At 35.7% G+C, this 144179-nt stretch overlaps 7 protein-coding genes, 1 long non-coding RNA gene and 2 other non-coding genes across 18 annotated transcripts; 6 read left to right on the top strand and 4 right to left on the bottom strand.

Annotated features, from left to right (window-relative positions):
* Positions 1-838: 838 nt before the first annotated feature.
* LOC123699526 (integrator complex subunit 1) lies at positions 839-33548 on the bottom strand. The gene is made up of 37 exons (XM_045646495.1): positions 33261-33548; positions 33010-33182; positions 32574-32843; positions 32197-32332; positions 31928-32021; positions 31332-31467; positions 30700-30905; positions 30364-30526; positions 29552-29698; positions 26851-27048; positions 26354-26500; positions 25428-25600; positions 23351-23503; positions 22701-22860; positions 21533-21738; positions 20713-20917; positions 20380-20450; positions 19946-20117; positions 19591-19725; positions 19054-19234; positions 18588-18679; positions 17636-17778; positions 16684-16850; positions 11286-11455; positions 10773-10958; positions 10151-10325; positions 9690-9820; positions 8658-8777; positions 8138-8259; positions 7249-7381; positions 5856-6053; positions 5337-5527; positions 4518-4694; positions 4061-4228; positions 2327-2453; positions 1415-1586; positions 839-1060 (listed from the first exon to the last, which is right to left on the bottom strand). The coding sequence occupies exons 1-37, from the start codon at positions 33409-33411 to the stop codon at positions 849-851; spliced, it is 5961 nt and encodes a 1986-aa protein (XP_045502451.1). The 5' UTR covers positions 33412-33548; the 3' UTR covers positions 839-848.
* Trnar-ucg lies at positions 24029-24101 on the top strand. The gene has a single exon. It is a non-coding gene; the product is annotated as a tRNA-Arg (tRNA).
* A 1749-nt stretch (positions 33549-35297) lies between the features above and the next one.
* Positions 35298-39793, bottom strand: LOC123699885 (putative leucine-rich repeat-containing protein DDB_G0290503). Its single transcript, XM_045646934.1, has 13 exons — positions 39646-39793; positions 39344-39507; positions 38634-38836; positions 38233-38420; positions 37996-38102; positions 37643-37817; positions 37471-37566; positions 37195-37400; positions 36787-37033; positions 36620-36679; positions 36298-36447; positions 35819-35956; positions 35298-35450 (listed from the first exon to the last, which is right to left on the bottom strand). Exons 1-13 carry the CDS (start codon positions 39754-39756, stop codon positions 35298-35300), a joined length of 1998 nt encoding a protein of 665 aa, XP_045502890.1. The 5' UTR covers positions 39757-39793.
* Positions 39794-40105: 312 nt separating this feature from the next.
* On the top strand, positions 40106-41194 carry LOC123699524 (ATP synthase-coupling factor 6, mitochondrial-like). The gene is made up of 3 exons (XM_045646492.1): positions 40106-40210; positions 40367-40512; positions 40955-41194. Exons 2-3 carry the CDS (start codon positions 40367-40369, stop codon positions 41127-41129), a joined length of 321 nt encoding a protein of 106 aa, XP_045502448.1. The 5' UTR covers positions 40106-40210; the 3' UTR covers positions 41130-41194.
* A 1724-nt stretch (positions 41195-42918) lies between these two features.
* LOC123699499 (AMP deaminase 2) lies at positions 42919-80334 on the top strand. 9 transcript variants are annotated; one of them, XM_045646454.1, is made up of 18 exons: positions 42919-43105; positions 64857-64998; positions 68578-68740; positions 69854-70040; positions 70519-70732; positions 71178-71303; positions 71770-71863; positions 72105-72209; positions 72621-72752; positions 73082-73245; positions 74074-74197; positions 74936-75102; positions 75633-75753; positions 76104-76277; positions 76667-76777; positions 77084-77221; positions 79163-79196; positions 80028-80334. In XM_045646454.1, exons 1-17 carry the CDS (start codon positions 42997-42999, stop codon positions 79193-79195), a joined length of 2304 nt encoding a protein of 767 aa, XP_045502410.1. In that variant the 5' UTR covers positions 42919-42996; the 3' UTR covers position 79196; positions 80028-80334. The 9 variants fall into 9 exon arrangements, with proteins under 9 accessions (XP_045502410.1, XP_045502404.1, XP_045502411.1 ...); XM_045646453.1 differs by lacking the exons at positions 42919-43105; positions 79163-79196 and adding exons at positions 46482-46564; positions 55376-55512; XM_045646452.1 differs by lacking the exons at positions 42919-43105; positions 79163-79196 and adding exons at positions 46508-46688; positions 55376-55512.
* On the bottom strand, positions 55569-55656 carry Trnay-gua. Its single transcript is given in 2 exon segments — positions 55569-55604; positions 55620-55656. It is a non-coding gene; the product is annotated as a tRNA-Tyr (tRNA).
* Positions 80335-80928: 594 nt separating the features above from the next.
* Positions 80929-95936, top strand: LOC123699530 (AMP deaminase 2-like). Its single transcript, XM_045646499.1, has 17 exons — positions 80929-81024; positions 81371-81488; positions 82455-82650; positions 83057-83173; positions 83435-83533; positions 83737-83923; positions 84121-84246; positions 84549-84747; positions 85035-85166; positions 85441-85604; positions 86078-86201; positions 86404-86570; positions 86861-86981; positions 90067-90240; positions 90572-90682; positions 95391-95528; positions 95882-95936. The coding sequence occupies exons 1-17, from the start codon at positions 80978-80980 to the stop codon at positions 95891-95893; spliced, it is 2232 nt and encodes a 743-aa protein (XP_045502455.1). The 5' UTR covers positions 80929-80977; the 3' UTR covers positions 95894-95936.
* Positions 92699-94062, top strand: LOC123699533. Its single transcript, XR_006752529.1, has 2 exons — positions 92699-93102; positions 93191-94062. It is a non-coding gene; the product is annotated as an uncharacterized LOC123699533 (long non-coding RNA).
* Positions 95937-95940: 4 nt separating the features above from the next.
* LOC123699502 (ribosome-releasing factor 2, mitochondrial) lies at positions 95941-112873 on the bottom strand. The gene is made up of 14 exons (XM_045646459.1): positions 112664-112873; positions 111849-111977; positions 111218-111355; positions 110527-110715; positions 109594-110102; positions 109227-109316; positions 106081-106267; positions 104291-104362; positions 104031-104114; positions 102584-102806; positions 102044-102161; positions 101571-101666; positions 98986-99132; positions 95941-96264 (listed from the first exon to the last, which is right to left on the bottom strand). Exons 1-14 carry the CDS (start codon positions 112803-112805, stop codon positions 96103-96105), a joined length of 2286 nt encoding a protein of 761 aa, XP_045502415.1. The 5' UTR covers positions 112806-112873; the 3' UTR covers positions 95941-96102.
* Positions 112874-113435: 562 nt separating this feature from the next.
* LOC123699529 (5'-3' exoribonuclease 2 homolog) lies at positions 113436-137039 on the top strand. The gene is made up of 17 exons (XM_045646498.1): positions 113436-113632; positions 114057-114296; positions 114615-114844; positions 115137-115243; positions 115809-115967; positions 116623-116750; positions 117317-117496; positions 118033-118224; positions 118631-118720; positions 119230-119393; positions 120075-120243; positions 120626-120715; positions 121694-121850; positions 122554-122749; positions 124040-124236; positions 125190-125300; positions 135394-137039. The coding sequence occupies exons 1-17, from the start codon at positions 113558-113560 to the stop codon at positions 135720-135722; spliced, it is 2814 nt and encodes a 937-aa protein (XP_045502454.1). The 5' UTR covers positions 113436-113557; the 3' UTR covers positions 135723-137039.
* The last annotated feature ends 7140 nt before the right edge of the window (positions 137040-144179 follow it).

Here is a 144179-nt window from a genome sequence, read left to right on the forward strand (position 1 = left end):
AGTGGTTTAAATAAGGACTACAAACCATCATTTTTGAAATATGAAATCATCTTTTAAGCCAGCTAAGATAATATTCCTGCGTTAACTTTTGTAGGCCGTTTTTATTCGTTATTGTAGTAGCTACTTCGTTTTGTCCTATCTTTATGTAATTCAGCAGCGCAATCAGAAATAGGAAAAATGTTGAGATGATTGTTACATTTTGTTAAAAGCCTGTTTTTTAACATAAGTACACAGTTCTTAGATTTTTAAGAATAAATTATAGCTTATTATTATCGGTCAAGTAGTTTTTTAACCTATTCGACAAAAGCGATATCGAAATGTACAATTTTATAAAGTTTTTGTAATAAGTCTATTATATATAGTATAGAGAGAGTTATAGGCAACATACTACTTTTGTATGAACAATATAGAAATTTGCAGAATAGTATGTGTAGCATTTTTTCAATGCAGTAAGTACTTAAATTATTGAAGTTGTATAAAGGAAATAAGGATAAATAAAAAACATATGACATTTTTGAGAATTTATTATTTACAACTTATAAAACACTTACAAACAATTAGATGACCAGTTGGTCATATAAAGTCTGATTGAAACACGATTCCTTCGTCACTTTCAATCTTTATTCTTTTAAATGTCTTACGAATGTTGTATTTGTTTCATCATCTGCTACATCATCATGTTCCATCCCAAGTCAACGAGCAGCTTCTCATCATCTTCTTGAATATCTTTCAAATCTTGTATCTGTTTTGTCTCTAACATCCCTCATCCTCATCATCAGCGTCTTGTTCATCATCATCACCATCTTCTTCATCCTCATCATCATCATCACTATCTTCATCATCCTCCCCTAACAAGCTCGTTGCAAGTTAATAGCCGCGACGCACTTCGCGAGACACGTATCCACCGGAGCCCTAGAGTGCACCCCGAGCTCAAATAGCCGCGAAAGGAGCACTGCCCCGTGTTCTTGGAGCCCTACCACCAGGGACGGGAGCCGGTCGAGTACGCTGAGGACCACTTCCATGTTCGGGGATTCTAGGCATTCGAGGATCGCTTGGAGACCTGGAAAGAAAGATTTATTAATTTGCAGAAAATTAATTTGTTGTGATGATAGTTTTGTTAGTGTTCTGCTGTTACTGGCATGAAAATTTTTCATTTTATGAGTTTATGTAAGGTTTAAGGTTTTATTTTTATTTTTTGATTTTGATATCCCAAATATCGATAGGCATATTTGTAATTTTTTAGTTAATTCTTATATCTGTCAATTGTCAATACCCGATTCTCGTAAACACGCTCGCTCGTGTGCGTGAGCCATTTCGAACGTGTCGTATGAAGTTTCCCTAGTTGTATCTGTATATTGTGTCCTTATTGAGTGCTAGTGTCATACAAAGTGTCGTGTATAGTGTCAGCACATACCAGGCTGCGTGTCGGGCACAGCAGGCAGCAGCTTGGTCAGCAGCGACAAGGCCGCGTTGCGCAGCGGTGCGTGCGCGTGTGCGGCGAGCGGGGCCACAGCGCGGGCCAGCGCGCCGGCCGCGCGGGCGCCGCCCCACGCGCCGCCGCGACGCACGCCCCACGCTTCTACCTCCTGGGGATGAAATGGGGAGATTTGAAAAAAAATTTTAAACAATTAGATGACAGAGATCCATTTTTTTTTATTTTATTTTATTAGTTTCCAAACAGCTTATACAACAATATGACATACAAATTATAAAAGTACAATTAAAAAAGTTCTATGTATAAACCTATTATATGGATACACAAAATATGTACAATATATGTAAATACATTATTCTTAGTACGTAACTTATAAGCTAATGTTAGTAGGCAAATATTAAAAATACTAATTATTATCAATTGACGAGGCACCTTATGTGTAAATCTGTCGCTTTGAAAAAATATGAAACCCAAAAAAAATTGTAACAGATTTTTGCAAATTTAACTATATTATGGACGCATGGAATTAGGAAAATAAAATAAATCTAAAATGTAGAAAGTTTTAGTACAACAAATTTTGCAAAATAAGATTTTAGAAATTTATGGCAACTTGAAGATACAAAAAATAGAAAGCATGAAAAAAAAAAAAGATTTTTAACAATGCAAAATTTTCTTTTACCAACAAAATATATGTAATCGTTGTATCTGGGGGCACAATAATGCCCCTGTCAAATCGAACAAAAAAGCGACACGGCTGTTTTTTTCTTTGTTTAAAAACGAATTAATGAATGAGAATATTAATAAATGTATGTAACTGATCGAGTGAATGAATGGGAGAATTAGTTGAATATGGTTTTGTGTATGTATACCTAAAGTATATAATATAAAAACCTGCACAAGCCAAGTAAGTTCATCAGGTGGTGCTCGTCGACGCTGCAACGCAGCGAGTGCGTGTGGGGGGGGAGACGCACTTGCACTCGCTTCTCCGCTCACCACGCTGCTTAGAGCGGGGTGACTCCTGGATATGAGCATTGTAATAACAAAAATTAATAAAAATTTTAGAAATGGAAAAATTCGATCACGAGGCAGGATTCGAAGCCGCGTCTTTTTTCTATTCTGGGGCAGGGGTTAAGATACATAAAACTAAAAGAGTATTCGATTGCTCTAGCGGGATCACGGGTGGCCGAGCTGGTCACGGCGTTGTCTCGGATTGGCGGAAGAAGCGGGTTCGAATCCCGTAATTTTTTTCTTTTGTTTCATTCAACTAAAGCACGCGAAGTGTAGTCAAGCGCACGAACTTTGTTGCGAAAAAACTCTTTGACGTGCGTGATAATGCTACAGGTCTTTTGCTGGCCTTTTTAATGATATGTCGGCCTTTGTAATGAAATAAACACATTTTTAATTTTTAATTGCATGATTGGAAGGTCGTAAGCACACTCACGCAACATCTCTATGCTTGTGCAGCAGTGCAGCAGCCCGCGCCGGTCTCGCAGCGAGATAGCGCCGCAGCAGCGCCGCCACGCGGTGCGGCAACGCGCCCGCAGCTCCGCGCGCTTCGCCCGCTGTCACCAGTGTTAGTGTACACTCACGCAACATCTCTATGCTTGTGCAGCAGTGCAGCAGCCCGCGCCGGTCTCGCAGCGAGATAGCGCCGCAGCAGCGCCGCCACGCGGTGCGGCAACGCGCCCGCAGCTCCGCGCGCTTCGCCCGCTGTCACCAGTGTTAGTGTACACTCACGCAACATCTCTATGCTTGTGCAGCAGTGCAGCAGCCCGCGCCGGTCTCGCAGCGAGATAGCGCCGCAGCAGCGCCGCCACGCGGTGCGGCAACGCGCCCGCAGCTCCGCGCGCTTCGCCCGCTGTCACCAGTGTTAGTGTACACTCACGCAACATCTCTATGCTTGTGCAGCAGTGCAGCAGCCCGCGCCGGTCTCGCAGCGAGATAGCGCCGCAGCAGCGCCGCCACGCGGTGCGGCAACGCGCCCGCAGCTCCGCGCGCTTCGCCCGCTGTCACCAGTGTTAGTGTACACTCACGCAACATCTCTATGCTTGTGCAGCAGTGCAGCAGCCCGCGCCGGTCTCGCAGCGAGATAGCGCCGCAGCAGCGCCGCCACGCGGTGCGGCAACGCGCCCGCAGCTCCGCGCGCTTCGCCCGCTGTCACCAGTGTTAGTGTACACTCACGCAACATCTCTATGCTTGTGCAGCAGTGCAGCAGCCCGCGCCGGTCTCGCAGCGAGATAGCGCCGCAGCAGCGCCGCCACGCGGTGCGGCAACGCGCCCGCAGCTCCGCGCGCTTCGCCCGCTGTCACCAGTGTTAGTGTACACTCACGCAACATCTCTATGCTTGTGCAGCAGTGCAGCAGCCCGCGCCGGTCTCGCAGCGAGATAGCGCCGCAGCAGCGCCGCCACGCGGTGCGGCAACGCGCCCGCAGCTCCGCGCGCTTCGCCCGCTGTCACCAGTGTTAGTGTACACTCACGCAACATCTCTATGCTTGTGCAGCAGTGCAGCAGCCCGCGCCGGTCTCGCAGCGAGATAGCGCCGCAGCAGCGCCGCCACGCGGTGCGGCAACGCGCCCGCAGCTCCGCGCGCTTCGCCCGCTGTCACCAGTGTTAGTGTACACTCACGCAACATCTCTATGCTTGTGCAGCAGTGCAGCAGCCCGCGCCGGTCTCGCAGCGAGATAGCGCCGCAGCAGCGCCGCCACGCGGTGCGGCAACGCGCCCGCAGCACCGCGCGCTTCGCCCGCTGTCACCAGTGTGAGGAAACACTCGAGGATGCCGTGGATTTCCGCGCTGAGAATACAAATAATGTTACTAGTAATAAAATCCGAGTTTTAATATTTTCAAGTAATAATAACTCGAAACAAAAAAATATAAGAGATTATAAGATCTTTAATTTTTTGAAGTGAGCGAGTTGCGTGTTAGAATTTATAAGAAAAAATCAGGTATGCATATTGTGATTAAACATTACTGTTACGGTGTGTCAGTCACTATAGTATAAGTGTCATAAAGGGTGGATCCACTTGTGTTATGTATTCAGATGTGTGTGTGCGTCTATGAATATGTATGCATGTGTGTATACCTGGCCGGCGCAGCAAACAGCTCGCGATCAGGCAGCATCTCCAACGCAGCTAGCAAATGATGGTGATGACGAGCTCTAACACCACGTAACAACGCACCAGCCAAGGGTAGTGCCCGTTCACCAGCGCCCTCTACACGTGCCCACACCGCACGTGCCGCTGCTTCGATACGCCATGCTCTAGAAAATAATCATTTATATAAATAAGAAGTAATTTTTGACCAAGCATAGTTCCTTGGGGGACACCTGACCATTTTACTAATGTGTACACAGTTATTGCGATTTATTCTTAAATACTTCCATAGATTAATCATAACACTCGAAAAACTTATAATTAATTTCTAAAGAATTCCATTTCTGTAATTTAAACAAGAATTATTGATGGTATACAAAATCGAATGCTTCTCTCATTTCTATTTATGATGAATAATTTTGGACACGTACAAAGCCATTCTATGTACATACCAAACTCATTTTTTATTCATGCCCAATTATTTACAAATAGTCATTTTTAAAATTGTACCACCAATTAGGTAGCACATTATCAGAAGCTTTATACTTTATAGTAATTAGGATGTTTGTTAGAGCAACTATGGAGTTTTTTGGCGGTTCTTCTTCATGGATACTGCTTTCCGAATCGTTGGTAAATGTCAAAAATACGTTATGATGATTCAAAAGTGTTTCTATCTTAAGTAGTCTTACTGAATAAATAAATGTTTAAGTTTGATCCTTGTGATTGTTTTGTATTTGCACAGTAAAAAAACCATTCAAACTAAAATGGCGCAGTTTTTCAATATCTATATTATCAACGCAAATACTCACTTCTGCGAGTGATCCTTGCCATGCGCGTGCGGTGCATGATGCGCAAGCGCAGTCAACAACGCGTGCGACACTTGGTCCGTGGCGCTCGTGGACGCGCGCGCAGCCAGGCGCAGATCCTCTCCGCCCACCTTGAGCTCTTGGGCGGAAGGGCGGGAAGAACTCTCGCGGAGCACTTGCAGCACTTTTGGCACCTACATTTTAAATAAATAAATTAGAAAACATCGTTTTGTTGGTTCTATAGGGACATTGGAAGATTTAATTATTGACAATGTATAGTAAACTTGTGTAATAATAATAAAATTATTTGATTTGCAATCCTACACGCATGTCGCATACTTCATTCCTGTAATTAAATAAAGATATAGACTCCATACCCTCCGCTTGCTGCAGCACTCACTGTGGAGGAAGGAAGGTGGAATTCCTCCATCGGAAAAGGGAGGATCCTCGACCAGTCTACTCGACTGGCCGGCCTGTTAAGGCCCCGATGAATGATGTCGGAAAGTTGCATTTATGCTTCACCTTCATGTAGAGCAGCAGCAGCAGCAGCGGGTGCGTGTGGCTGGCCGCCAGCGCCGCGGCGAGCAGCGCGTGCGGCGCGCCGCAGCAGCGCAGCACGAGCGGCAGCCGCGCCTCGATGCGGCGCCGCGCACCCTCCATGCCCTCTGTTTGTTGTACCTCCCATGCTTCCTCGCCTACATAACGGATTAAAACGTCGAGCTGTAAGGTAAAGTTGAAGTTCAGAAGTGTAATTCGGTTCTAAGGACTAGTTTTGTAACTAAATCCAGCTTGAATGACCTATTTGTAATTGAATCCGGCTTGAAGGACCTATTTGTAATTTAAGCCGGCTTGAAGGACCTATTTGTAATTTAATCTGGTTTGAATGACCTATTTGTAATTTAATCTGGTTTGAATGACCTATTTGTAATTTAATCCGGCTTGAAGGACCTATTTGTAATTTAAGCCGGCTTGAAGGATCTATTTGTAATTTAAGCCGGCTTGAAGGACCTTTTTGTAATTTAAGCCAGTTTGAAGGACCTATTTGTAATTTAAGCCGGCTTGAAGGACCTATTTGTAATTTAAGCCGGCTTGAAGGACCTATTTGTAATTTAAGCCGACTTGAAGGACCTATTTGTAATTTAAGCCGGCTTGAAGGACCTATTTGTAATTTAAGCCGACTTGAAGGACCTATTTGTAATTTAATCTGGTTTGAATGACCTATTTGTAATTTAATCCGGCTTGAAGGACCTATTTGTAATTTAAGCCGGCTTGAAGGATCTATTTGTAATTTAAGCCGGCTTGAAGGACCTTTTTGTAATTTAAGCCAGTTTGAAGGACCTATTTGTAATTTAAGCCGGCTTGAAGGACCTATTTGTAATTTAAGCCGGCTTGAAGGACCTATTTGTAATTTAAGCCGACTTGAAGGACCTATTTGTAATTTAAGCCGGCTTGAAGGACCTATTTGTAATTTAAGCCGGCTTGAAGGACCTATTTGTAATTTCAGCCGGCTTGAAGGATCTATTTGTAATTGGATCAGGTTTGTAGCATTTATTTTTATAAAATATTGAGTAAAGATGGTTCTTTTCTATCACAAAGTTTATCATCGAGCTGTCTGGTTAACTTAACGATTGCATGATTGTAATAGGTATTACTGACAAGACGTATAATGTATAAAATTATATTGCCTGTGGAATTATTTTAAATTACACAATAAAATAACACAGAAGGATATTGTTCTTTAATTTAAATTAGAGTTGATAATACACTAATTTTGACACTTTGTAATCACAATAGTGTTGACACTTTATAATGACACTAGTCTTGACGCTTAATGACAATAAAATCGCTACCAGGTGACGTTACTTGCATCAACACCAACCCCAACACTAGTATCAACACCCGTCTTCACACGTACCTGTTTATGCGTGAGTCGCAGCGTATCATCAGGCGTATAATGTTTCGGCGTGGCGCGGTCTCTGCCCTGCCATATACGGGGACTGTTAACTAGTGTTTCAGCGAACTCTAGTACCGCACGGGCTGCCCATTTACTGGAAATGTTCGTGTATTTTTATAGAGATGTCTTAGTGTATTGGTTTGGTATATTGATTTTGAATGTGGGTAGATGTAGTAAGTAATTAGGTCAATACACAAGTGGAAAATCTACATGAGTATAATTAAAATAACATATAAGTGAAATTAAAGGGGTTGATAAAATATTATTTATCAAAATAAGATACTTGACAGAGATTGAAAACAGCACATAAGTTATCTATAAAAATCCTATCCAAAGCTTATTAATTGATTGCTAAGATTGTAATGCAATGCAACAAATTGCACAAGGATATTAAGCAATATGAGATTTATGCAAAAAGTTCTTTAGACTAAGAAAGAAAAGTGCATTTTTGTCAATTATCCCCCCCCCCCATGTACACGAAATAAATAAAATAAATAAATAAATAAAATAAATCTTTATTTCACCTTTAAAATATACAATATTGATTATGAGGCTCTGGCTCTCTTGCTAGGCATAGCCTGTGTTAAGAAAGTCAGTCCCTTCCCTAAATACATTGTGGTCTAGATAAAGGTTAAAACAAAAAGAAAATTTATACAAAGGCAAAAATTAAAAATAAAAGGGGGATAGCCGACCCAATGAGTGAGGAGTGTTTGTGTGTGTGTGTGTGTGTGTGTGTTTGTGTGTGTGTACGTGTGTGTGTATGTGCATGTATGTGAGTGATTGTGGGTGGATGTGTGTTTGAGTTGACGAACACGACACGAAAAAAAGAACATCACACAATGACACTCACCCATCCGGTGTGAGCAGGTGCGCGAGACAGGCGTGCAAAGTGCGCCAAGAAGCACGTTGCGCTACTAGCGTCACTAGCAATGGCCGCCAGCGAGCACCACCACTTACGAACATTACACGCATCTGTACAGACGTAAGATAAAATCGATAAAGAAACTAGGATGAACATTAAGACGTATGGCACCATCAAAAATAAGGTCATCAAATCAGAGGATGGTCTGTTGTTTGCGGGTTGTTCTTATCTACAGGAAATAAGTCAAAATGTTTAAGCATACTTTAATGCTTATGTACCAGAAGTGTATTCGATGGTATAAATTCAACTATTTTTGTTCTATAAGGGGGTAAAAAATATAGTAGTAGTAAATTCTTTAAGAGCAATAATTTTTTTATTGACATAAGTTCAAATACATGGTACTTTTATGTTACGCAAAATTTTCCCTTACTGACAGGCAGACTTTATTACTTTACTATCCCACACAAAAACATCTATTACCACAAAATAAATAACCAAAATCACTGACCAGTTTACACAGTGTCTCGCGATGTAGTTCAGCCAGCCAGTCGAGCAGCAGCCCGCAGCCGAGCGTACTGCCTGATAATACTGAAGCTGGCCCGATTAACTTGCCTGGCTCTTCTTTTATCTGAAAATTGTATTATATTACTAGCTGTCCCGGCAAACGTTGTTCTGCCTTACGTTTATCACTCAGGGGCATGAAAAATAGATGTGGGCCCATTCTCAGACCTACCAATTTTCAATTTCAATCAATTTCCCCTTCAAACTAGTTAACTTCCTACTGTCCATAACATATGTATATATTACTAGCTTTCCACCCGCGGCTTCGCCCGCTTTGTCTAAAACATAATAAATTATATACTAAAACCTTCCTCTTGATTCACTCTATCTATTAAAAAAACCGCATCAAAATCCGTTGCGTAGTTTTAAAGATTTAAGCATACATAGGGACATAAGGACAGAGAAAGCGACTTTGTTTTATACTATGTAGTGATAACTACGTACTATGTATTTCACGCAGTTTGGGACCCATTGTCGTACATTAATTGTACAACATAAATGGACAAATAAATTTATTTCATTTCAATCGGTTAATCTAGATCAGATGAAATGGCCATCTTCAACTATACAGGGTGTCCCACTGTTGGTATACTAAGCTCAAAGGAGGTTATAGTTTTGCATACGCTGAGTACGTAAGAAATACTTTTAAAATTCCAGACGTATTTTTTTCAAATAGATGAATTCTTGAAACTCTATGTTGTACACCCATAACAAGCAACACGCCCAACTTTACCACCAGCACGTGAGCTATCGTTTAAGATTATGTTTTCACAGACAAAATGCTCACATTAGCGAAGCGGTATATGCCGGCTGCGTGAAACTAGGGAAGAAAGCATGGATTTTCAGGAAAAATTTAGCAAAAAATTTTTGACGTAATTTTGTTGTTTAAGTATTTTTTACGTGATCAGTGTATGCAAAACTACAAGTCCCTTCGCGCTTAGTATAGCAATAGTGAGACACCCTGTATAATGGTACTTACCAGATCGTATTTCCCATCTTGGTTATTCTGCAGTAGCTGCGAAATCGCGTCCACCACCAGCTGAGTGTCTTGTGTCTCGATTATATAGTTTCCAATCGCTTCTAGCGTACTCGAAGTCGCTGACTCGAATGCTGTGTCCAATTAATTAATTTTATTGTTATATTGTTGAGTACACAGTTACATCTTGTTATTTTTTGGCCTGATCGTTATGTATGTATTTAAAATTGATTTTGACTTTGTGATACCATATACATATATTTGTGTATGATAAAATAATTTAGTGTTGTTGTTGTTGTTTCTACAACAATGAGCATTTTTCTTTTTACTGGAAGCAGTGTTGGAAATAAAACATGTTGTTAGCAAGTTATGTTTTAAAGATCAAAGAATCACCAATAACTATATAATTATAATATTTACAAAGTGTTAAACCAATAATTTACCAAATAAGTAAAAAAACCTACCAGCAATAATCTGTTCCTTAGTAGCACACGGTGGTAGGTTCGGCAGCGAGATGGCACTTACACTAACACTGACACTTGCACTAACACTTGTAGCACTTAAGTTGGCACCCGCTCGAAGTGCGTCGTAAACGGGCCCGCGCACGTAACTCATGCGTGCGAGAAGTGCGTTGCATATCTGGATGACATATTAAAAATATGTTATACATGCCATAGAATTTAAAATTTATAATAAGGAAAAATGATTGAATGAAAAATCTGTTTTGTGCCTATAGAACTGCTGTTAATGACTCATAGAATAATTAAAAATACCGATTTCTTCAATTTGTCTTAATATAAACTAGCTGCGCTTCACGGTTTTACCCGCTTGGCTCTGCTTCTATTGGTCTTGGCGTAATGATATATAGCCTACAGCCTTCCTCGATAAATGGGCTATCTAACACCGAAAGAATTTTTCAAATCGGACCAGTAGTTCCTGAGATTAGCGCGTTCAAACAAACTAAAATAAGTATAGATCTATTTATTAAATTTTATGGTTCACCAACAGGTGTTACATTAAATGAATCACATCGAGTACAACTAACATTATTTAATTATTTTTTTTATTTTTTAAATGTTACATCACCTCGGGCAGGCCGCGCGGCGCCGCGTGCAGCAAGCTGCGCACGAGCGGCGCCGCGTAGTGCGGGCGGGCCAGCACGCCGCACAGCGGGTCCGAGCCGGCACAGCTCGCTGCTGCCACCCCGCGCAGGAAGTCCAATGCTGTGCTGGTGGCTGGGCCCGCGGTGGTGCGCGATTCTTCGAGGATTTGCTGATGACAATGTGATATGTTGTGGTTTAAACGTTAACACACGCGTTGCCAGCAAAGTCACAGCGCTGAGTATCAGCAGATTACAATTTACTTATTTTTTAATCTTATTGTAATCTATAGTGATTATTGATACTTTAAAGTGTTCAGATGTGTTTGGGTAAAGTTAAGGAATCACATAGTGTTTTGCCAGCAACGTCGCAGCGCTGATTTTCAGCGACTGAGTAATTCATTATTGCATTATTTTTAACAATATGTGTTTCAAATTTCAATCACCTATATATCATGGTACAGTTAATCAGTCAAGGTACTCTAATTGCAACAACTTACAGTGTTCAATTGCGTGAAGCCAGTATCCAGATCCCCACTATAACTATTAGCTCCAGCGAACGCAGTAGCAAGCAGCGCGGCGTGTGAGGTGGAGCGCGGGGGCTCGGGGGCGCAGTCCCACGCCTCGCAGGCCTCCTCTGGCAGAGCGGGTTCCACGAATAGCGTGTCGTCTACAAGGTTATGTGAATGTTATTTTAAGTTTGCATATAGAGGTACAGGGTGTAATCGTTAAGTGTGCACAGGCGATTTTTCCGTAAGTATTACAGATAATAAAAAACTTTAAACTGATATCGAAAGTACTTAACCTAATGACACACCCCGGACACTCTATACAAAATTATCGTTTTGACAGTCACACTGTAGAGACTGCAAATGTGTGTGTAAACTCTTTATGGTTGGCACATTTGTGACTAGCGTAAAAAAAAATTCGCGTTTTTCTGATGAAATACATCCGTAAACAGCACAATATCTAACCATTTTCTACGAAAAACGATAATCACAAATCCAAAATAATAAAATTGCTTTAAGTCAATTTGATTAATGTTGTCAATCCCACTCCCACCACACCTGTCCTGCCCCAATCAAATAAATCAGCATTTTTTACAAGTTCCAGGCAGTGCTGTTGTAGATTCAACGTCCTTAATGTTCTTCGACTCCCATCTGCACAGCGAGGCGGTTTTTGAATTAACAACTGTTTCTGAAGACACTGTATCTAAATATTTGCTGAAACTCGCATCGAACGCTGAGGGTTATGATAAAATCAATTTAAATATGTTGCTACTTACTCTTCCCCACACTTTAAAACCCATAACTCAAATTATTAATAGCTCCATTTTAACGTCAACATTTCCCGATTTATGGAAAAAAGCATTGGTTCGGCCTCTGCCTAAAAATCATAACCCTGTTTCATTCAAAGACTTAAGGCCGATAAGTATTTTGCCATGCATGTCAAAAATATTGGAAAGGGTTGTTTGTAAGCAACTTACGGAATTTATTGAAAATAATAACTTACTTCCCGTATTTCAGTCTGGTTTTAGGAAATGCCATAGTACCACAACAACTCTGTTGGACGTAACGGACAATGTATTGGCTGCTCAGGATAAGGGTATGTGTACCATCCTTGTGCTGCTTGATTTTTCCCGAGCATTTGATTGTATAAATATTCCCTTGCTTTTGTCGAAACTGCGTTACTATGGCTTTAGCCACAGCACAGTACAATGGTTTCACAGTTATTTATGCAACCGTCAGCAGAGTGTTGAAGTTAGATTGGATGATGGTAGCTCCGAATTTTCAGATTTTGGTCTTCTTGAAAGAGGTGTGCCCCAAGGCTCTATTTTGGGCCCCATCCTGTTTATCCTATACTCGGCCGATATAGTTGATTCAATAAAAAATTGTAAGTTCCACATTTATGCCGATGATACCCAGGTTTATATTTCCTTCTTTCCAAATGATTTTAATAATGCTATAAGTTGCTTGAACGACGACCTTTCACGTATTACAGACTGGGCTGACTCAAATGCTTTGGTCTTAAATCCTGTTAAGACAAAGTATATGTTATTCGGTGCAAAAAAGCATATCACATCTATGCCACCTTTTGATGTTAAAATCGTAGGTAAGACAATCCAGAGAGTTTATGAGGCGCGCAATCTAGGTCTTTATGTAGATAGCTCACTAAGGTATGAGAAACATATTACTGATACGGTTAGTAATTGCTTTTTCCGTTTAAAAACTTTGTACAGAGTGCGTCCATACCTGTCAGAGGACCTTCGAGTGCGTTTGATAGAATCTTTGGTTCTATCTAAACTTAATTACGGTGATACTGTCTATGGTCCACGTCTCCTGGCCAGAACCGAACGGCTCATACAAAGAGTGCAGAATGCGTGTGCGCGCTACTGTTACACAATTCCGCCGCGTAGTCACGTTACGCCGTTTTTAAATAAGCATGGAATCCTCAAGCTTAAAGCAAGGCGCCAATTGCATCTGGCTTCTCTTATGTTTGGGATTATCAAGACTCGTACGCCCATATACCTTTACGAAAAGCTCAACTGGACAACGAGCAGTCGAGATGTTGCATGCAGAAGTTGCGCTCAGCCACTTATTATTCCTCAACATAGAACGACTACTTTTAGAGGCAGCTTCCGCTATGCAGCATCAAAAATATGGAACGACTTGCCCCCACCGATTAGGTTATTGGCTAATGTTAATACGTTTAAGAAACAACTTAGAAACTACTTAATCGATGAGCAGCGTAGAATAAGCTAGTGTCTTGTCTGTTTATTATGTGGTTTATTATTATATTTGACATGTATGGCATGGATAATTTTTATTTTTTTATTTATTTTTTTATTTAAGCCTGCGTGTAGTTATTATCAAGATGTATATTATAATATATATTATACGTATGTACTATTTTATTGTATTATTTTATAATTATTTATATATATAATTTTCACACACACTCATATGCATTTCATAATATAAACACTATTTTACCTATTACATACTATCACTGCGTCGTCTCACATCCGTGAGTCGGGTCTTATAGGGATCTTGTCGAAAACCAGCGCCAGGCATATGCCTGGCACATGCTGAACTCGATCCTTTTTGGCGATACGGGGGCACTTTTATCTAACATTGTTTTATTTTTTGTTTTTGTATTGTTCATTCATTTCTTTTTTTGTAATTCTATTTTTAAGCTTTTACTGTATTGTGTCTCAATATTTTGCCAAATAAACATTTTTTCTTTCTTTCTTTCTTTCTTTCAATCTTCGTTGCGTTTCGTCTAAGACGTCGTTGGTATCGTCCTTGCGGGGAAATGGGTACCATAACATGTCTGATCGTGCGGGGTGAGGTAAGTGTTTAATTTTGGCGGGAGGCGGAGAGTGTCCGTTCTGTAGCGTTTAGCTACTATTATGTATTCTGTGCTAATGAGTAAAATGGCCATAATAAATTTTTAAAAATAAATCGAGAAATATAAAAAAAAATATCTTTAAACCCTCCCATACATTAAGTATGAAATATGAATATCCCATATAAATTTAACATGACAGATTTTAGCTTTCTTTTACTTTTTTTGGTTTTCTGCTTTAATTATGTATTTCACAAATCTGAAGTGGCATTTTCCACGCATTTTCCGGACATTTTCCAGGCATTTTCCGGAAATTTTCCACGCTTCTTCCGGAAATTTTCTCGCATTTTCCGGATATTTTCCTGGCATTTCCCTGACATTTTCCGGGGATTTTCCAGGCACATTCCGGGGATTTTCCAGACATTTTCCACGCTTTTTCCGGACATTTTCACGCATTTTCCGGATATTTTTCGGGAAATTTCCGGGAATTTTCCGGTTATTTCCGGGAATTTCCCAGAAAATTTCCAGGCATTTCCCTGACATTTTCCGGGGATTTTCCAAGAATTTTCCAGAGATTTTCCAGGAATTTTCCGGGGATTTTCCAGGCATTTTCCGGACATTTTCCAGGCATTTTCCGGAAATTTTCCACGCTTCTTCAGGAAATTTTCTCGCATTTTCCGGATATTTTCCTGGCATTTCCCTGACATTTTTCGGGGATTTTCCAGGCACATTCCGGGGATTTTCCAGACATTTTCCACGCTTTTTCCGGAAATTTTCACGCATTTTCCGGATATTTTTCGGGAAATTTCCAGTTATTTCCGGGAATTTCCCAGAAATTTTCCAGGCATTTCCCTGACATTTCCGGGGATTTTCCGGGGGTTTTCCAGGATTTTTCCGGGGATTTTCCAGGCATTTTCCGGACATTTTCCGGATATTTTTCGGGAATTTCACAGGAATTTTCCGGACATGTTCCAGGCATTCTCCGGACATTTTCCACGCTTTTCCGGACATTTCAGGCATTTTCCGGAAATTTTCCACGATTCTTCCGGAAATTTTCTCGCATTTTCCGGATATTTTCCTGGCATTTCCCTGACATTTTCCGGGGATTTTCCAGGCATATTCCGGGGATTTTCCAGACACTTTCCACGCTTTTTCCGGACATTTTCCAGGAATTTTCCGGAGATTTTCCAGTAATTTTCCGGAAATTTTCCACGCTTCTTCCGGAAATTTTCTCGCATTTTCCGGATATTTTCCTGGCATTTCCCTGACATTTTCCGGGGATTTTCCAGGCACATTCCGGGGATTTTCCAGACATTTTCCACGCTTTTTCCATTTATTAGAATTTTCCAGTTATTTCCGGGAATTTCCCAGAAATTTTCCAGGCATTTCCCTGACATTTTCCGGGGATTTTCCAGGAATTTTCCGGGGATTTTCCAGGCATTTTCCGGACATTTCCACGCATTTTCCGGATATTTTTCGGGAATTTCAAAGGAATTTTCCAAGCATTTCCCAGGCATTCTCCACGGTTTTTCCGGACATGTTCCAGGCATTCTCCGGACATATTCCACGCTTTTCCGGACATTTCACGCATTTTCCGGATATTTTCCAGGCATTTCCCTGACATTTTCAGGGGATTTTCTAGGCATTTTCCACGTTTTTTCCTGACATTTTCCGGATATTTTTCGGGAATTTTCTGGTTATTTCCGGGAATTTCCCAAGAATTTTCCAGGCATTTTCCGGATATTTTTCGGGCACTTTCTGGTTATTTCCTGGAATTTCACAGGAATTTCCCGGGGAATTTCCGGGAATTTCCCAGAAATTTCCCAGGCATTTCCCTTACATTTTCCGGGGATTTTCCAGGAATTTTCCGGGCATTTTCCACGCTTTTTCCGGACATTTTCACGCATTTTCCGGATATTTTTTCGGGAATTTTCCGGGCATTTTCCGGTTATTTCCGGGAATTTACCAAGCATTTCCCAGGCATTTTCCGGGTATTTTCCACGGTTTTTCCGGACATGTTCCAGGCATTCTCCGGACATTTTCCACGCTTTTCCGGACATTTCACGTATTTTCCGGATATTTTCCAGGCATTTCCCTGACATTTTCCAGGGATTTTCCAGGCATTTTCCTGACATTTTCCGGATATTTTTCGGGAATTTTCCGGTTATTTCCGGGAATTTCCCAGGCATTTTCCAGGCATTTTCCGGATGTTTTTCGGGCATTTTCCGGTTATTTCCGGGAATTTCCCAGGAATTTTCCAAGCATTTCCCAGGTATTTTCCACGGTATTTTCAGGTATTTTTCACAAGTGCCTGTAAAATATCCGGAAAATCCCCGGAAAATGCCTGGGAAATGCCCGGAAAGTTCCCGGAAAATGCGTGAAAATGTCCGGAAATAGTGTGGAAAATGCCACTTCAAATTTGCGAAGTAATTAAAGCAGAAAACCAAAAAAGGAAAAAAAAAGCTAAAATCTTTAATATTAAATGTGTATGGGATTATGGGATATTCATATTTCATACTTAATGTATGGGAGGGTTGCGGGGGCACTGACCGGGCGGCGCGTGCGCGCGCTGCAGCTTGAGCACGGCGGCGAAGGCGGCGCCGCCGGTGGCCCCGCGCGCGCGCTGCACGCGCAGCAGCTGCGCCATGTAGCCGCGCTCCACGCCCAGCCGCACCACCGCGCTCACCGGGCACGCGTCCAGCGCCGCCAGCAGCGCGCTGCACACAATCATGTGCCGGCTCCACATTAGTGCCGTCAATACACTCGGGGAACTGGCGTGAACGTGCGTGAACCCCGCGAAAACCATCCACATTCACTTTCGCCTATTCTTCACGCTTCACGGCACTAATGTAGACCCGGCAATATTTAAAACTTGCTGCGCTTCGCGGTTTCACCCGCTTGGCTCCGCTCGTGTTGGCCTTGGCGTAATGATATATAGCCTACAGCCTGCCCCGATAAATGGGCTATCTAACACCGAAAGAATTTTTCAAATCGGACCCGTAGTTCCTGAGATTAGCGCGTTCAAACAAACAAACTATTCAGCTTTATAATATTAGCATAGATAGAGCGTATGTGCCGAGAACACGTGTCAGAAATGAAACTTCGTTGGCAAGATTCAAAGATACTTAATCGTCGCCTTACTCCATGACGTGACGGTATTGCCGGACGGCATTGACGGTATCGTGACATTGAAATCTTACTCTCAACACGCCTAAAGAAGTTTCACTTCAAAATCAATTAAAAAATGACAATACACCACTAATTAAGCAAAAAACAAATTGCCTCAATAGAAAATATTTTTTTGATTTTTTTTTTAATAATTCTCTAGAATCAAAAGCCTACATTGTTACCGAGTAATATATTAACTAAACCCTAACCGAACAAATCCGAAGTAAGCAGCTTGTATTAAGTGTTTTGGCAATAAATATCTTACTTTCTTTCTATGTTACACTAAAATCAATAAAATCTTCCACAAAATATGGTAAATTCAGTCAGTCAGTACCTCATAGATGCGACAGGCATGCCAAATGTCTGTATAAAGAGGGCCAGCTTGTGCGCAGGCAGCCCGCGGAGCCCCGCCTCCAGCAGTGCAGGCCGCGCTGATCGTACCAAGTGCAGGCGTAACCAATCAGGTAATAACACACCCTGTACACATACATTAGAAAGAAAGAAAGAAAGAAAATACATTTAATCCAACACACAAAAATACAAAGCAAAAACAACAAAGTAACTTGCAATGAACAAAAACAATTAAATAAAATTACAATTTATAAAAGAAGTAGGTGTATGGTCTCGTTTGTACATTACGTAATTAAGACACTAGTGAAACCATCACCAGTCAGGTGTACATCCTGTACACAGATATTACATACTAGCTGTTCTCCGCGGTTTAAACCGCATTGCTTCGCTCCTGTTGGTCTTAGCGTGATGGTATACAGCCTTCCTCGATAAATGAGCTATCTAACTCCGAAATAATTTTTCAAATCGGACCAGTAGGTAGTTCCTGAGATAAGCGTGTTCAAACAAACAAACAAACTCTTCAGCTTTATAATATTAGTATAGATTTCAGACAAAAAAAATACTAATACTAAAGTTTAAACCCAGTAACCAGTCAGGAAAAAGAACATCCTGTACACAGACATTACATTTTTAGACAAAAAAGATTAGTTAATGCAAGGTTATAGTACAAATCCGGCTCGAAGGACCAATATACAGTGTGTCCGTTTCATGCTGTTCTGATATAAGTGATATGATTAAAATTCTTTTTTTTTTGCGCACTGTTACTATGTAAATAATTTACGTTACTTCAATATGTGCGCGTGCGCACTACTATCCTTTATTAATATTTTTAGCAAACTGATACAAATACTAAAGTTAAACAATTAAAATATTTTTTGAAAAAAAATTACGTTATAAAATAGTTTTTGGTGATGTCAGCCTATGTCAGAACTTACTTCTTCAGGTGATTCTCCGATGAGCGTCTCTGGCGCATCGGCCCCCACCCACATGCTTTGCAGCCACGTGTACATCTCCTGGTTTGTGTCATCTGGAATTAACATTACTTATAATATTTTTTTTTAGGTTTTCTAGTGCCAAAATCGTTCAACTAAGCAAAGATAATTTATTCTTTATGAAAATATGGATCTTTCAGTTTTTAATCTTTGAAGAGAAACTTCTATAGGCACGTTGAGAGTAAAATTTCAAGTTCAAAGGAGTAAGGCGACGATTTTGGTTTTTGAATCTCGCCAAAAAAGTTTCACTTCTGACACACGCTCTTTTTTATCTAATGCTCAATTGTTGATTATATTCAATGCAGCAAAGGTTAAAATAACTAAGTTGATTGAAATTCACAATTGGAAAAATGTAAAAAAAATGAGCAAGCACTGAGTTTGTTGAATAAATATTATTGCAAACACTCACACATAGATGGTCCATAGCACAAGAGCTTCAGATGCGCGTGCGCAATGACCACGTGCAATGTAGCCCGTCTGCCATTGGTCCACTGCAACGTGACCTTCTCCCCGCCACTCCATGTACTAGCGCCCTCTTCTGAATCGTCCATCGGTTCTGGTGGTTCCGGTTGCTCGCCCATTGATAATACCTGTGTTTTTTTTTGTCAAAGTTAACCCATACCCAGCCCCGATCGGCCCGATCGGTCCACGACACAATAGATTTTCTATTGTGTCTGTGATTCCGGGGCCTGAGTTATTAAATGTTTGTAGTTTTCATTTAGGTGACAATTTACCAAATATTTAAAATTGTCTACGAAAATGAATTCACAACTTACTCATAGCATTAAAACGCACATGAGTGCGTATGCAACGCACTCGCGGTATATCGTCAAAGTGTTCGTATCGAGAGCATTTGTATGGGAATTAGAATAGCGGCCTCTGCCGTGCGTTAAAGGTACTAAAGGTCCATCTGCACTTGGCATCAACACTTGGCACAGTTACACACCTGCCGCAAGTGCGTGTACAGTATCGTGGTAGCGGAGTGCAACGCGCGGTGCCGTGCGGCGCAGCGCTCGGCGCGCTCCGCTGGCAGCACGTGCGCCATCACTGTGGTGCGCTCCATCAGCACTTGGCTCAAATCCTGCAAATTTCTCAAACTAACTAACACAAAAAGCAAATTATTAAAAACAAGAAAGACAGAATTCAAATTATAAGTCTATGTCACATCATTCATCAGTAAAAATTGAAAAAAATATGAAGTCATATCAATATCACATACAGATCCGGCTCGAAGGACCAAAATTCTGGTCCTTCGAGCCGGATCTGCACAACAAGTTTTACTTGGCAGTTTAATATCTTACCAGCACAGTATCAGTCAGCTCATCAGGCGCGCAGTGCTCAGCGAGGAAAGACAGATACGCAGATAAGTGCGTCGGCTCACACTCCACTAACAACGCAGCACGCACGCGCCGCAACGCTTCGCCGCGTAGTGCGTCCCAGTGACGCAGCGTTGGGAGCAGCGGCAGCCATGATCTGAGGTTTAAACAATGTTTTACTGAGCTTCTGTCATTTACGTATAACAACTAAACTAGAAATCATGCTAAAATTTGTCCAAGCCAAAAATCTTCAGTATTCGCAGTCTTCTTAACTCTCAGGGTAAAATTTTAAACATAGCGTTTAACACGGTAAAAATAGTGCAGTTGTCTATCAAGAAATTTATTACAAAGTTACAAAACATTATACATTTAAATACATAATAAAAAATGTCTAGGATATAATGAAATAATAAACTTACTCAGGATTGACGTCAGAATTATAATCCAACTCGGTAGCGTCGTCCGATGTTGATAATACTAATTTTAGACCCTGCAAAGAGGAAAAATTTTTTTGTTAAATTTTTCAATAAAACGAAGATGATGTAAACAAACTTGTTTGAGTTAATAAGATTAAATCAAAATACGTCTGAATTAATTTTCAAAACATTCAATTAAGAATAATGACGATGTAGCTCCACAAAATTTTTGTACTCAATAAAGATATTTTTTTTTTTGATAAACTTTATTTTTGATTTTTTTTAGTATAGATCACTTCAACATGAAACCAAATTTTATATCCCAAGTGTACTTACCCGTGTCGCGGAGGCCCTGGTGGGTGCGTGCGCATGCGCAAGCCTGTGCATATAGTAATGCAGCACAGCCCTCGCGCCCTCCTCCGTCTGTAACGTGCGCCGCACGTGCGCGCACAGTTCCCCCGCCTTGCTAGTTTCCCCCGCGCCCGCTCCCCCCGCCCCGCCCGCCGACAGAAACTCGCATAGACATTGTACGGGGAGCACGCTGTAGTATATACGAACTGATTTATTCTTCTTATGGGTAAAAGGCATTTGGCCAGCGTAGTGGATTACAACCTAACTTTTTACCAACCAACATACATAGGCTAATGATGATGAGATAAATAATAAATTGTATTGTAAATTTGACCTCCCTATCGCATTGGGTAAACTGTAATGGTGGGAATGGTTGTGTTGTTTTATGTGTGTACGTTTAATTTTGGTCATTTTGTAACCAATTAAGAAAAGTTAGACAAATGACATATTTTACATTTGACAAGACATACGAGTGTCAATCACAAACATTAATTTATTCAATTTGACTTTTTCTAGAAGCACTTTTGAATCGTCATTACACATTTATAACATTTATCAAGCATCGATTCGGAAATTAGCATCTATGGAGAAGAACCGGCAAGAAACACCATAGTTGCTTTTTTAAAATCATTTCATGTCACTTGTTAGTGTCACATACGAGTGTCACTTGTAAGTGTCACATGTGAGTGTCACTTGTGAGTGTCACATACGAGTGTCACTTGTAAGTGTCACTTGTAAGTGTCACATGAGTGTCACTTGTAAGTGTGACATGTGTGCGTCACTTGTGTGTCACGCGAGTACAGACCTGAGCTCGAGCCGGTCGTGCTTGAGCAGCTGGTGCAGCCAGGGCATCGCGCGGCGCGTGCCGTGCCGCTCCACCAGCTGCAGCAGCAGCGCGGGCTGCCGGCACAGCAGCCGGCCCAGCCGCAGCTGCGAGCTGAGCGTCTGCAGCGCTTCCGCCACGCCCGCGGGCGGCCGGCGGGCTGCTCCACTAGGTTCGAGCAGCGTCAGCTGAAAAAAAACACACTTTTTAACCGACTTCAAAAAAAAGGAGGAGGTTATCAATTCAGCCGGTATGTTTTTTTATGTATGTACACTGATTACTCCGAGGTTTCTGAACCGATTTACGTGATTCTTTTTTTGTTCGATGCGGGATGGTGTCGTATTGGTCCCATACAAATTTTATTCGGATAGGCCTAGTAGTTTTTATTTTATGAGCATTTTTGTCTGTATTTGTAAATGTTGCAAGTGCAAGTTTGAGGTCGGTTGTTTTGAACGCAGTTATATCATAATCTGTCATAATCATAATATGATAATATTTTATAATAATACAAGTTCCCTTCCGCTTGAAGGGAGAAGTAAAGCACAACAAAAAAAAGTTGTGTCAGCTGAAAGGCGAGTTTATACAAGCAAAAAAATTTTTTTTAATGGTCCACTAAACAGAATTTAAACTAATTACAAAACATGTTAGAGTTTTAATTGCTCTCGATGCAAATGCAGACTCAATAGATAGTAGACCAATTTTTTTGAATCAGTTACAATAGCACATCTTTTATTTCTTATTTTCATCATATTGCTCGATTATAACGTTCTAATAAATTTGCTTATTTACCGAAAATATAAATTACTAGCTAACCCGACAGACGTTGTCGTGTCATTACTTAATATTTTATCGTAAATTTCTTGAGGTTTTCTTTCATAAGATCCTTTTTCTGACAATAACGAACACATCGAAATAAGAATTATTGATATCGGTCTAGTCATCTACACTAATATTATAAAGAGGAAAACTTTGTTTGTTTGTTTGATTGTAATGAATAGGCTCATAAACTAGTGGACCGCTTTTGATGAAATTTGGCACAGACAATCTTTAGACCCTGAGAAGAACATAGGCTACTTTTTATTGCAAAATATGTACCACGGGCGAAGCCGGGGCGGACCGCTAGTTTTTATCTATAGAGATGAAATAATACCTGTGCCAGTAATCTAGACGAATGGTCAGTAATAGGTTGTGGAGTCTTCCCAGGTGCACTTGCAGCAGCCAGATGGGTTTCCAGCTGTAAGATGGCCGCTCGTTCAGCTTCCACACGCTCCGTTTCTGCTGTACCGGACACCCACTCGATTGACGGCTTGCTGTATATAACATTGTTGATAATATTATGAAATAAGTGTTGGTAAATTGACGTAAGTGTAATGTAGTGTAAATAGTGTTGTCAAAAGTGTATATTATAGCTATAGGTTTGAATTTAAGTTGATTAGTTTAAAGTGCAGATAGGTGTAAAAGTGTGCAGGTGTTAAAAAAATGAGTGTGTATAAATAATTCACGACAATCAATGTAAGTGTAAATTATTGGCAGAGTGTATAGTGTAGTGTGTGTAGTGTGACTGTATAGTAGAAATTATTAATTTGATGTTTGTGTGTAGTTATGTAAAGTTAAGTTATATTGTAAGTCAAAGTGTGTAGTGTACCATATGCATGAAAATGTGTAAATATATGGTACAAGTGTAAAGTTTAGTGTGACCGTAAAATGTAACGTAATTTGGTGTTAGTGTGTACTGATATAGTGTTAGTGTATATTGTAGTGTTAGTGTATAGTCAAGTGTAAGTGTGTAGTGTCACTCACCCGGTGATACAGCACTCGATGAGCGCCCGGAGCGTGGGGTAAGCGGTGGCAGCTCGCTCAGCGAACTGATGCGGGTTGTGAGCTGCCAGCATGGTCAGCACGAGCCAGCCGCGCCAGTATAGCGAGGTTATGGCTAGCGATGGTGCTGTATAGCTGGACAACAAAAAATAAATATTTTTAATTTATTTTTTGTTATGGTTGAATAACAGGATATTATGACAAGCTATTGATGGTTAAAACCCGTTTGTTGATCGCATTTTAATCAGACCCTTTGTGCAAAACCTCGTCCCACCCGTTTGCACTGACCTAAAACACCTTAAAAATCAGTCAGCCAGCAACACTCGATACATTTGAATGACTAACCTTCATCTACTAGTTATTGATTAACTATGCAATAAGTTGACTGATACTTAAATCCTACTTCCTACGAATTTTATAATCGCAAGTTTGTTAGAACGTATTCAAGCATGTTTTTTATTATTTCATGCGAAGACAGGTCAAACCGCGAGGCACAGCTAGTCAAATACATTTATTTAAGAATCTTAATTTTTATATTACAAGTCAATTCGTTCTAATAACGGAAGACATCATAATGTCAAAACTAACAAAACTGTGTCTAGATTTCACACGAATAAATATACGTAGGTAGTGGTGCCTAATTTCAGCCACCCCTGCAAGGACCGTGTGGCCTAATGGATAAGGCGTCGGACTTCGGATCCGAAGATTGCAGGTTCGAGTCCTGTCACGGTCGAAGAATGTACAATCTTTTTATTTTTTTTTATTAGTCAATACAAACAAGTCATTGAAAATTGTTTTATTTGTATTATGACGTTACATTCACAAATGTTATGAATTTGCATATTTTCGAAAAGTAATGCGGTCAACTTTTCAAGGATGTTTTATTAATTCTATCCTTATTTTAAAAAAGTGTATAAGGCTATAGCGCGAATACGTGTTTTTTTTTCGATTATCATTTTACATAATGGGGAATATTCATGTTTTTCTTTTTTGTCTTAAATTAATAGTTTACTATTTTATAACGTAGAAAAAAATATTAATGGGCTTCAAAATACTCTAGATATTTTTAAAAATGAAATTTAAAACTTTTAAAAAATGTAAGCAGTTCAAACGCCGCCATTGTGCGCGCGCTTTGCGTGACGTCACATGACACGTCCAGTGGGTGTTTACCTTGTGTTTACTATGGAGTATGGAGTGATGATTCATACAATGTCGTGTCAAATGACGTCACATTTCGTTGGACCAGTGGTGGCGCGTTCTGGCAGTTTGAATTTCGCTCACTTATTTTGCACTTTTTGAATATTATTTTAGGGGTTTAAATAAAAAGTAAATAAAAAAAATCCTTTTCATTATAAAATTACGATAATAAGTATTCGAGAAAAAAATATATTAGGCCATTTAAAATTTTATGCATATTCCCTAAAATGTCATGCAAAAGAAAGATCGCTGATAAAGGAAATATTTATTCTCTCTTCCATTTTTATGGATGTTCTATTTTTCCTGAGCATTATGCCTTACATAAGCGCCATATATTACAATTGCAAACATAAAAAATAAATAGAAACATTTTACGTTTTGTTTGCAATAAATAACGTACATATTGTAGTGTCGCAAATATCAACTTTTTAAGCCGACTAAATTATACTAATACATATATTGAAACAGGAAAAATTTATATGCATTAATAGTATTTCTGAAGGTCACTTTCACCAAGTGGGCTATTCAAATGCCAATTTTTATACATCAGCATTGCCTTTTTCTATTAGGTTTGGCAGATTTTATGTCAACTATCAGGGCGTAGTTTTAAAAGTTACATGACAAGAAATAATTGTACGATGGAAATAAAACATTAGACAGGGAATAGTTAAGAAAAGGAAAGTTTTGAAGTGAAACTTCTTTAGGCGCGTTGAGAGTTAAATTTCAAGGTTGCGTCATGGCAATACCGTCACGTCATCGGATAAGGCGACGGTTTTAGTATCTTTGAATTTTGCCAAAGAAGTTTCACTTCTGACACGTGTTCTCGGCACACACGCTCTTTTTTTACTGCCAGGTCACTTACCCAGCAGGCAGGGTGATATTATCTGGGGGGTGGAACTGGCAAAGCTGGAAGATGTAGTCAGCTATCTCCAACTTGTCCACCTGCAGGGGACTGTCCTCTGGGGGTAGTGCGCAGGCGCGTCTAACTAACTGCTCGATCAGTTCGAACACTTCCGCTGGGGATACTGGGATTTCCTGTGGGGAGAATATAACCGGGTTATTATAGTTCTATAGTAAATGCATGGATTGGCCTGTAGTTGGATCAAAGTTTGGCTATATTAGCACCGTATCATGTTATGGTAGTTGGTTATATCTGTTGAAAATAAGATGACAAATAAATCAATATAATATACTTTCCGGGAACCGTATATAATTTGGCTAAACTTAGCTGAGTTAACCGACCAAATTGCTATTAATTTTTTCTATTTATGGCAATTGAACACAATAACAAGTTACAACAATATTTATTTAGAACTATATAGTTAATAAAGATTGCAGTGGTGGCTCAGTGGTGAGACCTCGGACTTCGAATCGATAAGTCCGGGTTTCGAGACCAGGCGAGCGTGCAGGAAATAAATTGATTTTTCAATTTATCTGCGCATGTTGTAACATCACCACTGCTCGAACGGTGAAGGAAAACATCGTGAGGAAACCGACATGTCGAAGAATTAAAAAGTTCGACGACATGTGTCATCCGCCAACACGCACTTGGCCAGCGTGGTGGATTATGGCCTGTACCCTCATAGGAGGCCCGTGTCCCAGCAGTGGGAACGTATAATATGGGCTGATGATGATGATGATGATGATATAGTTAATAGTAATTATGTAGTTTATTTTATTTTCAATTAAACTCTCATAATTTTTAGATTAAAGAAATGGAAAACAAGGAATGACAGAAATTTATAATATTTATTTATTTCACCTATTCCATTAACCCTGTGTACTAACCTTAGAAAGGCCAATAAAGATGAGCCTTAACAGCGTGTTTTGCGACAATGGAGCTTCACAGCACAGCCGGTAAGTCAACGCCCGCTCCGACTCCGCCGGCCAGTTGTCCACTTTGCTGTACGTTTCCGCTGGCTCCACGAACATTATCTGAATATTAAGGAATAAATGGAAGATAATTTAAATGTTTCTGCCAGTTTGGGGGTAAATTAAAGAGAGCAAATTATAGTATGGCATAATGTATAGATATAGAAGTGGATGATCTAATTCACATTTGCTTTAGGAAAGATATCCCGTAGCACAACAGCGACATTATCCCGTAGCATAACAGCGACATTATCCCGCAGCGCAACGGCGACACTATCCCATAACGGAACAGCTACATTATCCCGTAGCACAACAGCTACATTATCCCGTAATGAAACAGCGAAATTATCCCGTAGTGCAGCGGGGACATTATCCCATAGCGTAACAGCGACATTATCCTGTCCTGGACGCACCTTATTGAGCGCGTGCTGGTAGTCGTGCCGCTGCGGGCGGTAGACCGACACGGCGGTGTCGAGCAGCCAGGCCAGCGCCTGCTGCTGCAGAGCCGCCAGGTGCGCGCGGTACTCGCCGCAGTGCGCCCGCTGAGCAGCCGTCACCAGGCAGCAGCAGCAGAACAGGTCCGCGATGGCTAGGAACGCGCGCTCCCGGATCTGCAAGCATACGGACCATGTTAGGCGACGTTAGAACAATGTAAATTTCCAAAAAGTGACACATTTTTGACCCATACTTGACATGAGATTGATTTTAATGGCAAAAAACAAATAAATTTCTAGTGTAATATAAAAGTTTCTTTCTAACTTTTACTGTTCTCGTAATTGCGAAAATAGTTTCTAAATACCTTTACCACGTTTAACGGTCATAAAAACATTAACCTACTATATTTTGTTGTACTTGTCATTTGCCATCGAACGAAAGGGACCTTTGCAATAAGTGAGGTTATTATTTTTTTTAGTATCGTTACAAGATTTTTGTAAAAAAATTTCGAAATCTATACTATAGTCTTTTTCACCTATGATGATTCCTGTGACACTTCATCGTGTTCCGAATTACGTATTTCATGTTTTAAATTTTAGGGCATAATATTTTTAATTTATGGCGGCATTATTACCAAAAATATAAAAATGAAACATCTTAAGGTAATAAAACAAAAACAGTATTGTTTAGTTTAATATAATGAAACATAAAATAAAATAACACAAACAAATAATACCTACGCAATTCGTGTACATGACATGGAACGTTGATAAATTATAGGATTGGAAAATCAAATAATCGGCGCCCATTTTGTGATTGTTTGTCAATCGCGTCAATCGTCTGTACGAGTCCGACAGCCTTGTATACAAGTTGCATTTTTATATTGATACTTTACGTGGTATTCTGTTATTGTTACTAATTGTTATTGTTGACTTTTTGTTGCTGTTGTTTGCTAAGATTCCTTAGTTAATTGTTGGCGAAATGCCGAAAAAACTAATTTTGGTACTTTATTCAAATCGATTTCATTTCTATATAAAATATTATCGATTATCGGAAACAATTGATACGATATTAGTACAGGGTGTCTCAAAAGAAAGTTTATATTTTGTGGATGAATAAAAAAAAAAGTAAGCGGTGTATTGAAAAAATGTTTATTAATTATTAAAGTGCATAATATGGGAATTTATTTCTTAAAAATAATATCGTCCAAATTCGCAAAAACGCAGTCTATTGCGTTCACGGCACTCATTTAATCGAACACTAAAATTATTTATGACAGCTCGGCAGGTAGACACAGTGATGGCTGCCATTTCGTGTCGGATACTTTCTTTTAAATGCACTAGAGAAGTTGGTTTTATGGCATACACTTTATATTTAAGATACCCCCACAAGAAAAAGTCCATCGGAGTTAAATAAGGGCTGCGTGGAGGCCAATTTATATCACCTCTCCTAGAGATCAATTTTCCCGGAAAAATTTCATGAATTCGAGGTAAAGACATATTGGATGTGAGATCCGTCTTGCTGCAACCATGTTCTCTGGTTATAGCCAGGAAAGTTTTGCAGTGCAGGCACTAAAAACTCGTCTACCATCGCTCTGAATTTACTGTAACTGCACGCCCCCTTTCGTCTTCGAAAAAGTAAGGGCCAATAATTCCTCGCTAATTTCTATTCTTGATAATCTCTTTCTCTATCTTAAATTTAAAGTGTATGCCAACAAACCAACTTCTCTAGAGCATTTAAAAGAAAATATCCAGCACGAAATGGCAGCCATCACTGTGTCTACCTGCCGAGCTGTCATAAATACTGTAATTTTACTGTTCGATTAAATGAGTGCCGTGAACGCAATGGACTGTATTTGGACGATATTATTTTTAAGAAATAAATTCCCATATTATGCAGTTTAATAATTAATAAACATTTTTTCAATACACCGCTTACTTTTTTTTTATTCATCCACAAAATATAAACTTTCTTTTGAGACACCCTGTATAAGACATCTCTACACGTGTCAAAAATCGATATGTCACAGAAATCATCTGAGGTGAAAAGGACTATAATATTATAAAGCTGAAGAGTTTGTTTGAACGTGCTAATCTCGGGAACTACTGGTCCGATTTGAAAAATTATTTCGGTGTTAGATAGATAGCCTATTTATCGAAGTAGGCTATAGGCTACATCACGCTAAGACCAACAAGTAATGTGGGTGAAACTGCGGAGCGCAGCTAGTCTCGAATAAAAGCCTTAGAACGGCCGTACACGGGCGGCTCGAGCAGTCAACGACCGACCGCTCGTGCTGTCGCTACAAACCGCGCAGTTGACGGCTTGAAGTGGTCGCGACTGTTCGAGCAGTCCGTGTACGGCAGTGAACGAATGTCCATAGTTCACCGCTTCAAGCCGTCGGTTTGAACTGCTTGAAGCGGTGCGCGCTAGTCTTACTAATATTATAAATGCGAAAGTTTGTGAGGATAGATGTGTATGTGTATGTTCGTTACTCTTTCACGCAAATACTACTGAACCGATTACAGTGAAATAAAGCACACATATTTATTGTAATGATGTTCTTTTTTTTATATGTATAGAGGGTAACTTGGATAGGTTTTATCCCGGAAATCCCACGGGAACGGGAACTATGCGGGTTTTTCTTTGAAAAGCGGGAAGCTAGTAGTTTATACAGGGTACCTCCTGCGGCGGGTCGTGCGGCGGCGGCTGCGCCAGCGCGCGGGCGAGCGGCAGCAGCGCCTGCGCGTCCGACCGCGCCGCGCGGATGCACTCGCGGGTCAGCGCGCGCAGCGGCCGCAGGTAGTCCTCCGTGCGCAGCAGCAGCTCCTGCACAGACCATTTGCAATCACAATCTTATAATTTATCCCAACCCCGAACATGCCATATAAAATTTAAAAAAGAGCGTGTGTACCGAGCACACGTGTCAGAAGTGAAACTTTTTTGGCAAGATTCAAAGGAACAAAATCGTCGCCTTACTCTATGACGTAACGGTATTGTCATAACGCGCCCTTGAAATTTTGCTCTCAGCACACCTAATGAAGTTTCACTTCAAAAATAATAAAAAATATGACGTGTAGAATTAAAATAAGATCAAGCGCAGCAACATTTGTATTATAAATAGGTTAAAAAATGTGGAAGCAGAATCAGATCGGTCTAAAAGAAAAAAAATTGATATAAAAAATGTTAATTCGATACGCGCTGGACTGTTAGGAATAAAAAAAAAGACGGGTTGCACTCCGGGAGTGCCGGCAGAAGTGAAAACTTGATTATTAACGTTCGACATGTTTGATATTTTGGAATGGTATCCGTCTTACGCATGGAATATAAGGGCTAAAAAAAAAACAGGATCAGGCCACGTGTCCTGACGCGAGTTTAAAATTTTTATACCCAACGCCGCTAAAGAAGTTTTCACTTCAACATGTCGCAATCTGGCAGAATAAAGATGACTGAAATCACTTCATTAATTTCAATAAATATTAAAACAAACAGACCAGATAAGTATCCGCCATAGCGGTCGGCACGAGCTGCGGCTGCGCATGTATGAGCGCAGCGAGCACCGCCATGTTGTTCGGCGAACGAACGTTCGATAATTCGTTGTAGATCGTGTGCGTTACTACGCTACGTAACAACGCCGGACTTTCGGATACCATCTCCCTGTAAAACAAATAAAATTATGATTTTTCTGTTTCGTCTTGTCCAATTGTGTATTTTTGTTTCTGTAACTATGTAATTTAGTTTTTAAGGGCATTTTTCATTTGTACATTATAAGAACTGTAAAAGTTATGTTTTTGCTGAACAAATTATAAATAAGAAAACCATCATCTCACCTCAAACACGACTGATAAGCACTTTGCAGTGGTTTCGTCTTCAATCTCATACGCGCCAACTGCGCCAACACTTCATGATCACGTGGTGCGCTAGGCCCGGCCGCGCACGCGTTCGCGCACACATACGCGAGCAACTCTTGCGCAGCTCGCCACGTTTTACCAGAGTGTAGCCAGCCTTCAAGGCGAGAGGCGGCTATCATGCGGATCTGGAAGGTTCGAATGCTGCTTGTTAAGAGGTCATACTAAATAAGTAAATATACATATTTCTATTCAGATGGTGATGGCTCGAAGGACCAAAACAATGAAAAACAGGAAAAATAATATTGTAAACTTTTGTTCCTAAAACCTCCAAACAATTAAGAGCCGTGGTTGATTGTTACACACTGTGGTTACACACAAAAGATTATTTGGAATATCGAGAAATGTATGCAAAAACATTTTTTTTAAAACCTCACCTATTACTACAAAATCATTAATCAATACCTTATTACATCAAATACGGATGTTTATGGAAAAGCAGAAATTAATATAACCAAAAGTGAAGTGAACAAAATTTTGCAAGAAAAAAATATAGATCTATTTCTTTGTACTTCAGCTAACAATTAGAACCAATAGATAAATAACAGACGTACCTCTGGAAAACCGCAAGTAGCCGATAACAGCTTCAGGAACCCTTTGCCCATAGCATCAGGTGCCGCGCGACGCTGTATCTGCTCTTTGATCGCTTCGAGCACTAACGCCTCGACTGTTTCGTAGCTGCTCGAGTACCTGAAATCAAGAAAACTAATTCAACATTTCAATTTGCTTGTTCAAAGTCGGAATAAAATAATGTTTAAAAAATTGTGTGCATACTACTGCAGGTTAAGGGGATAAACTACTAATATGTGTAAGCAGTATAATAAGTATATAGTTTAAGCTCTTCAAATAAATATATAAGTATTTAAAAATAATATTTTACATATAAGACAAGATCTGTTTCCCATATCTGTATGATAGATATATTTCAACTTTGTTTTATAAATCAACAACTTACTGGATTAAGCAGAGCCAACACCTCTTACATCCATAGTGACATAGTTCATAAGTGTAACAAGGCAGCTATAAACTCTATTACTAAATACACATTGAAAAGAATACACCAATAATAATATTAACAAACCATAATTTTCCATCACCACAGATCAAAGGCATTCTAAATAAAATCATTCAAAATATCTATAAAAATTACCTCGGAAACACGGAGTAATCCAGCTCTGCGTTATCAACGTCATCCTCCGTGCTCCCCATGAGTGGCGACCCTGAACCTGATGGAGACATTGTACCTGATAATAAAATGTTTTCTAGCGTTAAAAAATAAATAAAAACCTGCCCAAAAAAAAAAAATAACAACTCGAACACTACCTTATCTCCAAATATTTTGTGTAGAGGTATTTATCACGAAAAATAAAAATGAAGTCATAAAAATAAAAGTAATTAACTAAAATATAGTGATCATACCCAGTGTGTTATCAGAAGGAATAAGATGTGGCGGAGGCTGTTTAGTGCTAAACGCTGTCACTATATTATCCACTAAACATTTGCACCATGAACAATCTACCCACCATCTCTCGTTCAGTGCGTCATCTAAGTATACCTGGCAACATAATTAAATAACTCACTACATATTTGTATCTCATTTTTTGTTGTAGTGTTAAGAATAATAGGTATTTTACCAAAAAATATTTATTTTTTTATTGAACTCACATACGATTTTTGTAAGATTTTAATATATGTTTTTACCTATTTTCAAAATTTGTTCCTTAGATCTTAATTCTAATATTCAATATGATTATTTATAAAATATTTATTGTTCAATAACTAATACTTATTCTTACCTTAATAAATGTATCTGGCCAGTTATTGCTATCCTTATGCCCTGCATATAACATATTACAAGCCAGAACAAATACCAACGGATTGCCTTTACTTTTGAATGCTGCTCCCTGTTCTCTCTTCAGCAGCGTACAAAGTGTCTGCGTAACTGTCTCATGAGCAAACATATTTGGCCTTATTTTGGTCAAATACAACATGCTCATGCAAAGGATAAGGTCCGGTTTGGAACGCTGCGACTTTAAGAGGCGGATGGAGCCTGTCAGGAGACCCAGCTGAAATTGAAACAGTTGATAAATTTGAATTGAATATGTTACATAAACAACCAAAGCACTAAAAATAAAATAGCTATCAGGAAAAGTAACAGATAGCAGAACTATTTATAATAGAGACTCATAAATAAAATAGATATATATTTATAATAATAACAAGAGTACATACAAGTTTATCTGAGTTATGGGTGTCCAAAGCTTGCAAGACATTAGGCACCAGATCAACAGGATCTATTTCCAATGATGTGGGTGCTACTGCTTCAGCTGGTGACCCAATTCTGGACCTCTTATTAGGAGGCTGACTGCCAAACCCAGAACCTTCGCGTTTTCTTTCGGCAACACCTATAATTCGAACCAATAAGTAAAGAATAAAGATACATCATAATAAGGAACATATTTTTCATTTTATTTATAACTAACCGCTGGTCGATGGTTTATGTATATTTCGTTTTTCAGAATCTCTAGAGACGACAACAGTTGACTTGCTGCCCAGGGCAAATATATCTTGAGGATGTTGTGGAGCCTTGCTCTTGCCTCCACGGCCGGCGGAGGACATTTTACCACGCTCCATTGATAAGTTTGAAGTAGTATTCTCAGTGTCTTAAAGGGAATATCTTTCAAATCATTATACTAAAGCTCGAAATATTTTATGGTTGAAATTTTACTTTTATATCGAAAATAAACAAACAACACACACGCAGCACTATGCGGTCGACTCACGTCTGAAATTTCAAATTTGACAATTGACACTGACTGACTGCTGACGTTTAATCATAGAGACAGAGTATTATAATTTTACAGACTATGCAAATGTACAATACTAAAAAAAGCGTTCTATTGCATTAGAACTCCTATCCGAGAACTCCGTTTCAGTTTTTCAGTTTCAAAATCAGTTTCAGACTGTGGTTTCAGATCAATTATGTATTACTAGGTAAATCTGCTTTATCGGACGTCGAGTTGAGAGGTGTAAATTTTTTCACAAATCTCAATGAATTTTAAATTAGTATCAAAAAATATTTACAAGAGATTCATTAAGAAGTAATAAAGTTTATTAAAAAAATATTTGAGACTAATTCGAGTAACATGAATCTTCCTTAAGGAAGATAATATTTAATCAAAACTCTTAGCTATCTTTCACATTTCACATCTATACTAATATTATAAAGAGGAAAGGTTTGTAATTATGTATGTATGTATGGTTTTCACGCATAAACTACTGGACCGATTTCAAAAATTCTTTCACTATTAGAAAGCTGCGTCTTCACTGAGCAACATAGGCTATATTGCATTTTCAAAAAAATTAGAGATCCTTACCAAAAAAATGGAATAATGTAACCCAAGGTGTAAAATATTTCTTAATAAAAATTCTGTCATTGCGTGCGCTGCGGAATCTATTCCTTGAAGTACGAGGTACATAGGTACCACGGGCGAAGCCGGGGCGGACCGCTAGTCTACACTAATATTATAAAGAGGAAAACTTTGTTTGTTTGTTTGATTGTAATGAATAGGCTCATAAACTACTGGACCGATTTTGGTGAAATTTCTCACAGACAATCTTTAGACCCTGAGAAAGAACAAAGGCTACTTTTTATTGCGAAATATGTACCACGGGCGAAGCCGGGGCGGACCGCTAGTTATTTATATAATACGTACAATAATTAGTATAGTGGGTTCATTAGATTATATTAAATTGATAAATAATAATATTAGTCAACGAGTCATGGAATAAAAAGAAGTGGTTTCTTCAAATAAAATTTATTGAGATTAAAACGAAAAAAACATTTATGTCTTATTAACTAAGAACAAATTAAGTAACTAGTTATTAATTAATATTTTTCTTGAATTAATTATAATTATTAATAATTGAATATCAAACTGAAGAATTATTTATTTAAATTTCTTAGTTTTATTATTGTCGACACGCTTGGCCTTAAGATAGGTTCGTTCTTTGTTTTGCAAATCATTCTTCGCTTGAGATAGAGAGATCATCATCTGTAAATAAAAATATTTGTTTCAGTTTAAATATGAAGAGTGTAGTTACCATCATTAAATATATGGAGTGAAAACCATTTGTGTTTACTGTTTTTTTTTTTCAAATATGAAGGTACTTCAAAAATATTATTGAAATAGAACAAGAGCTGTCGTAAATTTTTTAAAGGTAAAAATACATCACTTAATTTTATATTACGATCAGGGACCGTATTATGACCTGTTATTTCCAGACAGTTTACGCCGTGAATTGAACTAACTGGCAAATTCATGTAATACCAAATTAACCATTGCTGGTTATTGCGATCATAATTTGATTTTGGCAGTCAGTTTAATTCACGGCGTAAACTGTCTGGAAATCTGGAAATAAGAGGTCATAATACGGCCCCTGAATTGACATTTTATCCTAACATTTATTTTATCAGTAAAATACAATACGAGACATGTTATTTTTAATTTTATTTTCAGCTAATAGTGATACATTACGTCATTTTTCCTTGGCTTAGTGTTCCGTCCCTGTCCTGTGGGCACAGCGCTGCGACGTTTGAGCGTTGACAGCGGCATTGGAGATAGACGCTCACCGCGAGATATTGCTGAGAAGCGACGGTTCACTTCTGACGCCTGTAATGGGTGTTATTTATATTTATTTTTGTAAAACTCATTTAATAACAACCATGAAGTTTTTTCCTGGAAACCAAGATTAACAATACAAGAAATCATTAATTAAAAAAGAATACTGAAGAGGTGCAGCTTTATAATCATTAAGTTAAAATGAGTTTTAAATTCGGTATATCAATTGTATACAATCACGAATACCTATTAGCTGTTGAATTTCTAACCAATGCATCTGCCTAACTACGAAAGTTGATTTTTTAACTTGAATTGTAGCAGTTTATTACATTTATTTACGAAATAATGTAGTTTTTATCAAAATATATATTTCCTTAATTATCATTAAATTAAAATTATCATTAATTTCAAGAACGTACATCAATAGTATCCCCATCAGTGCTGCTATCGCTGAACAAAGTGTACAGCATGCTGTCCATGTTGTGATTTGGTTCAGTGCGAGGCACTGCGAACTCGCGCTTCGATTGGATTATAGGTGATACTGGCTGAGGTTTCTTCTGTTGATATATTAATAAACTAAATTACTATTCGTAAATAATATAATAATTAGAAGTTATTTCGACATGTCGTCAAGAAAATACAATATTTTTTTATCAATTTATACTTAAAATGCTATTAATTCCCCATCAAAATCAGTGTTTTTGGTCATAAGCCGAAACAACAACGAAAGAAGAGTTTAGGAACGGCTTTTCATGTACTTTTCCTGATGTAGATGCAACTATTTTTTCTGCATTTAAAACATTCATTAAATTATTTAAAAAAATGTTTCACTCATATAGCGTCTCAAAAAATCACGATAAATATAACGCTAATTTTATTCAGCAGCTCTTACACTAACCTTACTAGACGGTGTCAACATAACAGCATTATCGTCTGGCTCCGGTTGTACAGCGGGTTCTCTATCTCTTGGCGCGGGACGACCGTTGAGTTCCTTTTGAATATTGTCTATGGTGCCTTGCATACCGGTTATCTTTTCTTGAAGACGATCCTTTATGATACACGATAAGTTTATTGCATTATTTTATCTTTAAACATTTTTTTTCCAAAGGGTAAACAAAGTTCGCAACTTGAGTGGTTTATACATTGTTATTTAAAAAAAAACACAAAGTTAACGGACTTTTTTTTAAACTTGATGGAAACTTGGTACAGGAATGGTTTACCTTTTCGCTTCTCATCTCTAGTATGATAGACATTTGTTTGGATAACTCGTCTTCTTTATCCTGCAAAAAAAATTCTATAATGTAAAACTTCTTGCAACATTAGGAACTGTTTGTTCATAATTTTTTTGAGAAAATACATTACATACAAGAAAATTTACTAGGCTTACCCTCGCAATGGCCTCCAGTTGTTCAATCCTGACCGCCATCTTCATCTCCATCTCTTTCCCATTCTCCCTCTCCACTTCCAGCTCCTTATTGCTCCTCTGCAGAGCATTCTCCAGTTTATTCCTTACATCTGTACTGGTTTTTAGTTCTGACATCAATTGGGCGATAGTTGAAGCCTTTAAATCTAATTCTTTGTCTTTCAACTCTATTGTGTTGGTCAGGTCTTGTATTTTTTCGTCAGTTGATTCTCTGTAATAAGTATGAATTGGAAATTTAAAATGGTGGTAATTTATTATTTTTCTATATTTAGACGACTCAATGAAGTCTTATTTGTCTGAGTTTGAAATAAGTAAAAACTGACTTATTTTTAACGATTAATGAGGAAAGTAGTGTTATAAACATTTAGTTACCTGTAAATTTTAAAATCATTGTCGATTTCATGAATTTTATTCTGTAGTGTTTCAATTTCATCACCGAGTTCTTGTTCGCGAATTTTTATATTATTAACTTCCACCACTTTTTTATCCAATTCTTTAATTAAATTAGACTTGTCCTGTTCAATCATCGATATCTTTTCATTTAATATCTCCAACTCTTGTTTCAAATTGTTCAGAACCTATAATTTTTAGCGACATTATATTAAAATTATCATAATTTTACTTAACTAGGTAATTATTTGTACTTACTTCATTCTTTTTCTTCACGTCTGCTTCTAAGTTATGTTTCTCGTCAATAAGAGTTTTCATATCTTTATTGATATTTTCATGAATTGACGAAGCTTCCTAATTATTAAAATATGCATTATTTAGTACACTTAATATAATTTGTTTAAATTTAAATTAAAATGTTTTTTTTTACCTCCAGTTTCTTTTTCAAGTCATTAATAATATCAGATGTAGCATTATGTTCATCTTCCAAGGCAGCTATTTTATCTTGCAAAGAACTATTCTGATCGCACATAGATTTAGCGAATTGCTCTTGGTGTGTGAGAGCCTTTTTCAAAGCGGAATTTGCATCGATACTTTCTTTTAAACTAGAATTAATATTTTTTGTTTAATTTATGTCGAAAACACAGTTGAAAAATTTCTTAAAGCTTTAGAAAAAATTAATATCAATTATTAAATACAAAATTTTATTTGTTTAAGTTTCTATTTCATAATTTCCATGGTTAATTTATTAATTAAATAAAAGGAAGAAAATTAAAATGTTACTCTTTCTCCTGCTTAGCCAACATGTTCCTCATTTCATTGTTTTGCGCGTTAAATTCGTGGACCAATTGCTTCATGTCGCGTTGCATGTTCGATATCGTCTCCTCTTTCTGTAAAAAAAAAACAAAAAAATATTATTATCAAAAAGAAATGTGGATTTCTTTTTTTAATTTGTTTTCAACAAAAAAAATACAAGCTTATAATTATTTAAGAATTCAATAAAAACTATTAAAAATTTACCTTTTCGAGTTCAATCTGAGCAATATCAAGTTTTTTGTGAAGCTCGTTGACGGTATTTTTCAATTCTTCAGTTTGAGCCTGCGCAGAAGCGACTTTGACCCTTGCGTTGTTGAGTTCACTCTCAAGTTGTTGTTTGGACGCAGTAAACACTTGCATTAGTTGCCTTTGATGCTCGCCGCTCAGTTTAACTAGATGTGATTGTGACAAAAATTTGAGCATACATTTGCAATAACATTAAATAAGAAAATGAGTTGATATAAAAATAATGAAAAAGTGTCATCTCTTGTTTAACTAAAATATTAAATCGAAAAAAAAATCGTGATGCGTAATCAATAATCATAACTATAATATTTTACGTTTTTTGAGCATCCACTCATATTTCAATAAGAGAAATTCCTTACTCTTCTCTTCAAGGCTCATCACTAACTGGCCATGTTTTTCATCACTTTGCACCTGCTGCGCCTTAATATCGCGAACCAGTTGACCAGACTTCTGGTAAGCGTCGCATAATGATGCCTGGTCAGCTTTGCACCGAGATAGAGTCTGTTTGAGTCGCTCACTGTAGTCTTCTAGAACGTCGCATATTTCACGAGTGCTGCTCAACCTATGGAATATCTTTTAGTTTACTTTTGGAAACTTTATTATGGACTAGCTGTTCCGCGCGGTATTACCCGCATTGTTTTGCTCCTGTTGGTATTGGCGTAATGGTATATAGCCTAGAGCCTTCCTCGATAAATGGGCTATTCTAACACGGAAATATTTTTTTCAAATCGGACCAGTAGTTCTTGAGATTAGCGCGTTCAAACAAACAAACTCTTCAGCTTTAAAATATTAGTATGGATTGATGGGATACTTCGAATAATTGATGAATAAACAAGTGAAGGTTATAGAGAAATCTGTAATTAATTATTGTGATTGATCATTCAAGTTAAGTGCATTCTATAATTTCTACATTTTCTTATTATGTTGTACCTAGTCGTTGAACTCACAAACATATTCTTATTTTAAGGAACGCATAGTTAATTATGGCATATATTTGGGCATATTTTATTGTACCTACTTACATATTATGCAGGCAAGAATTATTTTTTAAGAAATTAAATTTACTAACTTATTTAAGGTTTCAGGACGCAAACGAAGTTCATCCTGGTACTGGCCAGAAATGGTCTCATGTTGCATCTGAACTTCTACCATATTTTGCTGCAGTCGCTCATGGTTTCCTTCCACCTGTTGCAGCTTCTCCTTAAGGTCCCAATATGCTGTGTCTTGAGCAACCTATTACAAAAAATAAAATAAATATCAAAATCTAATAAAGACTTTGTTTTGTTATTTAAACAACATAATTACAATGTACGAACAAATAAAAGTGATCATTTAAATCCACGTTACATTAAATTTATATCGAAATCTTACCTTCAATTTTATTACTTTTGCAGTTTCTCGAGAAACTTTTTCTCGTAGCTTTTCAACATTGACATTTACTCTTTTTCTGCCCACAACATTACTTATTTCACCGAAATCCATCTTAAAATCTTTTAAAAGAATGTTTTACAAACTTATTTCAACTAAAAGCGGAAAAGAACACTTTTAATTTTTATTTTTAAAGTTTTAGATATTGGCGGGAATTTTTTTTTTTTTATCATCCGTGGTGCGTGGTAGTGCGTACGTGTTCTATTGTTTGTGGTCGGATTTTTATTTTAATTATATTTACTGCATACGAAAATTACTAATAATGCACAAATTACAATATATACATATTTTATGGTTGATAATAACAGTCTAATTATGGTCTAGTTAAATTATTTGCAGCACAGATTTGTACTTATAGAAAAATTGATACTCTATCACTACTCTATTGATTTTAAAGTCTTGACTTTGATAGTTGACACTTGACGTTTCCGTATTGGTTATTTAATCTGTAACCAGATTCAATACTGTACTGTCGATTGGAAAATAGTAATTTTTAATAAATTAAAAGGTGTGTATTCCCAAATTGTATAAATTTTCGAGTATTATGACTTCACAATTAAGTTTCTCGATTTTCCTCTAATAATGCAGCGATATGATAATAATAAAAAATACTTATTTATATTTGTTATGTAATTGATTTAAAGGTTAGGAATACTGCTTTCAGATGCTCTCATCTTCAGTCCTTAGTAGCCTTCGCGCTGCGCGTGTCTCAGTCCAGGTCACCAGAAACCTGGCAGCAGCGTCCAAAGCCTCTGACCCAATCCAGCAGTTGTTCATTGACAAAATCAGAGAATACAAACAGAAAAGCGCGTAAGTACTTTATGTTCCGATATAAAATTACTTCATTCTATCAGTCATACATTACATATGTGTGACTGCAATGATTTTGTATCAAAACCTGCCATGAGTAAACTAGAAATGTTCATGTTATCACATTCTGTTGGAACTTGCTATATTAAACCAGAATGGAGTAAGTGAAGTGGTAAATTATATATTCTTAAATATATTTTTAAAACCTGATTTGTTTTTATCATCTGGCATCAAATACCTAGTATATTTCAGTAAAAGATACAGTTGCAGTTTGCATTGTAAGGTAAAGTAATAAAATTCACAGTAGGAGTACAGATAAATTACTGGCAGTATTAAAGCATCTATGCTTTTGATGAAATAAGTTTTTAATGTATATGGCGAGTCATTTATACATGATTTAGTCCATCTAATAGCAACATTAACAATATAAATTGACTTCCAGTGGTGGCAAGATGGTAGATGTCAGTCCCGCAGTAGAAAAGGAACTCAAAGCAGAGTTGGAGAAGCTGGAACGCCAATACGGAGGTGGATCTGGTATCGACATGACTGCATTCCCCTCATTCAAGTTTGAAGAACCCAAGCTGGACCCCATCAACGAACAGGCTGCCAAGAAGTGAACAATTAGTGTATTTAATGGTTATCATGCCACAGTGTTAGGAAATAAACTGGTTATTTAAACGCATGATTGTTTTTATTGAATATAAAATGTCTTTTTAATTAAAATCTTGATTTTGTTAGTTAGTGGAAAGCCTCAAAGTTTAGGCATTAAAAAAACTGTCACTGAGACAAACAAGTTGATATGATGCATAATATATTATTATTCTACTTATAATTTATTAAGAACTAGTGGAATGTATTAGTTGGCAAGGTTTGCACGAAATATACGCCCTTATTTACTAGGTATAATCAGTATGTACAATCTTAAACCTAAACATTATTAGCTACCACAGTTTTTTTTATTTTTCCTACATTTTATGCTATAACTTGGTCAAAGTAAGTCATATAATATACAGGGTGTCCCACTGTTGGTATACTAAGCGCGGGACTTGTAGTTTTGCATACCCTGATAACGTAAAAAATACTTAAACAACAAAATTATGTAAAAAATTTTTTGCTAAATTTTTCCTCAAAATCCATGCTTTCTTCTCTAGCTTCGCGCAGCCGGCATGTATCGCTTCTCTAATGTGAACATTTTGTCTATGAAAAAGCCAACCTTAAATGATAGCTCACGTGCTGGTGGCAAAGTAACCTCCTTTGAGCTTAGTATACCAACAGTGGGACATTCTGTATATATATATATATATATATATATTTAGTAACCGAGGATTGCGATACTTTTCAGGTAGGCTTATTTTTTTTCGGATGGTAGATTTATAAAAATGTATAGTGTGGGATAAGTTGCTGGAGGAAGTCAATAAAATCCATACTAATATTTTAAATGCGAAAGTAACTCTGTCTGTCTGTCTGTCTGTTACTCAATCACGCCTTAACTACTGAACCAATTTGCATACCCGAGAAAGGACATAGGCTACTTTTTATCCCGGGAAAATGACGAAATCCCGTAAATCCCACGGGAACAGGAACTATGCAGGTTTTTCTTTGACTGCGCGGGCGAAGCCGCGGGCGGAAACCTAGTACATAATATATATAATATCACGCATCTATAGGGCAGAGCATAAATAGAAAAAGATAATAGAAAAAATGATTTGATTTGGTGCCTTAGCTGGTAATAAATAAACAATACAGTATATTAATATTACGAAAATGTGTTTATAATCCATACTAATATTATAAATGCGCAAGTAACTCTGTCTGTCTGACTGTTACTCAATCACGCCTAAACTACTGAACCAATTTGCATGAAATTTGGTATGGAGATATTTTGATACCCGAGAAAGGACATAGGCTACCTTTTATTGCGAAATATGTACCACGGGCAAAGCCGGGGCGGACCTCTAGTATTATAATAAACGACCTAAAAACTTCACATCATGACTCTGTAGATTCCTTATGTTATATTTTTTTCAATATACCTAGTAGTGTATGGACCTACCTATCTACAATCTACATAGATGTAGACTACGAGAAGGTACTTATCAGTTAACTACTTACTCTACAAAAGATTATGAATATCGGAACCGTGTTTTATTATTGAATTTTCCTTTCCATTTTTCTGAAGCTAGGTAAAAGCTGCGTAAGGTAAAAGCGCTAGGTATCAAGGCTACTTTGGTGTGAGTATATTATACCTACGGTCTACTGATTGCGTTCTATTTTTATAATAGTGATAAATCCTTGTAAACAAGAGTTCAAATCAAACGATAGGACATCCTTTTACGTAGTTAGCGTCGCGATTCATACTCGGCAGACTGTCTGTGCTGTAGACAGTCGCAACTCGCATGCCGCGCCGCAGTCGCCATTCCGCCATCACTGAAGCGGCACGGCGTTGATCGCGCAATGATAAGTGATAAATAAATAATTGTTACTATGGCAGCCGGTTTCGTCGGCTCCACGAAGAGTTTTCCTTTTTCATTCGACGTTGATGTGGATGAGGACGACGTGGGACGCAGTACGCCACATCTAAACAAGCGAATAGGTTTGTTTTCTTGTATAAGTCCTGTACCTAGCGTTAATTGAAAACGACGTTTAATTTATGTCCTTGTTTTAACAAAACATATTATTGTGTGAAAAAAACACCTTATCATAAACTGAAACAGCTGCTGTAATTTTCAACATGATGCGTAATGAATTCAATGTTATTGTCGATTTAGTCGAAAAGAGACAATGATGTTTACATTTTACCGGAGGATTCGAATTGCTAATTCCATTCTCGAATAAAACGGAGTTATTACCACGTTGTCACTTCATATCGAAATTCATGATATTATCAGGACAAATACCTTATTATTACTGTCAATTATCTTAAACTGCGATAGGAGTACTACCTATTTCTTAACACAAACACGAAGGTGAAGTGTTAGAGAGTGTTTTAGGGGCATATTTCCGTGGCAAGGGTGTGCGGCCGATCGATACTCGGCTCGGTCAGCTGGCGTTAACATTTCACATGTCTGGGAACAACCGACAATGCGCTCTTGTTTTTATGAAAAGCAGTTTTGCAATTCTTTCAAAATAACAATTATTTTTTCGTTTATCGCTAGGTAGTAGGTACCTAAATTAACAAAATTTAAAAAATGTCTCCTCCAAATTTGTATTTACGTAGACCTTTGCCTGCAGCCTGCTGCCTGAGGTTAGGTAGGTATACCTATTAACAAAACCGTTATATTTTAAGTTTTAACACATCACAAACGCCTAAACTAGAACTATCCAAATAGGGATGCATCAGGTTTTCCTAAAAAAAGGATTGAATACATATCCAGACTAGTCTAGGTACCTATACTACCTACCTATTGTATTCAAAAAACTTGCAGACCTATTGTTATACTTTTTCGTTAGCTTTTTACGACTCGCTTAAAAATGAATGGTAGGCCGTAGGTAACTTGGCTATGGGTAGGTATCTTATGTATACCGTAAAAGGACAATGAATCACGTCTGTATTTCTCTATAAAAATGTTAGATATTGTTATGAAAGATGTAAGGTCTAAGATCCGAAGATAAGTCGACCTGCACCGGCGTGATAATAGAATGAGACCAATTTTAAAATAAATTTAGTGTATTTAAAAAATTAAAAATGTAAATTAAAAAATATCCTGTCCAGGATTTTCCCAGGAAACCCATTTTTAATACATTTTTTAATAGACTAATTTATTATAAAATTGGTCTCATTCTATTATCGTTATATCGTCTTATCTATTATCACGCCGGTGCAGGTCGACTTATGTTCGGATCTTCTACCAGAGGAGTTACTTATTATAAGGATATGTGGCATCTCGAAGTGTCTTGATTTTATGATATCCTTTCGTAATTTAAAAAACGCTTTCTTATCTATGAATCATTCTGCAAATTTGCTGAGTGGTAAATTCCTAGAATCGAAATTCGAACATACACGTCATTTAGGTACTTATAAGTTATAGGTGTATAATATAAAGAAATAAATAAAATAAATAAATAAATACACAGTTGACAGATATATACGTGTATATGATGAGTGGGATGTTTATGAATATTATTGTTTGCAGGCTTTTTATTTCTATAAATTCAAATTGGTATATTATCATTATAGGTAGGTACCTACTTATTTGATATCGCATTTCTAAACTAATAGCCGATTCACGCTATCAGCTCTACATAATCATGATACCTATCTGCTTTGGATTATTTCCTATTCAGCTGTTATTATTGCATTAGGTACCTACCTAGGTAGGTATGTAGTCATTACTCATTGCAAAATGCAACCTGTCATTGAATAAATCTTAAAATTTATATTGTCCTAATCTTTTACCAAACTACTTTGCGCAGCGTCTACGGAATTTTTTACATTTAATTTATACTCTAAATAACTTAGTAAAAATTGGTAAATTGGAATTTTATCTTATCGCTATCGCCTATCGCTACACGTGTTGGTCCTGTGAATAGCGATCATTGTGTAGATCTGTTAGGTCTGTATACTTGTCCTTGTGTATGTCACACCACAGATAAAATAATCCTATAGGTGTAGGCTTGGTATAGGCCACGTATAGGCTATAATAGTAGACACACGATGTCACGGCACGGTAAATCACTACATCACTACATAGTATAAAACAAAGTCGCTTTTTCTGTCCCTATGTCCCTTTGTATACCTACTTAAATCTTTAAAACTACGCATCGGATTTTGATGCGGTTTTTTTTAATAGATAGAATGATTCAAGAGGAAGGTTTAAGTATATAATTTATTAGGTTTTAGACAAAGGGGGCGAAGCCGCGGGTGGTAAGCTAGTCTTCTATATTGTTACTTTTAGAAAATTATGAATGTAGGACATACCTACCTATTTAAAATACAAAAAGTTTATCGCCGACACTATACAAACGCATTATCACATTCGAATATTAATAGATAGCAGAAACCTTTCACAATGTTTAATTGACAAAATATTAGATAAGATAAGATATGAATAGCACAGCACAGCTTGGTTAGGTACTTCGTTATAATGAAAGTTATTAAAATAAATTATAAAATATACAAATTATAGGTATGAGATTTATGTACTTAATATTTACTAAATTAATAGGTTATAAATTTTGTTACTAAATTAAATGTGAAATACCATGGAAATACCTATTTTAAATTCTAGTGTCGCAGTGTTTGTAGGTAGTTAGGTAACGGCTTGACCGATTCTCATGAAATTTTTTGTTCATAATATTATGCATTATCTGAGGATCGGACATGATTTATTTTTCATTTCTTATGTGATAACGCGGAACAACCTTTGCCGAATGCCGAGACAGCGAGTTTTATAATATTGATTTTTTGATTACAAACAAAATAATTAAAAAAGTTGCTTTACTTTTGTAAATACCACGTAAATACCTATAATACATACCTACGTTGATGTCAGAGCTGACGTATGTACCTACAGGCGCAAGTACTTTTTAATACATGCTTATTGTGAATTGTGATATTATAGAAATGGAGAACCGGATAATTTACTATTAGGTAAATCTATAGGTACTAATAATATAAAGCTGAAGAGTTTGTTTGTTTGAACGCGCTAATCTCGGGAACTACTAGGTAGTCCGATTTAAAAAATTCTTTCGGTGTTAGATAGCCCATTTATCGAGGAAGGTTATAGGCTATATATCATCGCGCTACGACCAACAGGGGTGGAGCCACGGGGGTGAAACCGCGCGGAGCAGCTAGTTATTAATAAATATAATATGTATTACAAACTTCCTAATAAAGATGTTTTTCTTTTTCAAAAAAGAGTATTGTAACGATGTAAAAAGTTAAAGCGATTATCCCAAATCAACAAAGATACGCTTGACAGTTTCTCCGTGACGCGGCTGATTGTGCTAAACACAAAAGCATGTATATTTGTGTCGGTGCCAGCCAGCGCCGTTCAGTCGACAACATAGCACACGTTCAATCACATTGTCCTACTGAAAATAAATTATAACAGTGTGTCTTGTGCTTTAATCGTAAAAAAAGAAAAAAAAAAGTGAAATTTGACAGTGATTTTCCCGCGCTTTTTGACAATTGACAATCGATGCGAGTTCCCGCGTTTGCGTTTGGAATCCAATCGGTATGATGAACCAAAAATCATGAAATTCTGTTACTTTTACAGCGCATTATGGGTATTTAATGCAAAATTGAATACAAGGCCGGCTCTTATTTACTGAAATGAGCGTAATGACGCAATTAACTGTATCTAAGAATAGATCTAGGAGCTATGTAGGTACTTCGTCAATAGTTAAGTAGGTACGTTATATAACTGCAAATTCTTAAATTGTGATTTATATCCATATCAAGGGATTAGTTAGCGTTGATTGCAAAATATATCAATTGATAGGTACTTATTGATTTTGTTGTAATTATTGTTTACCTACAATATTATTGTTACATAAGTAAAGCGTTACTTATAGAGCACCTAATAGATTTTTATAAACATAAAATCATTTTTATATTCTTGATAATTTTTTAGTTTGTTTTCTACATGAAAACCATGAATAATTGTTGTGAAAATTAGTCATACTCATGATTGCACTGCTGATAAAATCTCAGTTCTTCGAAACAATATTAAAATAGAACTAAATGCGATGAAATTACGATTCATTTTTCATAATTTTACACCGCTAATAAAGCATGAATATAAAACATATAAGCTAATACATATAGGTAGGCAACTAAAACTGAAAACATAACGTACCTACGTTTCAAATGAGATGTTTAAAAATATTAATCGTTGCTTTATTATTTGGAAAATTGAGTCAGTTTTTCACAATCAAAAAACAAAATGAACGTTTCTTTCTGTCAAATATGTGTTTTGCTAACATCAAAATTTAAAAACAACAATAAACCCAATGATATTATATATAGAAACAAGAGGTAGATACGTTACCAACGCACCAAAACGTAAACCGTGAATTGGTCCTAATTGGGACCAGTGGAATCAGTCAGATTGTGACTTGTGACAGCGAACGCACATGCTGATTTAAACGTTAAAATTATCAATAATGCCTTCTTGTGTGTTCAGAAAGTGCACAAATTACGATAATAAAATATAGAAAGATAGAGGGATATCATATCACAGGTAAATGTATTAAAATATTATAATTTTAGAGCAAAAATAACAATTTGCAATTATTAATGAATGACACTTGCTTGACACTTGTATTGAAATAATGAAAGGGATAAAACATTGCTTCAATCACTAGTGTGACAAAGCTAGCGCACACTGTGTTCAAAGATTATCATGTAGATACGATTATTGAAAATAGAACGGTTATTTTATTAATTTCGATTTGGGTAAATACTTGATTATTTTTATATTTAAATCCACACAGTGCATGTAATTAACAAATATATCTATTTATTATATACAATGAAATCGTGATGGCAAAAATGTTTGTTTGCAAAAATGATGTTGAATATACGTATACATTAAAGAAAAGATTATAGCTACTGACGAAAAATGCTATTTGCTTTTCTGTAAATAGCTATTGAACATAAATTTTATTTGTGTTTTAGATAAAAAAGGCTTATACTTCATCCTTTCTTTTATTTCATACTTTTTTTCATCTAGGCACCACTATTATTATATCCTACAAGTTGGAGTGATGACCTTGTACGGGTTCCGGGAACTGCCTTGAAACGAATAGCGTAAGATCTCGACTATGCTCAGCAGTGGGTGTTTATCGGGTGAAATGATGATGACCGAAAACGAACACCACAGCTAGTAATAAATGCTTAATACAGTTATATCTCCAAAAAAGTTTTTTTCATTTTAATAAAACTTCATAATAATAATTAAATAGTAAATGAAATTGTCACATTTGTTTACGTGTGCAGGAAACGAAACATCTATAACATTGAACCTTCTGTGTCGTTAGTCTATGCCAATTGCCATGGCAACTATTTGTTTATTTATATTTAATTGGTGAATTCTTATGACTTTTGCTTACACCTGCGCGGAAGTGACAAACTATCTTTGTCTTTTTTGTTTATATCATTTTATTATAGCCATCTCTCTTATACAGCCTGTCAATGTAATAAATTAAGTAAAATGAAACTTGGAAAACATTCATTTTGGCTCCATTAGTGGCCACCTCTCATAACCTCACTTAATAAACAAATAGCGATAAAATAACATTAGTGTGTTATTAGACAGTGTATTCTTTATGAAGAATTAACATAAACATTTAAAAAATGAGAAGGATTTAAAAAATAATTATTTATTACTCACCCGCTCGCCTTACCCGTTTTGCTAAGACTTAGAACAATTGACGCTCTTCAAAAACTAACGACTTGTTGGAATGAAGTGAAGTTTGAAACATGAGCTTTCAACGCTATCAGTGCTGCCAATAATAGATCTTTTTATTCCCTTAAACAATAGAGTAAAATATTTGTCTTTGCCTTAGTTAAAACGATTTGAAGTTCTAAATGGCCACAAAGGGGTCGGTGGCCACAACCGGGTCACTTGCCCTACCTATTAACCTATCTGCTTTGGATTATTTCCTATTCAGCTGTTATTATTGCATTAGGTACCTACCTAGGTATGTAGTCATTGCAAAATGCAACCTGTCATTGAATGAATCTTAAAATTTATATTGTCCTAATCTTTTATTTACCAAACTACTTTGCGCAGCGTCTACGGAATTTTTTACTTTATACTGTAATAATTAACTTAGTAAAAATTGGTAAATTAGAATTTTATCTAATCGCTATCGCCTATCGCTACACGTGTTGGTCCTGTGAATAGCGATCATTGTGTAGATCTGTTAGATCTGTATACTTGTCCTTGTGTATGTCACACCACAGATAAAATAATCCTATAGGTGTAGGCTTGGTATAGGCCACGTATAGGCTATAATAGTAGACACACGATGTCACGGCACGGTAAATCACTACATCACTACATAGTATAAAACAAAGTCGCTTTTTCTGTCCCTATGTCCCTTTGTATACCTACTTAAATCTTTAAAACTACGCATCGGATTTTGATGCGGTTTTTTTTAATAGATAGAATGATTCAAGAGGAAGGTTTACCGTTTAAGTATATAATTTATTAGGTTTTAGACAAAGGGGGCGAAGCAGCGGGTGGTAAGCTAGTCTTCTATATTGTTACTTTTAGAAAATTATGAATGTAGGACATACCTACCTATTTAAAATACGAAAACGTTTATCGCCGACACTATACAAACGCATTATACTTCATCCTTTCTTTTATTTCATACTTTTTTTCATCTAGGCACCACTATTATTATATCCTACAAGTTGGAGTGATGACCTTGTACGGGTTCCGGGAACTGCCTTGAAACGAATAGCGTAAGATCTCGACTATGCTCAGCAGTGGGTGTTTATCGGGTGAAATGATGATGACCGAAAACGAACACCACAGCTAGTAATAAATGCTTAATACAGTTATATCTCCAAAAAAGTTTTTTTCATTTTAATAAAACTTCATAATAATAATTAAATAGTAAATGAAATTGTCACATTTGTTTACGTGTGCAGGAAACGAAACATCTATAACATTGAACCTTCTGTGTCGTTAGTCTATGCCAATTGCCATGGCAACTATTTGTTTATTTATATTTAATTGGTGAATTCTTATGACTTTTGCTTACACCTGCGCGGAAGTGACAAACTATCTTTGTCTTTTTTGTTTATATCATTTTATTATAGCCATCTCTCTTATACAGCCTGTCAATGTAATAAATTAAGTAAAATGAAACTTGTATTTGTGTGTGCCTGACACTGCATATGAAGCATTTTTTTTGGATATATTGTGAGTATATAACGTATCTATACATAAAATATCATTGAATAAACCCAATTCAATCAATTAATTTAAGCTTGTGTCTATATTTAGGTATTGTAGGTATGCGGGTGAATATTCTTTATTATATTTTGTGCTAATAATTACGAATTGATCAATTAAAATTAGTAAGGAACAATAAATATTATTTTAGTCAATAAATAAAATATGTATAAACATCGCAAGTGATCAGAAAATGTAGCAAATGGTACATTCAAGAAGCGTCAATTCACAGCTTCGAAGTCTAGAACTTTTTTATAAATGGTTTTATTAGGTGATACATAAGGTATGTTACAGAATTAAATATCAATATGATATCTATCAACACCTGAAAACATTCATTTTTATCCATCTAAGAATGTAAAATACACAATCGTGTGGAAAGTGGAAGGTCTTTGACACACGTTCATTTGAGCGTCTCGTGGGAGTTTGGCACTCGTGAAATACAGAAATAGTTTTCACGACGTTCCGATATATCTTACTTATCATATAAATTCATGCCAGGTGTTTATTGTTTTGATTTTAAATTTTAATGCGGTTTAATTGTTTGTGGATACATTATTGCCATTTTCGAATGTGGTCTGTTAACACTTAGTGTTAATAGGTTAAGTATTTGGTTATGTTGATTAGCAATCATTTGTTACAGACTTACAGTGCATGTAGTAATAATAAATAAGTATTTTTTATTTAACTTTTCTTATAAATTGACATTGTAACAATCTGCCTAATCTACAATGTTAAATTTGTGAGAAATAATATAAGCTTTTTTTACCCCTTTGCCTTACCGGAGCAAACACGTTCAAACTAAACCTTGAACTCACAATAACGCAAGGCCGTCGAAATTTCCTAGAAAAATGCTCACGTTTCCTTTCGATAATATCCATCATCGTCATAAACGCTTTGGAAATGAATCACATGCAAATTGGCAAAATTATATTGCAATTTGAGTCATTCTGTATTAGATGCTATTATATTATCTGTACTAATATTATAAATCTGAAGTGTTTGTTTGTTTGTTTGAACGCGCTAATCTCTAGAACTACTGGTCCGATTTGAAAAATTGTTTCGGTGTTGGATCGCCCATTTATCAAGGAAGACTATTGGCTATATATCATCACGCTAAGACCAACAGGAGCGGAGCCACGCGGGTTAAACCGCGGAGCGCAGCTAGTCTGTGATATGCGCCAAATTAGTTGCAACTAGGTAAGTCGTGCTAACTAGGTTTATTGCTCTGAGGTGCTAACATTGACAAAACATCAAATGCGTGAACCATTGCTCTAGTTGGCACGAGACACAGATTATAAATCAAATAGATAAATGGCAAACTTTTCAGTGTTGCTCCTTTGTCAACTTGTAGGCAGGTATTACTAGCGTGTGCTATCACGTGATAATCACGTTGTTTTTGAGTTGTGACTTGTGAGTTGTGACATACTGTTGCTCAAATTTTTCCATCAACTCAAAAGTTATTTTTACGAAATCAGTGAAGCGTGTGCTAGCGTTTTACCTTAGGTACTTTAGTTATTTATATGAATATGAATTAAAATCCATTGAACTGTTCAGCTGTGAGAACATAACAGACATGCAAATCAAATTATTTCCACATAAAATAATATTTGGATAAACAATGTTAGATACTACTACTACTGTGCCTAGCCTTATCCCAGTTCACTTGGGGTCGGCTCTCCTCGTCATTCTTCGCCAGAGACATCGATTCCGGGTCGTCGAATCATTTACTTGAGCTTTCTTCAGGTCTTTGTTGATAACAGACATCCAAGTTTGTAGAGGTCTACCTCGCTTTTTCGGTCCAGAATTTATGGCCAAGACTCGCTTGGTCATGTGCTCTTCAGGTCTTCTCATCACGTGGCCATACCATTGGAGACGTCTTTCCGACAGCTTCTCTTCAATTGGTCTAATCTTGAAGCTTCCACGGATATGAGTGTTTCTCACTTTGTCGGCAAGGGTAACACCTCCAGCCCATCTGAGCATCCTCATTTCCGCTGCGTGTATTTTTGTCGCATGGGCCTGTTTTATGGGCCAGCATTCACTACCATAAATGAGAGCTGGGCGGATCGCTGTTTTGTATGCCTTCCCTTTCACACGCACCGGCATCCTGTTGTCACAGAGTACGCCGGACAGTTCCCTCCACTTCATCCAGCCAGTGTTGATGCGGTTGGTCACGTCTGCGTCAATGGTACCGTTGTTAGATATAACAGAGCCTAGGTATTTAAAATGGTCGACAGTGTTAAGCGGGTGATTTTGAATGTTAATAGTGCGATCTTGGTTATTTGAGCCATGGCGGCACTGCATATATTCTGTCTTTTGACGATTGATCTTCAAACCTGCGGTCTCTAAGGCGTGTCTCCAATTCTCCAGTGCTTCTTCGAGATCTTCGGCACTATCTCTAATCAGAACAATATCGTCTGTGTACAACAAATCCCAGGGAGGTTCTTTTTGCAAGTTTGCAGTCAAATAATGTATGATGAGATTGAAAAGTAGCGGACTCAACGCCGAACCTTGGTGGACACCCACTGCCACCTCAAATTCCTTGCTCAACCCTGCCGGACTTCTTACCTTAGTAGTTACCTTATGGTACCTACATATTAGCAACCGCATTGATATAATACTCTGGAACATTCTGTGACCGCAGGGACTCCCAGATCAAATGTCGTGGTACTCGGTCAAAGGCCTTTTCCAAATCTATAAATGCAAGATGGATGTCTTTCTTCATTTCTCTATGCTTCTCCAATAGAATTCTCACACAGTGTAGGGCATCAGTAGTTGATTTCTGCTTCGTGAAGCCACATTGGTTTTCGGTGATATTAACCAACTGCAGGAGTCGATTGTTGATGACTCTCTCCCATATCTTAAGTGTATGTGACATGAGTTTTATGGCACGATAGTTTTCACACCGTCTCAAGTCACCTTTGTTTTTAAAGAATGGGACTAGGAAGCTTTTCCTCCGTTAGATAGGTAGGTATATTGAAATGTTATAATATTTTTAGGCCTTATCGTGTTTTTCACATAGGTCGCAAAACAGTTTTGTTTTATCTCCTAAATAAGCATTCTTACTGAAAATTTAATAAAAGATAATTTGTAACAAAATGTAATTAGGTATCTATCTACAGCATTTTATAAGATATTTAAGTCTTGAACCAAGAAAAAAAACCGCAAATATAAAGAACTAATGTCGCTGTAGTCTAAGCCAAGCCAAATATTTTTATTTTTAATAAATATCGTTTGATGGAGATTTATCTTAATAAAATAGTTAGCACCTCGTCTAGATTCCCAAGAAATAGTGAGGTGTATTTCTGGATATAAATGTAAATAATAAATATAGGCCATTCCAGTTTAGAGTGCGTAATATGCTGAATAATGCAACAGATTAAAAATAGCTGCTTTGTTGGATTTCTTGTGGCAGGCTTATCCCTGATTTGCCCGGGTAAAAGTGGTTAACTATTTTTTTAAATCGTTACGTACTTTAGTCCTTTTTGGAATTTATTCGATTCATAATAAAATTAATAATACAAATCTTTGATCTTTCCTGTTTTAATATAAATTTTCATCAACCGCTTATTCCATGACTAGCATATCTACTAAAATATTTTGTTTAGGTGTGTAATGTGTATGTTGTATGACAATAATTAATGTACGATGTTCAAATGTAGGTAAATTATAAAAATAAAATATTATTTAAAGTAAGTTCATACATATATTACTTAATTTATACAATATACTTAATCACAAATCATAATATTGTGTTTATAGTTTTTCACATTACATATGCTGTGTTATGATTGAGTCTAGACCTGGGTTTTGTATAAAAATAAAACAATCCAGTTGAGTAATCCAGCATAAATTCAAACAAATCCAGTAGACACGAGTATAATGTTAATCTTATTTCACGATAAGTAAGTACTTAAATATTAAAAAAAAATGTGAAATAACGTCATGAACTAATTTAAATACTCTCAACTGTGGTTATTGAAGGGTTATCGGTTATCTACAGGGTGTCCCACTGTTGGTATACTAAGCTCAAAAGAGGTTATAGTTTTGCATACGCTGAGTACGTAAAAAATACTTATAAAATTCCAGATGGATTTTTTTTTTCAAATAGATGAATTCTTAAAACTCTATCATGTACTTACATCCATAACAAGCAACCCGCCCAACGCCACCAGCACGTGGATTATGTTTTCATAGACAAAATGCTTATGATCAGTGTATGCAAGTCCCTTCGCGCTTAGTATACCAATAGTGGGACACCCTGTATTAATATGATATTTTCATTTGTTGGTAGCAATTACAAATTCAAATTTAAATTTGGAATTCTTTTAAAAAAGAAACTTCCAATGAGCCAGCCTAATTAATTTCGACAAAACGAATTCACTTTTGCCGACAAGATAAAAACAATTGCACGCAAAAATAAAAACATCGGTGTCTCGGTAACTCAAATATAAGCGCATACATAAAGCTGTTTTTTATTTTAATGTCCGTTGAACGACCGGGAGTTATTTATTGAAAATAAACAATGACGCACGTGTGTTCGTGTTTTGATTTTGAATCAAAATGGCGTTGTTATTGTGGAAACTGGTAACTTTGGTTGCGTTTTCCTTAACATTTTTGGAGGAACCCATAAGCGACAAAAATTGTGGCGACCGTTTTTTGAGGAAAATGAATTGAGCTAATTAGCGTAGTAGGTATAAAAAGAACTTTTACTATGTAATTAGTTAGGTAGTTTGCAATAAGGAAAATAAACAACATGATTGTTTTAGATATAAGTAAATAGTTTTAGATGGAAATATGGCATGAATATGGTATACTAAACACATGAAAGTTTTAATAAAAAAATTATAAATTTGAATATGGAATTTGGAATATAATTTTTTTAAACTCGCATCGATTGTCAAATGCAGTTTTTGTTTACGTAATTAATCTTTTTGTTTAAATTTAAGATAAATTCAGGATTAGCTAGATCAAATTAAAAGAACTAATGTGTTGTGAGTAAAAGTGTTAAAAATGTCATCAAGAGGCTTGCAAGATGGGTCAAGATCACCTATGATCATCACCGACTCATTCTTCGATGATGGCGGTAAGTTTAAAAAAATATAAATAACTTAAATAGAAAAATAAAAATTTCCAAAAATTTCCTTCGAGCCGGATTTGAACCAGCGACCTATGGATGACAGTGATATACCTCTACAGTCCACCGCTCTACCAACTGAGCTATCGAAGGTGTGTAGGTTGTGGTGAAATTATGAATCGTATTCTAAAATGTTGTGTAACCCTCCGGCCGTGGCCTGAAATGCAAATGCAACGTAACTGTAATTTGTAAAAGCCTAATTAAAAATTTAATGATACTGGTATGCATTAAAATGTCCAATTAATTATATTGCTATATCAATTTTAATGTATACCTAACGTCACTCTGAAAATTTTTATAAGTTTAATTTTTATTTTGTATGCAATAATTATCTGGTTATGCATAACTTCATTTGTACTTCACTAGTTCTTATTTTTAGTGTAAGTATTTTAAACTTAATTACTTATAGGTTGATTCTCATACAGTTGCATATCTGATAGAATTCTTATATTATATACCTAGGTCTTGTTTTTCCTTTGGTAAAACAAAAATGTCCCCTGGAAAGATACTGCAAAGATGAATAAAGAGCTTGTTGCTACGTTATAATCTTTTGTTTACATTCGACAGGTCACGGCTGAATATCGCGAGCTATGAATAGGGTTGTCACCTTGACATTATGAAAAAAATTTTTTTTTTATATGTATATATGTTACAGGAAATGTATGTAATCCGTCATTGTATACAATTCCTAGGAAATGTATACAATTCCTAAAATCGTACGGAAATGTGTGAAATAAATTATTTTATACACATTTCCTAGGAAATCTATACATTTCCTAAATAGCTATCGGAAATGTAAAACATTTAAGATATTGATATGTCGCAGGCAAGGGTTGGACTAAAGCAAAGGGGGCGCAGGACTTAAAAAATTTTTGATGGAGTTGGTTGAGGTTAGGTTAGGTTAGGTTTGTTAAAAAAAACTACACAGAAATAGGAGCCCCGCGATACGGGGCTCCGTCGACGAAGATCGAACGATCGAAGATAATAATATGAACATAATATTATTACAATTTTACGGTATGACTGTTACCCGATTGTATCAATAAGAGCTATAATAAAAAAAATAACAACGTGTTTTATTACAGAAAGCATTTACTTTACACATTTCCTAATACTATATAGGAATTGTATACAATTCCTAGGAAGATTATACATTTCCTAGGATATGCATGCATTAAATAGTTTTTTAAACAATATTTTATACATTTCCTAAATGGTATCGGAATTGTACACATTTCCTAGGAATTGTATACAATTCCTTGATTTCATACATTTCCGGTAACATATCTAATATATAAAAATCAATGCCACTTTTCGTTGTAATTCCATAACTCGAGAACGGCTGAACCGATTTCGATAATTCTTTTTTTATTATATTCCTTGAAGTACGAGGATGGTTCTTATGTAGAGAAAACGTTAATATGTACCACGGGCGAAGCCGGGGCGGACCGCTAGTATAATAATATATTTTGAATTTAAGAAACAACTAATTAATAAGATAATTCGTCCTCATAATTGTCAAAATAGTTGATTTATCACAATCAATTTCTTTCTAGTTCTTATTTCTTATGGGGGTCATAAATCAATTTATTTTTCCATGTCATTCCTATGTATTTTTCTTCATGGACGTTATACAACATTATTTAAGTTCACGATAACGTTTCGTTCAAGTAAAAGTAGTAAATCTCATTTAATTGACATCCTTGCTTGTACACGCTGTAATAATCCAGATTTATACTCTTTACTTGGCAAACAAAGCAGACCTGGTTAAGTCACATTTTGTTACAAACGACTCGAGACCCCCTCACTTGTGAGTGTTTTGTCGTGTCAAAAAGTGGTATATGGGGTTTTTAACTGGTACTATATGTACACAAATATAATATCTTCACTAATAGAAATGGTTTATTCAATATCGAGTACCAAGGACAGGTAAACATTTTTTGTTTGTGATGTAATCTAATGAAGTTTTATGAGGATTTCTTTATCGCATTCTTCGGGTTAGTTATTACATTCCCTTTTCTAGTTATTTATCGTTCTAGTGTAATTAAGTATGGGGTAAACGAGCAAGAGCATCCATAATATTTGGGAGTGTTAACAATAATTGTAAGATTGGAATAATAGGATGGGTGTGGTTTTTTTGGCAAGGAGATAAGACTTGCGTAACGAAAAAGGATACGGAACACGATATACGAAGGCTTCTTGCAGTAAATGTTGCTATTATATTTATTAGTAACGGAATTTTAAAAACGAAATGTACATGCCTTTATACAAAGGGTTTGGATATATTGGAAGTCGTTCTTTGAACTCTTTTGAAGCATCAACGGAAGTGCATTGTAATATGATAGATGGTAGATGACCCATATGATCATTGCACTTTTGTTCAAAATGCTATAGAATTTTTGGATCAATGAACCATGCTAAGTGGCTTTGCGTACTTAAAACTCGTCAGCTGTAGACCCTATGTTACTAGTGGCCACGCAAAAATTCTTAACTCCAAACAGTAAACTGAAGTGACTCAGTTACTTTGCAATTCAGTCATTCGGTGAACGTCAAACAGTGCGGTCGAGTCGCGCTTTGTCGCGTCGCGTGGCATGTCAAAACGTAATGAGATGACATAATTAAGTATTTGGTTACTCGATGTACCTAGTGAAAGTAATCGGGTTTTCTCACACCATATGCTAGTTTTGTATTTTGATAGTTGTGACGTTGTTATTACAATCGATGACGTACACTTGAAGGAAAATACGACTTTGTTTTAATGGAATAATTATTCAATAATTCAAAGTGTGACAGAGAGGGTCCATGCATTTTATTGATATGAAAAGGATAGTAAGCTGTTTTGTAATTTAATGCCAGTAGCTTGGTCAGTAGAAAAATGTTGTAGTTGATAACCATATTGTACCAAAAGCACCAATCTAGGGTTATGAGTTATGACTTATGTCAAACTTAGGTTCCCAAAAAATAACGGAGGCCTAATGCTTGTATATTTTAAGTTAAATAGATTAATAGTCCAACAGATGATAATTACACTCCTGATGCAGTTGAGTAAAATGTCTTAATTTACATTACTTGAGGATTATTTCAAGTAAGACTCTATTTGTATGACGGATTACAAAGATTATTGCAATTTTGGAATATAATGGCCTAACCTAGATATTATTCTATAATATTGCCTATGCTTAGGTATACCTACGTAGTACGTACTCGTGGAGTCTAGTCGTGGAAAATATTTACGGGCTATAAGCTATGAATATTTTACGCTGCTGTACGATGCACGTCGTAGTATGTACAGAAAAACTCGCGTGGACTTATGACTGAATATTTCAAATATTATACACTAATTCACGCCCATGTGTTTTGATAAATGATTATTTTTTATTCGAAAACCGAATTATTGTTTCGTCAGATTTAATAATGTTTGTTTAAGATGAAATACAATTATTGGCATCACTGTTCGACTGACCGCTTATCATTTTGATAACCTTTGTATGATATAATATTGCGTCATTATGTCATATTTTATTTGTATTATTATTTAATGTACTTATCGACAATCTTGGAAATAATAAATTGCAAAAGCTTATGCTTATCTCTGAGGTCCTATCTATCTCATAGCTAAATTTATAAAAAAATATTGATGTATCTTGTAGAGAATACAGACGATTATGATAATTTAAATTTAAATATTAGGTTATTTACTAGATTCGCTATAGGTACCTACACTACATTATTACCATGGCCATAATGCATTGGATTGTTTAAAAATCCAATATTACAGGGATCATTATGGGTAGCTTCAATTTTTTTTAACTATCAACCATAATAATGTACACAAGTTTACACCACAAAATATCAATACACAAAATAAAGTATGTGTATATTTTGCATTATTTAATTCATATTTGTCGAAACTAACGGTTGACAACCCTGATCGTATAACAGTCTTTTAGTTAATAAAGAATAAATTGCAATTTTATTTAATTAGTGGTAAGTAAGTACCTATAATTAGTTAATGTTGGGTGTGATATTTTACATTATACCAATATTATTTATTATTCTCTTGTGTCTCATGCGTGTGGCATAGATATCATAACTTTTATTAATATTATATTACACATTAAAGTAGGTAGTTAAAATATACCTTTGTAAATCTGAGTATTAAAAAAAATGGTCATTGGTAAAATCTCTAAGATTATATTCTGAATATAAAATCTAGCAAGATGTTCACAGAAACAGCGTAATTGTCTCTTGAAACAATCATGGAATTTTTTATGAAATCATAATATGACTGATGAATCATCACAGCATTTTCTTCTTTCCGGTATATCTGCTGTTGCCTTCTTAGAAAGAATAACCATAAAAATAAGTTACATTACATCAAGCTTAATAATTAATAATTATTATAGTCAGCTTATATTGTATGCACAGAAAATATCGTCGTAGTTATCCTTATAGGTAGACTAGCTTTCCGCCCGCGGCTTCGCCCGCGTTTTCAAAGAAAAACCCGCAAAGTTCCCGTTCCCTTGGGATATCCGGAATAAAACCTATCCTATATGTTAATCCAAGTTACCCTCTAGATGTGTGCCAAATTTCATTTTAATCGGTTCAGTAGTATTTGCGTGAAAGAGTAACAAACACACACACACACACACACACATCCTCACAAACTTTCCCATTTATAATATTACGACTAGATACTTTTTAATTAGTAGGACTAGTAGGATAGGATGGTATGGATGGAGGCGCTAAATGAAAATTGTATTCTATATTCGTCATTAAATTCGCTAGAATGTCAGAACGGATCTAATTTTATTGATATCCGTCTATGTGGTAGATCGAAATTGACATAGATAAAGATGATGTTGAAGACAAGGTTGAAGAGGAGAGAAAATTAAAGGTTACCTGAGGTGTTTGTAACCATAGATGAGTAGATGACAAATTGTTAAAGGTACTGTTTGCAAGCCAATTTCATATTAGCCTGGTAAAACATGTAGAATTTTAAAATTTTGAAATTAAACTTTTTTGATAATTTCTTGTTTGATTAAGCACATGCGAGCAGGCATTCAAAACACTGCCTCTGATAACCTTGTTGTAGTTTGAATATCAAGTTTATATTAAAAGAAAATTAAATACGTTTAAAGGTAATATAATTTGCATGTATGTTTGTTGAGAGAATGAAAGTTAAGTGCGTATAGCGTTCACATACAAACGAAGGATTATTTATAATAGTCTAGAAAGTAGCTGTTAGAAAGTCGACATAAAACTTGTTATTCAAACGCTTTGAATATTTGTTTATTATATGTACAAATAAAAAGAAACAAATAAATTCCTTTAATAGTTAAACATAAAAGAATTATATAAACTGCATAGGGTTATGGTCGTTGAAGATAGAATTTTTTAAAAAGAAGATCGTGATTATAAATAAAGGTACTATAAATGTATATGTGTATATAGTAACTGTAGATAATATATTTATTATTTAATTAATGTTATCAGCATTCTGTCTCTTTCATTTTTTAATAACTTGTGGTACCTAAGGAAGATATAGAAAAAAGGATTAATGATAATTCAAATTTCAAACTAGTACCTACCTGTGCTAGTACCTGTGGTTTAAACTTATGTTTTCAGCGCACGATGGAAACTACAAAAATATTTTTATTTGACCTGAATTACATACCTAATTAGAAAGAAAGAAAGAAAGAAGAAAGAATGACCTGAATTACATACCTAATTACATTTATGAATGTGTTAATTTTATAATAGGATATATATATCACATAATTTTGTTACTTATAATTGTACATAATAATAGGTCTCGCATAAGAATACGGCAATTTGCACATTTTACAATACAATGTCAGATTTCCCAGGAATACTCCCGAACATATTTTTTGAAGTGAAACTTCTTTATCGGGGTTGGAAAAAAATTTAGTGTACCTAACATTTTTTCGTTACGCGTGACAATTTTCCGTTACGCGCCATCTTTTTCTTATTCCTACCAAGCGTTTCGACGTATTTCTGTAAAGTTGCATATAGTTATTTTTTGAAAAATAAGGTCATAAAGAAGTTTCACTTCTTACGTGTGTACACTAGTACACGCATACATTTTTTTTATGTTTTCAATTCGATGAATTTTAAATGTCAATGTTGCTAGGAAACATATATTTACTTATATCATTTTCTGGAAAATTGAGTTGTTCAGAAGCTATTAATAGTACAAATCAATTACCGTAGTTAATTGTGGAACCCAACCCAGTGCATAATAGACGCGCCCTGTTCGTAAATTTTCTAATTTTATCGAGCACGTATTGCTTTGCTATTGATCGTTATATTGACATATAGACGAACTTTTCCATTCGAATCGCGAATGGGCACGTGCGAACTTATAACAATTTAGCTGAATTTGTGCTGTACATATATTATATACTTAGTTTTAGAGTACATATTTACTTTTATAACAGTATTACTTACGTATGACGTCGTTTGTACTAACTCTAGAGTTTTTTGATCTGTGGATGTTCGTAACTTTTTGGGTATTCGAGGTTTTATTTTATTTTTGTATATTTTGTGGATTTAATTTTAAGTTAAGGGATACCCCCTTTGCTGATAAACTTTATAGCGATTTCTTCTATTACATTTGGTGATGACACCGACCATAGGAATACGATGATGAATTTTGTTGTTCATAAAGCAAAGAGAAGTTATTATTGTTGTTTGTTTTATGTGTTCTGTGGTTTTATGTATATAGATACGTACACTTATGTACGTAGGTATACGAGACGCTTTTAGGTTCTCATGTTGACCGATTTAGCATTTTCGAACTTGACCTAGTTTTAGCAGAAGGGCTACTTGCTAATGTCTTTTAAATTATTTAATAGGATGAAAATGAATAATTTTATAACTCGTATTGAATAAATTAAAATATACTTTATTATGTATTAAATTATAAATTCATAAAACGTTTTTAGATTAAAATATGCATGCTAATCAAATGTATGTATGGACCCTATTTGTGCACTGCCATGTTTGAAGATATCATTTATAATTATTAAAAACGAAATAATATTCATTTAAAACTGATATCGGTTAAGATAAATAAAATAAAATATTTGTTATAGAAAAGGCATATTATCTAAGACCATTTTTCTAACAAAATAAAAACAAAATTTTTTGATAACTTTTTGAATTATCCAGTGTATGACAATTCTCAATATGTAAATAACAATTGTTAGTTGTGTGCAAATAGTGTGTTGCACTTATAAGGTAGTGTGAAGTGACAACTCGAAGATGTACAGCTTCGACAAGGATCTATGGCACGTGCGCGGGAGGTCGCGGTCGGGGACCGGGGAACAGACGCCGGAAAACCGTAAATATATTATCTGCTTGTTTTTGAAGTGAAACTTCTTTAGGCGGAAATAAAACGTTTATAAATCATTGGTCATCATCATCATCATCATCATCAGCCCATATACGTTCCCACTGCTGGGACACGGGCCTCCTATGAGGGTACAGGCCATAATCCACCACGCTGGCCAAGTGCGGGTTGGCGGATGACACATGTCGTCGAACTTTTTAATTCTTCGACATGTCGGTTTCCTCACGATGTTTTCCTTCACCGTTCGAGCAGTGGTGATGTTACAACATGCGCAGATAAATTGAAAAATCAATTTATTTCCTGCGCGCTCGCCTGGTCTCGAACCACGGACTTATCGATTCGAAGTCCGAGGTCTCACCACTGAGCCACCACTGCTCATTTATTGGTCATTTATTTTTAATTTATAACAGGACGTAGATTGCGTAAATTCGTGTTTACTGTTTATATTGTAATGCAGAAATATAAAATGTATGTAAAATTGATCATTAGTTAGATAATTGATATAACTTATGGTGGTCAAGCCCCGGATGAGAGGTGTCAAGGAACGGATGGACGGACGGGCGGACGGACCCGGATGGAACGAAGTTCTATGAGAGAAAGAGAGAGAGAGAGACAGACAGAGAAACGCGCGTACGCCGCACGGCTAACAACTAGAGCAAAAAGTGTCGTTAAAACTTTTGGTCTTAATTCTGTCTAGCCCCTTTTCGCAACGCGCGATAAGGAACTTCGTTCCAAAAATAACATTATCAAGACGACGTGCGTCATACTCTCAATACTTATGAATTTTTTTAGACATTTTTAACATGAGTTTATAGGTAGATAATTTAAATTTAAGGCAGTAGTAATTAATAAATTCTTATAAATAATTTGTTTGTTACTTTGAAGCTTCCTGTTATAATATGGAAATTGCTTCCCGAGAAAATTTTCAATAGTTATTGAAAAACAGATACTTACGCAATATAACGTGCATTTTTATAAATCGTTCATTGAAAAGAAATGAAAAGAAGCGACATAATAGTGTAGTATCAAGGTATTGAAAGTTTTCAGAGCATCACGAATAAAAGGTCACCCTTATTGAGACGCTGCAGCTGGTTCGTTTGTAAAACAATAAACTGGCTTCTTGTACTATAAAATTAATTGTATATGTGTATTGTAGAAGTAATTATCTAATATCTATACTAATATTATAAAGCTGAAGAATTTGTTTGTTTGAACGGCGCTAATCTCAGAAATTACTGGTCTGATTTGAAAAATTCTTTCAGTGTTAGACAGCCCATTTATCGAGGAAGGCTATAGACTATATTATTATTATCACGCTAAGCTAGTTTGTGAATAAACACTTTGTATTGGCAGTGATATATAGCTTGTATTGCAGCTTGATATAATATAACCGTGAACATTTTCCTTAAAATCCGTGGTTCTCGAGATTAGCGCGTTCAGGCAAACAAACAAATTCTTCAGCTTTTAGTGTACAATATCTGAATATAGATAACCTTTATAGAGATGGGACACGAATAGAGCCCTTTGCTAAGGCTAGTCTGTGACAACAAATTAACAAGGTTATGGCATATGAAATGTCCTCGAAAGGCTCGTGTTATAGGTAGTGTCAAGGTAGTGTAGTTAGTTTTTATTAATATAATTCAATTATGTCAGCTTTGGATAATCTTCGGTTTACGGACCGCGTTGAGCCGTTGAGTGCTAAATTTAATTACTTCTGTGATTATTCGTTTTATTTGTAGTTGAAATATTATGATCCTATGTTTTTTTAATCTAACATTATAAACATAAATTGCCTATTTGCAGTAGTAACTAAGTACTTACGTCAATACATTTTTATGATATTTTATACTTTTAAAAGTCAAATTAAATACCTACTTGAATAGTGTTTAATTGCTATAATTTGTCTTTAAATCCCCAGGTAGCGAGAGCCCAACCAGCGCTGTCGGGGCGGAGGCGCCGCGAGAGCTCCCGAACGAGCTCTCAGCGCCCTATGAGGTTCCGCAGTTCCCCATCGAACAGATTGAGAAGAAGTTACTCATACAGAGACAACTTAATGTCAAGTAAGTTGCGAATGCAATGGGCAACGTTGGGCGAGGGCAAGCTCGATAGTGTAGAGCCAATGTCTTTAATCGGCCGCCATTGTAGGTGTTTATTCATAATTGCCGCAATGGCAGTAAACATCGGCGATCATTTGTTGGGCCAACGGTGTCCATTGTGAAGAAGGCCCATCATGTCTCGTATTAGTAAGTTAAGCAACAGTTGAGCAACAATGTTGTTGCTTTGTTTTTGTCGCTTATCGGTTGAGAACATTGATACAAGAGTCTCATCAAGTCTGCAATAGCTCTGTTACAAGTAGGTAGTTGTTTTTCCCGCTTATCGCGCGAGAATATTTCAACATTGGTTACTAATTCTGCATCAAGTGGTGTTGCAAGCAACATGACAGCAACTCTGCAACATGTTGAATCAACACAGTTGTTATTTGCATAAATACGGTGAACTGAAACTGGCTTTAGTTTCGCGTAAACAACCAGTAAGCTTTAACACGTGCTTATTGTTTGTGACTAATTAACTGTTTAATTATTACTTATTTATTTATAAATAAATCGCAGCAGTTATTAGTCATTTTACATCGTGAATTTCAATTACTTCAGGAATTAGATACTTAATTTATTTTGTAAACTACCACGATTTCTCTTCCATACAAATGTCTACCTAATTTCTTAATTCTTCCAAGTAGTATCGTTCCGGAAGACATAGAATTTCACTAGCTTTAACAAGAATAATTATTAATTCCTTAGCAATAATAAGCCGTTTTCTATTTTCCATATCCAGTGGTATTTAAATACGGTTCAATAGTAATAACTAGACCAAAGATACCATATAAAGCCTATAAACTTGAACGCGGGGTGTCTGAAAATTAATAGAACGCTACAGCGCGTCACCGCCCATACTGTAGGTATTACCAAGTAATTGGATCAACCTTGACGCGACAACCCTTACCGTACGCCATTTGTTATTGCATTTCCGAACGCATTGATGTGACCATAGACACGTGCGTGATTCGAAAAAAATTGTATTTTTTTTCTGTGAGTTCGATTTTGGCGGTAATATTCGAAATTCGAATTTGTGTGGAATTTGTAGTGCTTTGTGTGAAAAAATTAATAACATAACATAGGTAACTTAGGAACTAATAGATGTGAATTTTTTTTATTAATAAATGTGAGTGTTGTATAAAACTGAGTTTTTATGCGATTTTTCAATGTTTCCTAAAATATTTTGATTTACAATGTTTGGAAGTAAAGTGGATTGTCAGAGATGGATCAGACATAATCGGTAAGGTACCTATTAAAAATGTATACTTACTTGATTTTTTGTACTATAATAAAATATTGTTATCCTTTTTTGGGTTATAGGTATTATATCTAAATTTCAATGATATGTTTGGCTCATTATTACAATACAGAAATAGGGATATAAATAAGTATATAATTTCATAAATATAATTTAATTAGGTAGGTGTTTATATATACTCTTTCAAGATTGTAGAATGCTGAGAAGTGGTTAATTCTATTGGTAATGGTAAATGTAAAAATTTTGAACATGTATTTCTTTGTATTTTGCTTCGGTTCGGCGAAATTTTGATGAAGTTTGTCCGATCCATAAAAAACATTCTCGTACTTACCTACTAATTTTCAACGAAATAGGTTGGAACAGGGAAGGAAATAGCTATGTAGTATGTACTTATTGTAAAATCTACTATCCATTTTCCTAATTCTTTATCGTTTATTATATAAAATAACTTGAACTTAAATCAGATTGAAAACTTGAAAAGTTTAGTTTTATCACAGTTTTATAAAAATAATATATAGGAAACTAACTATGTACATTATCTATATCTATACATATATTAAATCTGTAGAAGGGTCAATTCTGTACATTGAAAATATTGAAAAAATAAATAGCAGGGGGTGTTACTGGATCGATACCAAACCCAAATATGTGATTAAAAAATTTTTTGTCTGTCTGTCTGTCTGTCTGTCTGTCTGTCTGTCTGTCTGTATGTGAAGGCATCACGTGAAAACTAGCGGTTCGATTTCGATGAAACTTGGTATAATTATACCTTATTATCCTGGGCGTAAAATAGGATACTTTTTATCCTGGAAAAATACGTAGAAAAAAAATAATCTTAATTTTTCAGTTTTATCCATAGACGTTGTTCCGTAGAACCGCGAACACACGTTGCGTATTATTATAGGCCTAGCCGTATTTGGGAATTGGGTCCAATAGATATTTATAAGATTTTATTGTCAGAGGTTCTCAAAATGGATAAATAAACCATCCACGCGAAGACCGACATCCGCGCGGACGGAGTCGCGGGCGGAAGCTAGTATGGAATACAACTCTGGATAAAAAATTTGCGATATAAATATCGAATAGTAGGGTTATTCAATTAAACTTGTAAAATGGCAATTAAAAGGTGATTTGTCAATATCAACTTACAGAGACATAATAATTATTTCATATATTTATTTGAACAGATAAAGATTAATGAGCGCTTGTTTCGCAAAAGCGATGGCGGAGTTATTTTCGATACTGCAAACATTTCTCTATTTACTATATTTTGTTCCTGAAAATTGAGTTTAAATAAAAAGGAGAATTTCAAGAATAAATATTGAATATAGATAATATTATTTATCATCATTTCGTTAATATTTTTTTATGCGTCACACCAGTCCACCAATATTGAAAACATTGTAATTTTTTTTATTTATTTAAATTTTTTTTTTATAAATAAGTAGTACTTATAATAGTATAATACCTAATAGCTAGGTAATTGAAAAGTAATAAAGAACTGCCAGCATTATAATAATTTAATTCTTGTAAAGTGGCCCATGTATTTGTCAAGCAAAATTATTGATAGCAACAGTTGTTCCTTTGGCAGTCGGGATCAGTGCAAAGGGTAGTTTATAGAGAAAGGTTAAGTACTTACCTTGTCAGTTGTCACCCATAATTGAGATGTTAATATTTTATTTGAGAATTTATGTCTCTTTTATCTACATAACAACATATAGACAATTTTGAAGTATATAGGTAGGTACTTGGTGGGTAGAACTACATTCTAAATATGTATGCTATTCGCGAACAGATTATGCTGATTGTCTTTTCGATTATATTCTCAAAATAGCCAAAATATGTTAGTTATTATCTCCATATACATATAACGTATTTTATTGATTTCTATAATTATTAGGGATAGGTAATTAACATAGTTCTAGCATCGGTAGGTAGGTACTAAGTATATTAGAAACTTTACAATCTTTTAATAATTTCATCACTGTTTCCGTTTTACTTAACAGAAACTACAATCTATACTAATATTATTAAGCTGAAGAGTTTGTTTGTTTGTTTTAATCTCAAGAACTACCTACTGGTCTGATTTTAAAAATTCTTTCGGTGTTTGATAACCCATTTATCGAGGAAGGCTATATATCATCACGCTAAGACCAAAAGGACCGGAGCAATGCAGGTGAAACCGCGGAGCTAGTAAAATATAAAAATAAAACGGCAGCTGTTGCTTTAAATTCATTCAAATGTTTTACAAAATTCGACCAGCATAAAGTTTAAACTATTTATCACAGGGCAGCAGAATGCGGGCAGTCTGCGCGCTCGTTCGCAGGCAGCGAAGCGGGGGGTGCCGCTGCTGTGTTCGAGGAGGCTGCACGGCTCCGGGACGATGACGATATGGACGTCATCCTGCCGCACTTCCAGCGGGTCGCTATAAGCGGGGAGGATACTTCTGGGGTGAGATACACACACAAATACATATACATACACATAATATACACGTGAGTGAGCTAGCGCAAACATAAATGGACGCACAAAAACACATTGGTAAGCACGCATGGATTCGCACGTGCATAGTAAACACGCATGCACACACTGATAAACAGACACTCTAGAGACTAGACTCTAGAGTCTAGCCCATACACATACTCGTGCACACAGTACACACACGCACGTACGTTTACGTACGCACATGCACACACGTTCGCACGCTTTGAAGGGCTACACGCACACGTGCAAATAGCAGCGCGTGTGTGCATTTATCCCAATTTATGCACATCGTAGAATTGGCAGACAAACATTAACAAATTAAATGCAAATTAACTAGATGATATACTATTACATAAACAATCTAAAAAGTAAACAAATATTATTTTACTCATATGGGTTGACATTAGTTGTGATTTTTGCTCTAAATTATTATTGCTGATAAAAAATTTCTTAATACTAATGATTTTGCAAGACATTATTATCGGCTTTGTCTCCAGATTAGTAATTTAATGATATCCTCACTATAACTAATAACGAAATCAAATATGAGTTTGAAGTGAAAGAAAGAAGTAAACCATTGTCAACATAACTTCCAGCATAGATTAGAAGAATATTCTGGCAGAAATATACAAAAATAGACTACAGAATATATTCCAACGGGAAACTATTCTACGCATTTCGTTTTGTGGACAATACAGACGGGTGTTTGAATAGCGGATGTTATGAATAGGAAGATTAAATTGCTCTATAGAAATATAGTTGTGGCATACTAAATCAAATTTGCATAACGGAGTATTTGAGTCGTATGTATCCTGTGATTTGAATGTTATCGAAATATTATGTTAAGGGGAAACCGGGAATATTTAGTTGTTGGATTACTTAAAATTTTAGCTAAAATATTGCTCTTAATAACATCAATTATTATGTATTGTGTAAAGTCACATCAAAATCAGTGTAGCCATTTCACAGATTTCCCGGAAAAAATCAAACAAGAGAATACAGAACTTCTCTTCTTCTTCAAACTATTTCAATTCTCAGTCATACAAATAAAGATAACAAGATGAATGTCTTATCAATCAGGTCCCACTAGAGGATCTCCAACAAGCATCCTCTTACCTGGTACAAGCGCTAGAGATCCGCAAGCGTTACATGGAGATGTCCAGCCAGAGCTTCTGCAGCATCACGGCGCGGTTCCTGCGCTCCATCGACCCGGACGGCGCGGCCAACCACACGCCAAGTGTCAAGGTGCCACAGCGGCATATAGCTGGTGAGTATACTTGGCGACTGGGGAAATTTCTTAGGAGATAATTTGGAGAGCTTCAGGTGAACAATATTGTAGAAAATTCCCAGGACTCGGTGAAAAGTGCCCACTTCACCTCGATTTACAAAGGCCTATTTTTCCTTTTGTATTTTGTCCCAAACAAGGATATTAAAAGGGACTTACATTGTTTCTAACTGTAATATTAACAAATCTTAATGATTCGTTAGTCAATGTAGATTCTCATTCCGTTTTGCTCATAATTTTTTTATGATTGAAATCTCTACTGGACCACAGATTAGATACCTATTAGACTGGACTCTTCTCAAAAAAAAATCTGTCACTTTAGCAACTTTTCAATTTATTTTCGCTATAAATTCAAAGCCAGGCTTTTCGCTATAATTCTATCTTTTGATAATATTTATAAAACCAGCCAAAAGTAAAGCTTACACACTAGCTATTTTTCAACCGTACACATTTCTCACAGACCACATAGTACACCCACCGTTCAAGCACGGCCGGGACCCATGGGAGTGTCCCATGCCCGAACCAAAGGGCTACCACATCAAACCACACGAAGGCGTGTACAACCTGTACCGGGACGAAGCGTGCACGGACCGGGTACCGTACGAGTACATCACGTTATCACAGTACATACAGGACAAGAATACTATGTGTACGATGATCGCTGATGGACCACTGTGAGTATAATACTAATCGTGTTTGCTATTCATCTGTCCGTAGTTACACCTAACAACATCAGGGTATAATTTTAAAGACCTTGTGAAATCATTTTTTAGCTTTTTAGTTTCTGTGATTTGTAAGGACCATCAATTCATTTTTAACTTTTCAGTTTCTTTTATTAGTTGTGACAAACTAACATTGCCCTTGACACGCAATCTCACATTTCCCAGTAACACTTTTCCTCTTTGCTTTATATTATTACTTCACTATACCTCACATTATCAAACTTCTGACTACTTCCGGTTACCTTTTCCTTTGCTTCCTTTCCTTTCCCCTTCTTTGGCATAGCATAATATCACCCTTTTAACTCCCCTTTTACCATTATTCCTGTATCTATACATTTTAAAAGAATTACAGAAACTTTAGTGGAAAAGTGTCAATAAATACCCAATTTGTGCACAGGAAATCCTTCTGCTACCGTCGTCTGAGCTACCTCTCATCTAAGTTCCAGTTACACGTGCTACTCAATGAGTTGAGAGAATTGGCTTCACAGAAGGCGGTGCCACATCGTGACTTTTATAATATACGGTGAGAAATTATTTCCTATACCTTCTAGAAAATAATTTAAAGAATCGTTTTAATTTCTTCTGTAGCCTAGAAGTTAAAAGAAATAAATCAATATGGTACTTTTGTTTTGGTTGTAGAATATATTATGATTAACATTTTAAATGCATTAAAAAGTTCCTCAATTTCGATAAAAGCTCCACACAAGATTGATATATACGAAAGAGTAGTCTGAATGATGTTCTTGTGAAAATTGTTATTCGGTATTTGCTGATGAATGATGTTCTTGTGAAAATTGTTATTCGGTATTTGCGGTTATTCGGTATTGACTGATTCAATGCAGGAACATGTTTCCACTTGGAGTAAAAGTTGAATCCCACTTGGAGTAAAAGTTTGATCCACTTGGAGTAAAAATTGGAAGTTTATTGAATTATTATTGATCCTATACCTATGGTTATTTATTGATTCATTCTTAATCTTATCTATGCAGGAAAGTTGACACTCACATTCACGCAGCATCGTGTATGAACCAGAAACACTTGCTGCGTTTCATCAAGAAGACTTTGAAGAACCACGCCGATGAAGTAAGGAAATTGTGTTCTGATTCGTATGTTCTAAGCATTTAGGTCTAGTTTCAGTTGCTCCTCAAAATCAAATCAAATATCTTTATTTTGCTCGTATATTGTTAATAAGTTGCTAGAAATAATATTTTTATTACATAAACTGCCATAGTAAATTAGGTGCATTTTTTTAATTAATTCATATACAAAATTACTGTAATTTATTTAATTATCTCTAACCTACTAAAATATCTTGCTCTTACAGGTGGTAACACTACACAAGGGAACTCCAATGACATTAAAGGCAGTGTTCCAGTCCATGAACCTCAGTACTTATGATCTTACTGTTGACATGCTGGATGTACATGCGGTTAGTTTCTATAACTTAATATTACAAAGAAGATGTGACTGTTTGTGTGTTTGTAATCATTGAATAGGCTTCAAACAAAAATGTTTGAACAAATGTCCTATAAAGAATACATTTGATCATGTGATGATTTTCAGCAAAGTGTTCCACATATGAAGAAAAGAGATGTACTTATTTCCTACTCGCTTCTCTGTATAGCGCCGTCCCTTTGTTTGTCACGTTGTTCGGCAGACGTGTGGATGGCCTATATAAAGAATCGATTGATGTTTCATATGGTTGAGATGGTTGTTTTAAACATCTCAATAGATGGCGTGGATTCTTTAAAAATTAATATGCTATCAAAAACTAAATATCAAATAATTTTAACTTATTCACATTTACAGCTAACTTAATTAACTTATTTCCCTTACCCAGGACCGTAACACATTCCATCGCTTCGACAAGTTCAACGCCAAGTACAACCCCATCGGTGAGAGCAGACTGCGTGAGGTTTTCCTCAAGACAGATAATTATATGAACGGGAAGTACTTCGCTAGGATCATAAAGGTATGTGTTTTTTGGGATTTGCTTATTAAGAATTGGGACGATATTAAGGTTTATTTCCCAATCGTGAAAACTTTATTTTTGGCAAAATTTGTTAGCAATTGTTGTTTTTAACAGATTTTATTAAAGACTAGCTGCGCTTCGCAGTTTCACCCGCATTGCTCCGCTCCTGTTTGTCTTAGCGTAATGATAAGCCCATAGCTTTCCTCGATAAATGGGATATCTAACACCGAAATTTTCAAATCGGACCAGTTCCTGAGATTAGCGCGTTCAGACAAACAAACTCTTCAGCTTTATAATATTAGTATAGATTTAAAACTGTGATATTGCAGGAAGTAGCATCAGATCTAGAGGAGAGCAAGTACCAGAACGCTGAATTACGTTTGTCAATCTACGGCAAGAGCCCCAGCGAGTGGGCCAAGTTGGCCAAGTGGGCCATCCAGTACGACGTGTACTCGAACAACGTGCGCTGGCTCATACAGATCCCGCGCTTGTAGTGAGTAGCTTACTTATAAAATATTGAATTTGATATTTTTTATTGAAACGCTAATTTAAATTTATAAAGAACTAGTGGTCCGCCCCGGCTTCGCCCGTGGTACATATTTCGCAATAAAAGGTAGCCTATGTCCTTTCTCGGGTATCAAAATATCTCTATACCAAATTCAATGCAAATTGGTTCAGTAGATAAGGCTTGATTGAGTAACAGACAGACAGACAGGCAGAATTACTTTCGCATTTATAATATTAGTATGGATAGAAAGAAATCGATCACGGGTGGCTCAGTTGTTCAGGCGTGGGCGGACGCTTGACCAAGGATTGGCGTGAAAGGCGAGTCCCGCCTCGTGATCGATTTTTATTTATTCTTTATTTTATATTTATTAAATCTTTTTAAAGTATCTTTAGACGTGGTTTTGAATATTTATCGTCATCATCGTCGTCATCATCAACACCATCACCATCACCATCAACACAACCACCACCCGAATCCTAGGAAAGCCAACTTTTAATAATAAGAAAAAAATATATAACTACCGGCTGAATTGATAACCACCTCCTTTTTTTTGAAGTCGGTTAAAAAAGCGGTGCCCTTACGCACAAGCGGTTAACCGCGTTAAGTGCGTAAGGACACTTTAGGTGCCGAGCACACGTGTCAAAAATGAAACTTCTTTGGCAAGATTAAAAGATACCAAAATCGTCGCCTTACTCCATGACGTGACATTATTGCCATGACGTGACTTGAAAATTTTACTCTCTACGCACCTAAAGAACTTTAAAAACTTTAATTCCCTAAATACTAATGTCATATTATTTCTTCTCTTTACAGTGATATCTTCAAGTCGAACAAGATAATGAACAACTTCCAAGAGTTCCTCAGCAACATCTTCCAGCCGCTGTTCGAGGTCACCAACGACCCGAACAGCAATCTGGAGTTGCACAAATTCCTTACTGTAAGTATTTAAGGGTATTCTTAAATTAACTTTAGTGAAAAAAAGTTTGAGAAGTGTGAAAAATTTACAAATGTGGAAGGATTAGTTAGTAAGTTAGAGTATGTTTTTATGAAAAGGAATTTCTAAGCTTAAAAATGACAGATTTATACGTGCCTAATAATTTATATAGAGTGAAAATTAAAAAAATGAATATGATAATTTTATTTCGTAGACACGAATTTTAGCATTACTGCTTTTCCTCTTATTTCATTCTATTTCGGCATAGCTTTTCTCTTCTGTTCCTTTCGACGTAGGTCTGTTTTATCTGTTTAGTTGTGTGTTTGTGTTTGTGATTTATATGATTAATGATGATTCTGTAACACTTTATCGCACAGCACGTGGTGGGGTTCGACAGCGTGGACGACGAGTCGAAGCCGATGTTGCTATACTTGTATATCTATAAAGCGTGTGACGCTCATCTGCGTGTCTGTGGGTTAGATCCACTATTTTTGTGTGTGTGTGTGTATGTCAACTATCTAACATAATTATATTACACAGCACGTGGTGGGGTTCGACAGCGTGGACGGCGAGTACGATGCTGTGATGTTTTGTATATATGTATTGTGGTGTTTTATCTGTTTAGGTGTGTGTGTGTGTGTGTGTGTGTGTGTGTGTGTGTGTGTGTGTGTGTGTGTGTGTGTGTGTGTGTGTGTATTTTATCCAGTTTGTCTGTATGTATAACATGTTCAAATCGCCCAGCACGTGGTGGGGTTCGACAGCGTGGACGACGAGTCGAAGCCGGAGAACCCGATGCTGGACGCGGAGGTGCGGCCCCCAGCTCGTTGGGACGACGACGAGAACCCGCCCTATGCGTACTATCTCTACTATATGTACTCCAATATCACCGTGCTCAATCATTTCCGCAAGTTAGTGTTGCTTTTTTTAATATAAATGTAAATTTTTGTGAAGTCTTAGCATAATATAATGGATTGGTTGGATAATACCATTCAAGTCATTTACTTTACCTTCATAACCTCTAGCTAAATGCCTCATTTTCAGGCAGATTGCAAGAAAAATCAGATATTTAAAGAAAAAATTTACCTGTAATTTTGCTTGGTCTATTGATGTTACTTTACCGTGCTCAACCATTTTGATATTAGATTCAGTTATACAGCTTGTTGGATGAAACAAAAGATTCATAATAGTTATTTTTATGTATACGTGGAAAGATTTACAGTTCAGCATATAAAGTAACAAGGCAATTCAGCATAGTGTTTATAATTAAACTTTTCGAATGGCCGTTTTACATCACGTATACTTTTACAATTATGTAATATTTTTTTAAACTACCCTCACATTATAATAGATCGGAAAATATAATTCGTACCACAATAGCCAATAGACGATAGCCGAGTAATTTGGTAATTTGGTAATAAATGGTATTGTAATTTTTCAGAGAGCAAGGTCTAAACACATTTGTACTCCGACCGCATTGTGGCGAGGCGGGTCCTGTACAGCATTTAGTATGCGGCTTCATGCTCGCTGAGAACATTTCCCACGGCCTATTGCTTAGAAAGGTAAGAATTTATAGTCTATCGCATGTTGGAATAATTTAAGATTTTGGTTTAAAGAAGGTTTAAATTTATATAGGTGTATATGTCGAGCTTGTAGTTTATCTTATTTTGGATTTGATAGAGTATCTTTTTTAAGAGAATATAGGTGGATAATATTATATCGTAGGTGGACGGAATTTTTAATAAGGCAACACTTTCCTCTACTATTTGTAGAGGAAAGTGTTGCCTTATTAAAAATTGTATTATACTATTACTATATTTATCAGTTATTAGTTCATCACATCAGCCTATTCCCGTCCACGGCCGAACGAAAGCCTCTCCTAATTATTACTTAATATTACTATTTTCCTCAGGTGCCCGTACTCCAGTACCTATACTACCTAGCGCAGATCTACATCGCAATGTCGCCGCTCAGCAACAACTCGCTGTTCCTGAACTACCACCGCAACCCGCTGCCGGAGTTCCTTGCGAGAGGACTGTGCATCACGCTCAGTACTGATGACCCGCTGCAGTTCCACTTTACCAAGGTTTTTGTTGTTTTTATCTTAAAACTAGATGTTGGTCGCAGATTCGCGTGAAATAAGAAAAAAATAAGCAAAACTCATTCTTGGCGGATGCCTACATCAAATTAGCTGAAAATCAGGCTGAAATTTGGCATAAAAAAGATACAATCAAAATTTCAATTCCAATCTGTCTAATATCTTTGTTGTGCGTTGATAAATCAGTCAATCACCTTTTCATTTTTGATTTTTTCACTATCGTCTGACATATCTGAACTATATGTATACAAAACTGAAATATATTACCTACCTTATTGGTTCTTCTGTCAATAACACTATGACTAATTTCAGCCACTATTTTAACGTTTATCTCTGATTCAGCACTAATTCATAATTATTACTTGTTCATTTCACAGGAACCTCTAATGGAGGAATACAGCATTGCAGCTCAAGTGTGGAAGCTGAGCTCATGTGACATGTGCGAGTTGGCTCGCAACTCTGTGCTCATGTCTGGTTTCCCACATGAGGTATGTTCTTTGGCCATTTATAATGACAAACCTCTTAATTTGAAAGATAGAATTTTAGATGTACTTAGGTTTCACCGCTTGGTAATAATTTCCTTTATAACCTATTGGACATTTTTTTGAGATTAATTTTTATTCACTATTTGTTATATTGAGTAACAGATAAATAAACAATACCAGGAAGCTGGAAAACCGATTCGTAACGTAATTATAGTAGAGTCATTTTAATAGGTAACATTTTACACTATAAATATAATCATGTTGTCTTTAGCGAAAAATATTTCACCAATTAATCTTATGTTCTTCTAGATGAAACAGTACTGGTTAGGTCCAAACTACACGAAGGAGGGCGTCGCCGGAAATGACATCACGCGCACAAACGTACCGGATATCCGCGTGTCCTTCCGCTATGAGACCATACTTGACGAACTTACCAACATATTCAAGGTAAGTTATCATTTAGATGATGAATACAAAAACTTAGAAATTGAGAAAAACAACTTAAGACTTTGCTTAGGGATTTCACCAAATACATTTAGATGATACAATTTGAACACTGGTAATAATTTATAAGTTAAACTTGTTTTACACTTCTCTTTAATACTTTTTTCAACATATTAAAGTCAGTGATTTACTTAAATTTCGTTAATTTTTAACTAAAATAACACATAACTTGTTAGCATTTCTGTACATTCCATACATGGACGATGTTCTATTTGTGTTGTGTTTGCAAATTAATGTTGTGTTTGTAACCTTTGTATATTTTTTGTTTTGTTTGTGGCTGTTGTCTTATTTACCCAAAATTTCCCCACATCAATACAATATTAAACCCTGACTTCGCCTGTAACATTGCCTTGAAATATCATACAATTTCAGGAAGGAATGTCGACCCGTCATTAGACCACATGCAGTACTGTGGATACAACGTGCTAAAATATAAAATTATATATAAATAATAATCGTGCTATATGTATTGTTGCTTGGGTAACGTTGCCCCAATGTGTATCGAGTAAGATTTCCCCCAATGTGATAATTAGGTGAGGCTATATATTTAATCGAATGGATTACATTAACTTTCGTCATTATTAACCTTTTAATCTGTAACATTTTTAATGGTTGTTTATTTGTTTTTTTATACTTTTCGATCGATAGCTTGTAAGACTAATATTTTTTTTTAATAAAAGTAAAATCAAGATTTTTCTACATTATACTTTTGGCGATAATTTTAATAGTTATTACGTTTGTATGAGTTATTTTTGCACATGTAGTTTTTATATTCTTCTGTTTTTACACTTAAAGACTTCCTGTTAATAACAAAGTGCCTCCAGAGACGAATAATTTAGTCATAAGAATCCAAGCATCAAATAGATTTATCTTGGCCTTTTATATATCAAATATAACATTTGTATTTAGTGTAGTTTTACAGTAATAGGCTCAACAAATTGTTTATAATCAATTTGATATTCAAAACCTCTGTATCGATAATAAATGATCCCTTTAATGTTAATAAATGTTAGTGTTTTTGTTGTTATTTGCTTGGGTTGATGTTGCATTAAAACACCGGGAATACATAATTCGTCATGTTTTTAAAATTGGATAAAAATTGGACACCTCAAAATTCTCAAAAAGTGAGATATTTCGAAGCTCGATTAAAACCGTAACCTAATCAACAAATACAGTAAATTTTGTATTCCCGGTACACTTGGTGTGAAAAGTGTTTTGCATTTTTTACCATGTTTATTTATACAACGTATACTTACTATTTATAACCATGACCCTTTTTTCAAAATAATCACAAAATATGAACTACACAACGAACTTAATCATTTCAAGATATTACAATTGAAAAAAAATATTACATCTTGTGTGACAGAGATGCACGATATTCTTGTATAGCTCTTTCTCTGTCTTATAAAGTTAAAATGTCTACAAACGGTAACTAGATTTTCTCTCTTTTGCATTTTAATTTAAATATCACATGTACTTATTCTCCTTGCAATGTATAAACGATTTGTTATAGATTATACAATTTATATTATAATATGAAAGTGAATGTTATCATGTTGTTGGAAATAAAGCTGCTCATACGGAAACACATTTATTATTTTACTATAATAATTATGGTCCCATAGGCTCAAGGTGAAGCAAAGGTTAATTAATCGTAAATAATTCAATTGGATTTAAAAGAAATAGAGAGTTTTTCTTTAACTTAAAAAGTTTAAATTTCAAAATTGAATCTGGAAGGGCATTATAACGGTAGTTTTGACTAGTCTAAATTAAACTAGAAATGTTTCATCTGAATAAAAACAATTTTCAACCTACAGGATGATCACAGATATTAAAAACTTGCTTATTTGAGTAATATAACCTATATTTTTTGTGCTGTAGATAAAGAGGAGTGGGACGCCCATCCCATATTAAGGTACTCGTCGAGTTGTGTGTCTAAATAATATATAAAAACCATTGATTGACAACCTTAAAATACTAAAAACACGTCCAATTTAATATAATATTACTTAATAGACGATTGACGTACCTTCATTAAAATTTAATATTATTTTGACACACTTGTGTTGACGAATGTACGTTGCATGGATTTTTGTGTGTCAGAAATAATGCTCATAACATAAGAAATGATGTTCTTGTCATTTTGATCTTCACTTATTAATGACACTACAGCATTTTGCCCTATACTATACCATTAAAATGGAAGGTAAAATAAAACAAAATTGAACCCACCCCTCTGGCAAATTTCCTATCAGGCATTCTTGCGTCATCTTTTCATTAACCCTATGGCTATATGATAATTTCTTACTTTTCCAAAGGCTGACGTCATCTAAGTTGCGTAAGTACAGTCATGATCAAAAGTGTATTCATTGTTTTTATTATTTCTTTACGACGAAATAAGATGTGGGTGCTTTTGTTTGTCTGTGTTAACATTTTATTTTATGTTAATTATTGTGGGTTAAGATTTGTTAGCAAATGTATATATGTTACCAATATTTCTACAATTATAATACGAAATGAAAACATCATACAAATTCTTGTGATGTTCACGTATTGTCACGTTGAACTAAACTAATTTGTAACATTAATCTCTATAAAATATCAAAATATTGATTAAGTTTTATAAATCTAGGTTCATTAAAAAACTTTCTTTCTATATTATTCAGATTTAGTAGTTTTTCCGTACTAACTCATGGAACTTATAATATATTATTTATGATTAATTCATATCATGCGAATGTTACAGGCACGCCAATCCTTCAGACAACTGCGGAACGACGCCAAATCCCCCACTCTTCCCACTCCTAACGTCAATGCACCAATTGTTAGTCTTAAACGACCCTCTCTCGTGTGAAATAAAAAAAATGGGCATATCCACGCTAGAATTAAATAAATATCAAATACACACTTTTGTATGCGAGTGTACTTTTGAAAATGTTGTTTATTTTTTTATAATTTGTGTAATAATATGTATACTATAAGCTTTTTATTGTAAGAAATGTGTTAAAGCTTTAGGGTAAGTACTTCTTTTCATAAATAAAGATTTTATCGAAGAATGTCTTTTTATTTCATCCCAAATTTCCTAATCAGTAAATACTGATCTTGTAGGTTTAGGTCTACTTTAGTGCTATAGACTTATAAGTAACACCATATGATACTATATGATTTACACATAATGAATTACGAAAATTGCAAACAAAATTTTATTTTCCTCCAGTTAACCGATTTCAATAATTTTGACAAAATAATTTAAAGTAAGTAGATGAAATAAACACCCTGTAGCTTACAATTTTAATTGCACTAATTGTGAATAAGGATGAAATATATAGCATATACTAGTGGTTCGCCCCGGCTTCGCCCGTGGTACCTACATGTTTAAACTATCCTATCTCTCAAGTTGGATCGAACTGCACATGGTGTGCGAATTTTATTATAATCGGTTAAGTGGTTTAGGAGTCCATTGAGGACAAACATTGTGACACGAGATTTATATATATTAGAAAAAAGAAAAAGATTTATGTACATATAAAACCTCACCTGAACTTTAAGATTAGTATTGATATGACAATAGCATATTAGTCATAAAATCCTTCACTCAACTCTCAATCTAAAAAGCAGTAAAATGTACTCAAAATAAAATTAAAACGTTTACAAAATAATTTTAATACACACCATGTTACGCAAATAAAACTAAAGATGTTTGGTACAAAACAGGATTGTAAAAAATGGAATAAGTCGAGATCGTAAGTATTTGAAACGCATCCACAAATCTTTTACCACCTTACTTTTCTCTACCGACTCTACCACCACTAGTGTCTGTACATAGTTGCTATACTTATAAACTAAAACACAGTTTTATGCTCGACTATTATTAATTATGAAATACTTTAGTTTTTACTATGCACTTTACCAGAACCTTAAGAAGCTCTGAAAATCATAATACGATCATAGGAAATGAAAAATAAACACAACTTTTGATTTAGAATATTTTATTAAATTTAACTCTATGTAGAGTCGTTATATTTCTTATTCTCCTCACCACTGAACACCTAATACACAACTAGTCTATCGGTTCGATACATTTTGTAGAAATATTCGGACGAATATGGAGTCAGCACGTCTGATGGTGCGCGGACCGGGAGACGGACGGGGACGCAACACCGTGCCTTTTCAGCGAGTCTCCGTCTGCGGGATTCATGTCACTGGGGTATTTACCTCTTGTTCAAATCTTTCGGGATGCTACTAAGCAATCATTCTACAGAAAGTTATACATCATTTTATAAATAATAGTATTTAAAACAAGTCGGTCAGTAACCTAAATGATATGCCGTTTAACTGTCTTTTCTACAAGCATAATTGAACATGTTATAGAGACTATCGAATATCAGTTAAATACCTAAATTATGTTAGGTGAGTAAAAAAATTAAATTATATTAAGTAACTAGAGGTCCGCCCCGGCTTCGCCCGTGGTACATATTTCGCAATAAAAGGTAGCCTATATGTCCTTTCTCGGGTATCAAAATATCTCCATACCAAATTTCATGCAAATTGGTTCAGTAGTTTAGGCGTGATTGAGTAACAGACAGACAGACAGAGTTACTTTCGCATTTGTAATATTAGTATGGATTATAATTATTTATAGGAGTTCACTCATCACTGCACCAGTGATTAGTAATACAGATTGTGAATATATTATATTACTAGCTTCCGCCCGCGACTCCGTCCGCGCGGAAAAATGAAGATTTATTTTTTTCTACGTAATTTTCCGGGATAAAAAGTATCCTATTTTATGCTCAGGATAATAAGGTATAAGTATACCAAGTTTCATCGAAATCGAACCGTTAGTTTTCACGTGATGCCTGAACATACAGACAGACAGACAGACAGACAAAAATTTTTTTAATCACATATTTGGGTTTGGTATCGATCCAGTAACACCCCCTGCTATCTATTTTTTCAATATTTTCAATGTACAGAATTGACCCTTCTACAGATTTATTATACTTATGTATAGATTATTAGTTACTTATTTTGGCACAAATAAAATAAATATGACAGTTTTTGAACATTATATGAAACGTTAGTTCTGCATGAGCTGTAAAAAAGCAAGCGTCTCATCAAGCAAGCATCTCCAGTAGGTAGTACCTAATTTTGAGTCTAACATTTTACGAAGGTACCATTCGACGAGCTGGTGCGAGCAGCGACCCTCCTGATAGACGCATTAAATCTCCGTCGCAAATACATGGATATCTCCTACCAATCGTTCCCCACGGGACTTGCATATTATCTCGACCACCATGAAGCCCCGCCAAGAGGACCGTACCATCAGACCTCCATGACCTTCGGAGGGGCTATGATTAAGTTTGAGAGTTAGTACATATAAAAAATTAATGTAAATTGTTGTGAGATTTTATATTGTTTAACATTAGTTTTATTTCCAAAGTTAAAAAAAAATGTTTATAAGTACAACTGAATAGATAGCTTTAGGGTCTGGTAATCATTCTGTAACGAAAGTGAAAATCGACATTACATTTTGGTTGAAGAAGGATTCATGAATCCTAGTATGAATAGATTCTCGATAATTACTGACCAATCGTTAGCTCTGAATGGAAAGTTTTAAGTTTTTTATTATTCGATGCATAATAAAAAAACTGAGAAAATAATATCCTAGGCGAACAGAAACTAAATTAATAATTCATAACTACTGAATAATACAAAGTAGAACCAACGAAAACATCGTAAATGTTTAAGTAAAAACTGGCCATAATATAACAGATTCACAAGCTGAGCAGTATCTACGACTAACGACGTGCTCCTCTGAAGAGCTATGCCTCCCGCTCCCGGAGAGACCCAGTATGAGTATGACCAGCATGACGAGGTCCGATACTAACTGTTAGTAAAATATCAAATACAAGTATTCATTATAAGGCCATGGAGAAAAGTTTAGATCTTTCAATGCCCTCAAACCTTTAATTGTTCTAAAAACAGAGTAGTTAACATCAATAATATCATTTGTACTTGAAAGTTGAAAAAAGTTAAGAAAAAGTCCTCTTGATACATTAACAAAATATGGGATTCACCCAAGAAGTTGTAATTTTTCTCTGAAATCATATCAATTATTAGCTAAATAATGACCCTAAATGTAATTTCCAGTGATGTCTAGGATTGCCCAAATTGTCCCAGTAAAGTCAGGGATACATCGAGAGTCGTGCGACAGTCAGGAAGAACTCGACCGTATGTTTAAAACTTCGGGTATGTTGGCTCCTTGTTGCAATGTATAATGTAAATCTGAATAAGGTTAATCTAGTGTTCAAGGCTGCTAATCATGGTGCCAGTCTTATAATTTGTATTCATGACTTTTTTATAATTTAATCACTAACACAAATGAATAAAGCTTAAGTAATAAGTATCTAAGCCAGACTTAAAATCTAGAGTTTGCGTTCGATTCAATAAAGATCCCTGGAGCTGCAACATACCCCCGGATTGCCACTACTTGTATCGTTGGGAGCGTGGTGTGGTGACCATGTATCGCAACGAGAATGACTTGGCCGACCACCATCCGTTGCCATACAGGAACATCAGCTTTGAGAAGTACGTCGAGGATTTGACGAGACTCTCTGACATGGTGGCGGATGGCCCACTGTAAGTTCCTTACTTTTAAAGTTTATAATAATAAGTATATCAAAATCAAATAGTAGTCTATTATTTTTACGCTAATATTTTTTTATTTTGAAGTGTTCCAAGTAAGTATTTCAATTAAATTTAGAGAGAATTTTTCTAAAAATCACGGAAAATTCTTGTATTTAAGTACTATAATTTGAGAAACTCATCTTTCCTAGGAAATCGTTCTGCTACCGCCGTCTCAGCTACCTGTCGTCGAAGTACAAAATGCACGTGTTATTAAATGAGTTGCACGAGCTAGCTCTACAAAAAGCTGTGCCCCATAGAGATTTTTATAACGTCAGGTAAGTATTAATTTTTCCACACACTCACAACCTCGTATAGAATCTCGTATAGGTTTTTGATCCAAATTATAAATAATTATTGAACAGAAAGTCTACGATAGATGAACAAACCTCTGCTATCATTAAAATATTCAAGAAACGTATTAAACTCATTTACGTGTATTGTAGTTTTACTTCTTTCCCTCATGCAAATACTCAACCAGACCTATTTGGTACCAATAAACTATAGTAAAACAATTATTCACTCTGGACATTATAGACAAACCCATCAAACCTAACCCACCAAATAATTAAAACACCAGAAAAGTGGACACCCACATCCACGCAGCGTCCAGCATGAACCAGAAGCACTTACTCCGCTTCATCAAGCGCACGCTCCGCTCGTGCGCCAGCGAGGTGGTGGCCATGCAGCGCGGCGTGCCAATGACGTTACGCTCCGTGTTCGAGGATATGAATTTGGATGCGTATGATTTGAATGTGGATCTGCTGGATGTGCACGCGGTTAGTGTGATGAATTTGTTTCGTGACATGTTCATTTTGTTATAACACTAGATTTAGCTTTCCGCGCGTGGCTTCCTCCGTTTTGTAGAACCCTTTACAAACTTTATACTAAAATTTTCCTCAAGAACCACACTTTCTATTAAAAAACTTATCAAAATCCGTTGCGTAGTTTTAAGCTTACTTCTTACTTCTGTTTTCATAACATAATTTTATCCTTCCAGCATTATTGTTAGTTTTATTTGGTTTACTTACTGGTAATTATTTGATTGGGTCTTTATTAACAATAGGACCGAAACACATTTCACCGCTTCGACAAGTTTAACGCGAAATACAATCCTGTTGGTGAGAGCAGTCTAAGAGAGGTGTTCCTGAAAACGGATAATTACATGAACGGCACCTATTTCGCAAGGATTATTAAGGTAGAATAAATTTAATTATTTTTACAGGGGTAAGAACTAAGAAATTGTAGAGTCAGAGAGAAATACGTCTTACTAATTTGCAAAATAATTTAAGAACGAATCTTTAAATATTTGGTTTAAATCGTATATGTAGTCAATTAAAAGAGTACGTTGGTATCTAAACCAAAGCTACTGCGTATCTATTGAAATATGGTTGTAGAACCTTTACAGCCTAATTCTAAAATTGCCTAGACGGTAGACAGTAACAGATTAAGCTCGTTTAATCCAAATCCAGGAGGTGATATGCGATCTAGAAGAGAACAAGTACACATACACGGAGCCACGCATCTCGATCTATTGCAAGGGTCGCACTGAGTGGAGCAAGCTGGCGTCGTGGGCGCTGCGCCACAACGTGCACTCGACGCACGTGAGGTGGCTCGTGCAAGTGCCACGGCTGTAGTGCGTATAGCTTTCGTTTGTATGAGCTAAACTTAAGAAATACTTATTCTGTTTTATGAATTCTTTTACCAGTAGACTGTAGACAGCTTATAATTCCTTAGTGACATGGATTGTTTTTATTCCGTGCCAACCCGTAAAAAATAGCTAATCTATACTTAGTATATAATATTATAAAGCTGAAGAGTTTGTTTGTTTGAACGCGCTAATCTCGGGAACTATTAGTCTGATTTGAAAAATTCTTTCGGTGTTAGATAGCCCATTTATCGAGGAAGGCTATATGTTATACAATATCATCACGCTAAGACCAACAGGAGCGGAGCTCTGCGCCCTGCGGGTAAAACCGTGGAGCACAGCTAGTAGATTATAAACATCGTGACAGTCCCATAATACTTTTAGTTCTACTTCTATGTTAACGTGAATATCCGAAATACATGTTCACAATTCACATTATTTATTTTATTACTTCACTATAGCGACATCTACCGCATCAACAAACTGTTGAATAACTTCCAAGAGTTCCTGAACAATCTATTTGAGCCACTATTCGATGTGACCATCAACCCGGACTCGAATATTGAACTGCACAAGTTCCTCACGGTAACATTTTTATGAAACTATAGGTTTATTTTTTCTTATTTTAATTTCTGCTTACAAAATAGAATAAGAATGCTCGAGAAACTTATTCCACTAGTAACCTAAATTATAACAAGTAGAACGGACTATACAGCGGATTTTTAGAGGAAAATGGAAATGCCTCTCGTATAAAATGACCATTATATTTTTCTTTCTTCTCATCTAGCACGTGATTGGATTCGACAGCGTAGACGATGAATCCAAACCCGAGAATCCAATCCTGAGCGAGAACATGCGGCCTCCCGCCGAATGGAACGACGAGGAGAATCCGCCCTATGCGTACTATCTGTACTATATGTACGCTAATATGGTCACTTTGAACCAGCTGAGAAAGTAAGTTACAGTTTAAGACCACATTATAGGTTTTCAAATCTGTAACACCAATTTCTAGACAATAGGTAGGTAATATGAAGATGAATAATTTTCTTACTTCTGAAATATTTCTCATTTAAACTTGCTAATGGCATGGTTTCATGTTCAAGTCTCTTTATTGCTTACAGAAATATTTTATGATACGCCCGTAATTGACCAGATTCAGATATCCGACCTTTTTAAAAAATCGCTTCAAGACAATGATTTAAAACTTACACCCTTGTCCTTTACATAATAAATCAAACATACAGAGAACGCGGCATGAACACTTTCGTTCTGCGACCTCATTGTGGCGAAGCTGGACCTCCCTCTCATCTTAGCGCTGGCTTCTTGCTCTCTGAAAATATTTCGCATGGGCTCATATTGAGAAAGGTATTGGGATTTGCAATAACGTACATCAATAAATAATTAAAGTAAATTCATAGAGAATAGATATAAATCTGATTCAGGCGTGCGTATACCTAATGGTAGGTGTTATGTATGTCGGGTTGTATAATAGAAAGCAATTAATCTCAATGTATATTTTATTTCATGTAACAATTGTAAATAGTAATTAACAGAAAAGGATTGTATAGAATGCCGTGTATAAGACCAATGTAAAATCAAAGATGTCTTCCCGAAATATAGTGTTGCCAGATGACGCTGTGTGTACCACAGATTATCAATATCCAATTTATGGTGCCAACACTCTCCCTCGTTATAAATTCAAAGGTTCAATCTGTTTGGAGGTCTTCTCATCCTAGTACTACGACGGATTTCAATTCTGGACGGTGTAGGTTCATGTGTATCTGGAATTGTTTCTGGTACAAGGTTTTCTGGTTGGTAATTTTCTGGACTTTCTACTGGCTGTGTAGATGATCTTCTTCGAGTAGGACTTGTATGTAATATTACTGTAGGGCTAGGTTGTATGCATTCTTTTTCAGGTGAAGCTGGTGTAGGTGAATTCTCTTGCAGGTACGTTGGTCGGTAAGTATCTGGTGTATTAAAGTTCTCACTCAAACAAGATGTCTTTATTATCTGATCAATATGTCTGTGATGTATCTTTCCATCTACTTCCACCTCGTAATGTAATTTTCCTTTCCTCTCTAATATTCTTCCAAATTTCCATTTGTTACTATCATACATCCTTATTTGTACTCTATCCCCTGGTTTAAACTCTTTGTTTACCTTTAATTCTTCATTGTTGCAATCTCTAACTTCTTGTTTTCTTTTCACTAAATCTATTCTTGTTCTATATATTCTTTTAAACATCATTTCTCCTGGATTCTGCCCTGTAGAGCTATTAGGTGTTTTTCTATACATCATTAAAAATCTTTGTAACTTATCTTGTACAGATCCTTCTTCGTTCATCATTGCTTTAAGTTTATTTTTAACCGTTTGTACATATCTTTCTGCTTGACCATTTGTAGATGGGTGAAATGGTGCTGTAAACTTTGCTTGTATTCCATCTGTTATGTCTTGTTCTTCTTTGTATATTGTATTTAATTCAAAATTTAAGTTCAATTTTCTAAGCCATTCTCTTCCAACTACGGTGTCTACTTCGCGGTCAATTACAAAGATTCTTCCTTCAATAACTGTGTTCTTATACTGAATATTTAAATTACAAGTTCCTAATGGGTGTATTATTTCTCCTGTGTATGTTCTTAACTTTACTGATGTATTTTTAAGTTTCAGATTACTAAAATATTCCTCATAAAAATTTGTTGAGCATGTAGTAACTGCAGCGCCTGTATCCAGTTCCAAAGTATGTATTTTTCCATTTAATAATAAGGTTATGTTAAATTTATCACTGTGTATGTTATTGTTAAATATCTTATGTATTTCATATATTTCATCTTCCTCGTTGAATTGATCCTGTACTAAGTCAAGTTGTTTTTGATCTTTGAAACATACCGATTGTATATGTCCCTTTATCTTACATTTCTTGCAAAATAGTTTATCTTTCAAACGGCATTGTCTTGCTGTATGGTTTTCTTTGCCACAGCGAAAACATTTTATTTCTCTCTTCTTCTTCTGATATGAATTGTATGATTTATTTATATTTTTTCTTTTGTATGTATTTATTTTTGTAGGTTGCTGTATGTTTGTTTTAATTTTGAAATGATTTGATTTTGTTGAAATTTTGTTAATGTTTACTTGGCCAGAACACATTTCTTTTGTTTCAGCTTTTGATGTCTCAATCGCCATTGCAATCTTAATTAAATCATCAACTTTTGTAGATGAGCTTTCTTGTAGTAATCTTTCTTTTATTTCTGTACTCCGGAGACCTCGTATGAATTGTACTCGCAGATGAGTTTCAAATGTGCTGTGTTGACAGCTCGCACATTTAAAGTTACATTTTCCCCCTAGTTCTTTTAAACCAGCAACATAATTCGAAATACTTTCACATTCGTATTGTTGTCTTAAACAAAATTTGTGCTGTTGGGCTACTTCACCGGGTTCAGGTGCGATATGGTTTTTCAATAATTGTATCAGGTCATAATATGATTTAGTTTTCGGAGAATCAGGTGCTGTAATATTTTGTAAAACTTGGTAGTATTTAGGACCAATGCAGTTCAGAAAAATCTGTGATTTTGTTTTATCATTTGTGACTCCTTTTAAATTAATGTAATTTTCTAACCTTTGTAAATACGATGCGAAACTTTCATTGTTTTCGTCGTATGGTTGTAATGTAATTCCACTCACCGATTTATCCGTATTTTGTAATTGTTGTTGTAATTGCGCTTGTTGTACTTGAATTCCTCGAATAGTTTCTAACATTTGAGATAATACTTGCCCCAATTGCTGTTCCATTTTGCGTACTTGTAATGTATTGTATATTATTGTAAAGGAAAAAGGAGGTTGTGAAGCGGGTTATCATCACGGGATGTGGAACCCTTGGAACAAAGGAAAAGGTGTTAGGAGCACATGGGTCGACGTACGCACGATGTTCTTCACTTGATTATTAGTATTGAATTTCCACTTCCTCCGTCCTCGTCGCCAATCTGTTATGTATGTCGGGTTGTATAATAGAAAGCAATTAATCTCAATGTATATTTTATTTCATGTAACAATTGTAAATAGTAATTAACAGAAAAGGATTGTATAGAATGCCGTGTATAAGACCAATGTAAAATCAAAGATGTCTTCCCGAAATATAGTGTTGCCAGATGACGCTGTGTGTACCACAGATTATCAATATCCAATTTATGGTGCCAACAGTAGGTAATGTAAAATACGATACTTTAGAAAATTTTCTAAAATTCTTTTACCTTAAAGGTAGAATTTAACTAATATCTAGGCACAACCCAAATTCCAAGCTATAAAAGAGAAAAGCAAATGTCTCCTGTTAACTTGTGAATAATAGAAAGTGAATAACATCAAATAAATATAATTCAGAACAACCCATTTTGAAAGATTTACATTTTCTTTCAACTTATCTTACTAATTTTGTATAATATAATAATTTCCATTTTAGGTACCAGCTCTGCAATACGCATATTACCTGGCACAGATCCACATCGCGATGTCCCCCCTCAGTAACAACTCGCTGTTCTTACGCTACCACCGCAACCCGCTGCCGGAGTACTTCGAGCGAGGACTGAAGGTCACATTGAGTACTGATGACCCTCTACAGTTTCATTATACAAAGGTTTGTTTCATGAAAATTGTAAAGTAATTTCAAAGTTGAAAAAACCAAGATAATCATTAAAGAGATCTTCGTCTAGACTTTAGAGACCGTTTCATATTTGAACTATAATATTGACTGGTTCATATTTGAACATTCTGAACTTTCTAATTTTAAGGAAAAAACACACAAATGAGCATTACATTTCGGTGTCCTTAAAATGTCTGTCAATCTAAAATTGTTAATTTAAGTATTTTGGACGCGGGCGTTTATATTAATCATTTAAAAACTTAAAGTTTGCATTTAATATGCCCTAGTACGATCGTATTTACAAAAAATAAGCAAATCGTTATAGGAACCACTGATAGAAGAGTATAGCGTGGCAGCTCAAGCGTGGAAGCTGAGCGCGTGCGACATGTGCGAGATGGCGCGAAACTCTGTCATCATGTCTGGATTCCCGCATGAGGTATTTCATGAGTTCTATACACTGAGAAAAATTTTCTTTAGCAAAGTACCGTAAAATGCTGCAACTTTGCACGGATTTTGACGTTTTTCTTCGATAAATCTTTAATCGTTAAGAAAGTCGTATGTTTTTTCAATTACTGTCCAATATTGGACTTTAAGCTATAGGAATACATTTGCTATTAGTAAAAAAAACACCTATAAAGCACCAAAAAATTGTTTTGAAAACGTAGGCAAAATTGAGGTAAAAACTACAACATTGCCTGTCATAATATCTTTTTAAATGAATAAGTATTTTGGTAACGGATTTGACACCCATATTGCCAAGAAGTTCTTTTCCACATCAGACTTCACTGAATCTTGAATAGCACAAGAATTTTTTTTTTACAATGCTAGGCAAAGTTGTGCATGTTTCTCTAAAACTCCCATACAAAAGTGAGTTCGGTGTAGGGCTGCCCCAAAGGAAATGCAACAATTTTTCTTAATATTCAAATATATTTTTAATAAATCAAATTGTTGTACTTAAATTTTAATCACATTTTTTCATAGGAAAACAAATATGTAATAATATTAGGTAATAACATTATTTTAATGTTGGTACCTATTACGTATAATTAGTAATAAAAATTACAACAGCAGCCTGCAGTGAGATCAACAAATAGTTTTCTAATCGTGCAGAACAATACGCAAGTCAATCATACTCAATTGACAACCGAACTCTGCTGATAAATTAACAACCTCAGCAATATGCTTTTCTTCTTCTGCAAATAATTTTGTAGGATGGCCCACAGATTTTACATAAAGATTCTTACATATTTTGTTAAGAATAGTACCTACGCCTAGGAATACCGAATTGCTTCTCCACCTCGTATGAAGATATTTTCTTACATATGACTAAATCTACCGCCAGCATCCCCTGCGAATAATCGGAGTACTGTCTAGCCCCTGGTTTTCTTCTACTCTTGGGTGGGTTGCTCATGTAATCATAAGTACTATAAATGACTTAAAGAAAATTAAATTCGACATCCTTAATTTCTGATGATGATAAATAAAGAAACAATAGTTCTAGCTTCTATAAAACGTTGTTAGATCAATTACAAAAAAAACAATTACACAAGCAAAACCACGGTCGATTAAGAGTTTGTTGAAAAAATTAAAAGGGGCAGCCCTAACCCTAGGTAATGTTGAGTAAAAAGTTGCGAAAATCTGACACAACTTTGCCGACCATGATTTAACGGTTTAAATTAAGATATAATACAGAAGAAACAGTTAAAATACATAAAAGAGCATATTTTCTTTGCTATATAACATATTACGCTAGAAAATAAAGCATATATATTCACAAAATGAAATTTTCCTGAGAGCCGGTAAAAAGCGAGTATCCGCACTGACAATGAAACGGACTCTGACAGTTTGTTAACTAAAATTTGGAGTGAAGTGTGATCGAATGTTGCCATACAGATTGCCGACTTGCTTTTAGTAATACCATAGAAAATAAAAAACATTTCGCAGCGGGAATAATTTAACTTTTTTGAATTTAGGCAATGTTGAGCTATAAAGGCAATGTTACAGCATTTTACGGTACCAATTTAGCTCGGTTAAAAATTATTCTGCTGCATTCAATTAAGACATATTTAAAATATGCATTAAAGCTTTGCTAGTATTATACAAGCAAGTATTGCTAAATATTCTTGGCTATTATTAAAAAAGTACTTATTTATTTCAAAATTACCGACTCGGTCAATATTACCTTTACCGAATTAGGTTCAAAATAGACAAGCTTACGTTATTATTTAATGATAAGCAAGTTATTTAATTTTAGACTTAACCATAGTTGGCTACTATTTACACAGAGTTCGGTTAAAAAATAAACAAGCTTACATAATGATTGAATGACAAGTAAATCATTTAAATTTAGACATAATATTATTTGGCTAAAATTAAATAACTTTCTATGATGCATATTACCGTGTTTCTTACTTAAAAACAAACAAGTAACTTATCTATTGGGATATAAGCACAGCTCGGCAATTAACAATGGAGCGAATACTATTTTTGACCGAGTAACTTGATAAAAATGAAACAAGGAATTGGCTGCGTAGCCCGCAAAGTCAGCCATTTCTATCAAATCATAGTCGAGTGACGAACGTGTCTGTTGAAGCGCCGCCTCAGCACCTACAAGGCAGATTCAAATTTACATTAAAAACTTTTCATCATCATTTTGAATTTTAATCAAACTATTATAGAAGAGCAAGATGCAGAAGACAAACTATTAGGGCTCAAAAGCAGCCATGGACAACCGTAGAACTAAAGTGGCAAGACTCTACAGAGACGAAGCTAATTGCTGCAAAATAGTTAACTATAGCTCCAATACCTCAATACAATGAATATGCGGCACTTAAAAAACCCAAAGGATATCTTCTGGTGAGTTCAATTTTTTTGAATTTTTTGTCTGCTTTAGTTTAATTACTTTTGTATAAAATTTACTCAGGTTTTTTTTTATTTTTTACAGCTAGAAAAAGATTGTGAAAACCAAAGGACAATATTATATCACTGAAAGCTTCCCCACAATCAAGCCAAAAATATTTGAATTAGTAAGTTACTTCTGATCAAGCAAGATATTGTCATATACTTATTACTTTATTAAATACCTAAGTATAACTTTAGTAAATTACATTAGGTAGGATATAGTTCCCATATAATATGTAAAGAGCTTATTGTACTTTAATTTTTTTTGGTGCAAAAAATGTTTAAGTTTTAGCATTTATGATCATTTTCCCGACGACGAATGTGAATTATGTTTCAAGGAGAATAAATTCAAATGTTTAAAATAACGGTTTTACTTGTTGGGTTGTAATAAAATTATTAGATCAAAAAGATTACTTATTCTCCTAACTTATTCTATAGTTTTTGCCTAAACCTTTGACTTATCAAATACATATAAGTACAATATTTAGATGTAGTAACTTGCTTGCATTACCATAATCGTTGTTTGTTTTTATGTTAACAAACCTAAACCACTTTCATTATAGAACAAACTCCAACATCGCGAAATAAAATCAGCTGTTCCGTAGATTTTGGCAGAGTAGATAATTCCACTTTTGTATATGAAACAGCTGATATTTCTTTTACGATGTTGGATTTGGCGTTGGATTAGGTATAGACCTAATTAAAGTTGTTCAGGTTCGTAGTGTGAGTCATTCCTTAAAAGTTTACTCATGATTTATATGTAACCCTGATAATGTGAAAATTAAAACACAAAATAGTTATTGTTTCTTGACATTGTGAATTGTGTACTATTTTTAAAAGTAGTAGTATCTAAGTGTAAGTAGTATGTTACTTGAAATGATTGTATCGTGTACTGAATAAAGCTAATTTCATTAATGTGCATAATTTTCTTTCAGTTTCTTATAAGTTTTTGGTGTGTCGGCAAAATGAGTGTTATTTTCCTACATGAACGTTTCATTGGCTTTTTTTCCGACATGCCAAAATTTTGCCCCCTGCACTAATAATGGTACAAATGACAACATATCGAACTAGGTAAATATTTTCAGTATGAGCTGACTTCACATTGCATACAGGGTGTAACAGAAAGGGGTTACACATCTAAGCAGGGCGTGATGTACCTACTGATGAAACTGAACAATTTTCCTAAAGAACATAAGGTCAAAAGATGAAAATAATGGAGAGGTTTAATTTTTTTTTTCATCTTTCGACCCATTTTCCTTGGGAAACGTTGTTCAGTTTCATCAGTGCATCACGCCCTGTTCGGATGTGTATATTCCCTTTCTGTTACACCTTGTATAGGTTTTACAAACATTCACAGGTCAGCTTATACTGAAAATATATAGCTTAATATGTGTCGTTTGAATTAGTACTTGCAACAAAGTATTTTAGCTATGGTTACCTAATAAACCCGCCTAAGAATACAAAGTAACTTGGCTAAATATACCAATCTTAATTGACTAGAAAGAACAGAGTATATTTAGTTATAGCTAACCAATGAACACGATTGACAGTACCCAGTAACTTGGCTACGTATACAAATTTTCAATTGAGTAGAAGTAACAAAGTAGATTGGCTGTCCCTACCCAATAAATATGATTAACATTATCGTGTTACTTAGCTAGTTTTACGAAACAACTTTGCTAAAAACAACAGAGCACGTTGGGTATTGTTAACAGAGTAACGCGATTCACTATAGTAAGTAGGTAAGTTATGTTTACTGAGTGAATAGGTTAAAAGCAACAAACCTTTAATACGTATTTTTTGACCAGCTTAGTGGGTTTATATTACCAACATACGTTAACAAAGTTGACTTGTATAATTTTAGCAACAAACTTTGCAGGCTCCCTCCGAAGCAAGTTACTCGGTTGTAAATAGCAGCAACTTGTTTATTTATAGCCGTCACGTTTTTTCAGTGTAACTTCGTCATTGATCTTCTTTCATAATTTTTTTCAGAAAATTAAGGGAAGAGAAAGGAAGAGCAATAAAAGATCATCTAATTCTTTATTTATTGTTTAGAGTACGCCGTTTTTTTTCATTAGATCAACGATGTTTTTTTTTGTTCTAATGCGTAGTAGTTCTCTTTAGTAATTTGTGATAGTACACCTAGGATCGTTGATCATAATGACAAAAATGATGATGTCGGCGTTCTCTAATAATTTAAGCTCTAATAATTGCACTAATTTGACATCTATTTATATATTTAGATGAAGCAACACTGGCTGGGGCCCCAGTACCAGCGCGAGGGCCCCGAGGGCAACGACATCACGCGCACCAACGTGCCCGACCTGCGGCTCGCATACCGTCACGAGACGCTCCTTGACGAACTGGACAATCTTTTCAAGGTTTTTTAATAAATATAGTATTTTTTTTTAATACATAGTTGCTTTAACTGGAGGCTTTTTTGCAGCTATTGTTTTTGCAACACTGAACTTTTTTTTGCTTCACCTGTTTGCATTTGTTTAATAGCATTACATTTTAGATAAAAGTTATTTATTTTTCAATATGTTTTGTTGAGTTAGATTGGAATGAATGAATGAGAGAGTGAGAATGGAACTCCATAGTCCATAGTGAAAGATTAAACAATCTAATTCAACAAAACATATTTTAAATGCAATTTAATTGTCAATCTTGAATGATCGTCCTTAATAAAACAGAACTATAGACGTGTTAAAAACATCAAAATTCTTTGTTTCAGGGTGTTACGTGATTATGATCGAAATAAAACATTTTGCTGCATTCGAATCTTTTTATTACTTACAATAAACTATTTATGTTTCACGCATTGTTTTATTTACACTTTACTTCCTATAAATATAATATTATACTAATGTATAAGACACTATTTGATATTACTAATACGAATCTGAACTTATTTTTAAATCAAGACATTAATAAATAATATTTCTTATAAATTATTCAAAAGCCGGTAACAGATCGTATGGCCTTTTCCTCATCATAGGGCGACATCTCCCGGTGAGAATGGAACTCCATAGTAAAAGTTGCTAGCCCGGAACTGAGCGAACGCAGCGTGGAAGAGTAGCCCAGCAGCTCGGAGAGCGGTGCTAGACAGTCTATCACCTAGGAAAAAAAAAATATATAATATGTATTATATGCAATTTGACCTAAAACTAAGATATTTTTGCCTATTAACATGACGTTCCTATCGACGAGTGACGAATCCGATGCCACAAGTCACATTATTACTGTGCTGTACACGAGCACGATGACGATTTTTTGATTAAAATTGGGATTTAGAAATTAAAGACTTTTTAACGGATTTTAAACGCGATTTATTCATTATTTATTTTCCCGACGCGACGTTTCGAACACTTTAGTTTCAAGTAAGTCTTTAATTTCTAAATGTATAATACTCGCCTAAAATCAAACACTAGAAAATACTAAAATAGGGATATTGACGATGATGACAATTTCGATGATGATGATGTTGACGATGATGACAATGACGATAATGATGATGATGATGATGACGACGAGACCGCTACTCGCCTTGTTAATATGCTGCAACTGCATATTATGCTGTACGCGAGTACGACAACAATTTTTATGATTTTAATAGTGATGGTCATGGTTAAAGTGTTGATGATGATAACAACGTTGTGATGATAGCAAGTGTTGATGATGATAACATTACAACTTATTTTAAAATTATATAATATAATATTTACAGTTGATCATAACACGGATATTTATTTTTCAAACCTAAGCTCGTTCAAAAAGCATATTGTTAAAACTTTAAACAGACGCATAAGTTTCGCTAGTGAAGTTTCGCGTGAGTTTCGCATCGCATAGCGTCCGCTCGCATTCTGTCGGTGAGGACAAATTTTCGCGTCCATGGACAATGATATTATATAGAAGTGATATAGAAATAATATATATATAGACAAGAGGTAGATACGCCACCAACGTGCCAAAATGCAAATTGCCATGGCAACTATTTGTTTATTTATATACTATATTATATAGAAACTAGCTTCCGCCCGCGACTCCGTCCGCGCGGATGTCGGTCTTCGAGTGGATGGTTTATTTCTCCATTTTGAGTAACTCTGACAATGACATATTATAAATATCTATTGGACCCAAATACGGCTAAGCCTATAATAATAAGCAACGTGTGTTCGCGGTTCTACAGAACAACGTCTATGGATAAAACTGAAAAATTAAGATAAATTTTTTTCTACGTATTTTTTCAGGATAAAAAGTATCCTATTTTACGCCCAGGATAATAAGGTATAATTATACCAAGTTACATCGAAATCGAACCGTTAGTCACGTGATGTCTTCAGATACAGACAGACAGACAGACAGACAGACAAAAATTTTTTTAATCACATATTTGGGTTTAGTATCGATCCAGTAACACCCCCAGCTATTTACTTTTTCAATATTTTCAATGTACAGAATTGACCCTTCTACAGATATAATATATAGAAACAAGAGGTAGAAACAAGAGGTACCAAACGTACCAAAATGCCAATTGCCATGGCAACTAACTATTTGTTTATTTTAATAACGTATCTATACATAAAATATCATTGGCCATGGATGCCGAAAATACTGAATTATTTTTGCATTCTATTCGAGATTATCCCGTATTATACGCAATTGGACACGCAGATTATAAAAATACGTACAAAAAAGAGGTAGCATGGAGAAAACTTCAAGAAAAGACTCTGATAGATAAAAAATTTATTGTTTATATTTCATACATTTTATGTTTTTAATTTTCTTTGAAATAATTTACAAATTGTGATCGAACATTAAGCGCTGCTAAGTCTGCCCTATGTCTATTGGCATGCATTGGTACGAATGCTCCTAAAGTGTCCGAAAATTGTTTATTTTTTTTCTTTGCAATAAGTTATGCAAGTATACTGCAGCTTTAACAATTTTAATAGTATTATTCAAATCTGTTTCAAAGGGCCTCAAGAATATTCTAAATTTTTGTGCTAAAATGCCAAACGCACATTTTACTACTACTCGTGCCTCGTGCCCTACTTAATGATTTATTAAATCTTTTTTTATCATTGTCATTCATTGCTGCGTCTCTAGTGAAAGGTCTCATTAGAAAGGTTTCTAATTTAAATCCTCCATCTTCAATGAATACATGTGGTGTAGTCTGTTGGAAACCTGGCAAAGGTTTTGGAGCTGGCAAATTCAGATCCCGTCCACTTTTTAAAAGCTGATGAAGTCTCAAATATTGTAATATCGGAATCTTTACCTTAATTATGATCCTACATTTATTTAAGTAAATTTGTAATGTGGATCAACTATTGCCAATAACACAGTAGAAAATCGTTTTTTATAGCAATAGAACAGTGAGCCGCTGTTAGGTGGACATTTAATAACAATATGCTTGCCGTCAATACTCCCGAGGCAATTAGGAAAACCCCATATTGTTTGAAATGCTTCAGCTATTTCCAACTATGTTTTAGTAGAAGGAACCGGGATGTACTCTGGCTGTAGTATTTTCCAAATTTGTTCGCATACTTGAGTTACTATCTTTGAAACGGTGCATTCACCCAAACGATAAGAAAAAGATATTGTTGTGTATGTGTCACCAGTTGCTAAAAATGACATCGACTGAGATGACATTCTGAAATTACGTCTGCACCTGCAGTCGTCAAAAATGACAATGGCATATCATCGCGAAAAAGTTGCGAAACATTGCTGTGTACTAACGTTTCGCAGATATTTCGCTACGCTGTAGTTTCGCAGAGATTCGCGTTGATGATGATGATGACAATGTTGATGATGATGATGAAGACGACGATGATGGCTCACCTTGTTGGTGTGCCGCAGCTGCACGTGCTGCACGGTGGCGCGGCGCCGCGCGAGGTCGGCCAGCGCACGCGCAGAGTGGCTCTCGGGGCACACCACTTGCAGCAACATCACCGGCTCCAGTAGTGTGCTGCCGCTCAGTTCGAACACCTGATACGAGTCTTGGTTTAATATCACAGAACAGTAAGAACATAATAGAAGTGCGATGTGGGCGTGGCCCACGTGTCACTAGTAAGGTAAGATCACCTAACTCGCTCTCAGTTGTGCGCAGAAAAATATTCGAGTCGGTTGTCAGCTGTCAAACCTTATTTCCATATTTATTCATTATTTAGAGCGTGTTGTTCGGTATTAGAGTGGAAAAATAATAGCAGACGAAATAATATCAGCAATCGAGGCATTTCATACCATCGGTAAGTATTATTTTAATTTATTTTAAATATATTTTACGTTACAACTTCGCTCGTCATAATTTGTCAAAAATTTATAAAAATATTAAGTCAAAATGAACCTTAATCCATAAGAAATAAGTACTAATATAGATTGAACAGCAAACAAGACTTTCTGGAATATTATTGCAATAAACAAACGAATGTTGGATTAGTGATGCATGTGGCGCATATCGACAGTATCGATACTTTAGAAAAGACAAACATTATAAATATTAAATTTTATTCTATTTTTCCTTAGCTTTCATTTGTCCTATTTATTTATAGATTTTCGAAAGAGCCTAATTTAAAAGAGAAATGGATAATAAATGCAACGTGACGAGTTAACTGGATGCCGAACAGCAATAAGCAGTCTAACAAAGGCCACCGATACATCAAACCTACGGAGACGTACTTAGTAGTAATAAACATACTCCAAAATGTGACACATTATCCTATACTCATATAATAGAAAGAAAAAAAAATGCACAAAAATATATTTATTTGTGAATTATCGATAACAAGGCTGACATCCCTTAGAGCATAGCATCAGGTTAATGTCAAGTTAATGTCATTAATTTAGAGTGACACAAATTTCAACCTTATTTCTATGTGTTGAGGTTCAAAGTTATATCTATCGAAAATTAACGCCCTCTGTTGTGGAGTAGCTGAATGTTTTCGAATTTGGAATTTCTGAGCAAAGAGAAACAAAACAGCTAATATACCTAGGGATGTTATACTAAAATAAACCGTAACATAGTGATTTAGGGTACATATTGAAATGCTGAATTTATAACCTTAGTCGGTTTTTACTCAAATTAAGCTGTCCAATCAAAGGCATAGTTTACTTGTAGTGTACTGTATAACTATCGGTTTAAATGTGTGGGTTTGGCGACACTGGTTTTCATACTAATTATGACATTATAGCACTTCTATTATGTTCTTACTGTTCTGTGTTTAATATGCTTTGTATTTATTTATTTATGATACTTTATTGTACAATACCATTAATAAAAAAACATAGATAATTTAACATGGAGAACATGAATATGGTAAGTGCACAATTGGCGGCCTTATTGCTTAAAGCAATCTCTTCCAGGCAACCGTAAATTTGTACCACAGTAAACAGATAGGAACAGTAGCGAAACTCAATAAAAAACGTTCAAAATATAAATTTATAAAGAACTAGCTTTCTGCCCGCGGCTTCGCCCGCATTTTGCAAGAAATACCCGCATAGTTCCCGTTCCCGTGGGATTTCCGGGATGAAACCTATCCTATGATCCGATTAACAAATCCAAGTTACCCTCTATATGTGTGCTAAATTTCACTGTAATCAGTTCAGTAGTATTTGCGTGACAAACACACACACACACACACACACACACACACACACACACACACACACATCCTCACAAATTTTCGCATTTATAATATGTATTAGTAGGATAGAAATAAATTCGATCACGAAGCGGGACTCGAACCCACATCCTTTCACGCCAATCCGGGGCGGACGCCTGACCAACTCGACCACCCGTGATCCCGCCAGAGCGATCGAATTTTTTGTATTCTTTCAGTTTTATGTGTCTAAGGGACACACCGCGCGCCATCTATTGAGATGATTAACAACTATCTCAACCAATACGAAACATTTTTCAATGATTACATGACCTTTTTGTTGAATTTTTTTTTTTTTGGCAATGCCCTAAAACCAAAAATATCAAATTCAACGTTCAAAACAGTTGACTCACATACACAACAGCATTGCGTACGTGTGTTGCTTCTTCCTTTCACTACTGTACGTATACTGTTTACCGTGCTGGTACTTTTGATGTAGATACACCTCGCTCTGAATCGCGCAAAAGAAATGTTTACGCTACAGAGCATATTACATACAACCTCCACTGTGTTCACCCCTGACAGTAATAAACGTCACAAAAATTCACCCAGAGTGGAAATTTGTCGCTTAGCAAATTCTACCTAAATGTATCCAAATATGAATTAATTTTGGTGTAAACTGACCGGTCAACTTCGGTCGTAAAAATTATTGCTTTTAGTGCGTTTTTACACCTTTAAGCTACGTTTATAAGCTTGATAACTAAATACTAATATGCTACTCATGTTAAACAAATTACTACTATGTACTTTTCTAAATAAATAACATACCTTTCTCAAACACTGAACGGTAGCGGCTGTGACGGTGGTGTCCGAGGTCCCTTTTCCCACTTCTAGCCAGTGAAGAGTCGCTTGGACATCTACTACCTGTATTATGTTATAAAATTTAATTAAGTTCTCATGATCAGGCACAAGCCCATTTGCTCACTCTAATATAAAAAAGTGTATGTGTCGAGCACACGTGTCAGAAGTGAAATATCATTGGTAAGATTCACAGATACCTAAATCGTCGCCTTACTCCATGACGTGACGGTATTGCCATGACGCAACTTACACTTCAATAATTCCTCTGATAAAATTTCTGGGTTAGATGTCGTAGGAAATTATGTTTTATTTTAAATACACAATACTGTACGGTGTTTGGAAAAAGCTAAAACAATTTGTATTAAGAAGATTTAAGGAGAGAAGTGAGTGAAGGAAAATTAAGAGAATAAAAAGTAATTAACAAATGGCCAAGTACGTACCGGACAGCCAAGTTTAGGTCCGTGTAATACAGCCGATTGCACACCGCGGAGGATCGCCTGTTCGATGCGCGGCGAGATGTGCGACAGATTCGCTGCACTCTCTGCTGTTTTATCGAATCTGAGGGTAGATGATAATTTTATATTAGATTGAGAAATACACAGAGATTTTAAGATTTCCTACTGTTACGGAAATAGCTTACGTTTACTGAGTTAATTGTGGCATTATATTACTTTTCTTTATAGAAAAATGACGTTTGAATTATTTTGACATTTGTATGGCCCGACCTGTTTTAATCGTTTTATTATATTGTTTTTACTTACTATGCAAAATTCCGAAATTTGCACAAGTATTGCTGCATTTTATGTTTGCAAGTATATTTTGCAGTTTATTACTTTTCTTTATAAAAAAATTCACATTTGTATGGCCTGTTTTGATTTAATCTTTTTTTTTTTTGTTAAAAAAACACATTACAATGGCACTAAAGACGCAGAAACGTATTATAAAGTGTCCTGACAAGACAAAACAATGCTATTTCTCACCTCAAAATCTTATTCTGCGGCACTCCAACAACTTTCTTCGCGGACATGGTCACTTTGACCATCTGTCTCGAGCTGCCAATCTTCCTATCCACGTTAAATGTGAACTTGGCTGAACCAATCAGCGCCTCTTTGTACGCAATTTGCGGTGGACCGAGTTCTACTTCGATCTTGTACTCGCGGATTATACGCTCTTTTATTATCTCCAAGTGTAATTCGCCCATACCTGGAATACATCCAGTATTAAAAGGGGGTAAGGAAAAGGTGTTCCTTCAAATTAATTCAATAACTTAAAATAGAGGTTAGGTTACCTGTCAAATAAAGGAAGGCTGTCAAATTAGGTTGTGACTAAATTTAACATCAATATTTTTTAATACATAACTGGCATTGCCAGATTTTCAACACCCTGCTGGTGCTTTTATAAAAGCTAGATTATAATGTTACATAAATAGATTTAACCCATTTTTTTTATCTGCATTCTAAAAAATATCAGCCGTTCAACACTGTGAGAGGCTTTTAAATTGAACGATGACTTTTATTTCCTACTAGCTTCCACCCACGACTTTGTACGTGCATTCCCGTTTTGAAAGAAAGAAAGAAAGAAAGAAAATAAATTTATTGCCAAAAAAAACACAGCCAAACACATTATAAAATTTATCTTACAATTAGGCAAACGGATACAGCCTCAGCAAAATGCTGCACAAAAGCAGCGCTGATTTTCAGGCTGTACCGGCGATTGCGGTTCGTCTTAGTATTAAAAAAGAATTAAGTCTAGGTACTTAAAATAAATATATACATAAGGAAGTATATAAATATTAATAATAAAAAAATAAATGCATATAATTTATATTACGGCAGAAACATATAAATAAGAATAATATAATACCAAATATAATAGGAATATAAAATAATGAAATAGGTATATGAAAAGGCATATAATGTGTCATATATACATATACAATAAATCCCAGGAAAGTCAAAACAGTACAACATGTGATACGATATGGAAGCCAAGGTTATATAGGTATATCATCACGCCAAGATCAACAGAAAGGTAGCTATTGGGTTGCAGCACGCCAGTCTTCAACTTGCTTCTTTAACAAAGTCTCTTTTAATTTCCTTTTAAATGTTAAGAAGGAGATATCCTGTTTCAATTTTAAAGGTGGCGGTAAGTCAGTAAGTTTTTACCCGTTCCCGCAAGAATTTCGGGAAATCCTTTCGTAGGGGATGCCTACGTCCTAACATCTACCTGCATGCCAAATTTCAGCCCGATACGTCCAGCGGTTTGGGCTGTGCGTATATACATAATATATGTAATGCGAAGAATCGAATCAACACACCCAGAACCTTGTTCCTTATCACACGTAACGCAAAACTAGACTCTTCTTTCAGCAACTTATAAGGATATACCAAAACAGACTTTTCACTATAGGACCTGAAATCTACCTACCAGCCAACACCAATTGCCCAGTCTCCTCATCACTGGTAACCCTCAGACTGGGGTCCTCTCTCTGCAGTTCAGCAAGTGCTGTATCTAATGCTGTTTGATAAGCAGCTATTTGACCAAAAGATCTGTTAATTGCTAAAGTAGGCACCCCACTATAAGACCTGGAATTTTTTACCCACCAGCCAACACCAATTGCCCAGTCTCCTCATCACTGGTAACCCTCAGACTGGGGTCCTCTCTCTGCAGCTCAGCAAGTGCAGTATCTAATGCCGTTTGATAAGCAGCGCTCGGTGGTTCTATTGAACAGAGGAATACTGGCTCTGGGATTGTTGTACCTGTAAATTGGTAGAAAATTTATTTTGCTGTCCAATAAACAACATATTTTAAACTATAGGCTATTGGACAAGATTTAAAAATCATTTAAGTTTATGTAGTAGTGAGTATAGAACCAAAAAATATTGTTTTCTTGCCTCCGTGTAATCTATACATATAATAAATCTGTAGAAGGGTCAATTCTGTACATTGAAAATATTGAAAAAATAAATAGCAGGGGGTGTTACTGGATCGATACCAAACCCAAATATACAGGGTTAGTTTTCAATGAACGGCCAAATTTTCAGAAATGGTTCAGAATCGATAACATTTTAGATCTAATGAAAAAAAAATCCTTTTTTTTTAAATTAGATTTCATTCCTCTCCGCCACTAAAAAGCGAACGTGTGGACATTACAAAAGCACAATTCAGTTCAACAACCTAGATAGGTAGAAGTTAGCACACACATAAATTTGGCGATGCGCGCACGCACACAAGTGCATTGATTATCGCGTGTTTACGATTTAAGAAATTTTTAAGACATTTTCAAATGAATGCTATTATTTTTATTTTATTTTATTCGATAATAATGTTTCAAATGTACCTTCGGTTAAATATCTAGATCTTAATTTTAAATTTTGGCCGGTCATTGAAAACTAACCCTGTATGATTAAAAAAAAATTTTGTCTGTCTGTCTGTCTGTATGTGAAGACATAACGTGAAAACTAACGGTTCGATTTCAATTAAACTTTGTATACAAGATTATTATCCTGGGCGTAAAATAGGATACTTTTTATCCTGGAAAAGTACGTAGAAAAAAAAAATTAAATTAATTTTTCAGTTTTATCCATAGACGTTGTTTTGTAGAACCGCGAACACACGTTGCGTATTATTATAGGACAAAACGTATTTGGGAATTGGGTCCAATAGATATTTATAAGATGTCATTGTAAGAGTTACTCAGAATGGAGAAATAAACCATCCACGCGAAGACCGACATCCGCGCGGACGGAGTCGCGGGCGGAAGCTAGTCTATACATATATTATTAATGCGAAAGTAACTCTGTCTGTCTGTCTGTTACTCAATCACGCCTAAACTACTGAACCAATTTGCATGAAATTTGGTATGGAGATATTTTGATATCCGAGAAAGGACATAGGCTACCTTTTATTGTGAAATATGTACCACGGGCGAAGCCGGGGCGGACCTCAAGTCTACTATATAAAAATATTAAAATTATTAATAATATAAAAATATTATAATTTTCTCAACTGTATATTGTGATTGAGTGAAAATTATTGTAAAAAAAAATAGAAAACTGACCTTATGCTACATTGTATTATTTCAAAATATCAATTTTTAGTTTAATTTTAAATCAGAAGTTTAATTCAATGCACTTTACAATACATATTCAAATCGATCAAATATTCATGTAAACTTGAATAGATATCACAAGAGAAATGTATGTTGAAATGTATGTATGTAATGAAAGAGAGTGAAGATGAAATGTATGTATGTAATGAAAGAGAGTGAAGATGAAATGTATGTATGTAATGTAAGAGAGTGATAATTTTTTTGAAGTGAAATTTCTTAAGGCACTTTGAGAGTAAAATTTCAAAGAAAATACCGTCACGTCATGGAGTAATGCGACAATTTTGGTATCAATGAATCTTGCCAAAGCAGTTTCACTTCTGACACGCGTTCTCGGTACACACGCTCATTATTTATTCTAAAACTCACCGATTCCCAGCAACGCGTCGGCCATTTCATCAGTACTAGGCTCTTCTATCGCCTGCAAGCGCTGCTTAGCACTTGGCATCATTAATTGTTCAGCCGTTTTCGGATCTTTTAGCACTTCCCGAAGTCTAGACTTGGCCCGACTTGCCGCCGCGTTGGTTGATGTTATTAGATCACCTGTCATTGTTACCTATATCATTTTATATTGTTAATATTTGTGTTGTCTGATATTTTTTTATTAATAAAATGTTCTGTATCAATATAAGAAAAATATAAGTTGACATTATCAACGTACAGTCGTACAGTCACAATCACACTCGAAAATTGTCTGAAGCAAATCTCTGCCTACGCGTATATTAGAGAGACGCGGCAGAGTTTTATAATGACTGATACAATGGACTTTGATCATTGCTGCCACGAAATAAGGTGTTAATTTCAATTAATATTTTATATAATGCGGCTCGAATATTTTTTTAACGATTATGAGTCGTATTTATTATCAGTCGAATAGTTTTACATAATAGTACTAGTAGCCAATGGTTCACATAAATGATTTAAAAATGAATAAATGAAGTACATATGTATATGTAATGTTTTTTGTTACTGTTCCACAGATCAATCTTCGAAACATAAACTGTCTTCATTATCCATTTAAAACTAAATAGTATAATAACTTTATTAGTTATGGATTATTTTTCTTCATACATATAATCTATACACATACATATTCTGTACATTGAAAATATTGAAAAAATAAATAGCAGGGGGTGTTACTGGATCGATACCAAGCCCAAATATGTGATTAAAAAAAATTTTGTCTGTCTGTCTGTCTGTATGTTTGAAAAATGAAAAATGAAAAAGCTTTATTGCCACAAAAACTTAGGCTATCTTAACTTAAAGTAACACATATTAGGCAATCGGAACAGACTCAGCCATGCTGTGGGCTTACACCCGAACAGCGCTGATTTTCAGTCTGCCCGCGTATTTTCCGAGGTCCTACAATCTACATTTATATAAATACTAATAATACAATTAAATCTTTAACTGTTCCTATCAATATAAATAAAAAATCATAAATACAACTAAATATTGTGTTCATATATGCATATAAATATTATAAAATAAACAATATTAATATACTTACATAGATATATAAATAATTTCGATAGACAGGTGGACACATATAATATATATATATATATAAAATAAATATATATTATGTATATGGATGGGAATATTTGTACAGTCCCCGGCACGTAACTTGGCAAGAGTCGTTAGATGCGCAGAAGTCGTTCTTTAGGTCTCTTTGGTGGTCAAGCGGGACGCGGGGTATAACGTAGCGCCGATCACGACTCGCTATTGGTGCGTCTGTCGACCCTTGCCTCCCGCACCGCGTCTTCGTTCCGTTCGCTCCCGATAAACACTTGCGTGCACGAAAGTAGTACCCTTTGTTTCTACTCCTTCCACCAGCTCAGGTGGTAGTTCTAGTTTGATGCCAGGTGTATCAGTATTATTAACCGATAGTGACGACGAGAACTTATAATTTTTAATAATAATATTTTTTTTACTGAATAAAAAAATGCATATTATGTTTTATTTATAACACCTATATTATTATTTATTCACAATAAATGTCACGAATTCCTCCGCTTTGTTTAACTACAAGATTAAAAATAAATGATGGCAATAACCATAATAACAATCAATAAAAGTAACCAGTTTTTTATTCCACTAAGTGTAGGATGCGCGAACTTGCCCCCACTACGCCAAAACCTTGCCAACTTACGTGCCGGGGACTGTAGCCAAAAGTTTTGTTTTACTTGAGTGTTGACTCTGTTGCCTGTTTGTTCAAGAGTATCCTTTTGTATTTAGACTTGAATGATACATATGACATACTAAGCTTTAAGGGTGGTGGAAGGTCGTTCCAGATCTTTGAAGCAGAATACTTGAATCCACCCTTAAAACCTGACGTATGGTGTTTCGGTATGACTAAGGCATTGTTGCTTCTACCTCGTGTATTTTTCGTATGGTACTCTTGAGTCCATGTTAGTTTTTTATAGAGGTAGACAGGAATCCCAGTGTGCACCAGCCTATGTACCAGACCTGCTAAATGTAACTGTCTACGACCTGCCATCTTGAGGATTTTCTGGCTATTCAGGTAAGGTGTGACATGCGCACGCTTTGGTATGGCGAAACAGAAACGAGCGCATGCGTTCTGAACTCGCTGAATTGCTCGCTCGGTTTTGGCGTACAGGCGGGGGCCATAAACGGTATCGCAGTAGTTAAGATGCGACAAAACTAATGATTCTGTCAGCATTACTCTGACGCTCTCTGATAGATCCTGCCTTAGACCATACAGTACTTTCAGTCTGTAGAAGGCATTTCTGATTGTGATGCTTATGTGATCCTCATATTTAAGCTGCCCATCCAAGATCAAGCCGAGATTCCTAACCTTATCCACTCCAACTAATGGTGCATTATTAATTTTTATATTAAAATTACGGTTTTTTATTATTTGAATTTGATTTTTTGTCCCTAGGATTATGTATTTAGATTTGGACGCGTTAAGTACCAGGGCGTTTTGTTTAGACCATAACGACACTCGTTCCAAATCCTCGTTAATGTGGCGTTCAGTGTCTGTAGAATTCTTTGGATCTATAGGATAATATAGCTGTGTATCGTCGGCATATAAGTGTACCTTACCATGTGTAATGTGTTTTATGAGATCGGCAGTAAACAAGGTGAACAAAACCGGGCTGAGTATAGAGCCCTGAGGACAACCACGCGGAGTCGGTTCTGTTCTCGAGTATTTCAACCTACCCTCATTTTCGGTAACGACAAACTGCTTCCTATCCGACAAATATGATTTGAACCAGCCACAAGAATTTTCATTGACACCATAATATTTTAATTTAGCTAACAAAAGTTCTTTATCGATGGAATCATGTTCAGGCATCACGTGAAAACTAACGGTTCGATTTCGATGAAACTTGGTATAATTATACCTTATTATCCTGGGCATAAAATAGGACACTTTTTATCCCGGAAAAATACGTAGAAAAAAAAATCTTAATTTTTCTTAATTTTTCCGCGCGGACGGAGTCGCGGGCGGAAGCTAGTTATAAATATTTGTAATAAGAACTCCTTACCTTAAGAGAACTGACCACGGCGATATTGCCAGCTGTTACTTTATCCACTGGCTTATATTCATCAGCTAGAGCCACGTACAAGGAACCTGTCTGAAATAATATAAAAATTATATATGTATATACTTAATGGTTAATGATTTGTTGGGAAAGCGTCTTAAGGCGTGGTAAGTCTATCGATGGGTCGCTCATTACTTTGTAAGTAGTTTGCAAGTAGTAAACCAATGAAATATCACCAATAGCGTAGAGAATACTTTGAGTTGAATTCATGAAGTATCAAAAGTTAAAAAAAAATGCTAACAGAAAAACACAGCTAAAGCTCAGAAAAACCACCTAAAATACTTATTTATCCGCAAATAAAATGTCTTACCTGTTCACTCGTATCCCTGGCAATATTATACACCTTCTGCCCCTTACTGAACTCGCCGCTATACAGCCTCAGGAAGGTCAGTACACCCCTTTGATCATCATGCTGCACTTTAAATGCTCTAGCGCTCAAATCCCCGCCAAAAAACTTCTGCAGTTTACTCCCTTCGTTTGGATGCGGCAAAAAAGATATAATACCATCCATCAATGTTTGAACACCAATATTTTTATATGAACTGCCGCACATTACTGGATATGCCTTCATGTTTATGGCACATCTACGAACTGCATTTAGTATATCCTTGGTTTCGAGGTTATCCAGCGATTCCTGTTGGATTATTGTCTCTGCCAACTCATCGTCTAGAGAGGAGATCGTGTCTACGAGTTGTCTATGGTCGCTGAGTGCAAGTTCCCATTTCTTTCCGTCCGCTTCTGTGAGTTTTCGTCGAGTCAAGTTCTGCCCTCTACCAGATGTCCATATTATTTCTTGTAGCGATATTAAGTCTATCAGACCTATAAATTATAATAAATTTTATTTGGGTCAGTTTTGTGTTGCAACAGGAGAATTTTCATTTATTGAATAATACATCTGCTACGGTTTTAAATGTAAAAAAAAAACTACAAACACATTTTGACAAAATTTTGTCAAAAAAAAAAAAACAAAATCAAGTTTATTAGCATAACTTTAAGGTGTATTCACAAAACGTATCCAAAGCATGAATTTTTGTGACCTAAGTTATCTATAAGGTACATACACAATGTAAATTAGCTCTTATTCAAATTGAATAAAGTCGAGTTTACAATGCAACATGCGTTTTGGACGTCTTTTGTCCCTGATTGTGTATCTTATTATTAATCATCTAAATTGTTCCAATATCAATAATACTTTAGGAATGAAACAAGAACATTATTATGAAGAAAATAAACTATCACTCACCAATAAGCCTGCCCTCATGCACCACCGGAGATTGCAGCATCAGAGGAATGACCCTCAGTTTATCACAAATGGATCTCTCGCAGGCTTTCACATCTGCGTCCAATCGATCCATCTTATTGAGATAGATGAGTCGAGGGACGCGGTGACCGTTTGCTTGACGCCATACTGTTAATGTTTGCGCTTCTACACCTAGTGGGAAATGTATTTTTAAATGGAAGTATAATTGTTTTTTTTGGTGGGTAGTTTCTGCATAGTATATCTGAACTTTTGAAAGCTCGTACATATTATTAAATCTTCAATTTTCTTGGGTACAGGATAAAATGCATTCATTATCTAAATATAAATCTATGTTCTACAGTTCAAATCCAACCATAATATTCATTATTTTATGAGACATTGAATTTACAATGAATGCACAAACAAGCTGAAGAGCAATTGCAGAAGTTGTCACTTCAAGTTTCACATTAAATTATGTTGCAGAAATGGAACTATTACCTGAATGAAAACATTATTTCAACAATATATAAATTCGATTTTTGAGCTATTGCACAGCTTCTATCGCGGGCCTTGAGCGCGGGGACCGAATCGAGAAATTCCGTAACGAAAAAACCTCACGCTCCCCACTCCGACGGGCGGAGGTGTGGCTTGAAGGTTGGCTTGTTTTTTTAACTATTAGTATTAAACTACTTACCTGCAGAAGCATCTAAAACGACGACAGCTCCATCCAGCACTGCTAAGCTCTGTTCCACCTCCATGGTAAAATCTATGTGTCCTGGGGTGTCAATTAAGTTGATCTGATAGCCATTCCAGGGGAAAGATACAGCGGCAGCTGTAATTAGTAAAGTAGTGAAGTTTTTTACACAATCCACAATGTGAACAAATTTGAAGTAATAATTTTATCTTTAAAAAATTAAAGGAAACTAATGTAGTAACTAATACAAAGTTCAGGTCAGTATTTTCAAGAATCAACCTTTAAAAAAACAATCTTTTCCCTTTAGGCTTGCTATAAAAGTGGCACTCAAAAACATAATACTCACAACTGCATGAGTATACCTTTACTTTACCTACGCAATAAAATCCGTTATAGAATATTATTTTATTATTATACCAGAGAACTAACATAAAGATTAGGTATGGCTTCAGAAACAGATGTTTCACATTGATTTCTAAATATATTATTAATTATTTTGGCTTAATAAAACATAGTTGGTAAGGTGGTAAATATTAAAAAATGTTATGACAATTCAAAAGTGCTTATTTATTAGAAGTTTAAACGAATAAATAAATGTTTGTGTTTGAGTATAGAATTAAAGAAAACTTACAGGTAATAGTAATTCCCCTCTGCCTCTCCTGTTCCATATAATCAGTCACAGTATTGCCGTGGTGCACCTCCCCCATTGTTCTGATGGTGCCAGAGTAAAACAGCATCCTTTCTGTTGTTGTTGTTTTGCCTAAAAAGATTTTATTACTAGCATGAGTCATTGATTTAATTTAGTATTTGAGATTTTCAAAATAAAAAGATTAATGTACCCCCACTGCACTAGTCATCATTAGATTTTCTACTGTAATCTATTCTTATAAATATAATAAAGCTTTTTTTGTTTGAACATGCTAGATTTGAAAAATTCTTTCGGTGTTAGATAGCCCATTTATTGAGGAAGGCCATATATATCATCACGCTAAGACCAACAGGAGCAGAGCAATGCGGGTGAAACCGCGGAGCACAGCTAGTGCAGTATATTGTAGTATTGGGTAGTATAGGAATTGTAAAAGAAAGCAAATCAAATAAGATACTTCAGCTTAAAGGAACTTAACGTTAATAACCAACAATAAGTTGCATAATACAGTATAAGATTTAAGTAATTTTTCTAGCAACAGTATAGTAAAAAACAGCTAAAGTAATCAGAAGAAATTACAAATTTCATTCAAAGTAATGAGCTTATACTTATTTATCAAACTTTAAAATTTAAATGACTTGTGAGACATTCAGTGCACAAAAAATTCAGCATTTTGAACTTGATTTTATCAAATTAATTTATTATGTACCCAGAAAATATTGTTGTGTTTTAAAGTTTGGAAAATAAATACAATAATTATGTATAAAATATTATGGTAAAGATTTAAGTATTCTTATAACCTGCATCAATGTGGGCTAAAACTCCTATATTTCTTATTTTTGCTATTCCATTTTGATCCGCACCCAGCTTGCTACAAAAGGCGCGTATTTGTCCATATTTTATTAGTTTTCTGTAATAATTAATAAGGCAATATGTCCTCATTTTTATTAGCCTGAAAATTAAATGTTTTCCATGTATTATTTCGGCTTTTTGAACCACTTTTGAACCAAAACATCGGATTCTAAATCACAGATTAAGTATTAGTTTAGTTTTAGTTGTTCTAAATTTGACAACCGACAGTGACATGCGTAGCACAGATACAACAGATTAAAAAAGTAATTGCAGGACGAACAGGACGAAACGACTTTTGACTGCAAAAATTGGCTAAAACACGTTAAAAACTTAAAAACCTATGTTAACAGCGTTTTTGGGCCATGTCTTTAGTCTAAAACGTTTATATATGACTGATTTCAGCAATAAAAAAGAATAGAAAATATTTCTGGAGGCTTTAGAATAATATTTCAAACCATGTATGGTGCAAATTTGAAATAATAATAAGAAATAAAGAAGTTTTAGAGCGTTAACGACTATACATAATTTTCGAAGGTAATGAATTGACGTTTCACAACTAAAAAACGAAAATATTTCAATGCTTATGGATGACCATTAGACTCGTATCTATTTGAAAATATTGCATAAAAAATATTCCTTTGACAAGAAACATAAAACTTCTAAATTTTAAATTTCAAATTTCATTTCAAATTAGTAACTAATACTTAATCTGTGTTTCAAATCAACAATGGCACCTGCGTCGATTTGTTTGTGTTGAATACGTGACAATTCATAACAATTTGGCTCACTCGTATTTGAATGATCACATTTAAAACAAGGAAAAATAATATATTGTAGACAAAATGGGAGTTCCAGCCTTCTTTCGATGGCTGAGTCGAAAATATCCAAGTGTTATTGTCGAATGTATTGAACAGAGGGTTAGTATTGTAACCTCAAATTATTTTCTATTTTGTTTACATTTATTTCATGCCTTTCGATCGTAAATAAGATTGATATAAGTTTTAATTTCACAAGAATTTACTTAGTTACAACGAAGTTATTCCAAAATGTTATTTATCAATGTTTGAAACAAGAATCCAGCTCACGAAATTGTCGAGGTTTTCAGTTTGTATTATTGCATTTTATTAGAAATTGTACATTTATAAACGTAAAAGGAAACATTTATGTGTTAATGGACTTATTATCTATCTTTAAGCATGTATTATGATTCTATCCTATGTGGAAAGTCGTGATAAGAACAAAATTGTGGCAGTGTAAAAAAACTGCATTCAACATGTCATGAATAAGATAAATTCATGACATTATTGTATTGTTAATAATTATAATTTCTTGTTCTTACAGCCAGTCGACGTAGATGGCCAATTGGTGTTTGTGGACTCGTCACTCCCGAACCCCAATGGGGTGGAGTTTGACAACCTGTACCTGGACATGAACGGGATCATACATCCCTGCACCCATCCTGAAGACAAGCCACCGCCGAAGGATGAGGATGAGATGATGGTGGCCATCTTCGAGTGTATTGACAGGCTGTTCCGTATTGTGCGGCCGAGGAAACTGCTGTATATGGCTATTGATGGTGTTGTAAGTGTTTTTTATATTTTATGTTTGATGCATATGTGGCAATGAAAATTTTTTCGAATAATATAAATGCATAAGTAATGATACTTTTAGCTTTTTAGATTACATTTGAAGCTGTTGTTTTATTTATTGTACTTTACCTGATTCATATTTAATTAATTCATATAATTTGGTGAAATAATGTGAACAAGAACAGAAGTAGATTTTTACATAAAATTGCATCATGTAGTATATTTTTTAAAATTATTATTTATAAATTTATATTTATTATTTATATTTAAAACAAACAAAAATATTAACTAAATTCCTACTCTATTTAAGGCACCCAGAGCTAAAATGAACCAGCAAAGATCGCGTCGTTTCCGCGCCTCCAAAGAGACGCAAGAGAAAATTGAGGAAATAGCTCGCATTCGCTCCGAATTGCAAGCTAAAGGGGCGTACTTGCCGCCAGAGAGGCCGAAAGAGGCACATTTTGATTCTAACTGTATCACTCCTGGAACGCCTTTCATGGACAGACTGAGCAAATGTTTGCACTACTACATACATGACAGGTATAATACTTCCATCACTGTAAAATAAAATTAGAAGTACCTTGGTAACAATATATAAATGATATAAATCAGCAAATCCATTTTCTGATGAGAATTCTGTTATTCATATAATTAAACTAGATGTCTATTCAAAAATGAAACATACAGAGTTGAAAGAATAACACTCAATATATAAAAAAAATAATATTATACAAATATATACATAATTTATTTATATTTCCTTCGCTTACTGTTATTTTTATGAAATTATTTCATTGAATATGTGATTTGACAAAAAAATAAATAATTTCAGACTGAACAATGATCCTGGATGGAAAGGAATCAAAGTGATTCTATCTGATGCCAATGTTCCCGGGGAGGGAGAACATAAGATTATGGACTACATACGCAGACAGAGAGGTACGTAAAGCACACTATTTATTTGCTCAGACATAAATGCAAAAATACTTACTTACGTATTGTAAAGATGATTCCTTTCTCGAAATCAAATTCAGTGAATCACTCAAGTAAGACAGTGAAATTAAAATACCACACGGCAAACACACAAGATCTTTAGATGACTTACTTCTCTGAAAATTGATTAATCAAGTTATCAAGGCAATTTGTTTATGCTTATATAACACTAGCGGTCTGCCCCGGCTTCGACCGTGGTACATATTTCGCAATAAAAGCCTATGTTCTTTCTCAGGGTCTAAAGATTGTCTGTGCCAAATTTCATCAAAATCGGTCGAGTAGTTTGTGCGTGAAAACCATACATACATACATAAAAACCGTTCCTCTTTATAATATTAGTATAGAAAGATAATAAAGAATGACCAATTAAAAATATGGTCAGAATCAACACATGATACTGATATTGGCTCTAAGAACTTTTTTCACAATTTGCGTCACTACATGTTTCATGTAATTTAAACCAACAAGAAACATTGTGGCTATACATACTTCAATCATATATTATCCACAGCTCAACCAGACCACGATCCGAACACGCAGCATGTGCTCTGCGGAGCTGATGCTGACCTCATCATGTTGGGGCTAGCAACACATGAGCCTAACTTCACTATTATTAGAGAGGAGTTCAAACCGAATAAGCCACGGCCGTGTGACGTGTGTGGACAGCTTGGTGAGTTGGTAGACTTTTATCATGGAAAGTAGGCACTTGACGTCGAGTTGCGGAGAAATGCCCGAATATGAAATGCCCGAGTTTGAAATGTTTTGATCACGTTCTGTTCGTAAAAAAATGGTTGCCTGTAAAGTCGGTATACGGGCGAAAGTTTTACGTGACAACGACTTTTAATGTCTGTCTCTCTCGCTCTTAGGCGGGCTAACCATGCCCGAGTGGAAGGGACGCGTGCCTCTCACTCGCTCGCATTGTGAGCGCATAACGTGAGCGGAGCGTAACGCGGTTTCTTCAAGTGTCACCCGGCAAACCAATTTATAAGACGTTGTCACGTCAATATTTTTCATCAATATGCATAATATGAAAAGTAAACAAATATGATAATTTTTTTTGAAAGCTTTAAAAAAAAGAAACTACATTGAAAATACTTTCCTTAAATGTCTGAAAGGTATTGTTGAAAATGCTATAGTTAATATTATAAGGAAATATTTAAAGTCATAATAAGTAAAAGAAGTTTTCATGAATTAGAGATGCTTGTTAAAAAAATCTATTTAAAATATAAATAACATGCAAGAAATAACTAGAACATAATATAAATAAATCCCTGAATTTCTATTTTTAAAAACTGTAATTTTTTATTCAAATTACAATGTTCTAGGTCACGAAATGAAGGAATGCACGGGCAGCACCCCAGAGGCTGCGCTGGTTCGATCAGATCCAGCGTTCGGTAACCAAGATAGCTTCATATTCGTGAGGCTCAGCGTGCTTAGAGAGTATTTGGAGAAGGTATGTTGTGTAGGGGGCTGGAGTTATTGTGAATTGTAACTGTGTATTATTTGTGCACTAGCGGTCCGCCCCGGCTTCGCCCGTGATACATATTTCGCAATAAAAGGTACCCTATGTTCTTTCTCAGGGTCTAAAGATTGTCTGTGCCAAATTTCATCATAATCGGTCCAGTAGTTTATACATACATAAATAATTACAAACCTTTCCTCTTTATGATATTAGTATAGATAGGTTTCATGTTATCATTTTTTTTAAGGTTGTAGATATACACAAACAAATAAAAGTAAATTAATTATTGTTATTGAGTAAAATGTTAAATTACAACAGCAGAAATAAGGTTATGCTTTATCAGTGTGCTTAGATGTTTTTGCATTGCAAATTGCATGAATTCATATATCATGAATAATTTTTTTACCGTGGCTTTTTCGCGCTATTTTTCACAATTTAAATGGTTTTCATTTTCATTTACTTTTCAAAACCACAATAATTGTTTTTTTTTTTAGCAAATTTTAACTATTATGACATCTGCTGTATATTTGAAATAAATTTAAATTTTCTCTAACCAGGAGCTCCAAATGCCGAACTTGCCGTTCCCCTATGACTTTGAACGAGCACTCGACGACTGGGTGTTCATGTGTTTCTTCGTTGGCAACGACTTCCTGCCGCATCTACCCAGCTTGGAGATCAGGGAGGGTGCTGTGGACCGACTGGTCAATTTGTACAAGAAGTGCGTCTATAAGACTCGGGTTAGTTGTTGCGTCATAAATAAATAAAAAAATTATATAAATATAAATAAATAAATATTTTTTTAATGGCTAAAGAAAATCATTCTCATACACAATGCTTGGATGTGACTTCACAATAAAAGTGGTGGCTGGCTAGGCTTGCTTAATTGTTGCATAGAAATTTTAAATCGCCAACACAAATAGCATCATTTTATAGGCCATCCACACATCTGCCGAACAACGTGACAAACAACGAACACATAGGGACAGCACTATACGAAGAAAAGAGATGTACTTATTTCCTTCTCGCTTCTCTGTATAGCGCCGTCCCTATGTGTTCGTTGTTTGTCACGTTGTTCGGCAGACGTGTGGATGGCCTATAACGAATTTGATTTGAATTTGAATTTTCATCATTCTATCTTGAACACAGAGCATCTTGTTGTAAAAACAGAGAACTGTGATGTTATTTTCATTTTCAGCCTTACTTGCAAACTTGTCAAACAACACAAACTACTCTCACAGAAAAAAATTTCAATACTAAAATTATCTACCCCCAGGGCTGGATAACAGACTCGGGCGACGTGAACCTCGACCGGGTCCAGGTGATCATGGATGAACTGGGTCGGGTGGAAGACGAGATCTTCAGACGGAGACACCAGAACGAAGTCAGCTTCAAGGCGAGGGAGAAAGCGAAGAAACAGCAGAAGATCAACTTTCAACTGCTTGAGAATACGCAGTTTGCGCCTACCGTGAGTGGATGTTTTTTCTTTTGCAATTTTTTTATTTTGTATTAGTTGTGTGAAAAAGTAAGTGTTTTGTGCGTTTCAGTTTTTACTTAGATATCGTATTTTCTTAGTTTTTATCTGTTGTTAAAAATATGTTTACTTTTGGGATAGAAATTATATTTTCTCAATCTATATTGTACATATATTCAAAGAATGATTTCGTATTTTTTATTAAAAAAGGTCAATGGATTGTCATCATCATTCATAGAGTTTATTTTTCCACTATGTCTAGAATAGTTGGCAACACATAGCTTGAATAATACGCCAAAGAATATTCAATACTCACGTTAAAATATGATTAAATACCATATTAACATAAGTTTCCAACGCCCATTTTATTATATTTTTCATATATTTTCATATAAAACAGGCATTAGGAGCCGGCGGTCGGAACACAGTGCAGAACGCACGGCAAGAGGCGGCAGAGATTCGTAGAGCCGGCATGCAGGCTGTAGCCGCTGTGAGTTATTTATAATGTTTTTAATACATGAAAATACGAAACTTCACTTCAGATCATTAATTTGATGAAGATGATCATAAAAATAAAAACAAATAATGAAAAAGAGTTTATTTTCTGATGTGAGAAAATAAAGTTTCTTTTATTATTTTTATGACTCTTTTCCTTCCTGTGATTCCCTATGTCATGGGCTACAGAATGTAGCTATTCAGTCTCACCATTTAAGTGACAGTGAATTTGGGACTTAATAAGGTAAATTGTCACAAAAAATCGTAAAGAAAACCATGACTTCAAGTATCATAAATATTAGTTATCTGCAGTGAATTAAAATTATAAATTATCTGTAATGAAAAGTGAACATGGAAATTTTGCTAACTGTTTCCGGTCTTCTCTTATTGCGCTCTGGGGTGAATTGTAATAATGACTGTGTAACTGAGATGAGAATACATACTTTAGTGTCAATTTTTAGAAATTTTTAACTTAGTTAACATGATAATTTCTTCAAATTTCAGCGGGAACAAGAAGAGAACCGTTCCCGCAAGCGTTCAGCGACCCAGGCCGGGTTGGACGAGGACGATGATGAGAAACACGACGAGGTGCGTCTGTGGGAGGAGGGCTTCAAGGAGCGGTACTATGAGAGCAAGTTCGAGGTGGACAGGGAGAATCTGGAGTTCAGGTTAGTATATAACTTGGGAGTTGGCAATTATGAATGTAGAATTCGTTGTTGCGTTAAATAAAGGCAAAAAAAATATATAAAAAATACATGTATAGCAAAAGGCGACCTTATCGCTAGCTAGCGATCTCTACCAGGCAATCGAACAATCAAGTAAATAAAACTACTACAGTTATTTTAACAGTAACTATTGTACTGCGCAGTTTCATTACTTTATATTTTAGTTGCCATCTAGCATTGAAAGAAATAATCTGCCAACCCAAATTACTTCACAAGGCGCGATTCAATCCCGCGTCTTTCGCCTTTTTTTCTATTATATAATATTTTCTCATTTAAAAAACATTCAATTGCTATAAAACTAAAGATGGTATCAGATTTAATAATAAATTAAATATGTACATACAAATACATGTAACAAATGCAGTTTACAAATTTATATATTTTGTTGGCAGATAATTTCATCCCTATCCAAGTGGTCTTTTTTTATTTTTCACTAGCGGTCCGCCCCGGCTTCGCCCGTAGTACATATTTACGATTTCTCTACATAAGAACCATCCTCATACTTCAACGAATATAATAAAAAAAGAATTATTGAAATCGGTTCAGCCGTTCTCGAGTTATGCGCTTACCAACACATTTTGGGATTCATTTTTATATTATAGATTTCATTTTGAATGTCCCCAGATACCGCGTGGCGCTCCAATACGTGCGCGGTCTGTGCTGGGTGCTCCGCTACTACTACCAGGGCTGCGCCTCGTGGAAGTGGTACTTCCCCTACCACTATGCACCGTTCGCCTCGGACTTTGTGAACATATGCGGTCTGAGTACTAAGTTCGAGAAGGGGACGAAACCGGTGCGTATTTTAAAATACGAAAAATAATAAAATATAGAATTTAAAAGCTTTAAAAATGACTTAATAAGGCTGTCAATTGGATACAATATCTATTTATACTTACACTAGTTGTGACCTTCAGTTTCACCCGCAGTGCTCTGGTCCTGTTGGTCTTAGCGTGATGATAACATATAGCCTATAGCCTTCCTTGATAAATGGGCTACCTAACACCGAAAGAATTTTTCAAATCGGACCAGTAGTTCCCGAGATTAGCGCGTTCAAAGAAACGAACTCTTCAGCTTTATAATACAGTATAGATTTGAATGGTAGAAACTAAATGTCAAATTATTATTTTTTATTGTTTGATAAGTTTCCTAACCAATGTTTGTATGTTTGTCCCCAGTTCCGACCTCTAGAGCAGCTGATGGGCGTGTTCCCGGCGGCCAGCTCACAGCACGTGCCCAAGCCCTGGGCAACACTCATGAGCGATCCGGTAAATTGTGTTTATTTTTTAAGCTATTGCATAGCTTCTATCATTGAGCGCAGGGACCGAATCGAGAAAATTCCGTAACGAAAAAACCTCACGCTCCCCACGGGGACGGGCGGAGGTGTGGCTTGAAGGCATAGCATGCAATAGCGCAACCGCCCCAGTGCCCGAGTGACACACGTTTTTAAATTATTAGGTACGCTTATTGATAGTCTAGTAGAGCTTGCTGGTTGATTTTCTGTAGATTTTTCATTATTTATTGTGATGGTGCTGCCATAATAAATAAAAAATGTGTGCGTGTACTAGTGAACACACGTAAGAAGTGAAACTTCTTTATGACTTTATTTTTCAAAAAATAATTTACTATATGCAACTTTACAGAAATACGTCGAATCACGCGTGGTAGGGATAAGAAAAAGATGGCGCGTAACGGAAAATGTCACGCGTAACGAAAAAATGTTACACTAAATTTTTTTCCAACCACATAAAGTTTCACTTCGAATATGTTTTTAAATAAAATAAAAACAGATAATTTCGACATAATACATAAAAACAAAATAAATTACTATATCATTGTCTGCTCGCGTCAACTAGCGCAGGTAGGCACTTTTTTCAGCAGTTTCCGACCTGTTTAAATTTTGTAAAACACACAGCCATTCTCGCTAAGTTATATCCAGCCTTTAGAGTAACTAATTACCATAAATATAATCAAAATAATAAATAAATATTTCAGGACAATTTTCACACACGGCACCATCTGATCCCATACTAAGCTTTCGCTTGTGTTATGGAAACCAGATGGCTGATAAACATACATATATAATTTTTAATAAATACTTATATAGATAATTAACACCCAGACTCAGAGCAAACATCCAAGTGGGTGGGAATCGAATCCACGACAACAATTTATCATTTTTTTAACCGACTTCAAAAAAAATGGAGGAGGTTATCAATTTGACCGTCATATTTTTTTTGTTACAGTGTTCACCAATAATAGATTTCTACCCCATCGACTTCAAAATAGACCTAAACGGCAAAAAGTTCGCTTGGCAGGGCGTAGCCCTACTGCCTTTTGTGGACGAAGCCCGACTGTTTAAAGCCCTGGAGCCCTATTATAAGGATCTGACGCAGGCTGAAAGTAAGTCTGTCTTACTAAAATTATAATTATGTGTTTGTTTGTGTGTTTGTCTTTCTTTCTAGTTTCAATATAGCGATTTTATATGATTTTTCGCGAAGTCGTGGGTGGATAGCTAAGTTTCATAAATGATTTGTTTTAATGTGTGTTATGACACACAATGTGCAGTTAATTTTATTGTTAAAAATAGTCAAATCAGATGAGACGGGATACCGTTTAACATGTCACTACATAAATACGGGTCCTTCGGGTTCGATAGATCCGGCTATTTTCACTAGTATGTCAAATATTGAAATTGTTCGAAGGAGCAATGTACGTTAAGCAAACAGGATACGATAAAATGTATCCTGTTTGCTTAACGTACATTGCTCCTTCGAGCTGTACTTAAAGACAATATGCATATAAATTCAACAACGCATTAAAAATGTGATATCTGCCAACCCGCACTTGACCAGTGTGGATCCACCACACTGGTCAAGTGCGGGTTGGCAGACCTGTATGGCCTGTACTTTCATAGGAAATAAATAAATAAAATGAATAAATCCTTTATTTGCATTTAAACATGGTATTTTAGGGTGTTATTAGGTGTTAGGAGTCCCGTTCCCAGCAGTAAACGTATATGAGCTGATAACCATGATGATAATTATTCGTTGTCGTATTTGTGATTAAACGGAGTTTTTGTTTATCTTTCTTTCTTCCACGACAGTACAACGCAACATCCGCGGGCACGACCGTCTGTACGTGTGCACGGGCAACACTAGCTACGACTTCCTGCTCGGCCTGTACCAGGCTGCTGGAGCTGATCTCCAGAAGCTGGTGGATGAGGAGCAGGCCTACCCGTACAGGAGTGAAGGGGTGAGGGGCGAGGTGATGCTGAGCAAGGACCATGTTATTATTGGCGGGTGAGTGTAGACTGTACTCAAACATTTATTTATTCAATTAGACTTCTTCTAAAAGATTTTTTGAATCTTCATAACAATTTTCACCGATTCGGAAAGCAGTATCTATGGAGAAGAACCGGCAAGAAACTCCATAGTTGCTCTTTTATAGACTACCTATACAGGGTATTTTTTTCAAAGGGTACCCAAATTTAAAGCAGGCTACTGACGTGCCTGCTGCAGGGGCAATATTGGAACAATCGGTTGCGCGGCGGTCGGAGCAATTTCAGTTGTTCTCTAAATTGCCCCTGCTTGTCTATACACATCACAATTTAGGAGCCAATTAAGGGTGCAATTCCAATTTTCGTATTAGAAGATGTGTGATCAAAGCTTTTTAGTTCAGGATACATCGCCCATTTTTGCAAGTGACTACTATCAAGCTGATTTTCCGTTTGTAGCTTTATTTTGATGAGACACCGAATAATTTCATGTACGAAACTCTCGATTGTGGTAGCTAACAGAGATAACAAGGATAAAAAATTTTGATTTGATGGTTCTCAAATATTTATTAGGCAATTTGTAGGACAATATGTCTGTTGAATTATATAAACATTAACTAAGTGAAAACAAAAAAATCAGCTTGTTAGTAATCATTTATGATGACCTCGTTATCGATACACTTTGGAAAGGGGGACTCTTTGAACAAATCATAGATTTTGTAGGACAAATATTTTTTCGAATAATTTAGGTAATTATCTTGAGATTGAACAAAAAAAAATATTCGGTTAGTAATAAATATTTGAGAACCATCAAATCAAAAATTTTTATCCTTGTTATCTCTGTTAGCTACCACAATCGAGAGTTTCGTACACGAAATTATTGGGCGTCTCATCAAAATAAAGCTACAAACGGAAAATTAGCTTGATAGTAGTCACTTGCAAAAATGGGCGATGTATCCTGAACTATTTAGTTTTGTTTGTACGACATATAATTTACATCAGATGACGCATTCAAAAAGTTGTTTTATGCAGAAAATATCAGTTAATCCTGTTTGAGAATCTATTTTTAATAGTTAATGTATATGTCGTGGCCATATCGTAGATTTGCTCATTTTATGAAATGACTACAAGGCCAACATAGGCCAACATAGTTTGTCAGTTCGTTAAATTTTGAAATGATCGATCATTTCATGAAATGAGCAAATCTACTATATGGCCACGACATGTATACAGCGTGTACCGCTGCCTGAGTGTATAGTTTTCGTTATGCCATAGTATATTCACATGTGTACAACTATAATATTATTTCCCACAGGCAACTCCCCTCCCCCGTGGTGGGTCTGCCCCCGGTGCTGGACAACCGGGTGGTGTGTGTCCGGTACCGCGACCCGGACTACCCGGAGGAGTTCGTGTTCCCGGCGCGGAGGCTGCGCGGGGCTACCGAGCCGGCCCGGGTGCTGCGCCCCGGGGACCTCGCCCACCAGGAGAACAGGAACTGGAGGCCGCAGATCGGTGAGCAGTTATTAAAAAAAAAATTGGTTGTCTATAAAGTCGGTTTACTGACGATAGTTGAACGTGACAACGTCCGATTGTGCTTCTTTGTCGCTCGTTCCGCGCTCTCGCTCGCACTTCAAGCCTTACGGAACGCCTCAGAGCGAGGTAACGCCGCATGAGTCATGTTTTTTCGTGCGTGCAGCCGGCGCGAGCTATCGAATTATAAGACGTTGTCACGTCAAAAAAATACTGTGAAAAGGGTATCCTGGATCCTGTGCACGTGATAAAGATCCAGTACTTTGATACGCTGACATTAAAGGTTTATGTTTTTATTTGAACGCGCTAATCTCAGCAACTACTGGTCTGATTTGAAAAATTCTTTCAGTGTTAGATAGGTAGCACATTTATCGAGGAAGGCTATTGGCTATTATCTTCACGCTAAGACCAACAGGAGCGGAGCAATGCGGATGAAACCGCGGGGCACAGATTATGAATAAATTTAATATTTACTTTTAAATTTTGGTACGAAGCAACGAAAAATTAGGACAAAAAATTGTAACGACACTTTTTGCTATATTTTTCATGTTTTTCTGCTTGTCTCTCCCTCATAAAAAGCAAATTAGATATTTTAGTAACTTCGTTGGTGTCCCTCGACACCCCTCCTTTTAATATGTTTAAAAGAAACTCGATTATACCAATGTTGATTTTGAAAAAATTACGTATGGGCTTATATTATTAAAGAATGGGAAAAATTCGAATGAAGAATGGGAAAGATCATGTGGCGGAATTTTTTCTACTCTTCTCTTCTATACTATGAAAATTTTATTTTTTATATAATATTTAAATGCTATAAAAATATTTTTTTAAGATCACATACTTTATTACTATGTACATCAATTCCTTTTTAACAAAATATTTAAAAAAAAGTTGAAAAGTCCGTTCTTTTATTTAATGCCAAGTATATTATCCAGGTATGGTCCGTTCCCACACGGTGGCGAGTCTTGAAGCGGCCGGGCATCGAATGCTGGGCCACCACCTGTCGCAGCAGGGCAGCTACTCTTCTGTACCACCACCACAGCACAGTAAGTTATTTACACTAACATTAACACTAACGTTTACATTTAGACAATTACACTAACACTAACGTCAACATTTACACATATATTAACATAAATTGACAATAACATTAACACTAACGTTAACACTAACACTAACATAAACACTAATAATGACACTAGCATTGACACTCAAATTAACACTAATATTAATACTAGCACTAACACTAGTACACTCATCAAAATTTCATGATTTTTTGTCAAAATGATAGATATTGTAAGAAAAATCTGTGTAGGACATTTATTACATAATCATGCGAGTAAAGCCACGCTTGTCAGCTAACTAGCTCTCCGCCCGCGTTCGGCGTTTTCAAAGAAAAACCCGCAAAGTTCCCGGTCCCGTGGGATTTTCGGGATAAAACCTAGTGTTAATCCAATTTTAATAACTATAACTTGGATTAACACTAGGTTTAGGTATGTGTGCTAAATTTAATTGTAATCGGTTCAGTAGTATTTACGTGAAAGAGTAACAAACACACACACACACACACATCGATCCTCACAAACTTTCGCATTTATAATATTAGTAGGAAGGACAGGATAGGATTTATTTTATTTGACACTAAAGTTGTATAACGCCTTTAGTACACCTACGCATTCGTATGCGGCAGCGAGTCTCTGTGGAACTACTGCGTAGCGAAATATCTGCGGAACGTTAGTACACAGCAATGTTTTCGCAATGATATGCCATTGTAATTTTCTCCATGTTTGAAGTTTTCTCCATGCTACCTCTTTTTTGTACGTATTTTTATAATCTGCGTGTCCAATTGCGTATAATACGGGATAATTTCGAATAGAATGCAAAAATTATTCAGTATTTTCGGCATCCATGGCGCGAAAGTCTGTCCTCCGACAGAATGCGATGTGACGGTTTGCGATGCGAAATATCACTAGCGAAACTTATGCGTCTGTGTAATGGCCATTTCGCAGTTCCTTGCGAAACAATACTGACAAAGGACGCATGGGATGTCACTTCAAACATACCAAATAACACGAGTAAAACCGCGATCATCAGCTAGTATTAAATAAATTAAAAAATCAATATGCCACAATGATTTCGTCAAACGTCAGTTATGAGGAAGTACAGACAGGGGTCGGTAATTGGGCCACGCGGCACAACGTGCGGACGGAATAATGTGTTTTTAATTTGGCCCCGTTATAAATTTGTTTGTGTGTATTTGATTTTTATTTGTTTAAATAACAATAATTTTTAATAAGATTAACGCAACTTCGTCTGCGCATAAAACGTTTTGCAATATTTTTTTTTCTACTATCTACTATTTCTATTGTTCGTATCTCGATATAACAAAACAATTTGAACCAAGAGTTTCTTAAATTATGGTGTGCTAGCTTTCCGCCCGCGACTTCGCCCGCGTTTTCAAATAAAAACCCGCATAGTTCCCGTTACCGTGGGATTTCCGAGATAAAACCTATCATATGTGTTAATCCAAGTTACCCTCTATATGTGTGATAAATATCATTGTAATCGGGTCAGTAGTATTTGCGTGAAAGAGTAACAAACACACACATACACATCCTCACAAACTTTCGCATTTATAATATAGGACAAGCAAACTACCATTATTTTAAAGCTTAATAAAATATATGTTGGGAAACAATATTTGGATGTATTTGAAAGAATATTATTTTAATATTAATTGACCGACGCGGACGGTGCAGTATGGTCACAGAAGTGTCAAAGATGTCGAAATATGGATCCTGGATATATTTTTAGTTTTACTAGTTTCTACACGTGTCTTTATCGCGTGGTGAACCCCGGTTTATAAAAAAGAAAGTTGAACAACAAATTTTTGAAATAATGCTGTTTTTTTTCTACGACGTCTACGTTGATTTTCCGCATCTTTGAAACTTAGTGGTAACCGCAAGGACATTGATTCTTCAAATTTGAAGTACAAGGATCTCTCTCAATTAACGATCTTTTACCCTTATCAATTATTTTATAAATCCACCATTAATATAATGACATCAAAATGGATACAATCACAGATCCAGGTCACGGTACCGATACAAGAGCAACGCTAACAAGACAATCACAATTGACATGCATACACGGATTGGCGTAGCGTTTAAAACAAAGACTAATTAAAATGACTACCATACACCGGGAACAAAGATCCCGATCACAATGCAATGCACTAATTGGCCTGCTCTTAACTGAGGGTAGCTTCTGTTATAACAATTAGCGGAACAAAGGAAACGTCTTTAAACGTATATGTTGGTAGGATGGTGCTTGCGTTGTTAGTTCTGTGATAGACGCGTTTGGTCTTGTTTTAAGGGGTATTAAGGTGGGAGGAACAGAGAGAATAGTTGGTAAATTTGAACTAAAATATTTATTTTTGTGTGTAGCTTCTTCTAGAAGCCTTTGTCTAAGGGTCCGTATTAGAACTAGCGCACAAGAGCAACTTTTGTCTCTGCAACTATTTTGTCTCTCCCATCAACTCTATGGGGAGTTGCGTCGCTACGTGCGCGCACTTTCTTATTAGCCCATAGAGTTATAAAAAATTATACACATCTTAAATCTTACCTAATTTATAATGTCGTTTCTGTTTTTTGACTTGCAATTTATTGCAATTTTACAGCAAGGTAAAAAAAATCGCTTAATCCATTTTGTCTACAAAAGCCTTATTGAAGGCTCACTATAATCCTTACATTAGCCATTTAAAAATCCCGTAAACGGCACATTAAATCGATCGTCACTTAGATCAATGACAATCACAACAAAGACCGATGTCCAAAGCGAGCCATTATTAAAATAAACAAAATTACACGATGAAAGAGTATCAGGCAAATTCAAATTGGCCTGTCATTGCATTGACGTGAAATAGCGCGCGAACGTAAACAGGAAGCGCGCTATGCCGCCATTGTTGGACGCAGTGTCGCCAACTACGAAAATAATAATTATCGAGGGTTGCAAGCACAATGGGACTTTTTTTTTTAAATAACGGGTCGATCGGCTCAAGTGCTTCCTATTATCCGGTTGAAGGGGATTACGCTACAGTTTCGGGGATTTTTTATCGATCCCCCATTGCTACCCTTTATCCAGGTGGCTTTCGGAGGTGTGCTAATGCGTATTTTATTTACTTTTTTAATCGGATAATCGTAGGATGGATGTTTCGATTGCCGGAAGATGGTTTTTTTAAGATGGTGAATGGGTCGGAAAATCCTTAAGTCGTAAAATGGTTTAAGTATTTTTGTAATAGTGATGAGTTCTCTTTGAAAACAAGCACATGTTTTTATTAACGAAATTAAGTAATTTTGTTTTATTTTGCACTTTTAAAACTCTATACTTATAACACGTTGTTAATTATTGAGTAAGTTACTCCGAAGGACCTTTTATGAATACCTATTATGTTTCTTTACAATCGAGTTCTGTGGAATTTAATAATTTAGAATCGGTTCTTAATTCTTATATGTAATACACAATATGTTAATACATTTTATTTTCATTCGATTACGCGAGGAAGGCTGAAATTTTGTGCGTCAATACCTATAGATTTATCCAAGTAGCACAACAACGTAATGAACATAAGGAAATACTAATTTGAAAGCTAATCATAAAATAATAATTATATTAGTGTCCGCCCGCGGCTGCGCTCGCTTTGTTTAAAGCTTAACAAATTATATACCCTTCGCCTTGCTCGAGAACTACTCTTCAAAATCCGTTGCGTAGTTTTTAAGATCTAAACATACATAGGGACAGACAGACAGCGGGAGACGATTAAATAGTGGCGATAGTTTTATACTATGTCCTATGACTGACGCCTCCTTGGTACAGTGGTATAAACACGTGAGCGTAAACCGAACCGGTCCTGGGTTCGATAAATATATTATTATTGGGTCTTTAATGTATTTAGTATTTTCATAAGGAACATGACCTCATCCAGGACTCGAACCCAAAACGTAGCTCGAACCAAACAACTTTACAAGACATTAATAAATGTACCAGCATGTACAAACAACCTCTCGACTTGACTTCCAATTAATCTCTTTTTAGGAATCAACAAGAACCAATGTCCAAACCCTTATTTTCTTATCCATATGATTCAAAATCGTCTGTCATCCCTCTGTAGGGGGCGGCACGTGTCCTAATTAAATACCCCCAAACTGCTGAGGCTTAATTGATTTCGCTTATTTGATTTTGAGATTGACATATCTAAATAATACGAAACGATTAACCCGCTATTGCATTTTAAATGCAAGAAGCTGATAGCAATAATTTGATTATATTAAAACAATCAGGTTATTTTTTTTCTGGGCTTTCGAGGTTATTTGGATTAAGTTGAATAGTTTTAATATCACTACATAAGTCAAGTCCCATGTCCCCAAGTGGGGCAAGGGGCAGATGCATTATGTATAGGTACATCTGTTTCACTGATTGATTTTTCTTTAGGGACAAGTAGGAGATCCTTCTGCTTGCCAGACCGAGACATTTTTTTTTCGTCTCCACCGGGAATCGAACCCAGGACCCCTCGGTTTTACGCTCACGCGTTTATACCACTGTACCAAGGAGGCGTCAGTCATAGGACATAGTATAAAACTATCGCCTCTATTTAATCGTCTCCCGCTGTCTGTCTGTCCCTATAGATCTTAGCAACTACGCAACGGATTTTGAAGAGTAGTTCTCGAGCAAGACGAAGGGTATATATAATTTTTTAAGCTTTATTTATTTATTTATTTATTCATTCATTTATAAATCTTTGACTTACAGTACAAAACATACCATAACATAACATAAACAAAGCGAGCGCAGCCGCGGGCGGAAAACTAATATAATTATTATTTTATGATTAGCTTTCAAATTAGTTAATAATTATAATCGACAAAAGTTGTCACATATTTTCCCTAGATTAGTTAGCTGATCGATATCTGAATTCTCTTTAAATATCAGTATTAACATTCTTTCTTCACAAGGTGTCTATAAATAAATCTCGTTCGAGATGTTTTTCTCGCACAATCTAGATCTTCAAAGTAGAGCTAGACACTAGGCTGTCGAACGCAAACAATTCACTTTAAAGTTATCAATATGTTTATAGTCATATATTTTTTACTACAAATATATGACAAGTTCACATTTATATTTATTTATTTATATTTAAACTCGCTTTCCGCGCGTGGCTTCGCTCGGTTTGTACAAAACTTAACAAATTATATACTCAAGCCTTCCTCAAGAACTACCTACTCTATCTATAAAAAAAACCGCATCAAAATCCGTTGCGGAGATTTAAAGATTTAAGCATAGGTACATAGGGACAGAGAAAGCGACTTGGTTTTATACAAAGTAGTGATGAATAACATTACCTACTTATATTTTATATGTTTCGAATCATTACTATTATTACATAGTATAAAACAAAGTAGCTTTCTCTGTCCCTATGTCCCTTATTTGTATGCTTAAATCTTAAAAACTACGCAACGGAGATTCAAGAGAGAGAGACAAGATTTTAGTATATAATTTATTAGGTTTAAGACGAAGCGGGCGAAGCCGCGGGCGGTCAGCTAGTATTCAATATAAGTGAGGATACTTGGCTAAGTATCCTTATTAAAATCTACTGATAACACTTCAAATAATCACACATCCTCACTTCCAGAAAACATCGTAACAAAAAGAAATCAGTAGGTAGGCAGGTAGCGTTACATTTTCCTCATTCCTCATTCCACAATGTACAGTCTGCACGAACAAAAGGAAAGTGAATTATTTTGGTGGGATTCTCTTAACAAGCGCTGCGCTCAGACGTCGCCTGGGGTGGCGTACAATAACACCGAAATTTGTGTCTTCTTCTGTGTAGTTTTGGTTACTGTTTACAAGCTATAAGGTACACAGATTTTCCTGGTGGTTTAATGGTCTGTTTTTTGTAGGGTTTCGGAAAGATTGGTAAATTGGGGACACTTCCGTGAAAATAGGATTTTTTTATACAAAAGGTGAAGTATGACAAGTAATTTATAGTGACGTTGAAACACAACACTTGATACAGTAAAAGCTTTTTTTGGAATATACAATATTTATGTTTGAACTCAATAGTAAAAGCTTGTTCATCCCGTATTATTTTCCCAGTAACAAGCTTTTGACGCAATACGGTTTCCAACTCTCATAATTATCCATCGTCCTAATTTTCATTAAAATATCGAGATACACCACAAAGCGTTGCGTCTTCACGATAAAAATTGACAACAATCAAGGTATTTTCGAGTGACACAAAGCGAAGGCACGTTCAATGTTCGCATAACGTCGGAACCCGCAGGCGTTCGGTACGCCGGGGTTTGGCCTCTTGAGCACGCGCCTCTCTAATTATAGCTGGCTAGGCTCCCCACCTTCGCGTGGAGTGCTGGAGTGGTTCGCCGTGTCTCGTTTATGGATTTTTTTCGCAAGATGCCTGTCACGTGTGACGAGGTTTCGAGATTTTTGCGGAGGATACAGTCGTTTGATGTACGGTCTTGCTGATCTAAGGCTGGATTTGACATTGGAATGTGGCTCAATGTTCTGGAATATTTCTTTCGCCTTCGTAGGATGTGTATTGTAAAAATATGAACCACTAGAATAAGTATAAAACTATTAGTTAGATACTTTGAAGATGTTATTTTGCACGCCTCATAAGCGAAGCGTTGAGGTGGGTACTACTGTCACTTCGCGCAAAACATCTGATTTTTCAAACTTAAAATGTCCTTATGTATCATACATTGCACTTGTAATATAATACATACACACACATATTAAGAAAAAACACTATTTTTAACATTCATGATATTTTTGATGTCATTTTTGTTATTTAAACTAGTTAAAAAACAGTTTAAAAAAGTTCTGTCTTGGACGTCCGTGTGTCTGTATGTGCGGAGGATTTTCTTGTTAACACGATAGCGACCGAAATACTTTACTAATCGAGTCTTTTTTTTTCTCATACGCTTGAGTATGCTCAGGAATAGAACCCTTTCATTTTTCAGGGTCTGATTCGATGTGGTTTAATTGTTATTAAATAAACAAAAAAAATATCGACTGTTATCCATAATTTTAGTATATCTATATATTCTTTATTTTATTTTATTTTTTTATATTTATAGTGTACTCAAAATTCACCATTATAATCTCGATTCTTTATACTATAAGCCAAGGTTTAAAAAAATAAGTTGGTAGTCAGTCCCTTAAACCTGCGCAGTTTCACATCTAGGTGGGGCCACAAGAAAAATAGCTCAATTATTACGGTACCGCTTTCTTTACTTTTCCAACTGTTTTATTTTATTTCTTTTTTATATTTATAGTGTACTCTTTATAAATAATCAATTTTATTGTAAAGGATGAGATTATGAGGCGTGCACTTTTGGATTTTCCAAACTATTTCAGCAATACATTTACACAAAAACTTCGCTAGAATTAACATGCATGAAAGAATCGAACTTACATCACTAAACATTTTTGCAAACTATGGACGGCACGCAAATCACATAAGTTTTTATTTAATAAAAAATCTCATGTCACACGATACATACCAAATACACAAAAATTAGATATACACTAGGTTATAAGCGCATCTTAAAACCACGAAACAAGTACGAAACTCGCGAAACGCAAAGGGCAAATTTTTGGAGCGGTTCCCTCTCAACATAGCAATGGTGGAGTCGACTCATAATAGCGGGCTAATAGAGCCCGACGCGACACATTCATAGTTTGAAAGCGTCACAAATAAGAGCAATGACGCTCGTGCCAAAATTATACAGGCCTGGAGTGTAGAGCATTCAGAGGTTTTGAGCAGCTTTTTTGGACGTTTACGCGACCCTGGAGTAATTAAGAGCTGGTAGACGGAAAGTATTTGGTAGATGGGTAGATGGGCTGGGTTGCGATTGAACTAGGCTTTGAGGAGAACAATGCTTTAGGATATGTGCTGCAGGAATATGGAATAAAAGTTATTAAAAAGTAGTGTGCATTATTTTTGTTTCCAAAGACGATTGTCTTATCGTGATTATTATTCGTTGTGCTCACATACATTATAATTATATTATAAAAGTTGAGTTTTTTTCTTCTGTCGATAAAATCTTAAACCGTTAACTATTTTATACATCTTCCATATTCTCTAATTGCGGCAACACTTCTTCGTTCTAACGTATTTTCAATATAAAAACCTTTAAGATTATAAAAAATTAGGACACAGCTACTATGTACCTATATAGATTCATGAAAATAAAAAATGCCGTACCGTCACCTCCCCAGCGCCTCAACAATGACACCTAATGGCGGCGGCTCGTTACGCACTCGCGTCGGATTATTATCGCGGCATGAATACTCGACGATTCACAAGGAAAATACCGATTCCTTTGCGATTGATTTAGTGTGGATGTAGCGATTATGACTTCTGTAAAGCTGTGTGAGAGGTGTATGAATTTTAGTTGGGTTCTTTGAAAAGTTGTCGTTTTTTAGCACTAGCTGAAGTGTGACTATAGGTGACTGTAGTGGTCATTTTTGAAATGGTAAAATTGGCCTGACACCGTTGTGTCAAATTTCACATAGTGAAGTCAGTTTGGTGTTCTTGTTTCATTTATAGAAAAAATTATAAATTACATACTTAAGGGGCTTTAACGCATTTTTATTGAGCAGCCATTTAATGCAACATTTTAAATTATGATGAATCATGAATACCCCACGATTAAAATCCCTTCGCTCCGTCCTACATGTTTACGTTTTATGTATCGATTGCTCCACGCTCAAAACAAAAAGCAGATCCGAGCTGAGGTGTAGGCGGAGGCGCAGTTAAGTGCCCCGGTAATACCTCTAAATGCGATCGCAAATAGGGCTCCATTGTTTGCCGAGTGGCGCAGGCATTAGGTATCGATAGTTGATTGTTCGCGCGATCCTTTTAGAGCCGAAAGTCGCCAATACACCTAAGCTGGGAAATGGTGTAGGGTTGCTCGATGATGCATGAAAATTTGTAGTTTGTTTAAAGTATAATTTTAAGATAGAATAGTCGGCCTACAGATTTCTGTCGATCTGTATATATTTTAAGGGGTAGAAGAGCAGTGATATTTCCGACCTTTTCACACGATGTTTTTAAGAAAAGCGTAGTTTATGACCCCATTTTTGAAAACTTATGATATTTAATTCCTACTTTAAAAATCCATTGATTAGAATTTCTTATAAATTAGTTTTTGGTCAACAAAGATATATGATTATTGATTATCGAGTTATACGTTCGAATCAGATAATATTGACCACGCTAGAAAAGCACTAGGAAATCTGTAATCTCCAGCACTTGCCGCTTATTCAGCTACGACATCACACTTCCACAATCCAGTATCCATACTCCATAGAACTAGTATAGCCTCTACAGATGCACACGGCGCGTACAGAAACGCATAACAGCCGGATAATTCAGCGCCATAGATCCGCGTACGACATTAGAGCACAAAGCAACCGATTAAACACTCCGCGTGGCTTTCGCACGGCCCGGGCTTTAAGCCGGAGCATTCGGTTTTGTGAGAGCTGCGTGAATGCTGGATCTTTTGGCTAAATAGAACGCGAATGAGCTTAGTTTTGTTGTGTAAACGAAGCGGTTGCATTTTTTAAGATGGTAGTAAATAGGTGGGTTGGTTGGTTGCCTATGTGGAGTAAGTATTCTTGGTTGATGGGTAGAATTCGATTTAAATTATTGATAGATATTGTTGATGAAAGGAGAAATCTATGATAATTTAGGTTTTTCTATTTCATTATGTGTCACTTATTGTATCACCTCAAAGCATATATTTAATGAATAAACACAAGCAAGCACACATCAACTCTTATCAGAGTTATTATTTACTGGATATATCTAACACAACTTACCAATAACCATCTATCTATTGACCAATGAAGTCAGCAAGTTTAAAATAATATTGAAGGGGTCTTTTTGTTGTAACATGTGCATACGTATATCTTAAATCCACATCAATGTTTTAAAGAGAAAATTTGAACAAGAATACTCTTTTACACCTTGGCCATTGGGTGACATTTTTTTTCTTATCAGACCTTCCCATCCCAATTTATCAATCACAAAGCATTAAACTATGTTTCCTTTCACAGATCGATCACACTCCTTCGGGCCTCAACGCAGTGGTTACGTACCACACCAGAACTATGACCAGAACCAAGGTTACAACCGCTCTGGTTACCAATCCAACCAGGACAGGTTCGGGAACCAACGCCATAACCAAAACAGGTATGGGAACCAGGGTTACAACAGCCAGGGTTCTAGACACGGCCAGAATAACCAGGGCTACTCGTCGAACAATAGCCACAACCAGAATCAAGGTTACGGCAGTCAGAATCAGAGGTACGGCCAGAATCAGAATCAGAATCAGGGTGGCTGGAGACCTCAGGGACAGAATCGAGGGAATTCCTCGTGGCGTTGATTTAATTTTTAGGGTGTAAATAGGTAAATACGATTTGGGATGAACGAGCAGACGGGGTTTCTGTAAGGTTTATAAAGCTAAAGATGATAGTAAAGTTAGAGATTTATTTTGACAGACAGTTATGTTTGTTACATTGTAACTTTTATCTATAAGGTCCACTTTTTCTTTTCTTCTCTACTTGGCAAGAGATGTATGATTACACAGAATATAATTTAAATTCTAGGAGGTCAAATGTCAAGGAGGTTTCATTAGATAATCTTTCGAAAAAGAAATAAAATGGAAAGAGTAAATAATAGAAATAATTTTGGTAATTGTATAGAGGATTTTAAAACTGATATTATCATAATATCGACAAAGAATATCCCGTCTGCTTGTTTGTTTGCTTAATAAAATAAATGTACAAATTCACATTTCCAAGCGTGTTTTATTACGTATCATTTTTTGTTAACAAAATAATATCTTGTACGCGTATTATCATAATAATGAAAACTGTATTTAAGTACCTAGGTATATGAGATTTCTAAGACTTAGCAAGAATGTTACAGAAATAACATGTCTTCATTACTGTATTTTTAACCGACTTCAAAAAAATTGGGAGGTTCTCAATTCGGCCGGTATATTTTTTTTTTCATAAAAATGTCAAAAATTTAGAAAAATTCGTAAGGTAATGGAACTGATTTGAGTTCATTATATATTACTTCTAGAAGATTCGGATTGAAATCTATAAAAAAATGTTACTGACTCTAGACAATGCACATTGTACATTTATTTTTATGTATGAATAGGTATATCTGAAAAACAATTACCTGGTCGTGGTAAACTTTTTTTGGTAATTTTTGCCTAGCAGAGAATTTATGATATTGTATTTTTTTGTGATTTGGTTAGTGTATTGGCCGTGAAGGAAAGTTCAATTAGAAGGTATTTTCCAAATTTTGTATTAGTAAAAGATGAAATTTTTTAAAACGAATTACAATACATAATATGATGTCCAATAATTTATAGTTTCTTATTGTGAATTATAGCCGGATAGTTCTGGGTTCGATTCCAGAAGAGATGTAAATATTGGCCTCTATAATATTGATTTATACTTGTAACACGTAATAAATTATACAGATTAAAAGTGTCCCATTATCAGGACACAGAACATCACACGAAAAATATTTTTTGCCTAATTTTCTTTGACTCGGCCTTACAGTAGAAAATATTTGCAATGTTTAAATTTAGTTTTAAGTGATATGTTTAAGTGATTAGATAGTTGAAATGACATAACACTTGATTTTAAAACTATTTCGTTCACAAATAAATGATTTATATATCGTTTGTGTTTTATTTTCCGTCTTCACTACATAGTATAAAACAAAGTAGCTTTCTCTGTCCCTTTGTATGCTTAAATCTTTAAACTACGCAACGGATTTTGATGCGGTTTTTTTTAATAGATAGAGTGATTCAAGAGGAAGATTTTAGTATATAATTTATTAGGTTTTAGACAAAGCGGGCGAAGCCGCGGGCGGTAAGCTAGTTACATATAAGTCAATGTAAGTAAAATATGAAAGTCGATTCAAATAATTCAATCCAAATCATGGGTTATTAGGATTTTTGTTTGTATGTCTTTTCACTTATTTGTGCTTATCTCAAAAACTATTCAACCGATTTTGACGTCGTCCATTTTCAATCGTCAAACACCTTGTTCATTAATTGAGTGTGTTCACACATTTTTCAGTTAAAAATTACATTACACATGCAAAAAATGAGAAAAAGTTATAATTAATTGATATATTATAAAAAAATCATCGATTTATAATGTAGTGTACCCATTGTAATTTATAAATATTTAAAAATTAAAGACGAGGATTCGAATGCCTCAAGACCGATTTTTTTTTTATACCGTAACTTTCCTTAGCATTTTCACAATCGACTAACATGACCCCAACTCAAAATACAAAAACAAATCAGTTAGATCGGAAATTTATTAACGGTCCATTTAATATTACCTGGACAAAAACTACCTAGTCGCCGTTAAGTTCATTCAGATCTCAAGTGGCCTCCAGCCAACAGGGTCCCTAATTTCCTTTCAACTGCACAATTTCGTGCCTTCGATTGTGGTAAAAAAAAGAAATTAAAAAACTATTGATCGCGAACAAACGCGCCACTCGAGACGCGCTTTGTCGGCCATATTGGGTTTTGGCGGTAACATGTTTTAATATGCGAATTAAGAGATTTTTCGGTTATTACGCTTTTTTTTTTGTTTGAAATAAAATGTTCGATGTTTTCGAGTGGTTGGTTGCATATTGTAACGGAAAAATTGTATGTATAATATATTATTATATATTTAAAATGTGTAAAATTTCAGATGGTGGTTTCTGTACAATGAAGATATACCTAGGTGCCTGCTCTATTGAATACCTAGGTGTGTGTGTGAAGTACCATGTCCCCTAGTGGGGTAAGGGGCAGATGCATTATGCATACATCTGTTTCACTGATCGATTTTCTTTAGGGACAAGTAGGTGATCAGCCTTCTGTGTCCTGCCAGACCGAGACATTTTTTTTCTTTGTCTCCACCGGGAATCGAACCCAGGACCCCTCGGCTCTACGCTCACGCGTTAACCACTGTACCAAGGAGGCGGCATTTGAATACCTAGGTACTCTACATTAAATATACCTACAGTAAATATAAAGTAAAATGATAAGTAAGTAGGTATGTACAGATTATTGACAAGATACCTAGGTAATATTATGTCGTAGGTAATTATTAGTTACATTACCTATCACCTCACTTGTAGATAGGTAATTAGGAATTCCTTGAGTAAAAACAGGTTCAATAAAATTCACAAATAACGTTTAGTACCTATTTCTTTTTTAAAAGTACCTAATGCTTTAAGTACCTAATAAAGAAATACTAAACGTTAAAAAAGAAATACGACCATTAGTATTTCTCTTATTAGTCTAGAAAACGTATGTAGGGGTAGGTGTTTAGAATTACTTACTTACTTACTTAATATCCTAAGGCCCCTAGCTCGTTTTATCTCGCTCCAGCACCTTCCGATTGACTTGGCCTCTGCGATAACAGTACGACGCCAAGTGAGCTTTGGACGGCCACGTTTCCGTTTTCCCTGGGGGTTCCAATCCAAAGCTTGCTTTGGTATGTGTTCCGGGTCTCTACGTAGCGTGTGGCCAATCCAGCCCCACTTACGGCGTTTAATCTGAAGGGCGATCGGTGTCTCATCGCAGTATTTCCAAAGGTCTCGTTGGAGATAGTTTCTGGCCAATAAATTCCGATGATTCGGCGGAGACAGCGGTTAACAAAAACCTGCAGCTGGCGCGTGATGTCCTTTGTGACCTTCCATGTTTCACACCCGTATAGCAATACAGTTTTTACATTGGACTGGAAAAGCCTCCGCGTTAATTTACTCAATTGCCACACGGGTCGCAGCCGAGCGAAAGTGGCCCTGGCTTTGGCTATCCTGGTTTAGAATTACGAAATGAAATTTATTCAAGACTAGCTGACACGGTTTTGGATATTGGTTAATTACTTATATTTTCTCTTGTATCGGCTTTTCGGTAATATTTCAAAAGAAAAAAAATCATCTGTTGTAAGTTACGATACAACTACCTAATATTTTACAGCATATTCAAAAGCAAAATGATGTCGATAAAAACATTTCAGGTCGTTCGAGAAGTGTGCCTGATTTAGGTACTAAAAGCTCATTATCACACTGTTTGTATGCGTTTCCCGAGAACATTTACTATGGTAATGTTTATTTTTTTTTACACCATATGAAAGTAGAGATTTCAATAAAAAAAGGATCCCCAAGTTTTTGAAAAAAGCTGATATTTTGACGGGTGACTTTTCGATTGAAAATTAGGTTGTTTTTTTGGTATTAATTCAAAATAAGTTGAAAAAATAAACATTTTCAATCAAATGAATTACAGTGTATTTGGGACATAATATTAGGTATGGTAAGTTTTCACCAAATTTCGTAGAAAAAAAAATAAATTTTGAAGTCCTAGATAAAAATAAAAAACCAAAAACTTGGTTTTGTGAATTTTTCACCTAAATTTTAAGGTTATGTGAAAAAATTGTGAATACAAAAGTTGTAGAACTTTTATTAGGTACCTACAACTTTGCCATTGAACTTTTTTCCGTAGGACTTGTAGTTTTGTCGGAAATCGAGAGAAACCATTTTTTCTCTTAAAAGCTCCCCCCTCCCACTTCCCGAACTCGGATTGACCGTAATTTATTTTTCCTTTTATTTTCATCATATTCCCCTCCTTTTCTAATGGGTTTCATCCGACTGCGATTTTTTTTATCTTTTTATTATTTTTAAAGGCTTCTACCCCAGTCTATTAGGACCATTTCCAAGAAAACGGAATTAAAAAATCCAAATTAACATTGCTTTCTCACATTAAGTGACAATTCAATGAATTTTTCAATCCGCGCTATTCGGGTTCAACGAACCGCGGCGGTCACCTGACGACTACCTATTTCGCGAATTCGCGAATTCCCATCATAATTACATTTCGAGCGTGTCACTCTGCTCACTTCCCATAAATCTAGAATGTTCATTTCACCGTGCAACGTCGATGTAATGAGCGCTAGGGCGGGCTCCGGCCAGCCAGCGTGTCGCCGGCCGCCATGCTGCGCTCGCGTGGTCTCAAAGGGACACATAGCGCGCGAACACAGCGTGCGTTCCAAATTTAAATAGCGTTTTACAGTTCCTTTTCTTTCCGCCAGCTCGCTCAACTCGGAGACGAGGGAATTTGACTTATTGACATCTTGAGGCCAAGTGCCGCTGACTGGACGCTGTCAAGTGTGAATGAGCAATTTGAGATTTGATGGGAAACTTGGAGAGCTTGACAGTTGACGTGTGGGAAAGGGGACGTTTATGGTGATTGCGTCAATCTTGATTAGACCGCATTGTGTGCATTTTTCAAGTGAGGCAAATTGTTGGCAAATGATCTATTAATGATAATGGATATGAATGATAAATAGGTAAGTAATATTGGAATTTGGAATAGGCACTCATTGAAGGTAGGGAAAATAAAAAAATCGATCTAGTGAGTCGGACCCGCGACACTAAACGGTTTCGTACAAATATCTTAAAACTGAAACTGCAAAAAAAAAATGTCACCCATCCAATTTACAACGGTCCCAACAGTTGGGTTGGCTTTAGTTAACTGCCGCACGAATTTGTTTTAAATATTTATATTTTTAGTTAGCTAGGTAATGTAAGATTGTAATTCCAAAATATTATCGTTAGGAGACTTGTAGTTTTTTAGTTATTAATTTTTAAAGTTAATAATTTTTGTGCGAAAAAAGTACATTTATCCGTTTTGTTGTGCAAAAAAAGCGGACCAAGACGTTCCATTTCAGTGTACTGTGACTTTACGCTGCGGCCGGCGAGTGCCAAAAGCGACTTTAGGGCGATTCCTACTCAAACAAAAAAATCTACGTAGGTAGGTTAAAAAACTATTAAACATTTATTTTAAATATCCAAATAGGTAGCGAGGAGCGAAGCGACGAGCGTGTTAGGTTAACTTTTGAACTGCCGCACGAGCCGAGCGAGCGAAGCGAGCGTGCCGCGGCAGCGGCCGGCGAGTGCCAGAAGCGACTTTAGGGCGATTCCCACTCAAATAAAAAAAAACTACGTAGGTTTTCAAACTTGTTTGTATTTTATTTATGTATCGTAAATTTTTGTTACTATCGTCTAATGCTTAGTTAAAATGATTTTACACCAATTCCATACATTTTGAGGTTAGAATAGGAAAATTGATTTTTCTCCAAAACTATTGGTTTCCTAACTTTCCCCTTTTGGTGGGAGGGTTCCCCCTTCCTCCTCCCCCTCCCCCTCCCACAAAAAACCTATAATACGTGCGGCAGTTCTCTAAAGAAACCCCCAACAGTTGCTTAACCGAGAGTGTTTATCATTTTGTTATAACTTCTGCAGCATCATTTCATCTCTGAAAATGTCAATATTCTTGAAATGTCTTACTAGTGGTGTGCGGAATCGATTATCATTAATCGATTAATCGATTATCAAGATGATCGTTTGCAATCGATTATCATTTCGATACAATCGATTGGGAGTAAGCCATTTAAGTTATGGTAACCCTACACAACAAACATGTGGCAATAGCTTGTCTGCTGGATCCACGTTTTAAAAAACTCGGTTTCGGTACGGACAGTTATGCAACAAATGCCCAACAACGTTGTCTCGAAGAACTAATTTATCTCAGAAACAGCACTCAAGGGACTAGTGAGCTAGTAATTACACAACCACAACAACTTGAGCAATAACTGCAAAACTATCGATCTGGGATCATTTTGAGCGAAAGAAATCAAATTTTATTGCAACATCTACATCTTCAACTGAAAACATAATAACATTACGACAATACTTAGAATTACCTCCACTTGCAAGGACAAGAGGTCAGTTGACAAATTTAAGACGGAACAGCCTTCTGCCAAAGCATCTAGATTACATCATTTTTTAAATGCTAACTGGTCACAGATTGGGAATTATTGATGTATTTGTTTGATTTTTAATATCTAGTAGTTTTATTTTAAATAAATATGTGATTTAATTCAGTTTTGTTTCATTTTTGTAATCTGGAGGTAAGACAATGTAACAATTTTTATTTCGAACAAGATAATCGATTAATAATCGATTATCTTGGTTCGCATAATCGATTAATCGATTAGATAAATAATCGAATCGGCACAGCACTGTGTCTTACTTTCATTGTTTATCAGACAGCCTGGCAACAGACGCACGCACAGACGGATGAGAAGGGGTTACCTAATAGGGTTCGTTTTACAGTTTACGTACGAAACCCTAATCTTTGGACTATATTTAAACAAGATTTAAACTTAAAAAGACTATTTGTTTTATGAATTATCCTAATTGAAAATTATCCTAATTTTTTAAATATTGAATCATCCAATTAGTAGGTACCTACTTAGATAAGTAGATATTATTTCTTTAATTTTAATCGTAAGTATTTCCTATTCAATATTAGTAGCAGTATATAAATTACAATGTAGGATATAGGTAGGTACTAAGTAGGTAATGGTATGTAGGTACCTAACGCAAGCACTAGTGCACTCTTTTTCTCGTTTTCTGCTAATCGTTCCTATCGCCAAGGAGACATTCGACAAATTGGAATAAGAATTTTTATTAGGTCTTAAATCTAAGTGTTAAATGTACTTAGTGGATATACTTATGTACTTATTTCATTTTTTTTTATTCCATAGTTACTGAATTAAAAATATTAACATACTTATCAATAGAAAATAATCAAATTATGACAGTATTATAGTACCTACCTACCTACAGTTAATAGTAGCTAGGTATACCTACCTATATAAATTGAAATAAAAAAACTAACTTCGCAAATAATAGTTGGCTATGTTAATGAATCTGTATTTAATTAAGCACAAACAAAAGAATCCTTTGTTCCAGTGAACTACTGTTCGTCCAACAAAAAGTTTGAAGCTGCAATTTATTACTTCCCAACTGACCATCCAAACAATCGTAAAACTCGTAAATCAACAAAACAAAGTTACTTCCACAGATAACCACCAAATTAGTGCGTAAAAAACTAAATTGTTCTTGTTCCCGCCCAAATTTGGCATTCACGTCACGGCGCGGCGCGTCGCTTCCATATCATTGGTGGCCATTGCTTCATTCTGATTGGCTAGCAATTTGACAGTAATGGCGTTAACACGATACATCCTAATTCCAAATGTTACATGTCACGATATATCAAGTTACGTTTTAAACCTTATAAAAATGACTTTAAGATAGTTTTTGCATAAAATAGGGATAAAGATATGATAAATCCGCTGCCAATATCTCCCCTCTGGCCAGATGTTGCCACACTTAGTAACAATTTCACCCACGGCGTTTCGAAACCTATTGTGCAACTTTATTTTTTTGTATTATTTTGACTAATTCTTTTGTCGTGCGGTTGGTTAGATTTTATCAGTGAGGGTGAGGCAATTCATTGATGCGCTCGCAGCTACCGGTTTTCCAAATGGTTTTTATACGATGTTGTTTTATAGCGATATTATGATTAAATTCTGTTTGAACTGTATTGTTATTTTATATAGCTTGTAGTTTGTAAGGTTACGGTTGTAATGATATCAATTAATTAGCGATTGTATCGTCCTGAATCAATTTCAAACGAAATGTAGTGGCACAGAAATTCAATATTAAAGATCTTTATGTGATTTATTGTAGAGTTAAGTGCTAATACTTACTATTATTAAGGGATAACCAGTTAGGGCATACGAGGTGTCGAGTCTTCTTATACTGTCATGTTATACACTTATACCTAAGTAGGTACTACTTACACTGTTGCGTACCTACTTTTTTGGCACTTCTATAATACATTACCCACAAACGATATTCAGGTTTTTTTTACAATGACGAAAATATAACTCTATATTGAAATTTG

This window comes from Colias croceus, chromosome 18, assembly GCF_905220415.1.
Source record: "Colias croceus chromosome 18, ilColCroc2.1".
Taxonomy (NCBI): Eukaryota; Metazoa; Arthropoda; class Insecta; order Lepidoptera; family Pieridae; genus Colias; species Colias croceus.

What these genes read in the sequence shown, in the direction of transcription:
- LOC123699530 (XM_045646499.1), top strand. Translation starts at nt 80,978, where the DNA reads ATGTTTGGTACAAAACAGGATTGTAAAAAATGGAATAAGTCGAGATC. An exon ending in CCGTATGTTTAAAACTTCGG is followed by an intron (nt 83,534 to 83,736) that starts GTATGTTGGCTC and finishes GATTCAATAAAG; the next exon opens with ATCCCTGGAGCTGCAACATA. An exon ending in TGTCTGGATTCCCGCATGAG is followed by an intron (nt 90,683 to 95,390) that starts GTATTTCATGAG and finishes TTATATATTTAG; the next exon opens with ATGAAGCAACACTGGCTGGG.
- LOC123699885 (XM_045646934.1), bottom strand. Translation starts at nt 39,756, where the DNA reads ATGGATTTCGGTGAAATAAGTAATGTTGTGGGCAGAAAAAGAGTAAAT. An exon ending in TTGGCTAAGCAGGAGAAAGA is followed by an intron (nt 37,818 to 37,995) that starts GTAACATTTTAA and finishes TATTAATTCTAG; the next exon opens with TTTAAAAGAAAGTATCGATG. An exon ending in AACTGGAGGCCATTGCGAGG is followed by an intron (nt 36,680 to 36,786) that starts GTAAGCCTAGTA and finishes TTTTTTTTGCAG; the next exon opens with GATAAAGAAGACGAGTTATC.
- LOC123699529 (XM_045646498.1), top strand. Translation starts at nt 113,558, where the DNA reads ATGGGAGTTCCAGCCTTCTTTCGATGGCTGAGTCGAAAATATCCAAGT. An exon ending in CACTACTACATACATGACAG is followed by an intron (nt 114,845 to 115,136) that starts GTATAATACTTC and finishes AAATAATTTCAG; the next exon opens with ACTGAACAATGATCCTGGAT. An exon ending in GGATCTGACGCAGGCTGAAA is followed by an intron (nt 121,851 to 122,553) that starts GTAAGTCTGTCT and finishes CTTCCACGACAG; the next exon opens with TACAACGCAACATCCGCGGG.
- LOC123699526 (XM_045646495.1), bottom strand. Translation starts at nt 33,411, where the DNA reads ATGGAGCGTGGTAAAATGTCCTCCGCCGGCCGTGGAGGCAAGAGCAAG. An exon ending in TCGGAGAATCACCTGAAGAA is followed by an intron (nt 17,779 to 18,587) that starts GTAAGTTCTGAC and finishes GTATGTGTACAG; the next exon opens with GGTGTGTTATTACCTGATTG. An exon ending in AAGATGGGAAATACGATCTG is followed by an intron (nt 8,778 to 9,689) that starts GTAAGTACCATT and finishes TACAATTTTCAG; the next exon opens with ATAAAAGAAGAGCCAGGCAA.
- LOC123699502 (XM_045646459.1), bottom strand. Translation starts at nt 112,805, where the DNA reads ATGAGGACATATTGCCTTATTAATTATTACAGAAAACTAATAAAATAT. An exon ending in GAGGGGAATTACTATTACCT is followed by an intron (nt 111,356 to 111,848) that starts GTAAGTTTTCTT and finishes TACTAATTACAG; the next exon opens with CTGCCGCTGTATCTTTCCCC. An exon ending in CCGTTCAGTGTTTGAGAAAG is followed by an intron (nt 99,133 to 101,570) that starts GTATGTTATTTA and finishes GACTCGTATCAG; the next exon opens with GTGTTCGAACTGAGCGGCAG.
- LOC123699524 (XM_045646492.1), top strand. Translation starts at nt 40,367, where the DNA reads ATGCTCTCATCTTCAGTCCTTAGTAGCCTTCGCGCTGCGCGTGTCTCA. An exon ending in GAATACAAACAGAAAAGCGC is followed by an intron (nt 40,513 to 40,954) that starts GTAAGTACTTTA and finishes ATTGACTTCCAG; the next exon opens with TGGTGGCAAGATGGTAGATG.
- LOC123699499 (XM_045646448.1), top strand. Translation starts at nt 42,997, where the DNA reads ATGGCAGCCGGTTTCGTCGGCTCCACGAAGAGTTTTCCTTTTTCATTC. An exon ending in GCGGGGAGGATACTTCTGGG is followed by an intron (nt 68,741 to 69,853) that starts GTGAGATACACA and finishes CTTATCAATCAG; the next exon opens with GTCCCACTAGAGGATCTCCA. An exon ending in GCCACAGCGGCATATAGCTG is followed by an intron (nt 70,041 to 70,518) that starts GTGAGTATACTT and finishes CATTTCTCACAG; the next exon opens with ACCACATAGTACACCCACCG.